At 38.5% G+C, this 144179-nt stretch overlaps 7 protein-coding genes and 3 pseudogenes across 28 annotated transcripts; 5 read left to right on the forward strand and 5 right to left on the reverse strand.

The window, feature by feature from the left end:
• The first annotated feature begins 3660 nt into the window (after positions 1 to 3660).
• LOC148690211 (1-aminocyclopropane-1-carboxylate oxidase homolog 1 pseudogene) lies at positions 3661 to 12343 on the forward strand (annotated as a pseudogene).
• LOC148690212 (uncharacterized) lies at positions 9613 to 10382 on the reverse strand (annotated as a pseudogene).
• Positions 12344 to 26599: 14256 nt separating the features above from the next.
• On the reverse strand, positions 26600 to 27257 carry LOC148690213 (uncharacterized). The gene is made up of 2 exons (XM_088687218.1): positions 27237 to 27257; positions 26600 to 27163 (listed from the first exon to the last, which is right to left on the reverse strand). Exons 1-2 carry the CDS (start codon positions 27255 to 27257, stop codon positions 26600 to 26602), a joined length of 585 nt encoding a protein of 194 aa, XP_088543344.1.
• Positions 27258 to 39026: 11769 nt separating this feature from the next.
• LOC137732519 (heat stress transcription factor A-1d) lies at positions 39027 to 45342 on the reverse strand. The gene is made up of 2 exons (XM_068471840.2): positions 44643 to 45342; positions 39027 to 40632 (listed from the first exon to the last, which is right to left on the reverse strand). The coding sequence occupies exons 1-2, from the start codon at positions 44943 to 44945 to the stop codon at positions 39385 to 39387; spliced, it is 1551 nt and encodes a 516-aa protein (XP_068327941.2). The 5' UTR covers positions 44946 to 45342; the 3' UTR covers positions 39027 to 39384.
• A 5432-nt stretch (positions 45343 to 50774) lies between these two features.
• LOC137731322 (inositol-tetrakisphosphate 1-kinase 1 pseudogene) lies at positions 50775 to 52437 on the forward strand (annotated as a pseudogene). The gene has a single exon (XR_015958045.1). The product of XR_015958045.1 is annotated as an inositol-tetrakisphosphate 1-kinase 1 pseudogene (transcript).
• Positions 52438 to 57086: 4649 nt separating this feature from the next.
• LOC137730544 (auxin response factor 2B-like) lies at positions 57087 to 66160 on the forward strand. Of its 4 annotated transcripts, XR_015957988.1 has the most exons (10): positions 57087 to 58028; positions 59117 to 59199; positions 61555 to 61611; positions 62229 to 62309; positions 62449 to 62519; positions 62914 to 62981; positions 63250 to 63407; positions 64647 to 64765; positions 65563 to 65669; positions 65826 to 66000. XR_015957988.1 is itself a non-coding variant. In XM_088688272.1 (9 exons), exons 1-4 carry the CDS (start codon positions 61369 to 61371, stop codon positions 62488 to 62490), a joined length of 240 nt encoding a protein of 79 aa, XP_088544398.1. In that variant the 5' UTR covers positions 61282 to 61368; the 3' UTR covers positions 62491 to 62519; positions 62914 to 62981; positions 63250 to 63407; positions 64647 to 64765; positions 65563 to 65669; positions 65826 to 66000. The 4 variants fall into 4 exon arrangements, 2 of the variants coding, with proteins under 2 accessions (XP_088544398.1, XP_088544399.1); XM_088688272.1 differs by lacking the exons at positions 57087 to 58028; positions 59117 to 59199 and adding an exon at positions 61282 to 61428; XM_088688273.1 differs by lacking the exons at positions 57087 to 58028; positions 59117 to 59199 and adding an exon at positions 61282 to 61428 and having other exon boundaries at positions 63260 to 63407.
• A 2212-nt stretch (positions 66161 to 68372) lies between these two features.
• LOC137730643 (transcription factor MYB39-like) lies at positions 68373 to 69576 on the reverse strand. Its single transcript, XM_068469617.2, has 2 exons — positions 69214 to 69576; positions 68373 to 69090 (listed from the first exon to the last, which is right to left on the reverse strand). The coding sequence occupies exons 1-2, from the start codon at positions 69549 to 69551 to the stop codon at positions 68373 to 68375; spliced, it is 1056 nt and encodes a 351-aa protein (XP_068325718.2). The 5' UTR covers positions 69552 to 69576.
• Positions 69577 to 93653: 24077 nt separating this feature from the next.
• LOC137731141 (E3 ubiquitin-protein ligase COP1) lies at positions 93654 to 107909 on the forward strand. Of its 18 annotated transcripts, none has more exons than XM_068470235.2 (15): positions 93654 to 93828; positions 94031 to 94138; positions 94337 to 94742; positions 94827 to 94904; positions 94985 to 95140; positions 95233 to 95535; positions 96033 to 96190; positions 96306 to 96371; positions 96503 to 96581; positions 105429 to 105584; positions 105692 to 105790; positions 106431 to 106535; positions 106854 to 107033; positions 107227 to 107337; positions 107419 to 107909. In XM_068470235.2, exons 3-15 carry the CDS (start codon positions 94428 to 94430, stop codon positions 107587 to 107589), a joined length of 1977 nt encoding a protein of 658 aa, XP_068326336.2. In that variant the 5' UTR covers positions 93654 to 93828; positions 94031 to 94138; positions 94337 to 94427; the 3' UTR covers positions 107590 to 107909. The 18 variants fall into 18 exon arrangements, with proteins under 18 accessions (XP_068326336.2, XP_068326344.2, XP_088543222.1 ...); XM_068470243.2 differs by having other exon boundaries at positions 94037 to 94138; positions 94355 to 94742; XM_088687096.1 differs by having other exon boundaries at positions 94037 to 94134.
• A 10599-nt stretch (positions 107910 to 118508) lies between these two features.
• Positions 118509 to 121263, forward strand: LOC137731868 (putative membrane protein At4g09580). The gene is made up of 4 exons (XM_068471111.2): positions 118509 to 118930; positions 119746 to 120016; positions 120098 to 120268; positions 120772 to 121263. Exons 1-4 carry the CDS (start codon positions 118710 to 118712, stop codon positions 120895 to 120897), a joined length of 789 nt encoding a protein of 262 aa, XP_068327212.2. The 5' UTR covers positions 118509 to 118709; the 3' UTR covers positions 120898 to 121263.
• Positions 121264 to 125287: 4024 nt separating this feature from the next.
• LOC137731092 (uncharacterized) lies at positions 125288 to 129751 on the reverse strand. The gene is made up of 6 exons (XM_068470169.2): positions 127665 to 129751; positions 127524 to 127582; positions 127099 to 127168; positions 126854 to 126979; positions 126592 to 126720; positions 125288 to 125874 (listed from the first exon to the last, which is right to left on the reverse strand). The coding sequence occupies exons 1-6, from the start codon at positions 128439 to 128441 to the stop codon at positions 125413 to 125415; spliced, it is 1623 nt and encodes a 540-aa protein (XP_068326270.2). The 5' UTR covers positions 128442 to 129751; the 3' UTR covers positions 125288 to 125412.
• Positions 129752 to 144179: the final 14428 nt, after the last annotated feature.

Below are 144179 nucleotides of genomic sequence, written 5' to 3' on the forward strand. Positions count from 1 at the left end.
AACTAAAGAGAACAAGGTTCCAACACTTTGGTCTTCAATTAGGTCTTCAATTTCGTCCAACACTTTGGCTCCAAGCATAAGCTATCCATCCTTAGCCCAAAAGTGCTCCAAAAGTCTCCAAAATGCATCTTTTTGCTCCTTTAGCCCTTTGGACCTACAAACACACGAAAATAGCTTAAAGTACTAAAATAACTAAAGAAACATAACGTAAATGCACGAGAACAAGCCAATTAAGTCGCATGAATATGCTCCTATCATGCATGGCACGTGGCCGCGCGTGGGGGGCGCGTAGGTCCGTGCCTATTTTGGCGCGTGGGGGCGCGTGTGGGGTCCGAAAATTATTTTAAAAATATGGTTGTGTTCTTGAGGTTGTGTAGATCACGTTGGTATATTCAATTGTCTATTTTGAGCAATGTATGAGAAGTTGGTTATGTGCTTTTAGATTGACGTTTTCGTAGTTATTTCGCATATAGGTGACACGTACCCCGAGGACGAGCGTGGTCACGCGAGGCAGGGGGGCTACGACCCTTCCACGTATCAGTGAGTGGGCTTTTGTTTTCCGTATATACCTATATACTATATTTTCCCAGAAATTGAATAAATGTTTATTAGTTTATGCCATGCATTATTTCATCATTATTCGAGCATTGATGGTCATATTAGTAGTTGCATATATCTATACATATGCATATTGGGTGTTGTGGACGCACAGGTAAGTGCCAGGTAAGTGGTATTCATAATTACATTCAGCAGTAGTTTGAGTTAGTTAGAGAGCTCATAACCTGCACCCCCGGTGTTAGTGCTCCCACCCGTGGCCAGGGCACAATCCTTCACGTGATGTTCACCTCCCGCACCTTATGCTCAGCTTGGATCCAAGCTAGGTGCACAGGCCTGTCGTACAGACCACATTAGGTGGTTCCGACTCGTAGGTGACCCGCGATTATTCACACAGCCTTCACGTGATCGTAGCACTTATTTACACCCAGGCCTGTCGTACAGACCACTTTAGGTGGTTCCGACTCGTGGGCAGGTTCAGATATTGAGATTGAGATTTGAGCTCTATATGCAGCCGTACAGGTCACGTTAGGTGACTCCGGCTGCCAGATTACATGATATTGATATGTTTATACCTGGGCACTTGCATATCGTTATGAGACTTCGGCATGGTATATTTTAGAGTATATGGCATATATTTGAGCATGTTTAGCATACCTATACATATGTGTATATGTTTATTTTCTAGGAAGTATACAGGTTTTACGGCGAGGGGTTAGAAAGTATTTTTACGAATGATTTTCAAGAGCTTTGTTTTTGCCCACTCACGCTTTTGTTTTGCACCCCTCCAGGTTCTAGTTGACTAGCAGCTTCGGTGGTTTTCCCAGAGGATTCTCCCGGCTTTTCTGACAGATACTCACCAGCGTAGGGTCACCTTCGGGTGCACTTTTGTCGCAACTTTTTCGTTTGGGCTGCTATAGACCTGCTCTGAAATTGTATCTCACTTACTAGCACTTGTTTTAGTACTTTGTATGCTAGTTTTATTTTATTCGTACTTTTACATTACTACTTTATTAGCTTCCGCACGTGCACATGGCTACGTCACCGTTGTGTGACGGCCAGCACGCTCCGATCTCGGTCGGGGTGTGTCACCTAGACCATTTAGGATTTTTCTAGTATAAGTAAGGCGTCCTAAGCTCTCTCTACAAAACCCCCCACCCCCCCCCCCCTCCAAAAAATATCACCACCACATCACTACACCAATCACCATCTCCACAATTCGCAAAGAAGAGCTTAGGGACGTGCTTTTCCATGGACTCCAGGCTCTATCTATCTTTTATTTTTATTTCTATGTTTAACTAAGTTATTTTCTAAGGTTCATGATGAAGTCATGACATGAATATTTGTGAAGTACTTTGTTAATTATTATTCGATTATATGTCATTTTATATTCTTAATCTTTGAGCATATTTTATTCTAGATTCAGATTTCTAATGATTGATCACCTTTAGGAATTTTGTATCTAGATATTTAGATAAATCTATAAAATGACCAATCAATTAGGTTTATTGGAATTAAGATTAAGAAGAGTAGACAAAACTAGTGAGGATGACCAATATCAAGCTAGTCCTACTTGGTTGACATGATTCTTGTACGCTTAATGGGTGTTTAGGTGTTTAATTGTATGCCTAACCAATAATAGGATATAATTATCATTTAGAGATACAAGAGTTGATGCTTGACCACAGATTAATTCATACCTTAGAAAGAACAACATTTAACATTTGTGAAGATCGTCCCAAATTTTCTATGTAATTTTCTCCCCAAGTGTGTAAATTGACGTTTATGCTCTTTTTGGCAAAAGTGGAACTTGACGTGGACGTACTTATTTGGCTTTTAATTTATTTTTCCTAGTACGTAAAATAGTACTTGTTGTTACGAACACGTGAGCGTGAGTTAGACCCAGATCGGACTTGTAACGAAAAAGCTACGCTTAGTTAAAGTGCGTTAACAAAGAGGTAGAATTGTACACGTGTGTGTTAATTATTCAGTGTTTGAAAACCACTATTTTTTATAAGGCACGTTAGATTTTGCATGATTTCCGCTGTACAAAACCCTATCATTTTTCTCTTTAAAAATCTGACCCGTGCCTTGCTTTTTCTCACCAACCAATTAGCTTTTCTCCTCAAATCTCTCCTCCAATTAGACTCACCCTCTCTCTTCTTTTTCCACCAATCAGAAAACCTCATCTCTCTTTCTCTCATCTTCTCCTTCTCTTTCCCTCATCGTGACTCTCTCTTCTCTGCAACAACAAAGAGCAAACATCAAACCTCACAAATCGAGCTTAAAATTACTACCATTGTGTTCCTCTCATCCTCATGAACCCATCCATACCAACCAATACCGATCGTCAAAGCGCAGAGGATGCGATCACGAACGTTTACATATTTTTCGCACTTGTAGATGAATTATTATGGAATTATTAATGTGTTTTGGTATTTTTAAATTGCTTAGTATTTTTGAAGTGCTTCAGAAAATTTTAAATCTCACTTTTTAAAATTAAGTAGTATGGCTATTGCCGTAACTAGCAAGGCTTTTTTAGTAGTTTAAAATTATCAAAATAATTTTTTCTTAATGTGTTGAAACAGGTTACCCTCGTATAAACTCATTAAGAACCTATTATATTATTAATGGGTTATTAGCAAGACCCAATAACGACCCGATTAGTTATCGTGTTTACAAAGACATGTTATTTTTGTGTCGAGTTAACCGGTCATCTGAGAAATTGTCATATATATATTAGTATTAATATGTATGATTAGTCCTTCCCACGACAAAAAGAAAATAAAAAAATTGGTTACTTGATTTAAAGAGTTTGTTTCTAAACCTTCAACAATTGAAGTAAATAAGGGTGGGCTGTATTGTGGCTTATGTTTTCTTCACGTGGCACATAATATTTAGGCAGCTGGCTGCTGCTGTTGAGGAAGAGTTCTATGGTCTCTCTTTTTTCGGAAATTCCTACGCATGTTTAAAAGACCATTTGTTGACCCGTCCTCCTATATATATATATTATAGTTATACCCCTCACAGGGTTGTCACAGTGCTATACTAAACTCTAATCCTTATTCCTTAATTACGCTTTCAGATCCAAAGCAGATAACGAAAATGGTGATCAAAACAAATGTAAATGAGAGGAATGGAAGTGGTGCCAAACTCAGTATTCCAACCATTGCTCTTCATTGCATTGATGGTGACTCAGTTTTACGTGCTGCAGTGGTCGAGAAAATTCGATATGCATGCAAGAACTGGGGTTTCTTTCAGGTTAAAAATGGAAATCCAGTTGACGCTTTGGACAGGATGGTATATGGAATGCGTGAGTCTCATGAGCAGGAAAATGGCCTTAAGAAGGAGTTGTGCGCAAAGGATGCTGGGAACAAGGAGCAGTACCTGTCCAGTAATCGTTTCTACAAATCCAAAAAAGGAAACTGGAGAGATACGTTTGTGTGTTATGGGTCCCAAACCCGAAGAACTACCCTCGGTTTGCAGGTATGCACATCATTATTTATAGTAATACCTAATTAATAGTTCTGATTTACAATCTAACTAGTCGATCGTTGCATGTAACTGAGTATCTCGCATGAGAGAATCAATTTAATTTCTTATAACAGCGTGTAACTGTATAATGTAATTCATCCTTTTCCATGAATACCTCAAATTTATACAAAAATATGCCTACATAGTGTATAAACACAAACTCCTCCTCATTTGCGTCCTTAATTTTGTAAACAAAGGCCTATTTTAACGTAGTGGAATTACTAAATATAATTTGCCTTTAATTAGGTTCTTAGCCATTACTTACCTTCTTAATAAACAATAATATTATTTAGTCACACTAACAGTATTAGAGAGTGTGTGCCAACAAGTATGTTTTGAGTATCTAAATAGCATTACTCATTAATAATTTTTTATTATTATTATTTTTTTTTTTTGAGCAAACGATATTACATACACTATGTGACATCCCACATCGCCTAGGAGAGTGATCCTTATATGTATATTCTCATCTCTACCTAGCACGAGGCCTTTTGGGAGCTCACTGGCTTCGGGTTCCATTGGAACTCCGAAGTTAAGCGAGTAGCGCGCGAGAGCACTCCCATGATGGATGACCCACTGGGAAGTTCTCGTGTGAGTTCTCAGAAACAAAACCATGAGGGTGTGGTAGAGGCCCAAAGCGGACAATATCGTGCTACGATGGAGTCGGGTCCGAGAAGTGATCCGCCCGGGGCCGGGATGTGACAAATTGACACATCCCAGCCCAGGCCCTCACCACATCCCAAACTCGACTCAATCGTAGCACGATATTGTCCGCTTTGGGCCCCTACCACACCCTCACGATTTTGTTTCTGGGAACTCACACGAGAACTTCCCAGTGGGTCACCCATCATAGGAGTGCTCTCACGCGCTACTCGCTTAACTTCGGAGTTCCGATGGAACCCGAAGCCAGTGAGCTCCCAAAAAGCCTCGTGCTAGCTAGAGATGGGAATATACATATAAGGATCACTCCCCTAGGCGATGTGGGATGTCACACACTAAGGGAGAGTGGAGTAGGCTAAGCCTCACAACGGGTTAGCAATAATGTGGTTCAAATTCATCTTGTTAAAAACAATCAAATGTCAAGTATATAATATATAACAATTTGCACAGTTTATTTATGATGGAAAAATTAAACAACAGATACAATAATATATCAAAATATAATTACTTAATGAAATTGCATATAAAATCACAAATCACTGACTTGTTCTTTGAAGATAGAGGCTTGCAGAAGCAATCTCCTGAGACAGAAATTCATCCCTACACCAGTGCAGCAATTCAATGGACGTCTATCTTGCATGATACAACTATCTAACCCAAGTTCTTGCACTCGAACTTGGATTCTTGGCGAATTGGTTGTGGCGTTTCTCTGTGAAGTATGAAAGGATGCGATGGAATTGTTGTGTTGGTTTCTGATATGACGGCCATATATATAATGGCGTAATGGAGCAGTTAAAGTCGTTCATGTTTATCTTTAAGAATGGTTGTAACTGTTCACATGATCAGTTTTATCCTTTCGGAAAAAATTGAATGCAAAATAAAAAACGTAAAAATGATACTTGCGTTTTTCATCCATTCAAGCCCAAGAGCCCCAAGGCCCATCTTTGACATTTAATATATGCACCCAAACCCTCCAAGTCTAAGGCCTAAGGTCCATGGCTTTGGCCCAATTCTTTTCAAACTATAAGTGAGTGAACTCACTTATAAAGGTGACTTTCAGAAAGGTTTTAGGCGATGTGGGATTGGGAGTCCCCCACAAGTTCCAACAATACCCCACATTTTCTATTCAAACTCTAGCAATACCCCACATTTGAATAGAAAATAAGATACTAACTAAATTAGTAATGTCTTTCCAGATAACTTAGATATGATACGCATCGGGATAGGTGTCTTTTAGACTTGAACCTTCTCTAGTGAGTATCGGATTTACCTAATGAAACAGTGAATTTAATATCTTGAACTAATCATTCTTAGTAGTAAATCGAAATAATAAGTATCACACATATCACATCTTGACACATTTCAATTCATACAGTTGTGTTCATTTTGGTCTTGAACATATCCTGATTTCAAAAGACCTTTAGAGAATTGTAGCCATACCAATTCTCAAAGATGCGACCCCACATCAATATCATATAGGTAATGCTAATAAAGAATATCTTGTTCTATGCATCTTAACCATAAGATATTAGCATTATTAAGAATAGTTATTCACCCTCTTTGTCTTACGGGCAACACATTGTTTTCCATCGTAGGAATGAGTAAAGATTGTGTGTTTCTTACTTTGAGTTTTCCTCAACTAGTTTGCCTATTGAACCTAGACCATGGAATCTCCGATTAGCGAGGTTAGGTTTCCGTCAAGTTATAACTCATTGAGTTGGCTTTAAACCCATTCCCCTTGATGTAAATGCCACTTGATCCTTGGATAGGCCTTTTGTCAAATGATCGGCAATATTCTCCTTAGATTTAATATAATCAATGGAAATAGTTCCATTCTTGAGTAGCTGTCTAATGGTCTTATGTCGTCGCCTTATATGTCTTGACTTCCCATTATATTCAGCGTTTTTGGCTCGACCTTTTGCAGCCTTGTTGTCACAATGTATACATATTGCAGCCACAGGCTTGGGCCATAATGGAATATCTTCCAAAAAATGTTTAAGCCATTCAGCTTCATCAGCAGCTGTATCTAAGGCTATAAACTCTGATTCCATTGTCAAACGTGTTATACACGTTTGCTTAGTTGATTTCCATGACACAGCTGCTCCACCAAGTGTAAATACATATCCACTTGTGGATTTACTGTCTGTGCTCCCTGAAATCCAATTTGCATCACTGTATCCTTCTAATACTGGGGGGGATATTGAGTGTAATGCAAACCATAGTTCATTGTAGGTTTTAAGTATCTTAATACCCTTATTAAAGCATTCCAATGATCTCTTCCAGGATTACTTGAATACCTACTTAGTCGGCTTATTGAATAAGCAAGATCAGGTCTTGTACAATTCATAATGTACATCAAGCAACCTATAACTTAGGTATACTTCAATTAAGATACGCTCTCTTCTTCGTTTTTAGTAAGTTTATGAATGGGATCAAAATGAGTTACTGCAGGTTTACAATCATAATGTACAAACCTTTTTAGAACCTTTTCAACATAATGTGATTGAGTTAGGACGTATCCATCTAAATTCCTTAGAATTCGAACTCCAAGAATCACATCAGCTATTCCCATATCTTTCATATCAAAACTAGAATGTAGCATTTTCTTTTTGGAGTTAATCGCATCTTTGTTTGTTCCCATTATAAGCATGTCATCAACATATAGACATACAATAACACAAGCATTTTTCGTTTGCTTAACATAAATGTATTTATCACTTTCATTGATTACAATTCCATTCGTAATCATATTATGATCAAATTTTTCATGCCATTGCTTAGGAGCTTGTTTAAGTCCATATAATGACTTAATCAATTTGCAAACTTTCTTTTCTTGACCTTTGACAATGAAACCTTCAGGTTGTTCCATATATATTTCTTCGTCTAATTCACCATTTAGAAATGCGGTCTTGACATCCATTTGATGTATCTCAAGATTGTATACAGACGATGTAGCTATTAATAACCTTATAGATGTTATTCTAGCTATTGGTGAATAAGTGTCAAAGTAGTCAAGTCCTTCTTTTTTACGATACCCTTTGGCAACTAAACAAGCTTTATACTTGTCTATGGTACCATTTGGTCTCAATTTCCTCTTGAAAATCCATTTGTGTCCTATTGGTTTATTTCCAGGAGGCAAATTAACCAATTCCCATGTATTATTTTGCAAGATGGATTCCATTTCACTTTGAATAGCTTCTTTCCAATAAGGTGCTTCAGATGATCCTAATGCAGCCTTATAAGTTTGAGGCTCTTCTTTGGTTACAAAAGTGAGGAAATCAGGACCAAAATCCTTTGCAATTTTTGCTCTTTTACTCTTCTGCGGTTCCATATCTTGGCTTTGAACTCTAAAAGTTGAAGCATGATTATCGTCATCATTTCTTGTAGTATCATCATGTACTCTTTTGTTCAAAACAAATGACCTATCTTTATAAGGAAATTTTTCCTCGAAGAACTTATCTTCTACAGATTCAAGTATTGTATTTACATGAATGTCTGCAATTTCAGATTTATGAACCAAAAATCTGTATGCCGAACTATTATTGGCATGACCAATAAATATAAAATCCACTGTTTTTGGTCCAAGTTTTTGTCTCTTCAGAAGAGGCACTTGAATTTTTGCAAGACAACCCCACACTTTCAAGGTTTTATATGTAGGTAACTTACCTTTCTAGATTTCATAAGGAGATTGATTAGTCTTCTTATGTGGAATTTGGTTCAAAATCGTGTTTGCAACAAGGAGTGCCTCACCCCATAAATTATGTGGTGCACCAGAACTATTCAACATGGAATTAATCATATCCTTCAATGTACGATTTTTTCTTTTAGCCACTCCATTTTGTTGAGGAGTATATGGTGCTGGTGTTTGATGTATTATTCCATGTGTCGAACAAAATTCTGCAAGTCATTAGATTCATATTCACCACCTCTATCCAATCTTAAGACTTTTATTCTTTTGTCTAGTTGGTTTTCGACTTCGTCTTTAAATGTCTTAAACATGTTTAAAGCTTCATCTTTACTATGAATCAAATAGACATAACAGTACTTGCTGCAATCATCAATGAAAGAAATATAGTACTTTTTTCCTCCACGAGTTGGTGTGGATTTGAAATCACAAAGATCACTATGGATTAAACCAAGTATTTCATTTGATTTTTCCACTAATTTATATAAGTGTCTTGCATATTTAGATTTTGTGCATATCTCATATTTAGATACTTTGTTCATGGAACATTTGGGCCATAGGCCTAAGTTAACCATTCTTTGAAGAGAACGAAAATTAACATGACCTAATTTTGCATGCCATAATGTAGAGGACTCAATCAAGTAAGCAGAAGAAGCACTAGGCTTGTTATTATTATTAATAGCATCAGCAGAAATTACATTCATTTTGAAAAGCCCCTCAACCGGGTAGCCCTTTCCCCACCCTAGGTGATTACAAACTTATCAGATTCAAAGGCTATTTTGAAACCTTTGTTACTCATAAGCGAACCAGAAATCAAATTCTTGCGAATATCAGGAACATGCAGAACATTGGTGAGTGACAGCTCTTTTCCAGAAGTGAGTTTAAGCGTCACTCTTCCCTTCCCTGCAATGGCAGATGCAGTTCCATTTCGTATTTCCCATGTATAGATTTTCTCCACCATCAACTGATTGATAAGAAACAAATAAATTCCGATTAGCACAAACATGCCTTGTTGCACCTGTATCAACCCACCAATCACTGGAATTAGTCATTAAATTGACTTCAGATACAACTACAACAAACTTGTGTTCTGCAATGTTTGCTTGATTAAAATTGTCAATACTCTGATCCTTCCTATGGCAACAATCCTTTGCCTTATGACCTGTCTTTCCACAAACTCAGCAACCTCTTTTGATTTTCTTGAAGGTTTTCCCTTTCGCAGCAGTTAGTGCTTTCTTTGCAGCATCCTTACCTTTGTTTTTCTGATGGTGCCTTGCCTTGTGTGAGTCTCCTCCTTCCACAACATTGGCTTTTGCCTCCAACGATGAGACATCATACTTCTCATTTTTGTGATGATCCTCTTCCACACACAGTTTGAGAATCAATTGATCCATGCTCATGTCTTCAGTTAGATGCTTTAGATAAATCTTAAGGTTTTCGAAGGCAGTTTCTCTATAATAGAGCCAACCACAAAACCTTCTTTCAGACCAAGATTTTCTTTATCTAACTCATGAACAATCACTTGGAGTTCTTCAACTTGCTTGACAACAAACTTGGTGTCACTCATCTTGTAATTCAAGAATTTTCCAATCACAAACTTCTTGAAACTAGCCACTTCAGACTTATACTTCTTGTCCAGAGACTCCCACAGTTCTTTTGATGTTTTATATGATGAATAAACATCATACAAAAAGTCATCCAAAGCATTCAGAATGCAGTTCCTGCATAGAAATTTACTGTGAGTCCATGCTTCTATAGCCTGCAGAATTTCAGTAGGAATATCTCCCTCTTCTAGTGCTTTAGAGGCCTTAGAAATAATGACATGACTCAAGTTCAAAGTTGTTAAATAGAACAACATCTTCTATTACCAACATTTGAAATCAACTCCCTTGAATTTCTCAGGTTTCTAAACATATTACTTAACGACACCAACATTTGATTGATCCATGGAATCAAATTTTTTGTCTTAGATTGTTAGAAACAATCAAATGTCAAGTATATAATATATAACAATTTGCACAGTTTATTTATAATGGAAAAATTGAACAACAGATACAATATATCAAAATATAATTACTTAATGAAATTGCATATAAAATCACAAATCACTGACTTGTTCTTTGAAGATAGAGGCTTGCAGAAGCAATCTCCTAAGACAGAAATTCATCCCTACACCAATGCAGCAGTTCAATGAACGTCTACCTTGCATGATACAACTATCTAACCCAAGTTCTTGCACTCGAATTTGGATTCTTGGCGAATTGGTTGTGGTGTTTTTCTATGAAGTATGAAAGGATGCAATGGAATTGTTGTGTTGGTTTCTGATATGACGGCCATATATATAATGGCGTAATGGAGCAGTTAAAGTCGTTCATGTTTATCTTTAAGAACGATTGTAACTGTTCACGTGATCAATTTTATCCTTTTGGAAAAAACTAAATGCAAAAATCAAAAACGTAAAAATGATAATTGTGTTTTTCATCCATCCGAGCCCAAGAGCCCCAAGGCCCATCTTTGACTTTTAATATATACACCCAAACCCTCCAAGTCTAAGGCCCAAGGTCCATGGCTTTGGCCCAATTCTTTTCAAACTATAAGTAAGTGAACTCACTTATAAAGGTGACTTTCAAAAAGGTTTTGGGCAATGTGGGAATGGGAGTCCCCCACAAGTTCCAACACATCTTTGGCTAGAATCGAATCTAAGACCTCTCACTTACAGGTTAAGAGAAATATCACTAGACCGTAGTCCTACTAATTCCATGAGTTGGAAGACTTGTAGAACAAATAGTGAGTGAATATTTTTATCACTTAATGAACAATAATGCTATTTTGACACGTTGAGTGTATTAAGTAGGGAGTGTTTGTCAACAAGTCAGTTTTGGTGTCTATACATCTCAATAAAAAAAATCATGATCAGTTCATAAATTGGAGTACTCTGCAGAGAAATAGTGATTGAGTATTCAAAGCAAGTGAAGAATTTGGGATATACTTTGTTTTAGTTGCTGTCTGAGGCTCTTGGGATGAATCCCAACAAACTTAAAGACATGGATTGCGCTAAGGAGCTTTCTATCTATGGTCACTACTACCCACCATGCCCTAAACAAGAATTGACTATAGGCACCGACCAGCACACCGATGGCAGTTTCATCACCATATTATTACAAGACAAAGTGGGTGGCCTCGAAGTTTTGTATGAGAATCAATGGGTTGATGTTCCTCACATGGAAGGAGCTCTTGTTATCAATGTTGGAGACCTTCTGCAGGCAAGTGCTCATAAAGGGACCGTTAGCCACTTTTCGTTGTGCTAATTTTATCAGTGTTTTGTTCCCTTGTTACTTGATGACCAAAATTCATGGTCATCACCCATCATTCGTTAGATTTTGATATTAATAAGGGTGGGGAATGAATTGATGTGCTTTTAATGTTTTATCTTTACCATTCATATCAAATACAAGGAGGAGTGACCATGTCTATTCTTGATCACTTATGATCAGTGAAACATTTTTGGTGACAAAGATTATACATTATTGTTATCTTATTGTGAGGCTTAGCCCACTCTCTCAACCCCTTAGTGTAGATATATCGTTTAAAAAAAAAATTTTAAAAACTGATATATAATTCTTTGTTGCTTTGGAGCAGCTCGTGACAAGTGACAAGTTCATCAGTGTTAATCACAGAGTTATAGCGCAGAGTGTAGGCCCAAGAGTTTCTGTGGCAAGTTTTTTCATGCCAGATGCTCGGCCAGGAAATTCAAAAGTTTATGGACCAATCAAGGAGTTGTTATCAGAAGAAAATGCCCAGATATACCAAGAAGTTAATATTGAAGATTATCTTAAACACTACCTCTCGGAAAGGGTTAAAGGAAACAGTGCATTTGTTTTGCTACTCCCTAGTCGTCGTGGTTGGTAGCGGCGGATCATATTGGCCCCAGGCTGAGCCTCTGATCGTAGGGCTTGGGTTTTCTATTCCTTAAGCTCTTCTTTTTTTTTTTTTGTTAGGTTCATTTGTCTGGACTTCTCATTTGTTTCGTTTATCCCTCGTCGTCGTGGTTGGTGGCGGCGGATCATATTGGCCCCAGGCTAAGCCTCTGGTCGTAGCGCTAGCATTTTCTTTTCCCTAAGCTCTTCTTTTTCTTTGTTAGGTTCATTTGTCCGAACTTCTTATGTGTGTTTTAGTATTCTTACTTGTATGGTGACGAATCTGTGTGTTGTCCTCTCTAAGTTCTAGCACCTGGCCATGGTGTAAAAAATTCAAAATAATATGCTCAAAAATAAAATAAGTGTTATAAATAATACGTGGATGGCCCACATGAATAGTGATTCCTTTGCCTAGAAAATGAATGAGAGGAGGAGTGGGAGGAGGAGGAGGAGAACATAAAAAAAACGGAAGAAAGAAAGAGGAAGGAATAGAGAAAAGAAAGAGATAAAGAAGAGGGAAAGAATAGGGAGAAAATAGTAAGAGTTATCTTTGTACTTTTATTATTCCAGATAATGAAAAAAGAGTAATACTGCTGCTCCTAGGATGTACTATAGTTACACTGACTGTTGCGGAACCTCGTAAATATTGTGTTTTATTTCATTTATTCCACTGCACACATACCGTCGTTTTCATAACACGTTATCAGCACAAGAAGCTCTCGCATCACAAGAAAGCACTACAATGTCCAGTTTACACAGAATCCAGATTCGTGACAATGGTTCAAAACAACATCGTTCTCAGGTATTATCCATCTTTTTCCATCATTTTCTTCTACCCTACTGCGCCAGAAGCGCCCCACCTAATCCGGTGAGAATTGAGTTTTCCCAAACGACCTTGAGTCGTCATAAAATCAAGGAAGTGGTACCTGAAAACTGGATTCCAAAGATCTAGAAGAATCTCATCAGACTTGGAAACCCAGATTGCATTGTTCTCGATGGATCTCGAGGACTCACGATAATTCTACCTTTGAGTCTTACGTTGCTCAACCCGGGCCCCATGGCTATCGTCTTTTGATGGCGTTGTCACAAAATCAAGGAAGTGGTACTTGAAAACTGGATTCCAAAGATCTAGAAGAATCTCATCAGACTTGGAAACCCAAATTGCATTGTTCTCGATGGATCTCGAGGACTCACGATAATTCTACCTTTGAGTCTTACGTTGCTCAACCCGGGCCCCATGGCTATCGTCTTTTGATGGCGTTGCAAACCCATGAAGGAATACAAGTTCTCGTTGCCCCTGTGGCCATAGCCTTGCTCACAACGCCTCTCTCGATGAAATGAAGGTTGAAAGCAATGGCCTTGAGCCTTGTGCTCGACCCTGGTAATCTATACGTCGGAGAAAGTCGTTTGCCAGCAAAGTGCACCAGATAAGGACCAAAGGATTAAAATCCCCATTTACATTTCCCAAAATCTGGCTGAACGGTCCAATCCAAAAGAATAAAAATAAAACAAAAGTGAAATGGGGTCAAAGCTTTTGGAATGGTGCAGTTTTGGTTGCACCATAAGAAAAAGAAAAATTGATAGTGGGAACTAATGATGGCACCACCACCATGTGAAGAAAAAGGTTTTGGAATAGTCCGTTGGCACTAGGTGGGTATATGTAGTTCGGGGCTGGTAAGGGGCGAGTTCGAAAATTTGAAACATAACACAGGGTGGGTCTACAAAATTAGCAAGGTGAGCAGGTTTGAAAATAAAAAGGAATAGGCCCTGGCCAGGCTCATTTATAGCATGGATAATGGATTTGATTAATATGATTTAATCAAATCCAAAACTCTCCAGCATTTTTTTTCCTTCATCTCAGAGACTGTCATTCAATCTCCCTTTCTCATATTCATTCACGACTCGAGCTTGAGTCAAGTTCTCGACAGCAGCCATCCATCACCATCTTTCTGGCTAATTACGACCACTATCAACAATCACCATTATTTACCTCCTCGATGATATCACAGTTATAGAAGTCACCAATACCATCACTGCCGTCATGGCCACCACGACTCCGCTACCTTTGAGCTCTCAGTCAAGTCGCTGGATCGTTAAATCTTGGTTGTTGACCAATCAATCTGGTCCAACTCGGCCAATTTTGCAGCATTCTTGACTCGATCAACAACCTCATCGCCATAATCCAAGACTGGAATGGACTCTCATGGCTGCCGACTAGTTCGTCGGCATCGCATGTCTTAAGTTTCTTGTGGATATTTTTTTGGGTTTTTTTTTTTTTTTTGTGGTTTTGATTTTGTGTTGGTTGGGTGGATTTTATGGTTCTATATTGATGAAGATGAAGACTAAGGAAGATAACTTGAATGGTCCAAGTTGTATCTGGCTTTTCCGGCACCATCTGGCCATTAATGCATTTGGGTTTTCCAGCACCATCCGATTTGACCATTTGGGTTGTCGCGGAGGAAACGGGGAAACGGTTTCTCAACGACTTGAATGATGTCGTCTCTTTTGTGCTAGTGAAAAACAAAATACAATAAGAACTGTGGACCCGCCCCAAACGGGCCCGTTTGAAATGGGCCGAGTTAGGTCTGGTTCCTAAACTCTAAATCCCTCTACTTGGCATGGCCTGCCCTGTTACATTTTAAAATGGGTAGGGTCCAGTTTCTCCAAATTTGGGCCCGACCCGACCCATGCCCAGCCCCAGTTGGCACCATATGAAAAGAAGAAGAAAAAGAATGATGATATTCAACATAGGCCATCCAGTGCACTTCTTTACTAAAAAGGCCTGATACTTTTGTTTTTTCATATAATTATAATATGAAAGGTGTTGGTTTAAAGCCCTTATCACAAGTTCTATTTATTTAAAGCACTTTATTTATAGTAGGTGGAATTATAGCCCTTTGCTTTAAGTTTTGATATTTATGTGAATGGTGCTTGTTTGTACCATACTTGACCAATCCCGAAACTACTAAGCACCGGTCAATAGTATATCGTCAAGGACCCACAAGACTTTTCCTCCAACCAGGAGGCCAATCACAACATGACACATGTCGGTATCAGAGGCCAATCACAGCGCAACACGCGTCGACATCAAAGGCCAATCACAACACGACACGTGTCAATGTTAGAACAAAGCTAGAAACTCTCTTCTATAAAAAAGGATCATTCTCCCACAATAACCCCTAATGTCATTTGTACTAAACTATTCACTAGAACTCACTAAAAGAGAGCTTAAACCTATGTATTTGTGTAAACCCTTCACAATTAAAGAAAACAAGACGAAACAAAACAAACAAAACATAACCTAAACCTTCCAACGTTTGCCTCAGGGCTTTCCAATGAAACATGACATGTCAAAGATCATTACTCACATAGTTTTTAGTCTTCCCTCCCCTCAAGCATATACTTAATCATAGTCACCATTCACTAGTTCGCATTTAATCAATTAAAACACATTTTGAATGTAGTAACATGCCTTAGAGAACTCCCTCAATTCCTCACTAGTTATGCACTCAATTTTCACTCAGATTTTCTGACTACACACCCTACACTAGTTATATGTGAGAAGATTGATGTAAACATGAAAAACTAGTACTCACATATGTTATAACAAAGAACGCAATTTCTGGAGTAATTAAACGTGTTTAGATATGATCTCATGAATGGAATGCTACTACTTAGATGCGAGAACCAGTGACACCATATGCTCATACCAAATTCAAACTCCACAATTGAAATGCACAACACTCAAGATAGAAGTCAAAGGTTGTAACGGGGCTTGGGGTGTTGGCTAACAAGGAAAGATAGGGATAAACAAAAGTTCTTTACGCAATAGCAAGCAAAGTAACGAAATTAAGACCTAGAATTCCATTAGAATGCAGAAATCAACTTTTAGACAAATAGGGAAGATTCAAACAACTCTTAGGGCCTAATTCATTGTTTTGGGCCCTTACTTCAACAACCAAAACTTTTCAACTATTTTCAACTCTTTTTTTTCTTTCTTCTTTTTTTTTTTTTTTTTTTTTTTTTTTTTTTAGCCGTGCCTATGGCACATAAACTCATATCAATAATCCTTCCCCCACACTTATTTTCTGCAACACATTAATCAAAAGGGAATTCATTCATGCTTACTATGCTTCAAGAACAAGGATACGGATGGTCCTATTCTAGGCTAGGTGAGGATAATGTGGGTTAACAAAGAACATGGGCTAACACGGCTCAATGGGGTTAACTTAAACACAAAATGAGTGAAGGGCACATGGCTGTTTGGCTTTAATGGTGGTCACTACACAACTTCATCTTGAATATGTGTTATGCAAATCAATAACATGCTTTGAATGAAATGGGCATGAGTTCTAGCATTTGGAACTAAGTGATGAAACGCCTTCTAAGTAGTAACCAAGCAAAGAATAATGAGATCATGCAACGATTTTAGAAAACAATAATGCACAGATTTTAACTCTCCAAATAACGTTTAGGCTCAAGTCTCACAGGGATGTAGCGTTTGTTAAGTTCCTTCCTTCAAGCATGTTACAAAAACTAATTTTTTTCTTTTGTGATTACATATGAATTCGTAAACTATAACTACAAACAAGCATAAACCAAAGAGTATATCAAACGTTCATCCATGTTTGTAACTTTCTTTAACCATCATGCAATTAAAAACCAAATCCTCATCATTGTGTTGGAAGGTACCCTACGACACAAACAAACATACAAACACAACTCTTTTTGGGTTTTTCAAAACAATTTTTCAAATTTTTAGGGGATTTTCGGATTTTTCAAAATAACACATAAAAAGACTCTAAAAATAGCTTAAAAACACTTAAAAACAGTGGAAAACAAGTTTAGACATGTTAGGTGGTAATACCCTACAAATTTCATGCAAAAATATCTCAAAACAGAATGTTACCCCCCCCCCCACACTTAAACTAAACATTGTCCTCAATGTTTTAGACACAATTGAACACATTACACATAACAAAAAGTAAGCAACAAAGGAAAAGGGTTTAGGGACGCAAATCTGAGTGTGAAGCGATTCCCAAGTTCGTCCTTTGCTGATTGCATGGGTTGCCTCCCAAGTAGCGCTTGCTTTAACGTCTTCCAGCCGGACGAAACCTTCTTTTAATCTTCACTCTGGCTCACGGCATGGAGGGGTATGTCCTCCACGGTATACTTCTTGAAATTTCTCGTAGTATGGCTCACTGAATGGGTGGGGATAATGATCCTCCCTGATGGTGGTGTTTCGGTTCCGACAATCCATATAACTGCTCCCACCACCTTTATATCGATTGGGCTCCTGCACCAACGAAGGTAACAACCTATTAGTTGAAGTAGGAATTGAGATTGGAATTGAAGACTTACAAACATAGTGTGGTGAGGGCTCAAAAATGGCAGCCCTTTCAATAATGTTACTATGGCGACTTTCGGCCATATTGGGTGGTTGTAGACCAATCACTCCAAGTTCTTCTCCAGCGGTGGTTCCCGATACATCCTTCTTGATAGGTATGGATCCTTTCGGCCCCATGTCCTTACGCACATCTATGACAAAGCAAGAATGGCAATCGTTAGGATTCTTAATAGAGTCATAAACATTAAATTTAATTATATCACCACCAAACTCCATTGTTAGTGCTCCTTTGGCCACATCAATCTTGGTTTGGGCCGTTTTCATGAACGGACGGCCTAGCAAGAGTGGCAATGATGGAGCATCGCTCGAATCCTCCATTTCTAGGACATAAAAATCTGCAGGAAAGATGAGATGATTGACCTGCACTAAAACATCCTCAAGGACTCCCTTGGGATAAACATTAGATCTATCGGCCAATTGTATGATTACACCATCATTTTTCAATACTCCTAGGTTCATAGATGCATAAATTGAATATGGCATAACATTTATAGAAGCACCTAGGTCTAGCATGGCAGATTCAAATTTAGTGTTACCTATCACACAAGGAATTGTAAAACTACCCGGATCTTTGCATTTGGGGGGTAGTTTGCGTTGCAATATGGCGGAGACATTTTCACCTACCTTTACCACCTCCTTGGTCGACATCCTCTTCCTAGTGGTGCAAAGCTCCTTTAAGAACTTGGCGTACCTCGGGACTTGCTTAATGGCATCAAGTAAAGGAATGTTTACTTGGACTTTCCGAAACGTCTCCAGAATGTCTTTTTCCTGCTCCTCCTTCTTTGTTTGCATAAACCTGCTAGGAAAAGGAACATCGGGTGGAACAAAGTTATAATTAATCAATTTTGAACCCAACTTACCTTTGGTGGCCGAATGGGATGAGTTGGGTGCATTAATGTCCCTAGGTAGTTGCGGCAAGGGTGTTTGTACCCTTGCCGTGGGCTTGCTTGCCTCCTCCTCTTCATGTTGCAGCTTTTCATCCTCTTCTTCGCTTGATTTTGGTGGTTGTGGGGCGGTTCCAACTTCCTTGCCACTTCTCAAGGTAATTGCGTTGGCGGTTTCAAAGCCTCCCTTCGGGTTTGGAATGGTTGAGCTCGGGAGCTTGCCTTGGTCTCGGAATTGCCCTACAAACTCCGCAATCTGCCCAATTTGCTTCTCTAATTGATCCACCCTCTTATCTTGGTTTTGCATGGCTTTGGCTTGGTTTTCCTGCCCCTGAGACAAATTAGTTAGTAACTTAAGAAGTGTATCATTATCTAAGGTGTTACCTGAACTTGTTTGGGCAGATTGTGGAGGTGCTTGTGTGGGTGCGAATGGCTTGGTGAAGAAGCCCGGGGGTTGTTGCCTAAAGCCTCCTTGTTGTGGTGGTTGTTGGGGCTCCCTCCATTTGAAGTTCGGGTGTCTCTCCAACCTGGATTATAAGTGTTCGAGTACGGATCGTTCCTTGGTTGGTTTTGGCCCTGAAATCCAATTGCATTGGCGCTTTCCCATCCACCATTTCCTATGAGTTGTGGGCACTTCTCAGAAGCATGTCCTTGGATCGAACACACCCCGCATACAATCGGTCCTTGCACCCTCATTCCTTCGGCCATCTGAGACACAATGGAAGTAAGATTAGCTAATTGTGAATGAATATCGAGTGTGGAACTTACCTCATGCACTTGCTGTCGTGGGGGTCCTCTTTGGCCTACTCCTTCATATTGTTGAGCGTTCAACGCTCGGTTAGCGATCAAGACCTTGGCATCCATGGGCGTCTTGTCCACCAATGCTCCACCCGCCGAGGCATCGAGCATTTGACGTTCGATTGGTAGGAGCCCCTCATAGAAGTATTGCAGAAGTAACTCCTCCTTCATCTGATGCTGTGGACAAGAAGCAACAAGAGATTTAAAACGTTCGTAATACGTAGGAAAAGACTCACCATCTTCTTGTTGAATGCCACTTATCCTTTTACGCAAAAGGATGATTCGAGAAGTTGGGAAAAACTTCTCCAGAAATGCCCTCTTCATGCTCTCCCATGATGTGACGGTTCCGGGAGCTAAATCATACAACCAATCCTTGGCTTTGTCCATTAAAGAGAATGGAAAAGCCTTCATCTTCAAAATGCTTCCGTCGACGTTGACGGGAATCATGCTTGAACACACCACCTCGAATTCCTTCAGGTGCTTGTTCGGATCCTCCATGGCCAACCCATGGTATTTCGGAATATGGTGGAGCAAGCTTGACTTCAACTCGAACTCCTCTGTCTTCCCTTCGGCAGATGGGGGATATTGGATACACAAAGGTGCTGCATTACCCAATCCCGAAGCTGCAAGCTGCTTGAGTGTCCGGGTGTCCACGGCCATGACTTGTGGTTCCTCAAAAATCCCTGTCGTGGGTTCCTCCTCCTCCTCTAGGACTTGTTCCTCGAGGTCAGATTCCGGGCTTGGTGGATTTGGTTCGTGTTGCTTCCTCGTCCGTCTCAAAGTCCTCTCAAAATCGCTGTCAAAATCCGAGATATGCTCACGAATCGGTTGAGAACTCCGAGTCATGCACTAGTACCTAAAACAAGGAAAACAAAACAAGGTCAGAATTCTTAACAAAAACTAAATTAAACAGAAAGTAACAATCCAAGGGATTAGCAAAGTTGCTAATCCCCGGCAACGGCGCCAAAAATTTGATGCGAACTAATTAAGCACACAAATTAAAACCCTCTTTTGACAATTGTAGTAAAGATGCAAGTAGGGATCGTTCTAGACCGGGGATTAGGAGGGATTACTAAATCACTTGGAGACTGACTCAAAAACGTAAAACAAACGTTAAAAACAATAAACTAGACTCAAAGAATGCAAAACTAAACAATAAAACACAAACTAAGACACGTTCTAACTAAATTGAACACTAAAGTAAAGGGGGATTGAGGTTTTGACGAAATTAAACTAAATGCAACGATTGTAATTTAAAGGCAGAATGTAAATATGAATGTGATGAAAATATGGATGAATGCTAGCTAGAAGGTTCTTCTCCACACATGTCACACTTGCATACAATTTGATTTTCAGTTGGTCTTTCGATGAATTATGAAACTCAACACCCCGGGTTAATTAGGTCCGCTTAAATTAACCGTCAAGTTTTCCTTAAGTTAATGAATTGGATGATTGCATGCGACAACCCAAAGCATTCCCCACAAGTTCCCTACATGAATTGCATAATAGAGATACAAGCAAGAATCATTAAGCATCATGAAAACTATAAGTGTTGACGAGGCATTCGTTACTATGATTGCATGAAACTTATGCCAAGAATTTATTTAACGCGATTGTTTATAAGCAACCTCCACTACTTGTGAATATAAGTTCATAACTATTAGGTGAAATTCACTTATATTCTAGCGTCATATTCATGCATGAAAATTAAGCGTGCACTCTCAATAAACATACACAAATAAGTTATCAATCAAGCAGTTAAACAAATTGAATCCAAAATACATGAAATTCCAACCAAAAGTAATCAAATCATATTGCAAGCATAAACATGGTTTCGAATCACCCCCTAACTAAATAGGGATTTAGCCTCTCATGTTCACAACAAGAAAAATAAAATTGAATTTAAACATAAAGAACAAAGGATGGATTACACCTAGACTGCCCAACGATTCCACGTGAATTGGTGCGCATCGAAGCTCCTCTTTTCTCTTCTCCTTGCTGCGGCAGATTGGTTGTGGTTGGTTTTTGGATGTGTTTCGGGGTTAGGGATGGTTTAATGGTGGTTTAATGGTGCGGCAAGGTTGTGTGGTGGTGTAGGAAGGTGTGTAAGGTGGTGGAGAGTGGTGGAATGGCTGCGGCAGTGATGGGGGAAGGCTGGAAATTGGCTAGGATGGAAGGAATATGCACGGATTATGGAAGGAAAAAAATGGAAGAGAATCTGTGATGGTGGCTGCGGGATGAAAGAATGGTGTGTTAGGGTGGCTGCGGATTCAATTAGGTTTATTTTTTGATAATTAGTGTGAATTGGTTGCGGCTGTGATGGAGAAAAAGTGAATGGCAGATTTGCGGCTTGGTTAAATGAATGGGATCATGGCTGATTAGAATAAGGAATATGGTATAGAATATTAGGGTGAATGGTGTGCCAAAATGCATGGCAAAGAAGACTAATCCTATATGGTGGCTGCGGCTTTAGATTTTCTTTTTGGTTTCTTAGGTTAATCATCAAATGGGGGGCACGGCTTAGATAAAAATAAAATGGGATGGTGGCTGCATGGTAAATAGGGTTATTAGGGTGTGACGACTAGCTTAGGAATTATATATGGTTTAGAAAAATAAAACCCTAGCTTATTAAATCAAAGGCTTACAAAAATTAGGAAATTAAATAAGAAATATAAAGGTGCGGCTAGGATTGAATTTGGGAGAGAAATAGGTTTAATTCAGAAATAAAAGGGCAAGGTGCGGCTAGGGTTAGGTTAGGAGAGGGAAATAGGGTTTAAGTGAATGACAATGGACTTAAATACCCCCCCTTGCACGGCAAGGGAAGGAAAAGAAAGTGCAAGGGCACGGCTTGGGCTTTAAAGTGGGCTAGGGCCATGGTTTTGTGTCCTAAAATGCATACAAGGCCGTCAAAGTGGCTAGAAAATACGGACGTTTAAGTTTAGGAAAGGTTACCAAAATGGGAAACTTAGGGTTAACTTTCCTACTTCAAGTAGGAAACCTTGTTTGAGTAGGATTCCTCGTTTTGGTAAGAATTCATCGTTGGAGTAGGAATTCGTCGTTTCTTCAAGTCTTCAACTCATTCATTCCTCTTTCGCTCCAAAATACTCCAATTTGCATCTTCTTGCACACTTTGGCCTTATAATCTGAAAATACACAAAAGTGGCCTTAAACACTAAAATAGCTAAGTAAACACAACATAAATGCATGAGAACAAGCTAATTAAGTCGCATGAATATGCTCCTATCAGAATTATAGCCCTTTGCTTTAAGTTTTGATATTTATGTGAATGGTGCTTGTTTGTACCATACTTGACCAATCCCGAAACTACTAAGCACCGGTCAATAGTATATCGTCAAGGACCCACAAGACTTTTCCTCCAACCAGGAGGCCAATCACAACATGACACATGTCGGTATCAGAGGCCAATCACAGCGCAACACGCGTCGACATCAAAGGCCAATCACAACACGACACGTGTCAATGTTAGAACAAAGCTAGAAACTCTCTTCTATAAAAAAGGATCATTCTCCCACAATAACCCATAATGTCATTTGTACTAAACTATTCACTAGAACTCACTAAAAGAGAGCTTAAACCTATGTATTTGTGTAAACCCTTCACAACTAATGAGAACTCCTCTACTCCGTGGACGTAGCCAATCTGGGTGAACCACGTACATCTTGTGTTGTTTGCTTCCCTATCTTTATTCATTTACATACTTATCCACACTAATAACCAGAGCAATCTAGCGAAGGTCACAAACTTGACACTTTCTTTTGTACCAAAGTCCTTACCGATTTTGTGCATCAACATTTGGCACCGTCTGTGGGAATCGCACTTATTCCTACTCTTTCCAGCTTTGTCAACCTGGTTTCCACCATTCGTATACTTTCTTTCAACCAGGCACTCCTCTCCAACATGGGGAGTGAAGGGAGCCACAGTACGCAGAACGACACCCCCCTCGCATTTAGTACGAAGCACCAAAAAAAGGAACGAAAGAAGTTTGCTCTTCAGGCTAAAGTCAATGAGCTAGAGGCTTAGAACAACAAGATAGCGATAAAGAATGAGATCCTCCAGGAGCAGTATGAGAATCTCTTCGGGATGCTCCATAAAGCTAGGCATACTCAAACACACGAACTCATCGCCCCTGGGAAGTCAACCACTAACTGGGTGCCCCCCAACACGAGGGATCACCTGCCTTCAACATGGATATCCCTAATGGGGAGCGAGTTACTCATCAAGGTGTTGATCAATATGAGACCTCTCTCGACCCAGCTGCTTCGACCCGAACCAGGAGAAGTGGAGGAAGGCACCTTTTTGCAAAAGAAGTAGATGGATCAAAAGCCGTTTATCGCAACTGTCGGGACTTCCTGAGGCAACGTTGAGAGAACCTCATCCACATAAGCTCAAATGTCAATGACCCAAGGGTTTCTGAAAGATTTGATCTTCTCTCATGCCCCAAGCCAACTGCCAATCTAGGGAATGAGCGACATGTCCTAGAGGAATATAAAGGTACAGGGGACTCGGGGGCGTTTCGACAGGCTCGCCCTGGAAGTCAGTACGGTGAGTCCAAAGAAAAATCTCATGGTCTTGATCAAGCTTTCCTACTTCCAAGAGGAGATGGAGACTTACGGAAGAAAGATCCAGCAGTACCTGACTCCACTCAGGACCCCCTTGTCCTACAACTCCTTGAGGAAGTAAACAAGTTGAAGGCCGAACGTCAAGCCAAAATACCTAACTGGAACCAACCTAGGCTTGGCCCTCTTACAAGGAGGATCCTCGACACCCCTTCCAAGCAAAGATAAAGCAAAAGCTTGGCTTACAACTCTACTTGGAAATGAGGACCCGATTGAACACCTTAACCTCTTTGAGTCAACCATGGCATACCAAATGCACCCCAACACTCCCACTATGGACTTTATATGTTGATGGCTCATCCAACCAACAGGGTTGTGGAGTAGGACTAATCCTGACTACCCCCGACAAAGTGGCAATGGAGTATGCTCTTCACTTCAAATTCAAGGCATCAAACAATGAGGCCGAGTATGAGGCCCTTTTAGCAGGCTTACGTTTGGCCAAACACCTTGGAGTTAAACAAATTAATATCTTCAGTGACTCCCAATTGGTGGTTAACCAGGTCACGAACAACATTGACGCTAAGGATAACTCCATGGTAGCGTATCTTGCGCAAATGCAGCGTATCAAGCACTTCCACTACCAAATCACCCAAGTCCCTCGAGCGGCAAACAGTCATGCAGACGCTTTAGCTCGCCTTGCCTCGGCAGTGGAAGACAAGATTGGGAGAAAATTTTATGTCAAATTGTTGGCAACACCAAGCACCATGGTCGCAGAAGTGTGCAACTTGCAACAGGGGGATAACTAGATCACCCCAATTTATAAATTCCTTGTTCATGGCACCCTCCCAAATGATAAAGTCCAAGCTAAGCAGATTCGATACAAGTCTACCCGCTACCTGATCATTAATGACCAACTCTACAAGCGAGGTTTTAACCTACCATACTTACGGTGCCTCACACCTACGGAAGCAGAAATTGTCCTTTGAGATATACATGAAGGAGTCTGCAAAGATCATGCTGGATCTCGATCCCTAGCACACAAGACTTTTTGCCAAGGATATTACTGGCCAACACTCCACCAAGATGCCATCAAAATATCCCGCTCATGTGATAAGTGTCAACGCTACGCAACTATTCATCACTCCCCTCCCAAGCCTCTTACTCTTATGATCAGCCCTTGGCCCTTCGCCCAATGGGGACTTGATCTGATCGCCCCAATGCCTGCAGGAAAGGGCAAGGTCCACTATGCAATCATTGCAGTTGACTACTTCACAAAGTGGGCCGAAGTAAAACCCTTGGCAACCATTTCTAAGGCAAAAATAGAAGACTTCGTATGAAAGAACATCTTTTGCAGATTTGGCATTCCTAATGCGATAGTCACGGACAATGGGCGACAGTTCGACAACAAGAAGTTTAGGATGTTCTGTTCTAAGTTCAACATCAACTTATGTTTTGCCTCCCTAGCTCATCCCCAGTCTAACAAACAAGTTGAGGCCATCAACAAAATAATCAAGCGCACTTTGAAAACCAGCTTGGACAAGGCTAAAGGTTGTTGGCCAGAATTTGTACCCCAAGTTTTGGTCATACCGCACTTCATATCGGACTTCAGCAGGAGAAACTTCATTCTCACTTGCCTTTGGTACAGAGGTCGTTGTCCCAGTTGAGCTTAGCAAGCAATGTTCCGAGTCCAGAACTACATGCAAAGTGAAAATGACAACTCACCCTCAACTTGGATCTAGTCGAGGAACACAGAAACCAGGCTCACTTGAGGAATGTCGCATACAAGCAGCGCATCTCCAACTACTATGACTCAAGAGTCAAACCTCGCTCTTTCAAAGTGGAGGACTAGGTATTAAAGAAAAGACTACTCTGCGACAGAGTCCCGAGTGAAGGCACGCTCAGCTCAAATTGGGATGGACCGTTTGAAGTTATTGGCATCAGTCGCCCTGGTTCTTACAAGTTCAGGAGCTCCGATGGCAAGACCCTTGGCCATCCATGGAACGCTGATCACTTGAAGTACTATTACAAGTAGACTCACACTGTACAAGTGTTGAGCTACGGCCATTCGGCATCCTATGTAATGAAGGCCATTTGGCATCAATTCAATAAAGAAGTGATTTAGACAACTTGGTCTAACTTCCTTACATCCCTATCACTAAAACGCTCAGGTTTGAAGCTTCAGCACGAATGCTTACAACATGAAATAAAGTCTAAGTATATGTCAACATGACTTATATCCAAACGAGGGATCTATTCAAACATAGCCAAACATTTATCAATGATATACAAATACTTGGCAATTAACATCAAAGCACACCGTACAAGGTTGCAAACATACACAAACAAAAAACCCTCAGCCTTATAACATGGCACATGCTAGACAAACAACAAACTAGTACATTTAGAATACATGGCACATGCCATACAAACAACAAACTATTACATTCAAAGTACATGTAGAAAAAAAAAGGGCACTATGAGTCATCTTTATCTGAGGCCTAACCCTTGACAATATCACTTTGCGTTTCAACCGCATCGTCATCACCACCATCCTCGGTATCTCCAGAACCATCCTCACTCTCCTAAGACTGCTCACCGACATTAGCCTCATTATCAAAGTCATCTTCACTACTAAGATCAACTGTGAGGACGAAGGCTTCACCTCTTTGTCGGTACTCATCCATCTCATCACGGTACTTTCGAATAATGCTTTCATTATCGTAACGCTCAAGGACGACCATCCATTTCCTTTTCTCAAAATTAGCCGCCCGGATACAGTGAGGTTTAAAAGCGTCGTGAAAGGCCTGGGAACCTAAGAACTCCTGTACGGCAGCTTCCCTCTCAGTTGGGATACTCTTCTTTAGCTCAGAAACTTCAACCAAGGCACTATCCAACTCCCCTTTAACCTTGGAAACTTCGAGGATAGTGGTCTCCAACTGTTTCCCAGTTCCCTCCAATTGTTTCTTGAGCCTCACGTTCTCACCATTTCGCCTCTTCAAACTCTCAAAGTGTTGATCTTTGAGACGGATGTCCTCAGCCAAAGCTTTGCTCGTTTTTCTGGCATCATTCACAAGCTGGTTATTCTCTTTAAAATTTGCCTTGTACTGCTTGACCTCTAGTAATCTTTCGTCATACTCAGTCATGACCTACATGACAGGATGATCGTCACTACCAAGAAAAAGAGGGAAGAAAATAAAGAAATGACAGAATAACACTTACATAAGAAGATAGCCTCATCATCTAGTCACAATCTGATTCATTCTCATTTAGCGGCTCGCCAAGCTCGTTAACAGTGGATCAACGTCCTGCTAGGCAATTATTGATATACCTAAAACTACTTGGCTACATGGCAACCTTCAAATCCTTCCAATGGATGCTGCCAACCTCTTCCTTATACTTCCTCTTACGGTTGGAGCTAGGGTCACCTTCTTGGTCAATGGACTCCATGGTTGGAGGAAAGATGGGATCGATAGTAGGAAGATGATGCAACAGTCGTCTCTCCTCCCCTGCAACTATGGCAGCAGCACACCCGATCGCCTCAGCTTCAGCTTTCTTTGAGGCAGTAATCTTGAAGACCTCCTCTTGTGACTTAGGTCTAGGGGCTGGCCTCACCCAGTGTTTACGAGCTCCTTTGTGAAACCAAAAGTCATCTACGGGAACTAACATGGATGTTTTCCCTTTCTTGGTGTTAGTCCCCCCTTTCTTGCTCACTTTCTCCACTGACTAAGAAAAACCAAAGTAAAGAATACAACTTTGTAAAAGAAAGAGGGGGCGAAATGAAGGATACAACTTACTTGCTCGTCTTTGGCACTCCAACACTGAAGGCTGGAAACCGTACTTTCGAAACACAGGCCATAGCTTGCCCAAATGTCTATCCTCCTTAGGCACTCTTAACACTTTCTCGACATCAGCCAGCTCCTGTTCGGACAATTTGATGTTGCCTCGCGTCACTCCATAAAGGAAAATGTCAGACGTAAGAAGAAATGACAACAAATAGCAAACAATGCGAACAATGGATACATTACAACCTACAGTCTGGACGTGAGTAAGAACACGTCACTCAGGCGTGACACCTCTAACATGTTCCCAATAATTATAAAGAAAGCACCAACGATTTTTCCAAGTGCAGTGCGTTTTTTTCTTACCAAAGACAATACGCTCTCTCTCACTCCGACATGCACACTCGGCATACCCAGGGCATGCTTTCACCGGGTGTATCTTATAGCAGTAGCGCCACTGATGGAAGGAAGGCTCACCTAACCCACATTCCATCCAAATAATATAAAACCCAATCAAGGTATCCCAAAAACCAGGATTGAGTTGCCCAAACGCATATCCAATGAAAGATAACATCCGTTGCAACCAAGGGTGCAAAGGCAACTTCACCCCTAAGGTCAATAATATTTGGGTATAGAACATAACATGAGCCTTGGGCGGTTCAGAGGGCAATTCTTCATGATGTACCAAATGCATTCCTACACTGCGGGGGATACTACATGACTGCCTTAGGGCCTCAAGCTGCCTTTCGCTATCTAACAAGTTTTTCTCTAAAAGGTCCGCTGTGAACTCAAAGCGAAATATGGGTATGGCGTCAAAAACAACCCCTTCACCCATTGACATGAAGGAGGAAGAACCAATATTGGCTAAGGTTTGACAATTGCGAAAATCATCCAATGTTTCTTTGGTACAAGACTCTAACAAAGGCCCTGAAGACTCCAACATTGCAAGCTCAAACCTAGAGCTAGAGCTAGGGGAGCCCTCATCACTAGGACTTCCAGACTCTGACATCTACAACAAACAGAAACAAACTTTATCACTACATGAAAGATCGAAACATAAGGAAGTCCCTAAGGCATGAAGAAAAGCTCAACCAGTTCATCATGTTCTTAACCAAATACATGAACACTCAAACAATTCAACAAGAATGAAAGCATGCGATCTAGTGAAGAAAAATACCAACCTGAAGATGGTGCAAAGCAATGCTAGAATCCTCTCAACTAGAGAACACTTTGTCTTCCAAAATTACTACAAAATGAACAAATGAAAGCAAGGTAAAGAGTGGAGACTTATCCTTCTTATATAAGTTCAACAGGACCAAAGAAATTCAAAATTCAAATTCAAACCATGAGAAAGCCCCACATGGAAAGTCTTCAAACTTCCACAAGCTAGTGAGTTTCAAACATCAAATTTTCTGTTCCCCCCATTCCAAAAATAAAACATAAAAAAAATAAGGGGGGGGGGGGGAACACAACAACTTCATCAATGGAAGACAACAACAATTCTCAAAAGCTTCACACACTCTTGATCAAGATAGTGTAAAGCAAAATCAATTTATGGTGCCAACAAAAGCTTCAACAAGTGAAGGGCAACAACAATTCTCAAAAGCTTCACACACTCTTGATCAAGATAGTGTGAAGCAAAACCAACTTATGGTGCCAACAAAAGCTTCAACAAAGTATTGTCAATCAAATGAAATGAGAATAATTGTTCATCTTCAAAGTATTGTCAATCAAATGCCATATGCATTTAATGATGCAACGAAAGTGAAAAAATCACATATATTAACTGCAAATGTACGTACAAGAATTAATGTCCCTGTTTGACAAAATAATGTGGCAACAAATGATTTATTTGTTGCATGCCTGAAGTGTGGCAGATCCTTAGGCTCAAAATATTTAGTCATTTGAAAAAGGAAGAATATGGCACTAATAAACTATTGCACTCCCGAAGCATAAATGTTGTATGTCAGAAGTATGACAGTCAGCATATGGATACATGTCCCGAAAGGACAATCCATGGACATGGCAATCTTGATGTCTCATGCATGAAGCATGATAGACGTATAGGTTCCAATGACTAAACTCCCAAAAGTGGAGACTAAAAAATTTAAGCTCAGTAATGCTCAAAAGGAGATTATGATCCGCATTCTCTAAACTATGACTGTCCTAGAAAAGATAGTGTAAAGCCCTTGAAGAGGCAATGGATATCCAAAGAAATGAAATTTTTTTATGCATGCGCATGCACATGAGAATATAGGATCACAGATTTATGATAACTACTGGTAATTTTGGTTTATACAAGTAACTACTAAATTCATCAATGAGCTGTGTTGATATTAAGTCACATTCTTTTGTTTGTCAATGAAAGGAAAAATTATTGGTAAAAATGGAGAGGCAATTCTATTACAATTTTGTAAGAACGTGGAAAAGTGGACCTATATATATAATACAAATAGCCAAAATATGTTGAACCAAGAAGGTTACATATGGGCATTTGTAATACAATGAGATACATTCACATGATATGGCACAAGATTACTAATTGAAACCTGAAATTATACTCCTATAAACGAATGGAGAATTATATACGAAGGGTTGTGAGATGCCCACCTCATATCTCCATAAGTAATTTCCTCAAGTATACAAGGGAGCAAACTGCTCTTTATAAGTTTCAAAAACGTAATGTGTCATGAAGTGTAGAAAATCCATGAAGGATTTAAGTTGCTTGAAGTAAGCTCTGGAAGGTTAAAGGACAAATGATGTACCCAATACCAGTGGATGGTATATTGCCATAGTGAGTACTTTCATTATGATATTGTTGCAACATACCAAATCTCTTGCAAGAGTTAATGATATTAGATTAGGACTCCTGAAGAGTCTTTACAGATTTAAGTGTTAAAAGAAATATTGTCTTGAGTTGTAGATCGAACAATATGCCAACACTATTCTTACCCTTTAAAAGGTTCATTGATTTATATTCTTGGAACTAGAGTATTTCATTGTTTCCTCATTGATTTATTGATTATGGAAGCAGAAAATTCCATGGGTTTCTATATCTAACAAGCTGAACTAAAAGTTTTCAGGCATAAGGAGGAAACTTTTATACATACATACATGTGAGTTACAACCATAAAAACGAAAATTAAATTAAATTAAATTAAAAAATTAAAAAAAAAACAAGAGCTTTCACAAAGGTTACTCATGTGAAGCCTCAGTACTTGGCAGAACCCCAGAAGAAGGAGGCACTGGAGACTGATCATGTGGAGCCTCAGTACTTGGCAGAACTCCAGAAAGAAGAGGCACCAGAGGTTGATTATTTGAAGTCTCAGTAATTGGTAGAACTCCAAATGGTAAAGGCAATGGGTGCCTTTGGAATAAAGCCCTAAGCCTCTAAGACCACTTTGAAACTGACTTTCGGATTCTTACAGATGGTCGAGCTTTCTTTTCATGCTCGTCAAATAATTATTTGCAAGCATATGCAACTCTCTATTCTCTTGTTTGAGCCCTTTAATCTCTTGTCTAAGGCTTGCCACCTCAACCATTAATGATTCGACTTGGCGAGTTCGAGCAAGTAGACATTGGCCCATATTGGATACAGAGCTCGCACACTGAACGCTGAAAGCCAAATAGTCTTGAACAACCAATTCATTGGACAATTTTGAAAGTATCCTTTTGTCCTTGGGAGTCAGAAGATTCCTAACTCCTACTACAGCAGTTATATCATTCTTCTCACATAATCCCCAATCGTAAGAAAGCCATTAGCGAATAAGAAGAATGGGTGCCAGATATTATCCTGAGAAGGTACATCTATATCTTCCACAACATTCAAATCAAAACAATGGTTAGATGGGCAAGTCATCTTTAGAAAAGTTAAAAGAAAATGAGGTCAGATAAAGTGAAATCTCAAGGCAATTTTCATAGAAAGATAACTTTCCGAGCATGCTTTTGGATATAATTGATGCCTCTATAAAAGGAGAGGCTACACGGCCGCTTGTTCAAAAATCGAAGAGACACTGCTCTCCAAATTTCAAAAGTCGGATTTTCCTAAATAAAGTTCATTTATACTCTCAGACACAATCTCAGCTTTCTGGATATCAATGACAACTCTGTCAAAATCTCTAAGGCAAAGTTGAAACGCATGATTTTTATTGTTCCAACTACACCATTGTTGCCCACAAGCGTAAAGAAAATGGTCCTAACAACACCACAACTGCTTAAATCCCTATAGATGTTGACCTCCGTCCTCCTTGGCAAGGCAGACCTGCAAGAATGCCTAACTCTTCCTCCTTTTTTTCAAAATGCATCTTCAACAAAGCATCTCAAAGTACTCAGCTTTTCTTCTCTCTAAGAAACACCTCTTCAACCAAGTTGCTCAAGATGCTCAACTTATTTCCTCAGCAAGAAAATAGTTTTGATTGAGAAGTTTTACATCAACATCAAAATCTTCTACCATTTTCTTCAAGAGCAAAAGTATCTCATATCATGTTTTTCCTCTGTCATTTTCTTTGTCCTTGCTCTTACCTGCAAGACAAGGAGAAAGAGAGCAATCAGTCGACACTTGAAATCAAACTTTCAGTCTGGAACTGATTGCCTGGAACCCCTTCATTGATTGGTTACCTTGCGTTGCTCTCAAGTAGTCATCTTCAACTATTGTTAGGTCTCGGATTTCCTCAACAAACACCCTAAAGCAGTTGATATGATGTTGGCTCTTTACACTGAAGATGCCAAGCATGGATGAATCGTTAAGAAGTTTGAAGGATCAAAGGAAAAAGTTGCGCACGACTTCTGCTATGCAAGAGACTGAAGCAAAAGGATCAACGAAGAGCCCACAAAAGTTCAAGTATTGCATCAACACACATCAGCCTAAAAATTTTGAAATCAGGGGGAGCATCCAAAACTGATCAAGATTTTAATAAGGCAATTGATATTTACATATGGCCATTCAAGGGTGAGTGTTATAAATAATATGTGGATGGCCCACATGAATAGTGATTCTTTTGCCTATAAAATGAATGAGAGGAGAATGAGGAGAACATACAAAAACGGAAGAAAGTAAGAGGAAGGAAGAGAGAAAAGAAAGAAAGAAAAGAAAGAGAGAAAGAAGAGGGAAAGAATAGGGAGCAAATAGTGAGAATTATCTTTGTACTTCTATTATTCCAGATAATGAAAGAAAGTAACATTGATGCACCGAGGACATACTCTAATTACACTGACTGTTGAGAAACTTCATAAATATTGTGTCATATTTCATTTTTTCCACTGCACACATACCGTCATTTTCACAACAATAAGGTGAGAATGCATAATTGTATCATAAGTGTATCATAATGATACACAAACGTGGTACCTTAATATTTTCTCTGAAAATATTCTAAACAAAAAGGAACAAAATATTCTAAACAAAAAGGAACCATTAGTACTTAATTGCATCCTCCATAGGTGGAATACACGTCTCACTCTTTGCAAATGAAATATTTTTACAAATCAACTGTAAAAGTATCAAGGTACATATTAATAATGAATCACATATTTATTTAGTGTTTGAGATTGATTGATCAATCGCGGATCATAGAATGCTAATTCTTGGTGTTTCCTTTGAAGTTTTAGAGTTCACAAACGTGGTACCTTAATATTTTCTCTGAAAATATTCTAAACAAAAAGGAACCGTTAGTACTTAATTGCATCCTCCATCGGTGGAATACACATGTCTCACTCTTTGCAAATGAAATACTTTTACAAATCAACTGTAAAAGTATCTAGGTACATATTAATAATGAATCACAGATTTATTTAGTGTTTGAGATCGATAGATCAATCGCGGATCATAGAATGCTAATTCTTGGTGTTTCTTTTGAAGTTTTAGAGTTCTTTTGATTCGGTTGTTACTGTTAAAATATTATGAATGTTTAGTTGTACTTATAACAAATAATGTCCTTTTAAATGTAATTTGCATGTCTGGCGTTGTGGATTAAGAAGGCCATGTAGCTCTTAGATGAAGTCTGTGTGGTTGAAAGTCATTATGACTTAAAACCAAAAGCTATCTGGTTTTGAAAAGGTTGAGAGGAAATTCGTGAGTTTTGTAATAAATAGAGAGAATTCATCTCTCATCCGAAATCAAAACAAGGGCCAAAGTTCTGGTCCTTTCTCAAGACTCATTTTACAGAAGATTTCGCTGTTACTTCTCTTCATTTTCATGCAAATCTTCAATGTTTCTTGTGAAATTTTTAATCTTACAAAGTGTACGTGGCGTACAGGCATAGTAATTATGAGCTAATTATGTTCTTCTTGTGAATGTAGGCAAGCAAGTAAAATAGATTTGGTGGTGATAGTGTGGAATGGCTGCTGATTTCTATACTCGAGCGATTACGACTGATGAAGAAACACATATCAGCCTTCGGTTCTAAAACCTAAAGACGAGGTTGCCTAGATCACTGGGAAGATTAGGATCTCTTGCACTAGATTCGGGTGCCTCGGCTACATTCATGAGAATATAGGTGCGCCGAATTGGCATCAGGCTATAAGGAACAGGTACCCAAAGGAGATTAGCGTTATTATGGTGAACGTGGTTCGACCGTCTGTATGCCAAACTGCAAAATCCACCTAAGAGTAACCAATCATAGAATACTTCACTTTGCTGGGAAACTAATGAAGTGACCTCTTTCAATGAAAAGGTTTTTAGAAACTTTTCAGCGTTTGAGACTTGGATATATAACCAACCAACCAAAAGTAGTGTTGTCTATTGATCCAAACTCAAGGTGCTCCAGAATCACCTGGTTTTATGGCTCCAATGTTGTTCACCTATCCGAATTGAAGGTCTCGGCAGTTGCCAACACAGTGATGTTCACTTGTCCAAATTGAACATGCGTTAGCAAGATGGTTGGGATAGTTAGTGTTTTTCTCAAGGATGTGAAAAGGTTTCGCATATAGCAAGGGTTTTTGCGTATCGCATTTTGTGTTGTTTGTTAAGTTGAAAGGTACTTTTGTTGCAGAGCCTTCTCTTTTTATAAGCATCTGTGATAAACAAGAATGTCGAGGTAGAGTCCTAATGGGATTTTATTTGCTCGGCATCTGCTTGGATATTCTCTTTATCCTTTTTGTGGCAAAAATTCATTTTCATCCAATCTCAGCCTCTTTGATTCCAACTAGGGCTCCGAATTTAATCTCATCATGAGACGCACTCATTTTGTCTAATCACACAAGCATTCTGATCCTTGGGATAATTCGTATTTATTCAAGGCTGAATCTGATCTCTAGCAATTTCAATTCCTATAAGACTCGATTGAGCAATCCACGCTTGATCTCTGCCATGTGTCAAGCTCTTATGATGACTCTTTGGATTCGGCTACTTGCGCACCCCAATTTTCTAGATATAGCCATCAAAAGGTCTTTTCCTTTAATAGGTTCTCCTCAAAAATCAAACTGCCACCTTTTGAAAAAAAAAAAATTAGGTTTTTATCCCTCTTTTTGCTACTCCATTGATGAAAGCCCTATTTCTTTTCAATTTTTGATCAAGGTCCTTGGGCATTAATAACATCATTAATTATTTCAATAATAAATATTTTTTATTTTTAAATATATTCCCTTAGTGTTAAAAATGTTACAATTAGTATATTTATATTTATGACTAAATTTTTTTATCTTATATTTTTATTTTTAGTTTGTACCCATTTTTAATTTGCAAACCTTTTTTAATTTGTACCAATTTTCTTTTTAGTTTTAATTTGTACTCATGTATTAATTTCTTTTTGTGCCCATGTGTTTACCGTCACGTGACATTGTATAATTAATCAATGATAGAAAAATTACATATGGTATATTTATGTTTTATGGCTAAACTTTATACCATATATTTATATATTTAGTTTGTACCAACTTTTAATTTGCAACCTTTTTTTTTAATTTGTAGTATTTTCTTTTTAGTTTTTATTTGTACCCATGTATTAATTTCTTTTTGCACCCATATATTTTAAAATTTCATTTGTACTCATAATTTTTTAATCTTTTATTTGGACCCTAATTTATTTATAATGTACACGTTCTTCTTTATTAATGTACCACTTTGTTATATGTGAAATGTAACAATTTTTTTTCTAAAATGTACCAATTTTTTTAACACTATGGATATATTCTTTTGCCATTTATTATTTCTTCTTGTTACATAGTTTTTATCCATTTATTCAATCAAAATGTTTGAATTTTTTTATTATAGCCGTTTATAATGCTATTATAATGAGGGATTTTAAATTTATAGGATTATAAATCTCATAAAATATCAAACAATTATGTCAAAACTATAAAAATATAAATATTAATAGTAATATAATGAGGTGTACAAAGTCAAAGGGTTTTGATCAAACTTTGAATATCATTAAGATTTTAGTCAAAGCGTGTTAGGGACTAGGGACCGCATCCAAAGTATCCCTTGAAAAAAAACCATTGATCAATGCAAACATAGGTTCGAGCTATTCAATTCTTGCAATTGCAATGATTATAGAGCATATATCAAGGTTACTCCTCAATTATCCCAAACATAAACCTTTACCTTACTGGCTTGTCTATAATAGGGGTGGGTTCGGTTCAAAACGGGTTCGGTTCGGTTCGGTTCATTTTTTTTTCGGTTTTTTTTGGGTTCAGTTTTTTTCGGTTTCGGTTTTTTCCGGTTCGGTTTTGGTTTTTTTCGGTTTTTTATTTTTATTTTTAAATGATGTAAATGGAAGGAACCTACCTATCAACCTCCCAGTTCTCATATATCAGAGAATTGAGAGCCTCAAAATCCTGAATATATTCAAGTAATTCAACTACTTGTGATCAAGCAGAACGAATTCAAATTTTCAAAAGTTAAGCAAATACATAAACATATATTCTTCAAGGAAATGTACATCGCTAGGATTCAAAATTCAAAAACTTTAAAATTTACAAAATCATGAAATAACTCAACAAATTAACTAAACGATGCAAATCGAAAAAAAAAAAGAAGCAATTGGGTTCTTCTAAATACCATAATCGGACTTCAATAGCGCATGCCCAGTGCCCACATTCAAATTCATAGTCAAGTCCACAATAGATCTAGAAAATTCCAAAACATATTTAGAGAAAAATACAAACTTTTTCACCTTAAATTACATAAATTTCAAATGGGTAACCATACAATTAAAAACCTATGAACTGACAAATAAATAAAACCACAACCTTTGTTGCAGCGATATAGCCATGATCGTCACAAGCTCTTTCAATTCCTCTTTTTGTCGGATCTCGAAAAGGGCGAGGGAAAATCATGGTTTGGAAGAAGGAATCTGCGAGGAGGACAGGAGAAGATTGGAGAGAGAGTGATTTGGAGGAAGAGAGGAAGGAGAGGGAGAGGGAGGGGGAGAGGGAGAGAGAAAGAGAGGAAGCAAAGGCAAAGAGGAAGCAGCGGACGGAACAGAAAGGTGTTTGAGATCTGAAATGAAATGGGAGTGAGACAGCTAGGGTTGTAAAGTTAAGAAATTTTATAAAGCATTAAACATAAGAAACCTATAAATAAATTACTGGTACAATTATAACAACATAAAGCCTACAGTCAAGTTGGCTTGCAACAACCAACCCCAACTCGTAGGGAAAGGGTTCAAACCCCGACGACAACATGTATTTTTTAGTATTTATATATGATTTTTTTTTCAGTTCGGTTCAATTCGGTTCGGTTTCCAAACCTCAAAAACCGAAACCGAACCAACCAAATTCGGTTCGGTTCGGTTTTTTTTCGGTTCGGTTTTTTTCGGCCTCGGTTCGGTTTGGTTTTCGGTTTTTTTCGGTTTTCGGTTTTTTGAACCCACCCCTAGTCTATAATATTAAGCAATGTAGGCAATATATAAAGCAAAAAATAAATTGATATTCATGCATCATGATGAATGTTTTCATGATATTAAGGTTTATAAAATATCGATTTTGTGATTTAGAATGTACCTATTATGATGAAAACGATAGAGGCCTTTGAACGTTGGTTGTAGAAGATCCTTCGACAAAATCCCTTAGTTCCTTAATGCACCAATGAGTGTGTGCTGATAACGTGCTATGAACTTTGCGAGGGAAGAAAGTGGGAGCTGGTCAAAGAGAAAAGAAGGGAGAGAAAAGAGTGGTATTCCTCATACCTTGAACCTTTATTTATACAAATAAGAGAGAGAGAGAGAAACATGATATCCAAGTAATACAAGTTTTACAAGGAAAGATCTTATACATCTCATAGAATTCCTATACATAATCTACTAAGATTTACACAATTATATTTCTAATTAAGTTAAAACTGCAATAATTAAAGAATTATTGAACTTTATGCGTAACATTCATGCACATTTAAGAATTGTTGATATGTTTGTCAAAAAAACAAAAAAAATTAATTGTGGACGCGATTGGTTTACATAAAAGTTAAGGTTTTTATTACAAATGATTCTTGAAATTAACACATCATCAAGATGATTCTTGAAATTAAAAATTAATCAATGTTGCCCCTGATAATAGGTGTCACAAATTAATGTAGTCCTTCCATCACAATTTTGTCAAAAGTTCTGTATGTGTTGATGCGGGACCCATTTATGTGCCACATCATCACATATCATAATTTTTTACAAAATTGAACCGAAGTACCACATTGATTTGAGACACCTATTTCTAGGACTACATTGATGATTTTTAATTTCATGAACCATCTTGATGATGTGGGTCAATTTCAAGAACCATTTGTGATAAAAAAAAATATATAAAAAGAATTAAAAAAGATTTATGGGACTCATTTATGTGCCACATTAGCACATAACAGAATTTTGACATAATTGTGATAGAATAACCGTAATGATTTGCGACACCTATTTTCAGAGACTACCTGATAATCATTATTTAAAGTTTAGAGCCCAACCCTACCCCAACCCATTTCAGTTTGGTTGGCCGGGTTGGGTTGGACAGTTGACCTACCAAGATGCCAATCCCTAATGATGGTAACAGAATGCGTAAAACCTTCTTTGAGTCCAAATCCACAAGCAGAGACAAATTCAAAAGAAAAACACAAATAAAAAAATAAAAATGAATTAACATAGAATTCGAAGAATAATGCAACCCAAAACATCAAACAAAATTGAACCAAATCCACAACCCAAAGCAACACCACAAAAAAAAAATTGAAAAATTTTCAATCTAGGTTCAAAATCTGATACAAAACACAACTAAATTCAAAATCTAATTCAAAACACACACGCACACATAAAGCAAGTCAAAGAATACGTTAATGCAAAACACTTACAAAAAAGGGCAATGAGGATTAGTTTTCAAGGAACAAGCATTCCCTTAGGAACCAATTCCTTCAAATAAAAGGCTGCGCCTCTAACTCCACCTGGAGCAGGACATCAACCTCTATAACCGGCATGTCCTTTTTCGTTTTCATTCAACACTGACAAGAGGAAAAAAAAATCAAAAGGGAAATAGAAACTAGAAACTAAAATGGGCAAAATACAAGATCAAGCAATATATCAAGGACCCTGAGATTAAAATACCACCGTTAGTATGTTGTCTCTAGGGTTTAGCTAGTGATGAGACTAATGTACATTAGCAGGTAAACAAGATCACACCCCTTTGGTCTCTGATGTAAGAAGTCCCATTTTTTCAGTCAGATTATCCATATTCTGGGTTTTGTCCCATCCATTCTCAGTTGGCTGCTGCTTTTCATTTTCCATGGGCACTCCTGCACAAATAGAATCCATTTCATCTGCCCCCGGGTTTTGTAAAACATCATCCCAATCCTTTAGAAATGCTTCTATGTCCGACGAAATATCATCAAAATCTATTGGCAATGACCCATTCATTACCAATGATGTGGGGTCCATAAATCCATCACCCGCTTCAGATGCCATGTTTTCAATAAATCCAACACCAATGTCATCAGCTGCCATGCTTTCTTCAGGAATATCCACTAAGCATTCGGGTGACATATCTGCTATTTGAGAAAGCTCCGGAATATTTACATTTGTCTGAGGTATGGGAATTGATGGGGACTCTTCACCAACATGGGCATTTACATCTAAGAATGGAGATCTCATAACTGTTCCAGAGTTTGCAGTCCGCAGAGAAGATTGTGTTTCAGAAATTGCAGAAGGCAAGCCATGCACTGAAGTTAGTGGGACCTCCTGAAGTGTCACTCCTGACACGCGGCTTGAAGAACTCCCACTGTCTATTGCACTGGATGAGGATGAACCATCACTGATCAAGAAGTTATCAGAATTGTTATTAAAAGATTCCAACCGAGATGACGTATCTGTATTCATGATCTGCCTGAGCATTGCCTTTGCTGCTCCATTCATGGGAGGCTGATACTTAACAATCTGTCCATCAGGAGCATTAGAACGCTCTCTCTCAGCAATACCTTCCTGCTTAAGTCTCCGTTTTTTGTTGACTTCAGTTATGCGCCTATTGCTCTCATTTTTCTGTACAAATTGAGTGAAGAAATCAGGGCTATGCATTGCCTTTGCAAGGAATGACATCATCTGTTGTTGCCGCTGCTCCATGCCCTGAAGACGCTGCACCATTGTTTGTAGCTGGTTATCAGTAGACTGCTGCTGCTGCCTCAACCTGATAAGTTCCTGCATAAGCACATTCTTGTCCCTTTTTAGCCTCTCAACCTCTTCCTCGAGGCCAAACTTCCCAACTTCTACACACGCACCCATTGAATTCTGTCCATGTGATGGCTGTTGCTGTTGATGACTATGTCCATGGGTAGGTTTACGCCGATTGATGCTCTTAAGGAGATGTTTTTGACCCCTCAAAAATCCTTCATTCGCAAATTCCCAGCGGTCTGGATCAATCTTCCTAAATCCCTGTTCGAATAAAAATGGAGGGGGTCAATCAACAGGATGGAAAAGGAAAAAAGGAAGGGACTTTTTCATGATTTAGCAAAGGAATGAAGGAAACAAAAGCAATATCAGGATAAGCAAACAAAAACTGATGAAGAAAATGGATCAAACACCTATCATTTATGAGAAATGCAAACTGATCAATGTAGTTGAAGAGAATAATTATTTAAGGCTACTTATCCTGAAAATAAGCAAGGAAAAAATGCACATTCAGAAGGGTTCGTGACCTAGCTATTAGTGAACTGAAGGGACTGTCATTCAACTTGAATCTCTTCATTTAGAAACTTCTCAACATCAACATTTTTAAGGAACTAGTTCTTTCATCCCCCAATACTTCCAGAAAAGTACAACTCAATTATCCACTCCACAAACAAAATATGTGAACCAACCAACACTGCCTGCTCAAGCTATGTTTTCTGAAGAATCTGGCCTTGCAACACTTTTCCCAATTGATTCAGAGATAGTAGAAGGGGTAACTCAATGTTACAGAAGTAGATAGATGTGTGGTACATTATTAAGGATCACATTCAGAAAAGATAAAAATACAAGATCATGAAATTCAGCCCCAATCCAATCTGTCTAATCCACAGGAAACATTAACCAACAGAAGGAACCAAAAGTGTTTGACTCACTACATGGCCACCTTAGACTTGTAAGGAACCAGCAGTGTTTCATAGCTAGAGTCTGAGTCACCCCACTGGAACCACTCAACAAGTACACTCTCCACAAGCACCAAAAGAGTCTACACATTGACGTCACACTTCTCCACATCCACAGATAATGAAAATTTTCAGGCTATGTCATTAATGCAGTCCTTTCAAGATGAATAGCAAAAGAAGCCGCTCACAAGTTTTGCATCTCTGATTTTCTATACAAGCAATTTTGTATGCAGAATACAGATAATCTTTGAGTTTAAACTAAACTAAGTTTTCATAGAATACTATTTGAAAATCACTCAATAAAATAACAATGAGTACTATGGTAACAAATATCTAATTGTTCTTTCTAAACATGTGCAATGCAAAGTCATCATGGTCCAAAGACCAACCTTAATCCAACAGCCATAAAACAGGATAAAAGTATGAGACCTCTTGTCTCACATTTCTAGCCAGAAAAGCCACAAATTCCTTTCACTATAGGGAAGATGGAAAAGCATAAGAATGAATAGCATCAGAATGAATAGGTAAATCACATAGAAAGACGACAGAATTATCCCACCTCATGCTTGGTAGAAAGGAAGAAGTGGAAGAGTGATGGGAGAAGGAAAAGTTGGCAATAATAGTGCTTTCTTTTAAGGTGGAAACTGGAATTATCAGGATTGTTCACTTGCAAATCCTATCGCTCTTTCTTGAGCAACAATGGGATTGTGCAACATTTTCCACCCTCTTCTCAGATTTGGAAATCAAAAGTTCCTCCGAAGGTCAAAGTTCTTGTGTGGCTAGTGGCTATTGGGAAGCTCAACACTTGTGATCAAATTCAAAGGAGAAGTCCTTTTATTTGCTTCTCTCCCCATTGGTGCAGTTTGTGTAAAGCTAAGGAGGAGAGTGTTAACCACATTTTTCTTCATTGTTCTTACACGATTCAACTGTGGTGGAAATTGTTTCAGGAGGTTAGAGTTAGTTGGGTCATTCCAAAGGGTTGTTTCGAGCTTCTAAGCACTAATTTTGAGGCTCTAGGAATTGGGAGGAAAGCTAAAGCTTTGTGGGGTTGTCTGGTGTCGGCAGTTTTTTGGAACATTTGGTTGGAGCATAACAAAAGAATTTTTGAGGATTATGCTGGTGTGGGGGTAGCAGATCTATGGGGAAGAGTAAGATATTGGGCAGCCTTCTGGGCTTCAGTTTCAAATGATTTTAAGAATTACTCTCTTTCTCACATACTGTGGGATATGTTAGCAGTTGTAAAGTGATTTTGGTTGAGGTTGTCCTACTTGTAATCAGATCCTCTGGAGAGATTTTCTTGTTCTGTTCTTGGTGGATTTCTTATCCACTTCTGTGTATTACACTTTTCTTTTTTAATAAACTGTTATAGTTTCTTCTCAAAAAAAAAATAATAGTGCTTTCTTTTCCTTCTCCCAATCCTTCCATATTCAGTGGAGCACTTCTCCCTAACCCTATTGCCATCCTTCTCATCTATGTCCTACCAAGCATAGTGTTAGTCAAATTCCCAATTGCCCATAAACAGGTAATACTCCTCAAATCAGCATCATTATGTTCTCAGCAAGGAGCATTGTAAGGGGAAACCAAAGTAGCTCTACCATCAAATTTCAAACCATAGCAACCCATAATCCATAACACAGCTGCTGTCAAAAATACATACTCCCAGTATATTTGTTTCTTGCGTGCAAATTTGCAGCGTTAACTTTCAAGTCATATTCACCACGACCCCAAATTCATATGCTCAATGCTTGGTTACCGCATGCAAAATACTAGGCCTTTAGTCAACCAGCAGGTGACTTCCTGAATAAATCATCCATTCAATGTAATGCCTCTTCTCCTTGCCAAAGAGACTTGGAGAACGTATTATCTTTCTTATCTTAAAAAAAACAATGTAAAGAGTGTTGAGAACTAAAATTCGAAGTGTTACAGAAAAATGAAGCTTTAGGAGGAGATTTTCCATTAGCAAGGCTCACACAACATTAGCAAGCAACCACCCAACTAGCAGATATCCGTGCAAAAAGCATCTAACTAGAGCAAACTAAAGATGTTCACATCAACCATAATGGAAAGGTTACCTAAAGCTCATGAAATACAAAAGCTCACACCATATGTTTCACATAGTAAGTACTTATGTTCACCAAATAGAACAACCTTCCAAGCCCATCACAGTTAAAGCCAACTACAGAAAGCTACATATGTAAGCACTTAAATGGTGATGGAAAAGGTGGTCTTCTCTTAGTTTTCTGTGTCGCTGTGATGGATAATCAGCACTATTTTCTGACTAGTACTTAGTTTGAACCACAAAAGTTTAGAAGAACTTCAATAGAGTGAAAAGCCCATTACTGAAAGAAATTAAGACCAATAAACAATGTAGGTCGTTATCATCAATGGTGAATATCTTCAAATGGCCAACCTACATAAAGCAGGAGGCAACTAAGTTAACCCAAGTTTACTTGGTCTCAACATCATATTAAAAAGGAATATGTATATCTGTAATTTTAACCACTTTTTCTATTTGTATTCATACTTCCAGCAACATTTCTGTGAATGAACTAGTGGTATTTCTACCAACATTGATATCTTCAACCATGATAACATGACACACAGTAATGGTCGTTACAAACCCAATGACACTCTGTCAGAGCCCAAATGAATTATCCATCACATGTCAGCGCAGGTATTTGCTATCATAAGATAAAATAACCATAAGCATACAGCGTAGTAAGTTACCATGTATAATGCGTAGACAGAATTATGACCCAACCTACAAGGTTACTAGAAACTTATCTGCCAGCTCTGTCATCAGCAGCTTAAAGGTTTGACTAGCCCTCAGCCGGGTCAGTATTGCATATTCTACAAACATAATTAAATATCTACATTTACAATTAACCTTGTAATGCACTCACTTTCTTTCCCCTTTATCCCACTTCTACTCCATCTGGTTGCTGAGACAATGCAGGAAGAAGAAGAGATCAAACTTTTCGAATCGCACATTCCTTAAAGGTATTAGTTGCCCGGAAAAAATAAAAAACAAAAGCAAAAGCTTCAACTCCCAAAACAAAACAAACACAAAAGCAAAATCCCAACACTCCAAACATATTACCCTGAATTTTATAGCAACTAAATGGGGGATTCTAGTCATTCATCCAAAGACTTAAACAGAAAATATAGAGTCCTTTCAGCACAATCATATGCTAAATCGGTTTACATATCGGTAACCTCTATACCGATGCATTCTCACAACACAGACCAAAATCAATCACCAACAAAAGCATTCATTAAACACTGAGTAAATAAGAGCGGGAGAGAGAGTCATACGTAGGTGTTCAACTGCCTAACGAAGCTAGAGAAGTTATTGTGCTTGAAGTACTTGGGCAGGAGGTCCCTAGCGAACTCCGGCGGGTTCCAAACCACGAAGCTGTTGTTGGTGGGGCTCCAGGACACGATCGGGTCGGTAGCTGGGTCGTCCACCATGTCGTACGTCTTGCTCAGGAACGGCGGCGGGGCGTTGGAGTTCAGTAAGGGCGCCGGCGCCGGAGCCGAACTTGAACCCGAATCCGCCTGGTGTGCGCCGCCGGCCATTGGTATCTCGTCGCCGTTGTTGTTATTAGCACCCTCCATATCGGCGTGGAACAAATTGATTGTAGAATTGAAAAATAGAACAATAAGAAAGAAATGGGGATTGTTGACTAGGGATTTTCAGAAGCCATTAACATGGTACAGAGAACTTGGGTTTAAAACCCTAGCCTGTTTCTTCTATTCTATCACAGAAAGAGAGAGAGAGAGAGAGAGAGAGAGAGAGAGAGAGAGAGAGAGGAGTCTGTGTGTTGTGTACGGACAGTGGGTGGGAGCGGCGAAGGATAGGGTAGGGAGGTGGACAAAGGGGAGACCGGCGCACGAAACGGGGACGAACAATTTGCCTCTTCGGGAGTCTGGGGGGCGGATGATGTTCCTCCACCTTTCCAAAGTTATGAAAAATAGTCAAATTTTCAACATTCAAAAATTTTTACTTTGGGTCAGCAACATTTACACCTTCTCTTACCATTAAAACCATCTACAAAATTAAAATAAAACCATTTTAATCTAAAAAAAATTTAGATTTTAACTTAAGAATAGTATTTCTTCTATAATGATTGTGGGTTAAAGTTGATGTTGAGATTATTAAAGATGAATTTAAGCTAAATTTTTTTTGGTAACATTTTTAAAGTAAAATTTATTTAGATTATTATTATTTATTTTTATGAACATTTTAACTCAAAAATATCTAGGATTTAAAATAAACTAGGAGTAGTATAAATTCCATGGTAAATATAAACCATGTATACAAATTGTTATAGCATGTCCTAGAAATTCAAGTATTTTAATGCGCAGAGGTGTGAAATGACCAAAATGACCTAGAAAGGGAAAGTGTTGACTTTGAGCCCGTGACACATGTGACCTATCGAATTAGCATATTCTCATAGTCCTTCATAATACAAATACGTGGGTGCAAGTAGATCAAAATTCGGAGTTATGATGAAGATTCTACAAAACTACAAAGTTCAAGGGCATTTTAGTAATTTTATCCTCTAAATAATTTCCTTTTTATTATTTTAATCATGTTTGGGTGTTTGGGTCCAATGGGGTTCACCCACTCTATTCTCTATGTCCATCACTCTTCCATTAGGTACCATTTGGTACGTGGGACGAGACGGAATGCAGTGAGACGAGGTGTTCCGTCCCACGTTTGGTGCGTCAAAAACAATTGAACGTGCTGTTATATGCAACGAGTTTTGGCTGAATTTTCGTTCCACCTCTCCCGCTAAAACGAGCGGTTCCCCAAATCATAAAACAAACCCTAATCCATTATTTGCCGCTGCCTTTCTCTTCCCATAGACTTCCTCCTCATCCTTCCTCTTCATCCTCTCTCGTAGTCGCCGACTACACGCAGCAGCACGGAGCCACTACTATCGAACTGCAGATTGACCCAGGTATGATTTTGATAGCTTGTTGAATCTCAGTTTTTGACTTTAATCGATGAATCTTTTCTGATTCAATTTTTTTTGTACTTGTTTTGTTTCATTGTTTTTCATTTCGGTTGAAAGTTTTCTGGGTTTTAATTGATTGGGGTTTTCTTTTTTATCTTTTGTTGCTGATCTTATTTATTCAAGGTCAGCATAATTTCTGGGTTTAATTGAACAATAGAAAATAAATCCTTTAGCATGAATTTGAGGACATAAATATGTACAGTAGTTTCTGCTATATTTATTTGTCATCAGCTTTGATTTGTTAATTACTGGGTTTTGTTAAGATTTGTGCAACTGGGAGTGCAAGTGCATAGATCTAACATGTCAATTTGAGATTTCTGAATTAGAAGTGAAGAATGGAGCAAACAAATGTAAGACCCCACTAGGGGGTGGAAATGTGACCTCCAAGGCTCGAAATAAAAAGTATAGAAATTTTAATGAGGCCACATTTAGTTTCTGCTTAAGCGTTATGTTAGACATTTCTTCCTGATATGGAGGAGTTTGTATTAAGTTGATATTGGGATGATGTAGTTTCTTAGTTTTTGAGAACATGTGTAAATAATAGTTAAAAAGTTCAACTTTGATTTGTATGGCTGTTTTATCTTAATTAATATGGGCAAAACCTCGGACACGATCGAGGTCGATGTTGAATGCCTCTTTTTTGCCGTGTCCTCTTATTTGCATGAATGTTGAATGCTAGCGTGAATGAGTGTGTGCAAACTCACACTCTTTGACATGTCAAAAGTAAAACCCTGAAGAAAGACTAATTAAGAGTTACCGAATTGGATACAGAGTCTCACATTTGGGGCAATTCATGCCTTTGTTCGTCTCAACTCTCTTTGTTTCATATTTAACAAATACTCTTTTACATGTCAAACTTACACTCGTTCGCATGTTTTTCATTTTTTTTTGCAATTGTGTGGATACAATTTTGTATTTGGTTTGTGTATTTAAAACCTAGTCCACTTGCTGAATATTTTCTATTTCTTTTGAGCTTCCAGTATACCAATCATGTTAGATTGTTGGGGAATTCAGCCAAAAGGCTTTCTAGATATAGGCGCTTTCTACCTTGGATGACTCACGCAAGCCAGATTTCATTAAGATGTTTATGGATGGCCTCTGAGTATTTGAGGGTTTAGTATGATGAACTATATCAACGTCTAGTGCTTTCATTATTGCTTTAGCAAGACATTATTATTATTATTTATGTTAGGACGAATATTTAATTTGGGGATATTTCATGTTTAAGTTCAGGATATTCCATTTTCTTTGTTTAAGTTCTGAATGTTTACCTCATTTTTTGTTCCTACTCACTTTGTTAAGTATATTCTTGTATTCAGTATGCAACTTTCGAACACAATGCGATCATGTGGCGCCATGTTTACATAGTTGACCCATCAAGTTTTTATATAAGCATATAATAGTGTTTGACTCTAAGTTCATTATATATATCCACATACGAAGTATGTGGATATGTATGGAAGCCTACTTCCGGAAAACAAAGACTCATAATTTTTACGTTGATACTGTACATATTGTTTGAATGTTGCCTCTTCACATCATTGATCCAATAAGTTTCAACCATGTTGAAGCTAATCATGGTATTATTATAAAAGATGACGGAATGGTTGGATTGAATGAAGCCCATACCGCCTATATTAGATGCGAGGTTGAACTCATGGTCAACATTCTTAGTAATCTTCAAGCAATTATCCATGACCCTGAGGTCAGCGAGATGAAATTCATAGCATAACATATCTTCGGTCATATGCTAGTGCAAAAAATATATCATAGATAAGCAGATATGTGTTCAAATATGAACAAGTTCAAAAAAAAAAAAAAAAAAAATTTGTCCCGTCCCTTCCTACACATGAACATTGCACCAAACAACAGATGGAACAGATGTAAGTTAATTATTTAATCTTTTGATTCCGTCCTGCATGTACCAAACATAACACGGAACATCCATTCTATCATGTCCCGTTCCATGCCATTCCGTTCTGTCCCGTATATGTACCAAACGGTACTTTAGGACTCCACCTAATTTCTCTCTCTCATTTCTCATTCTTCTCCAAGACAACACACAAACACTATAGCGGCTTCACCACCATTCACCATCAAAATCGATCCACCCAACCACCATCACTACTTTCCCTGTAAGTTTCTCATTGATTTCGACCAAAGAAAGCCATGTGGTTACGACCATTGGATTTCTCTTGTCATGTAGATGGATTTTGACATATTGCATGCATGAAATGGTTGAGATTTAATGTAGATAATTGATAAGGGAAACGTTTCTAGTTTCTGATGAGTTACCTGATATCTGAGAAGAGGTTCCAACCAAATGGCAAGGAATGTTCGAGTGTGATTTTTTATCTTTGTATTCATCTCGATGCAAAGAGCTAAACCCAACTCCTTGAACAGAGTTTGGACGACGGATGGTTGATAGGTGACGAAGCGAAGAAATTTGGCAAAATTTGCAGAAATCGGTAATTGCAGCGACGACCGGTTCGAACCCAGTTCAAGTGCTTGAACCGAAATATTCCAAGGTATATTCTTTTTGAATATTCCATTAGATACTAACTAAATTTTGTCTTGCGACAGAATATTCCTTTCTCTGGTCGTACCTCAGCCACTGGTGCATGGCGGGGTGTGGAAGCGCGTTGTGCCCTTCCGCCGGCGTGTGGCGGTGCGTGGAGGTGTTTGGCAACCTCCCGCTGCCACATGGTGGTGCGTGGAGGTGCATGCATCAATGCGTAAGAGAATTAAGGTCTTTCATTTGATTTTTTGACGTGCTAAATCTGATTCCGCCTTCCATTTTTTTAGTAATTTAGTATAATTTTTCTAATTGCCGTATTTCGTGCAAATAAGTGCCTTTACTTTTGTCCATATTATTTATTAGTGTGGTTTCATATTTAGGTGAATCATATATCGAGGACCTTCGAAGCCCCCAAGGTGGCTTCGATTTGAGAACATGTTTGTGAGTGAGTTTGTCTTCCTAAACTGTCATATTATATGTTTTCTGAAGTGCTTTTATGATATGCTTTCACATCATACTTTGCCTTACTTTTACTTTAGCTTTTGTGAAGTTTTATGTGATCTTATTGGTTGTGATCAACATGCTTCGTGAACTTTTATCGGGAAACATTTTACTACAATGCATTGCTTTCTTGGGAGTTATAATGGTCTTGCGATATTATTATTGGTGATACGTTGGTTTGAGTTATTATCCATGGAATGTTTTCATGTGATTTACTTGTTTATCATGTATGCTTACACGGTGTATATAGATTCTTTATTTATTTAATCTATCAACTATGTTCCTTGTACAACTTCCCCACTTGGAGACACAATCCAAAACCAAATTCCATTTTTTATATCACATCAATAAGAGCATAACTGTAGTGCACACATCAGTAAACTGCAAAATATGCATTGTACCATTTATAACCAATAGTAATGGTATACAATTTACTATAGTTTAATAAGAACAAGCAAAAGTAAAACTACCCTACAACGTAGGATGTCCGCACTATTGCCACGCTCACTCGCTCTTCTCAACGTACACCTTGCACTTGCTATGACCTAAGGGGGTGCAAAACAAAGTGTGAGTGGATCAAGATCATTAATCAAGTAAAATCGTTTACTAACCCCCGTTTTGTAAAACATATATTTTATATTGTTGGAAAACTGCATAATAGTATTTACTACTATAATAGTAAATGAAAATCACAATCAAATCATCAATCGAAAACACTCCAAGTGATAGTTCAGAAATCATACATGTATTCAACTAATCACACTAGCATCTACTATCATAAGTATAGCATGCAGGGTATGCTAGCCTCTACTAGCTAAGTTCTCTACTGGTAATAATATTATTCCTAGCTTCTACTAGAAAAGTAACACGTGCAAATAACATGCAAATTTCTAGTTTCCTTGAGCTTGTCTCAGATCGAGCCTTTTATGCCTCTTTCTTCCTCCGTTGCTTATTCCTGTCATCATTTCTTCATCACCGACTTTAATACTAGGCCCACGGCGTCTCCTATCGGCGGTGCACTTTGGTGTTAGGTGTTATTAAAGTGTTTTTAGCATTAATTGGTAGGATTATAGGGACACTTTTTGCTCGGGTAGCTTGCTCATCTCTATTCTTCATTCATCCAATTTGTTTGTGGGTTCTTTTTTTTGGTTGTGGACTCGAGCATAAATGTTTGTATTTTCTTTTAGATTATGCTTGTTTTCGGACTCGTTTTATTTACTCCAAGAATCTACAAGTCCATATCGTTGACTCCTACCCATCCGTCACTTTAGCTCAATTCCAACCGTCCATTCTTCCTTCTCACACGCGCTTCTTTGCCCTGCGCGAAGCCGCATCCCGCCCATAGAATATGCCACGTGTACACCGGTTACTTTATCCGTCCCCGACTTTAGTAACCCTAGTCGCATCTATATATATCCACACCTCTTCTCTCTCTTTCTCTCTCCCTCCCCTCCCTGTTCTCTCTCTCTGTCTCTCTCTTCCGTCTGCAATTTTCGATTTCTTCAAAGCTCCAAAACAACCAAGAAACTACCAATTAGGGTTTCGTCTTCGGAGCTCCGATTTTGTATGCGGAATTATATGAGCGTTTTGTATAGCATTCTGTGGATTCATTGTGTTGCAATTCAATGGCGGAGCGGAGGTTCGGTATAGGCTATGCTTTGGCGCCCAAGAAGCAGCAAAGCTTCATCCAAGAGTCGCTGGTCGACCTAGCCAGATCGCGGGGCATCGATCTCGTTCGGATCGACACTGAGCGCTCGCTGGCAGATCAGGGGCCGTTCGACTGCGTGCTGCATAAGCTCTACGGAGACGATTGGAAGCGGGAGCTGGCGGAGTTCAGGGTCAAGAACCCTGACGGGGTTATAATCGACGCGCCAGAGGCAATCGAGCGCCTGCACAATCGGATTTCCATGTTGCAGGTGGTTTCGGAGCTGAGAATCGAGCACGAGAGCGACACGTTTGGGATTCCAAAGCAGATTGTAATATACGACAAGGAAACGCTGTTTGATCGCCAGGCGTGGGAGGGTCTAAAGTTTCCGGTAATCGCGAAGCCACTGGTGGCCGACGGCAGCGCCAAGTCCCACAAAATGGCGCTGGTTTTCAACCACGATGGTCTCGACAACCTCAAGCCCCCAATTGTGCTTCAAGAGTTTGTGAACCATGGCGGCGTCATCTTTAAGGTGTATGTGGTTGGAGGGTATGTCAAATGCGTGAAGCGTAAGTCGCTTCCGGATGTTTCCGAAGAAGAGAAATTGGGGAGCTTGGATGGCTTGATGTCGTTCTCACAGATATCGAATCTTGCAAACAATGAGAGAACTGATGACAAGTATTACAAAATGATGCAGCTGGACGACACTGAGATGCCGCCACAGAGTTTCATCACTGATATTGCAAGGGGCTTGCAGCAGGCAATGAAGTTGAACTTGTTTAACTTTGATGTGATTCGGGATGCGAGGTTTGGGAACCGCTATTTGATAATCGACATTAATTACTTTCCTGGGTACGCCAAAATGCCTGGATATGAGACTGTGTTAACGGACTTCTTTTGTGACATTGTGCAAAAGAAAGAGAAAGATGGGGTGGAAAGCACTGGTTTGGATAGTTACGAGGTTCTTAGCTGCGACGATGAAGTGAGGAAGATTGTAAGTTGTGATGGAGATGATGGGGGTGATCTTAACTTAGAAGAGGAGAACCGAATTCAAGTTTAAAAGGCAGTGTGGCCTCTTCGTCTGATGGTTGGCTGGCAGGTTATTTGGTGATTCATGGACGAAGTTGAGCTGCACATTAGGTTTAGATAGCAGTTGGGGTACAGTGCTGAAGTGAGTAGGTTGGCTCTTGGTTTTAGCTTTAACTTCTTGACAACAAGATTACATGAAGTTCAGTGTTGATCGTGTATATTCCATCCACCAATGCTCTGGAGAAGGTACTTCTCAAAATACTCTGCTGAAGTTTTAGCCTTTTAGGAAAGTCAAGTTGTAATCTGAGGCTTTAAAGTCTTTCCTTGCCTAGAAGCTGTTTTAGTTTGTGCCATAGGCACCATTTAGTTAATGGATTTTGGCCTTTTCGTTAATGATTTTTTCATTTTTATTCTTTTTTGCTTTTTAGTTTCTGTTGAATTTATTGAATTTATGATACTTTTTTCTCCTGTTCTTGAAGTAATTTGTTCTCCTGTTGTTTAATCTGGCTTGAATGGATTGCATCAAAAGGTATCTAATTAATGCTCTGTCAATCAAATTTTATTAGGAAAACATTTGACACAGTAACTTTCTTTATAACCCTTGGTTCGTTTTGTATGTTGGAATCCTCATATCTAAAAAAGGGAAAGAGGAGACATAATAGATGGAAATACTTTAATAAAAATCCAAGTCTAGCTTACGATTCGACCCTCACTTTTGTCATTACATTGCCTTTTCTGTTGTAGGCTAGTGATCCATGGTCTTTCCCATGCCACTTGAGAATCAGAAGTTTATTAATTATTAAACTCTTCCTTTTTAGTTTGAAATGCGAGTGTTATTGGACTATTGGATAAAAGAAATGGTTGTTGCCCTAGGTTTTACTTTATTAGTCTGGCAAGAGGCATGTTCAGTTGCTTTGGTGTAATGTGTTACTTTCTGATCAAGCTTTTGTCATATATACGCCACTTTGTATTAATTCATGTTAGGCATTTAGCGTTTTTTCGTATGTTTTGGAAGGTTATTAAAGATGGATTGCATCTAGCGTGCCTTGATGTTTTGATTTCACTAATAATAAAGTGTGATCCCAGATTCCCTTTTAAGGTTTTGTGTTGACTTTAGAGAAATGAACTCTAAATAACACGTTTATTTTGGCATTTATGTAAGGTTTAGTTGTTTTTAAGGTTTTGTGTCGCTTCAGAGAAATGAACTCTAAATAACACACATATAGTATGGCATTTATGTAAGATTTAGTTGTTTTTAAGGTTTTGTGTCGACTTCAGAGAAATGAGCTCTAAATAACACACATATATTATGGCATTTATGTAAGGTTTAGTTGTTTTTGGATATTATTTCTTCGATTAGTTAGTTCTAGGGTTAAGGAATAAATAAGAATCATCAGATGGTTGTTGAAACAAAGTGGACCCAAGATGAAATAAGTTTCTAGGTTGGATCTGTGTTTCTATTCACTAACGGTTTGTATATTGACTTTGTATACCAATAGGAGGGGTTGACCCACATGTTGTTTTGGTGAGTTGTTATTAGTAACGGTTTCTTCTGTATTATCCATATATACCATGCCGTTGGTGGAATTATACGTTTAAGTGGTTTATAGATTTGTCACTAGGATTCCCCTGGCTTGTACTCGTGTTAGTTTCTGACTTTTAACTGTGTTGTATGAGCACCATGTGCTGGCTAATAGAATATCCAGTGGTAGAAGTACTGTGTGCTCGATGTGTGTAGGATTCCAACGCGTGTTTGCTAGTTGTTCAAAGTTCAGAATCGTGAGCGTTGCCCACAGTATTGAAGTGTATGGTTCTTTTGTTAATTTGGTAGTAGGTGTCAAAACCACACCGCTTAGAAGAGACTAGGTTGCATAGGAACAATTTTCTTATGTCATTTCCTCTCTCCAGTTACCCTCTTTCAAATACAAAAAGAGACAATACTGGTACCTGGCGAGTGGAAGCCACGTATTAATGTGGTAAAATGATAATGGTTTATAAGTGAAAAATCTCGGCTCAGTGAGTCCTTTCTTCCGTGATGAACTGTTGGCACCAGTCCTACATTTTGTCTCTGTGGACTGAGGAGAAAGTGGGGCTCAGTGGGAAAAGTTGGAATGCAATTGAATTTGTGTAGTCGACAGCAAATATATTAAATGCTTTGCAAGGATATGTCAATATCCAATTGCTGAAAATATCTCTCCTAGTGGCTTACTTCCTTTGTCTGAAATCCATGCATCAGCCCGTAATGCTCCACGGTTGAGGAATTAATAATATTAGAGTTAATTCTTTACAGTGAACCTTGTAGTGGGACTGGTTTCTCTAGTACTCATTTGTCCTGGCCAATTCGATGACCCATCCTTTGCTGCTCTAAGGTGAGTATTCCTACTCTATTTTTCTCCTATCACCGAGGAGTTATCTGTATCCTGTTTCCAAGAAGATTGGTGAACTAAAACTCTAGATGTCGGTTAAACCGAGGAGTTATCTGTCTCTTAGTTTTCTGTATCCTGTTTCCAAGAAGATTGGTGAACTAAAACTCTAGATGTCGGTTAATTTGAGACAATTGATGCAGAATAGATACTTCTCAAAGTGTGCCTGGATTTTGATTGATACACATTTGACATGATACTTTCTGGATTCTTCTGGGTGCATATCCAAATACTTCACAAACATATGCAGGGTTGGCGGAAGGTTTTGACTTTGCTTTTTTCTTTATTTTCCTTCTTTGTTCAGTTAGTTATTAGTTTCTTTTTCAAGTCACTCTTCTTTTAATGTGATTAAGTGTTGATCTGTGAAGGATAGAATAACCTTTGTCTATCACGTCCGTAAGTTGTATATATCTACCTACTGAGAGTTTTCATGAAATGCATAATCACTAATACACATTTTTGCTACTCCTTTGAATGTTCATGCATTGCATAATTTTATGGGCTTATTGGAAAGATTATGGTTCATGTAATAGTGTTTATAGGAATTAATTTTCTAAGAAAACTGTGGATGTGTAGAGAGTCCTTGATGCCATCTGTAGATTGAGCTTCATGTACTGGCCCTTTGTTGGTGTAAAACTGATGCGCGAGCCAAGTTCAAACTTCAATAAATTAGCGTCTTCTTGTTATTTGGTTGTTTCTTGCCTAAATATAGACGAGGAAAGCCAGAAATGAAATCTTATGGTTGTTTCTTGTTATGTTCTGGGTAGATGGTGGAGCGTTATTTGAGATTCTTCAAAGGATTTGATATAGGACGGGATTTACACTAAGAAGTTGGTTATAACGGGTTATTAGAGTTTTCGTATGTCTAGTATATAGAAACATATGTAGAGATTGAGGAGTTTCTTGTTTTAACTTTAAAGACTATGCATTGTTATGACAGTTGCGTCGTGTGAATTTGGAAGTAGTTTATTTTTGACCTGTATGGAGTGATAAGAGTTTCGGTATTTTGTTAAAAATACATGCTCATGGAGTTTGGTGATTGATCTAGATCTAGTCATTTGGGGACATCTAGGTTCAGTGTGTCTCTGTTCCGGTGTTTCTATTCCAATATGAATCATGATTCTGCATCCGAATAATTGAATTTAAGGTTACAGCAGGATGGCCGAACGGGTACTGGACCTGCGGGTCAAGACGAGTCCATCCGATTCGGGACGGTCCACAAAATTAACGTGGCGGGGCTAGTCTAGAACTAAGTGGAAACGAACCCTGGCCCCGGCCCGGACCTGACCTCTGTGTGAACAGCCACTTTTATTTCATTTTCTACTTCAGCTGCCTTTGCGTTTGCGTTTGCCTTTGCCGTTGCCTCTGCGTGGGTGGGGTACGCCCTTGCTGATAATTCTCACAAACACAAGCCTCCAAGAAGCAAAGGCTCTGAAGAAGCTGCTTCTGCATTCTTTGGGCGTTTTGCTGCTCAAAATCCTACTCCAAAACACATCAAATTCCATGGATTTTGGTCTTTTTGCTTCTTTGAATTCCGAGAAATGAGAGCGGGGCTGAGTACGATCAGTCAAACCTTAACCGCAGAGGCGATGAGTGTCTTGAACCACTCGATCGCTGAAGTGGGTCGACAGAACCATAGCCAAACGACGCTGCTATGTGTGGCGGCAACCCTTTTGTCCTCTCCCACCGGCTTCCTTCGCCAAGCATGCATCAAATCTCACCCCAATTCCGCCCACCCTCTGCGGTGCTGAGCTCTGGAGCGGTTAAAGAGAGCAATGCTTCTCAATTCCCCACAGTACTGCAGACTCCAACAAACACTTTCCATGATTTTCCTCAATTTTCCCTTCACTTCCAAATGGAGAAGACGATGCAGTGGTACTTTGTTGCCACACTGCTCACCGTCCTCGAAAGATCTCAAGTCAGTACACCTTCAAATGGAGAAGACAGTGCAGCGGTACTTCGTCGCCCTTTGATTGTGAAATTTTTCTGCTTTTGGGGAGGGGGTGGACTTAGCCTCACAATGAACTAACAATAGTTTGGTTCAAATTCACCTTTAGCGAGAATCAAACTTAAGACTTCAACTTATAAGTGAAGAAGAATCCCACTAGACCGGAGTACTAAGTGGCGTTAGAGTAACATTGTTAGTTTGTTGTTGCTATACAATCTTTAGATATTTGCTCAGGTCATTTTCCGCATCGGAATTATGTCTTCGAGGCGTCTCCGCCTCCTAGTTGTGAGAGTCTTGTATTTTTGACCCTTTTCGACCAAACTAAGCAATAAAACCTTGTTGTGATTGGACTTTGAAGTATTATTCATTCTTCCTTATACAGCCAAAAACTTGATCTATGTTTATGGAATTAAAGACTAAACAATCAGCCTAGCTACGTCACTTTCAAATTGAATCCTAACATCAACCAAGCTTTTGTTATACCTAGAATATAAGCCGGGCCCGGGCCCAAATGTGTTGGTTTTGGCTGGGAAGCCCGGCCCTCAGTGAGGCCCAAATTATTTAATTACATTTTTACCCATCTAAGATTAGAATCCGATGGTGGGGATGGTCTACTAGGAAGGGCAATTTTGTCCTCTCTGTTTTAGGGGGTCACCGGGTAGGTATCATTTGGTGTCGTTCAATTAGGGTTTCGGGGAGGGTCTGCGAGAGAGAGAGAGAGAGAGAGAGATGGTGATGGAAGGAGAGCGAGGGGGAGGGGTCTCGGCACTGTTGCTGCAGATGGGAGGGTCGGTATGGTCAGAGAAGACCATAAGGGTCGTCGGGATTTCAGGGAGACGGGGTAGGGGTCATCAGCAAACCCTACTGAGGGTGGGGTGTGCCGGATCTTGCGCTGCATGCCTCAAATCCAAAGATAAGTTCCGTTTTTAAATTGTTTTCTTGAATGGTGCCTTATATTTTCTAATTGTTTAGTATGTTAGGTCCAGTTTTGGGGGATTTGTGATTTTAAGGCAAGCACTGCTGCTATGTATTGTTAAGTTGCTAATTTATAGATTAACCTGCTGTGATTCTGTGCTTGAAGTCAGGCATATGTTTAGACTTCCAAATTGATGCCTTAGTAGCTTCAGTGCTTGCCTTAAAATTACTATAGGCATAACTATTACAGTTCAAATGTATGAAGGTTTTTTCCAAGGCATTTGTGATAGACCGCTGCACTTTAAATCTTCTCCCAGGTCCCCAATTACAAAAAAAATCAGAATTGCATACATATTAAGAACACAATGAAACTGAAAAAATTATATGGTTCTAAAGTGGTATAAACTGTTAATGGAGAAAATACGGGTGCATGTATTGGTGCATCAGATGTACGGATTAGGATTAGGATTAGGATTAGGACCGGTTCTCTGTGTTTAAAGTCTGGAAAAATACTGTGAAAAAGATGCAACTTTTTTATGGGATTGACAATTTTCGGCTTAGTTTTGGCTAAGAAATAATTAGAGTGTTACTTAATAAGTTGAGTTAACAAATTTGCAGGATGCAACAGAACGCATGGGAGAAGTTTTGAAACGAGTTAAGAAGATCCAGCTGAAAAGAGCATACGAGATAGGGAATTGGTATGCTGCTTTGTCTCTGTGTTGGATTTTTATGTTTATGTTCTGCTACTAAGTAGATTTTATAGTGTTCTAAATCTGTTTTGAAAATGTGCTTAAAGATTGGACATGTTTTTGTATATTAGCCATGTAGTTTGAATTGGATATGTGATTGAATATTAGGTATTTAGTTTGAATTGATTTGGATATGTGGTTTATTGAATTGGAATTTGGATATATGCTGATTTGAATTGGATATGTTGAAACTTTATATATATCTCTAAAGAAAATAAAAGGAATTCATTCCACATACAGTCTGCATAAAAGATTCCCCTAAGGCATTAAAGCAATCAGGAGCTAGGACTGCAGAATGCAAGTCCACTGCTGGCTTTCATGCATTAACATCCCTGCAATTGTTTCTGATCTCTCCAGCAGACCCTGTAAGAGGACGAATATTCCCCATGTTGATCATAGAATTAGTCCCTGTTGTAGCTTTAGACCGAACTTTTAGTCCCTGTTGTCACAGCTGCATCACTATTAAATAGAATTTGATCTGAACATGGGAGATACAAGACTAATCAGTAGTTAAGGATGCAAATTCCCCACTGTATAAAACGAGATACGACAAGTAACAAAACATTTATAGCTTAAATGTTGGACAAGACAAAAAGTTATGCTTCTCAGTTATCAAATGTTCATGTCAAGTACCAAATTTTCAATGCATTGATGCTTGAAATATTAAATCTCTATATAACTGAAAGAGATTGATAGAAATTGGTCTCTGTAACCAAGTCGTGTTGATGCTTGAAATATTAAATCTCTATATAACTGAAAGAGATTGATAGAAATTGGTCTCTGTAACCAAGTCGTGCTCCTCCCCCTCAAAACATGTAAGGTTGAGGGTTTGATTAATAGGAGTGGAGACTCGGTTTGTGCCTCAAAATATACTCTTTTCTCTGTTGTGTGCTTGAATGCCTCGGATCTGTGACTCTTGATTGCTGAAAATTAGGTTCTTTGCACCCCAACTATGAATTTTAGTGTATTTTTTTCTACGGATTAATGCAATCACAAGATTATTTTGTTGATTTTTATACATACGTTTGTGGATGAAGGGTTTAGGTGCCCTTGAAGATGCCCACCCTGATTTTTTTTACACCAAGTGGTGATGGCAACCCAGGCATTCCAACTTGCCCAGGTACTTCAATCTTTTCAGTTTTTGGTAATTTTCGATTGCTGTTTGGTTGCTGAGAAAGAGAGGGAAAATAAGAGAAATCATCAAAGTTGATATATATCATTTGTTTTTAGTCACATTGATTTTTATTGTGAGATATTATATGATTATAGTTTATAATTACCTGTGGACTTGAGTAGTATTGTCTAAAGCTCTCTAACTACTCAGTTGTATCTATATAGTAAGAAATTGTTGTGTAGGTGAACTACAAACCTCAAATTCCCTCCGTCTGTATATTTGCAGTTGCTTTTCCGTATAAATCTTCTCTTGCAAAGAAATTCAAAGGCCTCTAATTGTATTCATGGACTATAACTGTAATTCAACAACGTACATTATTATTTAAATATAAAAAAGGTATAATTTATATATAAAGTCAATTTAATTGCTTTGAGAAAGGGAACGGTTAAGGGAGTTATGGGTTTTTGTAGTACCCTGAAAAATTTAAATATATGTTTATGTGGAAAAACTTATCGAAAAGGGGAAAAGATGAAAATGCTTTAGTTGGCTAAATTGAATTTATAAGAGGACGTATTTTATTCTCATATATTTTATCATATTTCTTGGCATATTTGGATAGAGCTCGATCTCATGAACGCGTATGCGCAAACCGTTCGTGAAACGGAGTTATAACTTATAAGTTATAAACGAGCAAAGTTAGGGGTGAAATGGTTATTTGACCATAATCTGGATTTCTCCAGATAATTCTGGTGAAGCCACGTGGAGGGCTGGGAGAGAGAGGAATGGGCACTGCCCAATTAGAAACCATGGGAGGGAGGGAAAGGAGAGAACCAGAAAAGGAGGGGGAGGAAACCGGGTTACCTCAACCTGTGTGACCCGACCCGAATAACCAAACCTCTGACGCCGATTCCGGCGTTTTCCCGGCGAGTTGGGTGACGCCATCACTACCAATCAAGTCCTCGTCGTCCCAGCTTCCATTCCCACCTAAGTTGGACGGCTGTGGTCGAGGTTTCACGACGAACTTTCGTCGCCTTCTCCAGCGAGTCCGAAGGCACCCACGGCGGCGATCCGCCCGTTTCTGACGCCACCACCGTCGACCACCACCATGGGTTGACTTCTCGTGAACCCTGGAACATGTCCCAGGCCTTGGTTGGGGCGGCGGAGCACCGGAGGTGGCGGATCGAGGCCACCCAATTTCTAGGGTTCCGGTGAGTTTCGAGGCAAATTGGAGCTTTTTCCGGCCAAATTGGACTTGGCCACAAGTAAAGTTTACTCTACTCTTTGAGATCGTCATTTCTGTAAATTTTGAGAATTTTTAGAAATAGTTGAAATTTTTCGGCAAGTCGGGGCGGCCGACCGCCACCCACGGCGGCGAGTGGGCAGGGGATCGTCGATGCTATTTTTAGGATAAATTAGATGTCCTAAATTTAGTTATGATATTTGTATGACGTAGGTTGATCGTTTGAACCTAAGCTTACAATGATACGTTACTTGGTCAATATATGAATCGAGGATCCGACCGTTGGATCGTAATGAAATTTTTTGTATGTTGTTCTAGAAGATTAGGGTGAACTACGAAAGACTTGATCCCTTTGTAGGGTACGTAGGCAGTCTAACGAGACGGTTAGATGCAGCCATAAAATAACCCAAATTTAATATTATGCTGGATTTCTTTAAAGGAAAGAAATTTATTACGGTACTAGCGTAGTGATTAACCATGATTTCATTTTGGCCTATCATTGGATTTAGCTTCTAATTAAGAATTTTTGGGTCATTACAGTTTTCAGGGCCGATTTCTAGGGAGGTGGTCTGGTGTCAGGGTGGGGGTGTGATATGGGGGAGAGAGGAGAGGGGGTTGGTTGCAGAGAGTGGGGGTGTGATTTGGGGGAGATAGGAGAGGGAATGAGTGTGTTGGCTGCAGAGAGATGGTGGGGTTGAGTTAGTATCTCTCCCTTTCTGTCGCTTCTCTCTTCCTCCATCTATGACACCTTTGTTTTGGGGCCAAAATGTGTTCACTTTTACATAGAAATTTGAGTGTTTTATTTATTTATTTGGGTTTTTGTAGCTGAGGCATATTATGTTTTGTGTTTCTGGGTTTTATCTCTAATTGTCAATTGGATTTTCTGGTTTCAAAAATGGGTGGAGGCATCGACTAATCAGTTGACTGATCAGCAGATGCCAGTGTATAATCTTGCATCGAAGATTCTTTGTCGGGTTATTAATGTATCATTGAAGGTAGTGTGGTGGCTGCTCTTATAAAGAAAACTAAGAATTCCGGATTTAATTGTTTAGCTGCTTCTTTTGTACTCAAGTTATTGGGCTTTGCGAGGGAATAATATGTTTCTTTCTGCTGAATTATAGGCTGAACCAGACACTGATGAAGTCTTTGCACAAGTCACTTTACTTCCCGAATCAAATGTAAGTTGTTGGCTTGGGGATTCTGTTTTAGTGTGGGTGGGTAAAACTGATTATGGGTTGAGATTCTGATGGTCTGATGTTATAAATTTTAGGAAGATGAGAATGCAGTGGAGAGGGAAATAACATAGGGCGCGCGTCCTTAAACAGGAAAAGACTTTGGTTAGGCATAGCCAAATTAAGGAAGAGAATAGGTAGAGGCTAAAACATAATCAAGTGGAAATTTTAGGTACAAAATGTGGAATGAGTCAAGAAATTATACAATGGTGTCCAACTGCTTTCCACCACGGCCACTTTAAAAGGCTTAGTTCTTTTTCCAAGTGAAGAAATAAAATGGCACTTGAATCATAGAAATATTAACATCTATACTCAAATGAAAAAAACTGCATATTTGAAGGGAAAAAAACACACCAGCACACACTTGGAAATAGCTGGAAATATTGGCAAACCTCACAGTGTATATGCACGCTTTAGCGATATTTATAATGAGGATATTTACATTAGCAAACCTCACTTATGCCCTGTACACATTCTACTGTTTAAGTAATGAAGAAAACTATTCTCAATGTCTCTAGCTATTCATTTATTATCTTCAATGATTTGGAAACCTGCTACTACAGTTTTCAGAATGGCTATGTCACAGTCTGCTATTCTTCCTGTCAAAATGGGGAAGGTTTGCATGGCTGTCACTCTTCCAACAGGTTAGCGGGTTTCTCTGGATTCTCGTTTTTCTCTATTGGGTTTCGATTAGTTCTCAAGTTTTTGCGTTTCTTGATTTGCTTTTCGCATTTGAACATAAAGTTTTTATTTCATCATGAATCTGATCTGCCTTTTTCAAAGATTTCTCTGGTTAGAACTTCAGTCTACAAGCTTTGTGGCTGATCAGAAGCTACCATATTTGGATTTTGCTGGTAAGCATAAAATTATATATATATTCATTAAGTTTATATAATTACATGGGTGTTCTTTGAGTGCTATGTACATATATTTCCTAAAAGAAACTGATTTCTCACACTATTTTCTTATTCTGCACCTTTGTTGAATTTTTGGCCTTTAATTTTTTTTATTTTTTTATTGAATTCAAATGACCAAAATAAACACGAGTGTACATGGAGAATAATGAGTATGCGGAAATCAGTATCATTTGCTAAAATGTTTATCTTTATAGCTCATGGTATATATGAGTTTTGTTGTTGTTGCTTTTCTTGCTTTTGCACGTTCTGCTCTGAAATTTATAAATACATAGAATATTGTAATTGAAAGAAAAATGACTTTGGACTGAATTCTACATACTCAATTTGACAGGAAGAAGGTTTCGAATCAGATGATTGGAAGACAAAAAGGTTATAATTGTTATGACTGAATTGAGCATGGTATGTTTAATTATGCAGATGACCATCTGTTTTACTTTGATTAATTTCTTTGGTCAGTGCATATCATAGATAATGTATTTAATAAATGATGTAGAAACAGTGTCCGGCTTCAATACTACAAGTGTATTATCCGTTAGATTCGACTTTCACAATTATTAAATCTTTTAGTGTAAATCTGAACCGTTTATTTCCCATATCATTCAATATTATTGAAGTATTTTCTGTAGAAAACTGCTGGAAAAAAATTGATGTAGAACCCTGTGAAAAGCTTAATGCAGGCATCTCAACTCAATTACTACAAACCCTATTCAAGGTGAAAGGTGTTATACACAATGGAATTGCAGGAAATGCAGATCCCCAATTCGAAATTGGAGATGTCACTATCCCTCAATTTTGGGCTCATACAGGCCTTTGGAATTGGCAGAGGTATAAAACACTAATTTTCTTTAGAAAATTGGCTTTTGTTTGGTAATCTTTTTTTAATCCCAGTTAATTGAATATCCAATTAATGGAAAAATGTATTCGTACCAAACCCCATTCCAATTGAATGGTTGGTGTATTTGTTCCAAACGACATTTGAATTGGATGATTGGTTTATTTGTTCCAAACCCCAATATAATAGTATTTGTATTTCTGCCCATTTATGGATGATTGGTGTAGCTGCTATGATTGTCATATTGTGCATGTTGGTTATTGCTTAACTGAGCAAATAAAGTCAGCAAAAAAGTAGATGCTATGTCAGTGTATGTCAATGGGGAGTGTAGCTATGAAATATATGATTACATTGATCATGGATGATGAGTATAACAGAGTCCTAACTGAGCAATGCATGTTAGTGACTCAGTGTAGATGCTAAATACTAATGGGTGAATAATGAATGTTCTGCTGAGTAGCATGTTATTACCAATCTTGGTAGATTTACAAAGCATATGAGAGAATTCGTATGAATTTTGCACTGGTGGCTGAAGAAAAATCAACAAGCTAAATTACTCATTTAACCATTTACATGCATTTGATCACAGATATTGAGAAACCTTAGAGTTAATCATCTGTAACAATAAATGTTAATTATTCAAGCCTGATTTCTTTGCAATGGCTTCCTTCGTTAACCTCTACAACTACTTCTCTCTTCCCTTTCCCACTTCCTCCATTCTCTCTTTCTCTTTCTAATCTCTACTGAGTTTCTTTCAATCTGTCAATTTATATAATTTATTCTTTGATGTGATATTTGGTGCATTTGATTTGGTTTTGTGAATGTCTTCCTGACTTTTCTGCTTTGGATTCAAATAATAAGTTCAATGGTTGTATATATAACAGAATACTGATTTGCGAAAAGGCAATTCAAAGCTTCAAAATTTGTATATTACGCTAGGCTGACTACCTTTTTTCCCCGCTTTTTCGACTTTGAGCAATTGCAGTATTTTAGCCCAACTTGCTAAAATTTTTGTTTATTTTTAAACGAATTCTGTATGAATTTACTTGTAAATGTTATATGAATTTGGTATAAACTTGAATAGAACTTATATCTGCAGGTTGAATGTGTCCTTTGCCAACTATTTTTTGGTATAAGAAAAAGATTTCATTATATACACACAATGCAATATGTTGCCTATCTGTTTATATACATGTTATATTAATACATATAATGTTACATGTTAAACAGAGCAATAGATGCCAAGCCAAAAGTGAGAAGGGGAACGAAGAATCCATGCCAAAATCTCGCATTTGTTCAGAGTGGTCTTGATGGAACATGGAATCCATATCACCAAGTGTACTAATTCAAGGTTCATTGTTCAAATTCTTAAATTAAACTTAATTTTGTCTTGACTCCAGTTTCTTCATGTCATTCTTAACTTCACATGCATAGATATTGATAAAGAGCTTCAGGAGGGTCATTGCTAAATATCTACAAATTTGTTAAGCCTCAGGCTTCCAGTTATCAAACTACAAGTAACTACGGATTAGTAGATGTTTAGTAATGACCCTTTTGAAATGATGGATATATTGTCGATATTATTGATCCATTGAGTATCCATGAGAACTTGAAGTAATCATTGCCATAAAAAGTAGAAGTGATGACTCACACCAGGAATCAATTATCTCATCAGCAGCTTTATTTTTATCTAAGATCGAATTTGACACCTGTAGGTGTATATAGGTTAAATCGATTGTTAAGATGGCAATTTAATCACTTTTCAACGTCCGATATCTCCATCTCCCTGTTCTGGATTTTTTCTTACTTGAAATGAATAGATTCTAGGCATTTCATTTAGCAAAATGAGCAGTGGATAGTGCTAACTCATTTTTCTTACATGCACAGTAATACAGGCACTTTTCTTGGCAATATAGTGCTTAGCTTAAAATTAGAATGTGATTAAGTTGTATTGAATTTGTTCGATTAACCACTGGTCCATTTATAGTTCATTTAATCTTTTGAATTAGTAAGCTACTGTGTTGTGTCCTTCACATTTCTTGGTGTGCTATTGATATGGAAAACATCATCTATCTGTTCTATTTATCGCATGTCATGAGAATCAAAGTAGACTTGGCATCCCTTTTGTGGCCTTTTTTGTGTTGGCAGATGCCATCAGATAGGCAAAATCGTATTGGCTATAAAGTGCAATGAATGCTACAAGTTACTAAGTTTCGCCATATGCCTTCATTGTGGCATTGCCCTCTCTGCGACAAGTAAGCATTCTAATTTCACTTTGTGGAATGATATTAAGTTGACTTATGGAATAATATAGAGTTGTGTCATGCATGAAAACTATGAATCCATTTCATCATGCATTTTTTAGTCAAACTAATATGTTTTTGTTCAATTGACTGCAACTCATGTCGCAGTTTGCTTCACAAACCTCTACGATTAGCTTCCATACAATATGTTGCAAGTTTGAGGATATCTCTACATCTTAATTTCTACTCTCTCTGGTTGTTTCAAGTTTGTAATTTTACATGCTATAATGCCACATGATTTGATTATAAAAATATAAAACAAAATTCGTCCATGATTTACAAATTTATATTCGATTTTTGATGTCTTTTCAGTGTAAGGCATATGTTGCACAAGTGAGGTAAGTAGGTTGCTGGGCATATATTTTGCCATCTTAACTGCAGGGGCAAAATATATGTAAACTGCAGCTTGCTTCTGTTTCGTATGGAAACAAACCTTCTGCTTATTTTTGCATTTGAAAAGTTGTGGTTACAAAATCAGCTACTTGAACAAGTCCTCAACACTTTCTATTTTTAGTTACCTGTTGAAATGGCTGCCTACACTGCATGACACATATTATATGTGTGAACTTAATGTTTCTTCTATTTCTTAAGGAAACAGAACTTTTTTGGAAACCATCTCTTTCTAATCAAAGACGTTCAGTTTCTTCCCACTCATTGTATAATGTGTCTATGTGCCAACTCACTTGAATGTATATAAAAGCAAAACTGCTTATCTTATCGACCTCATTCACTCATGTATCCCTTTGTTTGTTCATAATTATGTTGAATTTATTCAACTTAAATGTGTTTTATTCATCTGATTACGCCTGAAACAGCTACCTTCCGCGGTAACGCGCGGGCCTAATTTCTAGTATGTACCCAAATCATAACACATTATTGTTTTTTTCTTTTTCTTTTGATACAAGTACAACGCTATTTGGTGTCAAGGGTTCAAAAATTTAGATTGACTACACAATGCGCAACTCATAATTTTTAAGTATCGAACTCTTATGTGTGGAGAGTTTTAAGACCCCAAAATATAAAGATGCTGCTACGCCTGTTTGAAAGGGATCATCTCCGGATCCCTTCTTCCTAACCCACCAAATCAGTTCATATCGTTGAAATTTGATCAAACGGTTACAAACAGAAGCCCATTTAAAAAATTTATAATTTCAATCGTTGAATTAAATTTCAACAGTATGAATCCCTTGATTTGGTAGATTAGGAGAAAAGGATCCGAAGCCGTTTGATTAATTTATAAGGAAAAGTAATGAAAATGGTTTGAAAATTTTGAGTTTTAATAAAAAAAACAAAAATGTATTGTAAGTGAATAGTACTAGGAGTGACTTTTTAAAGTAAAAATATCATTTTTGTTAAAAGTAAACAGTACTGGATGTGTTTCGTTAAAATTCCCTAATATATATCCTCAGTGAATAGAAGTCGACTCAATAATTGTTGGGTGGTTTAGTTGGATAAATGGATTTTGCAGCGGTCAAATAACTTGTATTAAACGGAAGTAATCTTACCAAATAATGAGTAGCGGTATAACTACTATTCTGACTTTTAGTGACTACATTATATATTTATTGTATTTGTGTGTGTGTATATATATGGAATAGGATCCTACTCGGATTCTTTTTGTGAAGATTTTGAAGATCATTTCATCGTGTTCATTCAGCTATTATCATGTGATTATAAATCATTTGGAAATTTTTTATTTATAATTGAACACAAACAATATCTGATAAAAACTAACCATACGATATATGATAAATGGACACGATGAAGTGATCATTGAGATCCTCACAAAGAAGATCCTGATTCTATATACACAACATCGATGGGATCCTTCCCTTTATTCATCAGCTCATGTTACACTCGGAGACCCTTCGACAGCAACATATATATATGTCGATGATCTGCATGTTTGAGTTTCACATGCAACAATATGCATGGTCAAAGTCTTAACTTCTTTTTTTCCCAAAAGTTTTACTATTATTAGAAGAGGAGAGTTCGGAATTATTACAATTATTTAGAAGATGAAGAGTTTTGAACACGGAATCTATGAGTAGAACTCAGCACGTTATCTACTAGGATACTAGTGCACATACAACATAACTTGAATTCTCTCTCTCTGGGTTAGAAAGCAACAAAGAGTCCTATTGAGACTGTATATGTGTAGGAAATAATGACATTACAGTAGTGACCAACAACTATATATTCAAGCGACAAGGAAATTGAACAATTCTTTAGGTAAATGTTTACAAGAATGTGAAGGTATCTTTTTCACATAGGTGCTGAATACTTAAAAATATATGCATCTGAGTAGAGAATTCAGAAGCCTCACTACCAATAACCAATCCGGGAAAATAAACCTTATTAACGAATAATGAATGCAGAAACTAATTTTTCTACATAAGGTTGAACAGTTTTTTCAAATTTATAAGTACGAACCAGAGAGATGATGATGACGAGATTTATGAGATTGATCTGCAAAACAGAAAGAAAAATGTAAACTTTAGTTTATAAGGAGGCAAATGCATCAGGTGATTGTACAGTTTCTAAATTAATTATTAAGAATTTTATTTGATCTCAATGAATAAAGAGGAAATATTCAACAATTTAATGTAACTGAAAAAAATGAAGCGAAAGATTTGAGAGGGTATCCGCAAGAACTTACTCTAGAATATCTTTCCAGTAGGATTCACTTGTTTCATCATCCATGAGTTTCTCCCAAGCGTCAAAGATGGCCGTGGAAGAAGTCCCCGGAGATAGTGCTGCCGATGAAAATGCAGGAGGTGGTTGGTTCGAGGTCTGGACATATATATCACCATAGCAACTACTGCTCATGTTCTGCTGATCAGTACTATTGCTATTAATACCTCCTTGTGCACCAAACCCACCTTGAAATCCTTCAAACAAGTTAGAAATCGCGTGGAAGCTGTCGACTTTATCAGCCTGCTGGTTCCATTTCTGACCACTTAGTATGGTACTTGCACCACTCATATTCCCTCCTCCAAACAGATGAAGATTAGTAGTAGTGTTCATCACGTCTGCATTATAATTTTTAGGAGGAACACTACTATTACTTGTGCTCACGACTGGCATCATGTATAAACATTGAAGTAACTGCATTTTGGCAAGTTGGGCAGCACCCGCTGCTGCTTGCAGGCTCATGGCATTGTCCCAAGGACTAGTCATCATGTTCGAGTTGCCAACACTTGCTGCTCTGAGCAACGATGAAAGGTCGAGGAGGTGATTTAGGTCAGTCCTTGGCTTGTGGGTGTTTGGATCAATCCCCATGTGCAGGAGCTTCTTTCTCAGGTGGGTGTTCCAGTAATTCTTGATTTCGTTATCCGTTCTCCCTGGTAGATGAGTTGTAATCTTTGACCACCTGAAAGAACAAGCAACGTACACCTTTAATTAATTAGTTTCACAAATTAGTTTTACAAATTTGTGTAGAGGAAACTTAATTTATATGTGAATTGTGATGGATGGAGAAGATTAATTAGCATACTTGTTTCCAAGAACTGAATGAAGATTGATGATAACTCGTTCTTCCTCTTCGGAGAACTTTCCTCTCTTAATATCAGGCCTCAGGTAATTTATCCACCTTAATCTACAACTCTTGCCACACCTGTTGAGGCCAGCAAGCTTGGGGAGAGCTCTCCAGCTTCTATGACCATTTCTTCTAATATAATCCGTCAATTTCGCATCTTCGTCCATTGTCCAGGGACCTTTCTTCAAACTGTTCTCTTCATCACAACAAGGGGATCTAACCATTGTGCTAATATTCATACACAAACAGGGAAAAAGGTAAGGAGATTGATTGATTCTAGGATTAGCTTTGGACATGTATATATTTTTGAGACATGCTGGTTTTTTAGGTGCAAGGAAGATGTAGTTCAAAGAGTGATGTCATTTCATTCTTTTCCTCATTAGGATATATTTCTTAGCTCCCTGAAACGACCAATGACGATTGACGAGGAAGCAACCTTGAAAGTTAAAAACCATTTAGAAAATAAGATGGCACGATAATTATCAGGATTAGGTAGTGCATGTGTCATCAATGAGACAGTATGGTCGACAAATTTTCGAAAAGCCACCAGTCAGATTTTCATTGGATATAGAATGCCAGAAGAATAAGGTGGCGTACCTAGGATTCAAGGTTCGGATTGTGTCTATGTTTTGTGACAAAAAACTAATAGGCACGCGACAACGTGACATCAAGAAAAGCAGATGGAAAATATACAGATTGTGTGCTACTCGAGAAGATGTGCTGTCTTTGACTGTTGTTGTCCACATAGTAAACTGGTATTTGAATTGATTGCAAAGACACCAGAAATTTGACATTTTGTTTTTACTCAGGGAATGATAGTGTTCAATTTTTTGCTGTTGCTCCGTTGATGATGTTGTAGACATGCAAATTTCGGTGAAAATAAATGATCATCAAACACATTAAATTTTGGCATGCGAGGGCTTACATGGCATACAAGGGGGGCTTACATGGCATATGCCTCATCAAGACCGGAAATTAATATTTGATTTTAATTAAAGCAAATAGAAATGCCAATTGGGCAAGTTGATTATTTAATGGAAATAAATCACGAACCAAGCCACAAATCAAGTCCAAATTCATCCATGGGCAAGGCTTGGAAAATCTATAAATACAAGGCCTCAAGGCAAAGGAAAGAGATACAAAAATCATTCAAGCACCCAGAAGCTGTCAAAGCTCAAGCACCCAAATCCTCAAAACACTTAGAAGAATTTAGAAAGTTCTTTGTGTTATTCACCAAACTTTCGAAGAATCATCAAGCAATACTACTCATGCCGATCCTTCAAATTGCCATGAGACCAAAACCTCGCAGCAACCGTTCATCCGAGACCAAGTCATCGTGACCCTTAGATCAACAACCTACACATCCACACATCTTTTGGAGATTGAATAAGAGGAAACTTGTAAACAGAGATTGTAACCCTACAAATTCATTAATACAAATTTATTTTTGTACACGTGTTCTTGTTTCATTTGTCACAGGAATTTCGTGTTTACAAATTTGACACCCCCGGTGGGACTATCTCTGCCTCTCATCTCTTTCTCCATTGGATGAACAAACACCAACAAAATCAATGGCATCAAAGAAGGGTCAAGTTGTTCCTACAATCAAGGCGAAGAGCGTGAGCATCTCGGCCGCAAGTGGATAGTCAATTGGCGTCACAACCAGAAGTAAGGCAAGGACGATCACTATTCAACAAGCCACCTCCAAGTTGGTGCCACTAAAGGAACAAGGGGAGCGTCAGAGGTGAGAGCCTGTCATCAGCTTGGCCTTACTGGAGACATCAAAGCAAGCCATTGCATGGGAGAAGACAACCCGGAGTGATGAACGTGGTTCTTTTGTGTCAAAGAGTTCAAGGGAGTGCTCATTGTTGCAAGCCTCAGATGCAAACTTAAGCACTGGATCCTCCCACGGATTGCCCACTGACCATTGCCACGAGGGGACTGCGGTGACCCCTTCAATGATTGCAGGGGACTCTTATCATGTGATCATGCAAGTGATGATTACTAGTGCCACGCTCATTGAGGAATAGCTAGCTTAAATGAATGAAGTGATTGCAAAGTTGACAAAGACTGTCAAAGAGAAGGACATGTATATCGCCATTCTCATGAATAGGTTAGAGATGCAACATAAAAAGGAAACTTACCCCAACCCGGAGAAGAATCAGTGGGACAAGGAGTCTGGCGAGAAAGAGGAGCATCAGGTAGAGAAAGTAGGAGAAAGACAAAGGCCGAAGTCTGAAATGCTCTCTTTCCATCTAGCAACTCTAGGACATGATCTCTAATACCATCAAGGCACAGAACGAGGGTACTTCGCGGGACACTAGTTTGTATTCCAAGTCATACACCAGTAGGATTGATGGATTGCGAATGCTGACATGGTACTAGCCACTTAAGTTCATGCAGTTTGACGAAAAGGGTAACCCAAAGCAACACATCACCAATTTTGTCGAGACTTGCAACAATACTGGAATAAAGGGAGACCACCTTATGAAGCAATTTGTCCGCTCCTTGAATAGGAATGCATTTGACTGGTACACGGCCCTGGAGCCTGAGTCTATCAACAACAGGGCTTAGATGGAGCGGGAATTCTTGAACCGTTTCTATAGTACCTGTTGCATTGTTAGCATGATGGAACTCACAAGTTCAAAGTAGTGGAAGGACGAGCCGGTTGTTGACTACATCAACCGATAATGCTCACTGAGTCTTGACTGCAAATATAGGCTTTCAGAAACCTCTGCAATAGAAATGTGCGTATAGGGCATACACTGGGGACTACACTACATCCTCTAAGGCATCAAACCACGAACCTTTGAAGAGTTAGCTACTCGCACCCATGACATGGAGCTGAGCATTGCTAATCATGGGAAGAAAAAGCCAATCGCTGACTACAGGAGAGACATAGTCTTCGGGCTAAAAGTAGAGAATGCAGTGAAAAAGCCTACTAAGGAGGAAATGACGGTCAACACTACTCCCATCGAAATCTCCACATGAAACACCACTCATGTTAAAATCTCCTCGAAAGAAAAAAAAGAAAGAGGTCAAGCGGAATGAGCCTTTTCTTGGTCAGGAAAGGTATAAGCATACCTTAAAAGAACTAGAAGAGAAGACTTACCCATTCCCTGACTCTGATGTGGCTGCCATGTTGGAAGACTTGCTCAACAAGAAAGTAATCGAGTTGCCTGAGTGCAAATGACCAAAAGAAATGAATCAAGTGAACGATTCCAAGTATTGCAAGTATCATCGCATCATTAGTCATCTGGTGGGCAAGTTCTTTGCCCTCAAAGAGTTAATCATGAAGCTCACCTAGAAAGGAATAATTGAGATAAACCTAGAAGAAGTGGCAACAGTGAACATAACAACTATTGTGTTTGGGTCTTTTAATCCTGTACATTTCTATGCATCATCTGTCAAGCTTCAGCCACGTTCTTCTAAGGTGTGTCGTGAAATGGTTCATGCAAGAGAAGCCTGAATGGAGCATGCCACCATAACTCATCTGCCGATGATAATGAAATGTGGACGTTGGTGATACGAAGGAAGGTGCGAAAACCACAGTTGTAAGTTGTTCACCCAAGGAAGGAAGACCAAAGAGGAAGCCCACGCAACCATGCTTATATGACCCCTCCAAAGGCAACCATAAAGGTGATAAAACCGACACTTGGAGAAAAGCCTAAGACCTGAAAGCCGCAAGCTCCCATAGTTCTGCAAGAGTACTTTCCCAAAGGCTTTTTCAAACATAGTTCAAACACGGTTTCTTGCTAAATGGTTAAAGGAGAAAAGTCCTCGAATGCGAAGGATACTGCTGATAAGGAAAAAGAGGATCTTTCGCAAGTGAAAGGCATACCTGCACGCTTTAGCATGCAAGAAGCATTAATGATGAATCCCGACAACTACAAGTCACAGACATACAAAAGGCATTAGTGGAGGTGTTGATTAATCCCGATAGCTACAAGTCACAGACATACAAGGTTGGAGACTTAGAGCTTCGGCCTCATGAATGTGCCATGTGTTGTGCCACATGTGTTGCCATCAACTTTACTGGTGAAGAGTTACTATTAGGGTTGAAACCACATAATCACCCACTCTTTATCTCAAGTTATGCAAGAGAACAAAAGATTGGTTGCATGCTTGTTGATGGAGGTTCAATAATAAACATCATGCCAAAGTCAACAATGACGGAGATATGGATCAAGATAGACGAGTAATCTCAGAGCCACCTTCTAATCCAAGGTTTTAACTAAGGTGGGCATAGGGCAATATGTATAATTAGGATCGAGACGGCAATTGGAGAATTAAAGTTAAGTACGCTGTTTCACATTATTGATGCCAGGAGTTACTACAACTTGCTATTAGGAAAGCCTTGGATTCACGACCATCAACCCTGCATCGATGTCTAAAGTTCTACAAAGGCAGGGTGAAGACAATACAAAGGGACACAAAGCTATTTACTGAAGCTGAGTTGTATTTCGCCGACGCCAAGTTTTACATGGATGAAGACATGGTGCTGGATACCCATTCCATAGAAATCCAATCAATAGGTAAAGTCGTGCCCAGAAAGAAAAAATTGCAAGCAGTGTCATCTCCAAAGAAAAATGGCCACAAGTGTTTAGAGTACTCGACATCCGAAGAGATCTGAGCATCCTCAAAAGGATCGAACACACCAGTCTTTCGATACATTCCAGTGTCACGAAGAAAGAATGGGCAATTGCCAATTGAGAAAGAGAAATAATGAACATGTAAGAAAATTGGAAAAAGAAGGCGTAAAGCTTCTGAAGGCAGCCACAGTTGTGACACTACCCACGTTAAATAATCCAAATGTTTCAAAGCCATCATTGCCGAGTTTTGTTAGGCAAAACATGACAGACCATGGCTTTCTTCCCACCAAGAGGTCCGAGAAAGGCTTTGACCCCAATGTTTAGAAGCTTGTGTTAAAGGCTGGGTATGACTTCACCTCATCTTCAACACTCAGAAAGAAGGATCTAGGCATCATTGGTGAAAGGAAACATAAGCTCACTGAAACCCAGAGAAAGCTGAAGGAGCATGGTTATGAAGTCAACTTTACAAAGGCAGGCCTTGGTTTCACACCTATCGTACGTGTCAAGATTTCAAGCAAAAGGAAAGATAAGAAGGTTAGTACTCAACACATCAACGTGGATGTAATGGAAGATGAAGACGAGTCAAAGCCCATTCCATGAATATCGATGTTTGATCGTTTGATCAGTTCCACGCCTCGAATTTCCTTGTTGGATCTCATAGGTAGCCAAGTTCGAACTCATGAGTTCAACATAATGACTGGCTCTGGTAGACAGGAAAGTGTGGTTGGTTTTCCTCCATGAATGTTGGCCTTGGAGAGACTCACAGTGGCAAAAGATCTGTCTAAGGAAAAGAAGTCGGTCTTAGCAAAAATGAGACATGTCGATTCAGCCAAAGATGGTGAAATTCGAAGTTTAATCCTTTCATGCATGAAACACCAGTCAACATTGGACGTGAGCTTAGATGGACAACTAAAGGTGAAGTGACAGATAATTATACACACTAGTCAAACCATAAATCAACAGGTTGAAGAAGATGCCAAAGAGGAAATAATCCAAAGTGTTTACCACATATCAGTCAAAGAGTTCAATGAGGATGAGGACGCTGAAGGAGACATTAAGGAGGCCCCACTGTAACTCAAGGACGGGGGGCAGATGACTAAAGATGACCTAAAAAAGCTCAACTTGGGCATGAATGAAGACCCAAAGCCTATCTTTGTTAGTGCACTATTAAGCTAGGGCGAAATGGAGGAATATTGCTAACTGTTACTGGAGTACAAAGACGTCTTTGCATGGACATACAAAGACATGCCAGGTTTAGATCCTGTCATTGCTGTGCATCACCTCTCAGTTAAATTGGGGGAAAAACCACTCAAGCAGGCTTAGAGACGTTATCGGTTAAAGCTTATTCCCTAAATCAAAGTTGAGATCGATAAATTGATTGAGGCAGGTTTCATTTGGGAGGTAAAATACCCCAGGTGGATCTCAAATGTAGTCATCGTTCTTAAAAAATGGGGACAAATCCGCGTTTGTGTAGACTTTCGCGACTTGAATGATGCATACCCAAAAGACGATTTTCCTGTGCCAATCATTAAATCATGGTGGATGCAACCATGGGTTATGAAGCGTTATCTTTCATGGACGGTTCGTATAGTTACAACCAAATAAGAATGGCCCTAGAAGATGAAGAGTTGACAGCCTTTCGTACTCCTAAGGTTATTTATTGCTAAAAAGTGATGCCATTTGGTCTAAAAAATGTGGAAGTAACCAATCAACGCGCCATGCAGGAAATTTTCAATGATATGCTTCACAAGAATGTCAAGTGCTACGTTGACGATTTGGTGGTCAAAATGAAGAAGAGGTTGGATCACTTGAAAGACTTACAAATGACGTTCAACCGGCTGCGAAAATATAATATGAAGAAGAACCCATTGAAGTGCGTGTTTGGTGTCACGTCAGGGAAATTCCTTGACTTCATCGTCAAGCATTGGGGCATTGAGGTGGACCAGTCAAAGATTAAGGCCATCCAAAGCATGCTCGAGCCAAGAAGCCTGAAAGAGTTGAAAAGCTTGTAAGGGCAATTGGTTTTCATTAGGAGGTTCATCTCTAACCTAGCAGGGTATTGCTAACCTTTTAGTAGGTTAATGAAGAAGGACGTGTCGTTCGTATGGGATATGGCCTGCCATAATGTTTTTGAAAGCATAAAGAAGTACCTGTCCAACCCGCCTGTCCTATGAGCACCTGTGCTTGGAAGGCCACTCATATCGTACATCACCACTCAGGAAAGTTTAGTTGAAGCACTCTTGGCATAAGAAAATGAATTCCTGAAGGAAAAATGACTCTACAACCTCAGTCGGACTTTTACTAGTGCCGAACTAAACTACTCCTCGATCGAGAAGATATGTCTTGCTCTTGTATTCGCCATCCAGAAACTAAGGCATTACATGCACGCATACACCATACACCTAATTGCATGGGCCGACCTAATTAAGTATATCATGTCAAAGTTAGTTTTGACAGGGCGATTGGCCAAATGGGCGTTGTTTCTTAATCAATACAAGATCATCTATGCCCCGGCAAAGGCTGTTAAATGACAAGCTCTAGCAGACTTCTTAGTAGACCACTCGATTCCGACCGATTGGGAAATTTCAAATGACTTGCCAGATGAAGAAGTGTTATATGCCGATTTTTTCCCTGTATGGATGATGTTTTTTTGATGGGTCAGCATGATCAGATGGAGCAGGGGCAAGCATGATGTTTGTGTCACTACAGAAGTTCGTGTTTCCCTACTCTTTTTGCCTAAGGGAGTTGTGTTCCAACAACGTCGTTGGATACCAAGCTTTGATTATTGGGCTCCGAATGGCAGTTGAGATGAAGATCTCAATGTTTGAGGTATACGGGGATTCCAAGCTAGTAATAAGTCAACTATTACCCGAGTACGAAGTAAGAAAGGATGATTTCGTCCCATACTACTGATTGGTTACACAATTGCTTTAAAAGTTCGATGTCGTCACACTAGAGCACGTTTTGAGGAATGAGAACTAAATGGAAAATGCTTTCGCCAACTTGGCTTCAAACATAGAGCTAAGAGAATTGGAGGCTATAAGCATTCCGGTTTGCCAAGGTAGGTGGTCCCGCTCATTACTGAGTCACCATTGGAAGATGCAAATATCATTTCTATGCTTCCTGTGGATACAGAAGAATGGAGGAAACTATTGATTGACTATCTGGAACATGGAAAACTACCATACGATCCTAAGCACTGTTTAGAAGTTCGACAAAGAGCACCACACTTCCTTTATTATAAGGAGAAACTTTATCGACGTTTTTTCGAATGAGTGATTCTCAGGTGTTTGGGAGAAGAAGAGGCTAGCTAGGGTATGGAAGAAGCTCACTCAGGAGTATACGGAGCACATCAATCTGGATCTTAGTTGCATTTCCAACTAAAGAGGATAGGCTACTATTGGCCGACCATGGTGAAAGACTACCTCGACTACGCAAAGAAGTGCAAAGTTTGCCAATTTCATACATCAGCCACCAGAGCCGTTGCACCTGACTATTGCTTTATGACCTTTCGATGCGTGGGGTTTGGACATCGTTGAACCAATTTCGCCAAAGTCGGCTGCAGAGGAAGCCTACATCTTGGCGGCAACATACTACTTTTCCAAGTGGGCGGAGGCTATCCTATTGAAGGAAGTGAAGAAGGAGATCGTTGTTCATTTATAAATGCATATATCCTTCATCGATATGGTGTGCCCCGCTACGTAATCACAAACAATGGGAAGCAGTTCTCCAATCGCCTAATGGACGAGCTTTGGTCTTGCAGAAACATTTAACAAGACTCTATGCAACCTCTTGAAGAAGGTCGTTGGCAGAACCAAGAGAGATTAGCTTGAGAGAGTAAGTGAAACACTTCAGACACTTACTCAAGCTACGCCATATTCCCTCGTGTATGGAGTAGAGGTCGTGCTACCGCTAGAAAGTCAAATCCCTTCGCTAAGGATGACTATACAAGAAGGCTTGACCAACAAAGAGAACGCAAGGCTACACCTACAAGAGTTGGAAGTGTTGGATAAGAGAAGGCTCGAAGCTCAACAATACTTAGAGTGTTATCAAGCGCGACTCTCCAATGTGTTTAACAAGAAGGTCCGTCTTTGATCTTTTCAAGTGGGAGATGTCGTCCTTGCATTACGTAGGCTTATCATCATGATGCACAAAACGGGAAGCAAGTTTACTTCAAAGTGGGATGACCCTTATGTAGTGCGATAAGTTTACACCAATGATGCCTACAAGATCGGGAAGAAAGACGGCTTGAAGATCGGCCCTATCAATGGCAAGTTCTTAAAGTGGTATTACGCCTAAGGAGAAGATAAACCATGCTCCTGGCCCGCAAGAGCCTAAACTGTGTACGACACTAAAAAATTAATAATATTGTCCGTTGAGTTGAAAACCTAAAAGGGTGGCTCAAGTAAAAGTTAGGACATACATTAAAAAAAAAATGTGAAAGAGCAGCTCAAGCAAAAGTTAGGACATGAAAAAAAAGACCCTTGAACTACGTGATGACTTGATCCTTCCCCAAATGAGGGTATGTAGGCAACTCAAACCTTCAACTTTGAGTTCAATTGCATCAAAATAAAATAAAGGGGTTGTTCAAGAATTAATACTTTATTCCTTAAAAGGTTCGACTAATGAACATTAGTCTTATTACAAGAAAAGCAAAAAAAAAAAAACACACACACACACACACACACATACACACAACTAAAGACATTACTCTAAAACTAAGTCTTTGAAGCCATGCCGCCGGTTTCAAGCAGGCCTTCTAGGATCTTCAAAGTGTTGGCATCGGTCGAAGACAATGTTGGTAGCTCCGCAGTCATAACTTTCTTACCCTTCAAGCGGATGATCTCATCTCGATGTTGGGAAAAGAAAACCTCATACTCAGAAAGAGAATGCGGAAGTTGGGACGCCTCTGCTTCTAATTGCTCTTATTCTTTCTTCAATGCCTTTATTTGCAAGTTCGTAAAAGCTAAGGAGTTTCCCAATAGTTGATAACGATAGGTGACAGCTTGCTGTAACGATTAAGCCTGAGTAAGAGACAAGTCAATGACCGCAAGCTGTTAGTCTCGAGCCTCCGGAGTTAACTTTTTTGAAGAAATGATATGCAGAAAGGAGTACTCCATCAATAAGCTCAACAATTCGGACCCACAAAAGTGAGGAATCAACTCCAAGACTGTCGATTATATAAGTTAGTTTGGTTAAGTCCTATTTGAGCAACAGAAGATCTTCAAAGGAACATTTCAAGATCCTCTTCTGGATATGGTTTTTGATATCAGTAGCTACTTGAAGGTTGATGCGGCGGATAATCTGCTCAGTAACACCTGGGTTAAGTTATCTAAGAGAGATCTTAGAATTAGTCAACTAACTCATCCGACGTAAGACAAACTCCTATGCATGTACACCTACGTTGGGCCCTCCTAGGACAGTAGTTGAACCGGAAACAACCTCTGTCATAGGTGGATCACTGATTTCATCCTCTGTAGGTAAGGCACTTCTAAACAGCATCTCAACAAAAGTAGGACCCGTCATACCTGCCAAATCCACCAAACTAATAGGTACAGTTTAGAACAAGGGTATGTGTCAAAAAATGAAGATAAAAGATGAAAAAAAATTGATGATGAGAAAAAGTACCTCATCACCATGAATTGGTTGCAAAGATGAAGATACACCACTAATGACTAAGTCACGAAGAGGAAGTAAGTTATGGTTGTCATGATGTGAAGGCCTTGAAGCCTTCTTTTGGTGTCTGAAGTTAACTTCGTTGTCGTCATGAACGTCCTCAAGTGGTCGCTTGCCGTGCAAAACTTTTTGTCACTTCGTCAAAACGAGTTGATCCTCGTGTGAATCGACTACTTCTCATTCTTCTTCAGAGTCATCAGGGCATTGAGAGGAACATGAAGATAAACACGAAGGTTGAGGAAGTAAGGGCGTTGGTCTAACTTTCAAAGGAGTTGCATTAACGCAATTAAGAAGCGTTGACCTCACAAGAGCAGAGGGACGTCATTCTCTTAACATTTCATCTTGGAGATGGGAAGAATTTGCTCGTCGCCCTTGTAGAATCAAAGAGATGTACCTTTGACCATCAACTAACGTAAGCGCTAGCAATCGGGTTATGTTTGAACTCATCTTTAGCGGGCATAGTTATCAAAGAGTTGGTACTAGCCCAAGCGCAGGATTCATAATATAGGTACATAGACTGCAATGAACATATCCAAATATCACCTTTTATCTTGCTAGGGACATGTTGAACAAAGCCAAACTGCCTACTAAACTGGTGAGGGCTATAAGGTTGAATGATGCACCAATTCTCCTATCTCAAAGTAACATACCTAGATGGAAGCTCATAAGGTAGGCTGACTTCGAAAGGCGAAGTTTCAAGTTGTTAATGAGTTTTCGGCGCCCCAAACCTACTCTGGCTAGGCGATCCATTGAAAGCTTTCACAGTTTCTAAACAAAGCACACGCCTGTAAATCATCAAGGCTTTTCACAGAAAGCACTCCAAAATACTTAGTCATCTGAGGCACATACTTGTCGGAAGTTTGTGATGAGAAGTGAGTGCCGAAATATTAGCCCAACCAACCATACACATAATGGAAGGGGATGATAGCTACACAATCTTCAGGATTTTTTGAATTCAAAATCTCATTCAAGCTGTCATAGATATTGGCCAACATCGGGATAGCAAGGTTGAAAAGCTCACCCACGACCATTTTCTAGCAACTTTGAACACCCCTGGGTGGATAAAATTGACGTCATCTTAGGGAAAAATGAATCTGTAGAGCCAACAAGTAAGGAAGGCAGCCAAATACGATTCCTCCATATGTTCAAAAGCTATACCTAACACATCAAAGACCTTTTATTCCACGGAAATACGTTGTCTAGTCGACCTAATAACATCGGTCGGATCAGAGTTGCCTTTTGGTTTTGTGGTTTTGTTTCTTCCATTCTTTTTAGAGGTTTCTTATACTTCATCATACCCCGATACTAAAATCGTATCCACGAAGTGACCTTAAGCCCAGATTTACGTTTGACTTCTTGAGAAAGATTATGATATGCAAATAACAAATACCAATAACTAGTAGGTAGGCCTCGACTATTTCGATGAGAACTCTTCAACACAAGGAAAAACTTCATCATAGAATTTCCCATGAATTGGCATGCCACCAATCTTGTGTAGATCCCAGAGCGAAACAGATAGTTCCCCTTATGAGGTATGAAGAGTGTTGGTTTCTAAACACCAATATTCTAGGAAGGCACGAACAACAGGAGGATGACGATCATAGCTAAACAAAGAGGTAAACACGATGTCATAAAGCCCCACACTCGTAAGAACAACTCTAGACTGGCTTAGAACGTCTTCAAGCCACTCCCAATAGAGCTCCAAAAATACGAACTCTCCGGCTATCGGAAGGTTGCTACTCCAAGTCACCAAGGAGTTCAAAAAAGGCGGATGAGCTGTCATGAACGTGATGCGAAGAGTTTAAAATCAAAATGTTGGACGCACATTCCCTATCTTTATATCTCGATTGCCCGAAGTCTGTTACCTCCCAAGTTACTTCATCAGTCCACAACTCAATATGCATAGAATTATCTTTTACTAGACGGATAAGTGCCTTAGGGCCAGTCAATGGTGTATGAAGTGGTAGCGTTGCATAGAAATATCTTTTACTGGATGGATAAGCGCCTTAGGACCAGTCAATGGTGCATGAAGTGGTAGCGTAGTTTCCTTGTCTTGAGATTCCATGTCCTTTGTAAGGATGCTGATGGTGTTATTCTTGAAGCACTTGAGGAACAACATAACTGCATAAAAAAAGGGGGAAATCTAAATAATAAACGATAAACAGAAAATACAAAATTTGCCTCGTAGGGGTCAACAAATAAAGACAGCTAAAGGCCCTCCCTGCACTTTTTTCTCTCCAAACAAATGAGCACGGTAGCTGACAGTGTCATAGCACGTAGGAAGCAGCATCGACGATAGTGAAAAAATAGTGACGACAATGTGAAAAAAAAAGCGACAGCAATGAAAAGTAGTGATGGCAATGAAAGCAACGATGACAATGAAAAGCAACGATGACAATGAAAAGCAATGACGGCAAGATAGCAGCATAAGAAGAATAAAGAGTACCTAAGAAAAAAAATTTAGAATACAAGAAAAAACTAAGTCAGAAAAAAAAAGTAAAAAAAAAAAAGTCGAAAAATAAAAAAGGAAGAGGAGAGAAAAGTCAAAAAAGAAAAAGAGAAGGAAAACACTCACCTTCGAATCTCTCAGAAAACAAGACAGAGAGCTAAAATTGTGTGGTTTTGGTTTATGCATGCTAGCCAATTTATAGGCACACAACTACTTGGAGTCCAAGCAATCATCAAAGCCTTTTAATAAGAGGAAAGAAAATCCCACCTTAATTAGGATTCCCATTCAATTTTTTTGTAAGAATCAAATCAGGAAGTGCAATCTTTCAGCCAAAATCAAGAAAGGAATCATTCAAGATGAATTAGGAAAGAAAAAAAAACTTTTTGAAAAAAAAGAAGGGAAAATGGGCAAAATAATGAAAAAAATAGGAAACATGCCAAAAGGACGCAGCTGGAATTCTTGTAAAAGGCGTTCGAGCTCCAATTTCAACGAGCCATACCTTTTCAGAAAGGGAATGACACCACGAGTCCACAACACGGCTAAAGTCGTGTTATAAGATGGAATTTGACGATCTGAGGTCGTTTAGGTCTCCAAAATTGCATTAAAGTTTTGGGAAATTTTCGGACTTTTCATTTTTGGTCCGAATTACTTCCACTACACTCTCTGGGGCTCCCCTACTTCCATGGAGAAGTTTGGGGTCATTACATGTTAGAATATATCATATCCTCAAAGAAAAAAAAGCTAAGGCAATTAAGGCTTATGGTGCTAAAGGGGAAAGGTAGAAATGGGCATTTTTTTTTTTTTTTTACCAAAAGAAGTAGGAGGCTCCAAATTACAAGTCCAAAGGAGGAATGTGGTCTCCAACTAAATCCCAAGCTGTCTCTTAAGAGGCCCTTATATATCACCCCGATCCTTGCCATATTAACGATGGTGCCTAAAGTAAGTACGAAGCCATTCACCGAGCTTGACCCGATGATGGTTTCAATCCACAAGAACCATGAGGCATGCCTCGAAGACTTACAAATTCAACAAGCACGACTACATGTGCTGAGTCATCCATCGCCAAGGTCGAAGAGAGATCAAAGCCCAATTCAAGATCAAGCTTCCACGACCATTGACCCAATTCAAGATCAAGCCCTGACGACCTTTGAACCAAACGTCTACGTGGCAGGACTTCAAAACACATCCTACATGTGAAAAGCATATATACATTGTGCCTTAAAGTAGGGGCATTTGTAGACATGCAAATTTCAATGAAAATAAATGACCACCAAACACATTAAATTTTGGCATGCAGGGGCTTACGTGGCATATGCCTCATCATGACTGAAAATTAATATTTAATTTTAATTAAAGCAAATAGAAATGCCAAATTGGGCAAGATTGACTATTTAATTTTTATTTAAATTAAATGATTGATTAATGGAAATAAATCACAAACCAAGCCACAAATCAAGTCCAAATTCATCCATGGGCAAGGCTTGGAAAGTCTATAAATACAAGGCCCCAAGGCACAGGAAAGGGATCCATAAATCATTCAAGCACCCCGATGATGTCAAAGCTCAAGCACCCATATCCCCAAAACAATTAGAAGAATTCCGAAAGTTCTATGTTTTCTTCTCCAAACTTTCGAAGAATCATCAAGCACTACTACTCGTGCCGATCCTTCAAATCGCCATGAGACCAAAACCTCGCGGCAACCGTTCATCCGAGATCAAGTCATCGCCACCCTTAGATCAACAACCTACGCATCCACACATCTTTTGGAGATTGAATCAGAGGAAACTTGTAAATAGAAATTGTAACCCTACAAAGTCATGAATACAATTTTATTTTGTACATGTGTTCTTGTTTCATTTGTCATAGAAATTTCGTATTTACAGATGTCATAGTGATAGCATTAGGACTTTCATTAGGAATTACCCAAGGAAAACAAAATACTGCAGCATCCACATATATAAGATGTTTTGCTTTGATTTGTAACTTGCACTCTTTAGACTGTCAAGGATGCTTCTGATGGTATTTCTAGTTTTTTTTAAAAAAAAAAACAAAAGAAAAAAGAAAAAAAAAAGAAACCTAGGTTTGGTAATTCTAAGACGAACTACTAGCTCTCAAGTCACATTCATGTGAAAAGTCGATCTGCAGAATGTAAACTCCGTGAGTGACATTTTCGTCTGGAATTTTAGTTAATGTTGTCACCAAATAATTAAAGCTGTTAACAAATTGTTCATGGTTGATGTGTAATCAAATAATTAAAGCAGAAAACAAAACCAGTCAGGATCATATATATTGCTTGGATCGATCTGATTATGCACTATGCAGCATCATTTTTAATTAGTATTTCAGTTTAATTAACAGTCTTTTTAATACAATAAAGACGTAGATACACGCCTACTTAAATTCCATTTGGATCACTAAAACATTTGCACTCCTTTTAATTTATGGCATTAAGCACATCGATGATCACAAATATTCTTGTTTCCGAGATTTAGCCCGTGATACTACTGGACTGATATGCTGCTTATTATATTAAAGGATTGGAAGATGCATTACTATTGAATTGCTGAAAATTAAATTCAAGTATTTGATTGCATAAGATATGATGTTTGTTCCATTTGTCATCTTCTTATTTCATCATGTGTTATATATATAGTGATATAATATCTGATATATAATCCTCTTCTGTAAAAGATTTTAGGGATGTTAAGTCATTCACAACCTTATTTTCTATTATTATTCTTCAATTTTATTATCTTAATCTTAATATGTGCCTCATTCTAGTGGTCATCATTTTTGTCATTGTCCCACTAATTTAACATAAAATTAATGATTTAAAATCTTGTTCTAAAATATGCAGCAGTCTCCAACTGCTCTCCAAAAAAAAAAAAATCACATTATGATCTCATTCAGGTTTACCACACAACGTTTTGACTTTTCATTCATCCAAAATTTAATACACACACACACACACACACACACACACACGTACAGCATACGTATTTACAGCATTGATCTTGTAATGAAACCTTGAGTAGTAAAATAGCTAGATCAAAGATCGATCGATGTTTAGGCATTCATACTGCTAAGAAATCTGACATCAAATTAACAATAAGAATTTAGTTCAGATGTAGGATACTTATCTAGAAGTTTTCACAACTCAATCGTATGATGGAATCATCAAAGATTTGATCATTTCAGATGAGCTAGGACACGAATATAGGCTATCGATGTAATGTCTAGTTGGTCCGTCCAAATAAGCAAAACAAGGTGTATAGTTTTGACATCAAATTGTCACTGTCAGTTATTGCCAATAAAATAGAAAGACAAAATTAGAAACTGCATATACAAAAATTTCACATAACCCTAATCATTTACACCATACAAGTTAACTGGTATCATTTTCTTTTACTCCTGCAGATTGTGCTTAAAAATTGTTCGGTTTAGCTTACCATACAAGTTAATTAACTGGTATTATTTGTTATTATCGTTCTCCGTTTATAAAGATCTTTAAGCTAGCTAGCCAACTGTAAAAAATACATCGCTCCGCTCTTGGACTGAACAACCTCGTCTGCCTCTCTTCAGAAGAATTAACTAAGAACAAGTTGGTTAAATTCTGGTGATACTAAAAGCCATAACATATCATCGAGTACGCATGCATTCAGTGCACATAGCCTTTTCTAAAATTCCAAATAAATTAAAATTGGTTGAATTGCATTGTAAAGGGTATGTAATATGTTTGACATTTGTCATTCGGCACAAATTAACAACATACATAATATATAATAATTAAGTTGGTTTTGACTTCTGCATGCAACTGCATGGTAGCTAGCTCAAGGTATTTTGTATATTTCAAAGATTCCTCATCGATCTCACTGGTCAAATTAAGGACTAGTATACGTACAAAGGACACTAAGATATGCCAGACCTCGAGGGTTTTTTTCAACTGTTCTTACCTCATTCGCTTGCTTCACAAGCCTGTCGATCGATGGGATGAAACCCTAAGTAAGAAACTGTAGAAACAGATTGACAGTTGAGTTGAATTCTGAAACCAAGGATTCAACATCATCAACCTATATGTTGACCTTTACACCATAAGCTAGATCTGTACAAATCTTCCAAGTGGGATAATTAATTTACTTAATAACCTTGGTTTCCTAAGATTAAAATCTTGACTTTTATACAATATGATTGAGATTAACCCACGTATTTATTTTTTAACAAAAAAAAGTGGAAAGTACATAAAAAAGACTAGTTAAACAAGAAAAAAGAATCTCATTCTCAGTCATTTTTCCATGAAACAACACAAAATTTCCTATACTCTTGTTGCTAAACTACACAAAAATATGTTGTGTCTCCAAAGGTGGGATTGTGTGTATTTGTACGGCAAATTTTGAATAAATTGAACAGTAAGGGACAAGAATTTTTGAGACAACATTAATTATTGCTTGACAGATCCAATCGATTTTGAGTACATTAATGTAGTAGATGTGATCTTCGTAACATTATTCTTAAATAAAACAACTAAAGATTAACTTTCTAAGATGAACATGTTATTAGGACATGTGCTGATTTTCCTAAACCCTTTTTTGTCATCATTTGAACTTCCACTTATGTCCTTGATTCTTTTGACCTTCGTCGAATTCACCGGAGCTCCCCGACAATCTCAAAACTCCACCACCAACCATACCCCTAACCAGCACCTCAAGTAGAAAGAAAATGAATCTTGTCTTCTGATGGACAACATCTCAACGAACTCGACCACCAATACAAGAAGCTTGTGGGGATACCACCAACAACATTGCTAGACTCAGTAGACAGAGAGAAGGAGGTGGTGTAGTCACCCGAGCCCATGTAAGCACCAGAACTCTATGCACCTTTTTAGATGACCGCAACACTTCACAGTCAAAATTCGTTCAAAGTTGAATCCGAGATGAAATTGGTGGAAGGCAAATGAAGTTTATGTGGATGGATGTGTAGATGAGTGGTTTTGAGGGTTGGATGTGTGGATCTGAGGGAAGGAGAACAAAGATAGTTAGCAATGTAAAGGCAAGACAAAATTAGGAAGAAAACCAGGGAAAACTAACAGAAAGAAAAGAAAAAACACAAAAAGAGAGAAATGAGGGTTTCCATCGACCCTAAAAGGAATTAGGGCTGGGGGCAAGAAACAGAAATCAAGGTTTTTGTACTACACTTATACACATAGAGAAAGAACTCTCACCTCATAAAGAGTCTCTCACATCGGGAGAGAAGTTTTTGCGTTCGTTCTATTTGTCTCTACATTGACGATTAAAATGCACAGACCTTAGGTGTCCAACCGAAGGAGAGCCAGATGGCTCCCTTTAGCCCTATAGCCCTCCAAGAAATTAATATTTTAATGAGTAGTGCTAGACCATATTTCTTACTATCTCCAACTGTGGGGGCTAAAAGGCTATAGGCCAAACATAGCCATGTGATAAAAAACCATCTTTAACCGAGGGGGCCAAAGGGTCATAGGCCAAACATAATTTACTATTTTAATTGAATTAATATGGTTACTTAAATTAAATTGCCTCAATAATTTTTCGGATAGGATTTCGAGTGACACATGTCGCTAAAGTGAGTAACTTTCCAGATTTATTGTCGATATGGAATCTTAATAATTTTTCAGCTCGGATTTCGAGTGCCACGTGTCGATATGTGAGTAACTTTGCATATTTCTTGTCAATATGCAATCTTAATAATTTTATATCTCGGATTTCGAGTGTCACATGTCGATATGTGAGTAACTTTGCACATTTCTTGTCAATATAGAATCTCAATAATTTTACGTCTCGGATTTCGAGTGTCACGTGTCGATATGTGAGCAACTCTTCAAATTTCTTGTCGATATGTATTCTCAATAATTTTTCGGATAGGATTTCGAGTGCTACGTGTCGAGATGTAATTGGCTGTGGGAATTTTAGATAGGATTTTTATCTGCGTGACACTTCTTATCTTTAGCTTCCAATGTCCATAAATAGGGTGGATATTGGGCTATAATTCACACACCTTCAACTTTGCCCTCTCCAATATCTATTTCAATTCAAGTTTGTAATGAATTCTAGCTTTGGATCCTCTTTGGATTCCAACTGGGGGTCCTCATCCAATTCCGAATTGGAAGATAAATGGGCACATATGAGATGAGAAGATGAGGAGTCCGAGGAAGAAAATAAAGCATGGCGTAACACATCATATATAGCCGCCATGGTTGGGGTCATGACATGCGAGCCAACTGAAGAACAACCTCAATGGGGTGGCTTTGTTGCTGGTCACTCTTACAAACCATGAAATATAGAGATGGCGCATGAGACTCTGATGAACAACTACTTCAACCCCAACTCCGTGTGCACAAAAGAGGATTTCAGACGTCGTTTCTAGATAAGGCATCATGTCTTCGAGCGTTTACTTCATGATGTCCAACATGTTAATCCATACTTTCGACAGAAATTGGACAGAGCAGGCTGCCCTGGTTTCTCACCATATCAGAAGGTTATTATTGCACTCTGAATGCTGGCCTATGCCTCCCCAGCTGATGCGATGGATGATACATATGGTATGTTTGAGTCTACATGCCTTGATAATCTTGTTGAATTATGTCACACAGTTGTTCAGCTTTACAAAGAGGAGTACCTTTGTGAACAAATCAAGTAGATCTAGATCTGCTCCTTCGTAAAGCTAAAGACTGTGACTTTCTGAGCATGATATGGTCATTATATTGCATGCATCAGTAGTGGAAGAACTGTCCCACCGAATGGCAATGAGGCTTTAATGGAAGATCGAGAAAAACTGTGACTTTCCAAGCATGATATGGTCATTATGTTGTTCCTCGTTTGACACATGGATTTGGCATGCTTTCTTTGGAGTCCCAGGATCCCAAAATGACATTACAGTTCTTGGGTGTTCACCCTTCTTCAATAACCTGACATAGGGTAAATCATCTCAACTTGACTACTACATCAACGGGCGTCAGTACAATATGAGGTATTACTTAGCAGATGACATCTACCCAAAGTGGGCAACACTTGTCAAAGCAATTGCAAACCCTGTGGATGACGCCCAAAGGTGGTTTACCTTACACCAAGAGGCATACTGGAGTCAGGCAATTGCAAACCCTGTGGATGACGCCCAAAGGTGGTTTACCTTACACCAAGAGGCATACCGGAGTGAGGTTGACTCTGGTATGCCTCTTGGTGTAAGGTAAACCACCTTTGGGCGTCATCCACAAGGTTTGCAATTACTTGGATAAGTGTGGCCCACTTTGGGTAGATGTCATCTGCTAAGTAATACCCCATATTGTACTGACGCCTGTTGATGTAGTAGTCAAGTTGAGATGATTTACCCTCTGTCAGGTTATTGAAGAGGGGTGAACGCCCAATAATTGTAATGTCATTTTGGGATCCTGGGACTCCAAAGAAAACATGCCAAATCCATATGTCAAACGAGGCAACAACCTCTAACATAATAGTTGGCTTTCTCGATCTTCCGTTAAAGCCTCATTGCCATCCGGTGGGACAATTCTTCCACTGCCAATGCATGCAATATAATGACCATATCATGCTCGGAAAATCATAGTCTTTAGCTTTACGAAGAAGTTACCTTACTTTCCGAACATACTAGCCAGAGTCACCTCACGTAACCTGTACGAGTGAATCAAGCTCATTAATATGCTAGCCAATAGCTCATCAACATGCTAGCTGGAGTCACCTCACGTGACTTGTACGGCTGAATCAATAGCTTATCAAAATGCTAGCTGGAGTCACCTCACTTGACTTGTACGGCTGAATCAATAGCTCATCAACATGCTAGCCAATAGCTCATTAACATGCTAGCTGGAGTCACCACACGTGACCTGTACAGCTGAATTAATAGCTCATCAACATGTTAGCCAATAGCTTATCAATATGCTAGTCGGAGTCACCTCACGTGACTTGTACAACTAAATCAATAGCTCATCAACATGTTAGCCAGAGTCACCACACGTGATCTGTACCGCTGAATCAATAGCTCATCAACATGCTAGTCGGAGTCACCTCACATGACCTATACGGCTCATCCATAGCTCATCAATCAATGCTAGCACATAAGTCGGAGTCACCTATAGTGACCTGTATGACTGAATCTATAGCTCAATAAGTATACCTACACATGAGTTGAAACCACCTAAAGTGGTCTGTACGACAGGACTGGGTATAAATAAATATGCTCAAGTGCTACAATCACGTGAAGACTGTGCAAATGATTGCGGGTTACCTATGAGTCGGAACCACCTATTATGGTATGTACGACAAGACTGTGCACCTACCTTGGATCCAAGGTGAGCATAAGGTATGGGAGGTGAATATCACGTGAAGGACCGTGCCCTGGCCACGAGCGGGAACACTAATACCGGGATGCAGGTTTATGAGCTCCCAATGCATGTCAACATAACATGTACGACTCATGGGCAACCTGTAGGACAGTGTCGGAGTTGCCTATGATTGTAACTTGTACGACAATATCGGAGTTGTCTAAAAACATAAATATAGTCATGTCATAACTCGATCATTTCGAGTAACACCATAAACTTACACGAACTTACCTGTGCGTCCTGCGTTCCTCTTCGCACTTCAAAGCATTTACAGTAATTATGTGCAGATAATATACATATGGATATGTCATGATGCAATCTAAAACTTAACTATAACATAGTGTTTCCAAATGTATAAGTATAACATGGCGTCAAATGTATAATCTGTAACGCCCCACTTCCAAACTATTTATTTTTGGGAATAATTATCGATGATAAGCCTGACTAGACACTAATTTAATTAACCATCATTACTTACGTTTCCTTACTTCATTTCCTTGATTCCTCACATATTGATTTATAACCAACATTGAACTACCAAAATCATAAGGTTGAATCTCACATTTTCCACCAATATCCTTCGCATTGCTCAATTCCCCAAACAAGGCTATTGTCCCAATTAATTAGTCTCGTTTATTGTATGGCTGCATCTGACGTCTAGTTAGACTGCCTACGTACCCTAAACAGGGATCAAGCCATTGATAGTTCGCACTAGTCCTCCAAAGCATTCACAGAAATTATATGAAATATTCAATTTATAAACATTTGTGGAGATGTCAATCTTATACACACACACACACACACACACACACACGATAGAAGGGAAATGACCCACTCACCTTAGGTCCGCGCTACAACTCCCAAGCATGAATATCGAGACGTCACGAACGATCCTCACGTAGAACAATTATTCAGTCACGTCTCAAAACTCTTATCCATAGAACCCATAATTTACATAAACACACATCCCAAGGACATTCTATAATGATTTGAGATCCATTGACCAAAAGTCAACCTTTGGTCAAAGATCAACAGTAGGGTCCACTACCCTACGTAACTCAATCCAGAAGATTCTCATCTCGGATTTCCAATCCGAAACTTCTAAAGATCCACATTATACTTCTAGAACATAATACTAAAGTTTCATTACGATTCAACGATTGGATCCCCGCCAATTGCCAGTTCAAGTGGCGGTCAACGTTTTATTTTACGAACTTACAAATCCAATTTAGGAAGATCCGGATGTCAGATTTCCAATCCGTAAGTTTCTAATATCCTCAAATATTACATACCATAATGTATTCAAATCTGGTGACAATCCAACGGTCGGATCGTCAATTCATGCAAGGACCTCTTAATGGCCAGCTAGGTGGTCAACTTTGAAACTATATTAAACATCATAATTTCACTAAATGGATGTCAAATATGGAATCGGGCTTCAAAATTAGCCTAGGAAGGTCAGGTGGAGTCTCGCCCACGCACCGCCACGGTTTGCCGAAAAATTCCACTATTTCTAAAAACTCTGAAATTTCACAGAAACGAAGATCTCAAAGAGAGGAACAACTTTCATCCCTGCCACGAAGTCCAAAAGTGGACGGAAGATGGTCAATTTTGCCCACAAAGCCGGCGGGTGCCTAAAGCTTCTCAATGTTGATTCATAGGGCTGGAAAAAATTCCCAAACCAAATCGAAAAAATCCCGAACCCAAACAGAAAAATCCCAAACCGAAACCATCCCGAAGTTTGGTAATCCCGTCCCGAAAAATATGGAAATATTCGAAATGGGATTGGTTTCCAAATCCCATATGTTCAGTATTCCCGAAATCCCGAAACGTTTTGTTTCTTTAGCTTTCAGTTCACACTTCCCAACTCAAAAGCAGGAGCCTTTTGGCTCCCACTAACAGAAGGCATAAAAAATAATATTAAAAAAAAGGGAAGGCACAAAAATAATATTAAAAAAGAAAAGGCACAAAATTGGTTTTTGGCTTTCGGTTCTCACACTTCCCAACTCTAAAGCAGAGGGTTTTGGCTCCCACTAACAGAAGGCACGAAGAACAACTCTTTTGGGGTTGAGAAGCAGAGAGAGGAAGGAGCTACCGCCGAAAGCTCTTGAGTTTGGTTTTGACTCCTCAGACAGAGAGCAGCACTCTTCGTGTTGAGAAGCAGAGAGAGGAAGGAGCTACTGCCGAAAGCTCTCTTAAATCTTCGAAGCTCGACCCATCTTCTCTATCCTCTATGAAGCTTTCTTTGAATTAGGGTTCGAATTAGTATTTATAAATTAGGGATTTACTATTTAAAGCTTTTAATTGTTTCGATTTGGATTTGGATTTGGATTTCTTGATTAATTTTATGGGGATTTTTGGATTAATTTTATGTGGATTTGGTTGATTTGGATTTCTGGATTTCCATGGTCGATTTCTGCTTTGCATGTTCGATTTCTTTTCTGCTTTGCATGCCCGATCTACAGGTATCAGCTTCTTCCATTAACAAGAAGCCAAATTTCTATTGAATTGGAATCCCGAAACCATACCGAAATTCCGAAAATATTTCGGGAATACCGAAATTTTGGTTTGGGATCGGGATTCAGATTTTCATCCCAAAAAGGATCGGTTTGGGATTCCAGATCCAATTTTCGGATCGGGATCCCATATCGATCCAGCCCTATTGATTCGTCATCTATGGTGGTCCAATGAGGTCAAGGTTGGTTGGGATTTTCTCTTGGGATGATGGGCTACAAAGCCCAAGTGGTGGCATCGGCCATTACTTTGCCGATTCGCCGGAAATTTGAAAAGAGTGGCCGAACATGGTTTTGACGCGTCGGATTTTGTGGCTTTGCCCTGCCATATGTGGTGGTTTATAAAGGTGGTTCTTGGTTGGGTTTCGTAGAGGGGAATGAGAGCTTCAAGATGGTGGTGGTGGCGTCGAAAAACTCCATCGGAGTTGGCTGGAATCAACCTTAGAAAATGAAAGGTCGCAAATGTGGTTTTGGGTTGTGCACGGGAAGGAGAAGTTGGGAGCTTCTCTCCCTTTCTCTGATTGGCTATTGCCCTCCTTCCTCACTCCTTTATCTAATTGTTCCTTTACTAACACAAATCTAATTGGGCCACTTTCCGACAAGGTGGGAATTCAAATAATTTATAACTAAACTCTAAATAACCATTTTCAAACGTCCATATTTAACCTATAACCATGCATTATTTATTAAAATATTAATTTATCCTTCTAATCCCCCTTGGGCTGAAGATGGCCGAAGTTGCAGCAATAGAAAGCCCAGCCCAAATGACGGGCATCGGCTGAAAGGCAAAAGAATGCTAGTTGTGGGTACACGTGGTTGATGGTGCACTTCTTATTTTTGTGTTACAGACTGACATTGCCCATCAAGCTCACGAACAAAATTAACCTCTCTCTCTCTCTCAAATCTTCTTCCCTTCCCTTCGCGCTGCGAACCTCCTCAATCTGATTCACCTTCTTCAACCAACCGGTCCCTCAAATTGTAAGCTCTCTCCCTCTCCCTCTACCGATTCAGTTTTCTTCTGGATTATTTGTTTGGCTTTCATTTGGGTTGTTGATGCTTTTGCTGTTTTCCCTCAACTAATTTGATATTCCATTTTTGTTGATTTTAGAATAATTGTTGATGTTTTTGGCTTTTTAGTTTGCAATTTTGCATTGATTTGAATGGGTTTACTTGTTTGAAGCTGCAGTGCACCCAATTTGATTGGATATTGAAGACAAGGGCGGAAGGAGAGGCATTCCTTCCTTGTTTAAGATTATTCTTGCTTGCAGGTTGCACCACTGGTCGGTTGGTACTTTCAAGCACTCAAATTTTTATTTTAATTTTTTTAATTTTTTGTGTGAATATGTTTGGTACTCTGCAACTGGGGAACTGGGTTACTGGGGTGGGGGCTTTTATGTTCGAGTTCCGGGTGCTTGATTTTATAACTTATAAGCATGCTTAAATTCTCATGTGTAATACATGTGCTTGCTTGTTTCTGAGTTGACAGAAGAAATATATGTAACAGTTTTGATATCTATTCCCCGGAGAGGGGAGTAGTGGTCAACCGGGGCTCAAGCAAAGGTTTAGAGAGAGAAAGAATGGAGGAGTGCTCGACTGGGGCTCTAGTCCCGGCGGTGAAACCAGATCCAAAGGCGTCAAGCGTCACGGATTTGGCAGATCCAGGCAGCGGTCACGTTGGTCGTCTGGTGCATGAGAAAGAACTGGCAGAGGTAGACAAGGACTTGTTATGCCCAATTTGTATGCAGATGATAAAGGACGCCTTCCTCACAGCGTGTGGTCATAGCTTCTGCTACATGTGCATCATCACCCACCTCCGCAACAAGAGCGACTGCCCTTGCTGCGCCCAGTTCCTCAGTGCCAAACAATTGTTCCCTAATTTTTTGCTGGACAAGGTTTCCTCTCAAATTCCCACTCCTTCAAGATGAAAAATGATATACTTGGAACTGCAGCTTACTGTTATATGCCATGTACTGTAGCTTCTGAAGAAGACTTCCGCACGTCAAATTTCCAAAAGTGCATCTCCTGTAGAGCATTTTCGCCAGGCATTGCAGCAGGTGAGTCTGGCTGTACGAGTCAAGTAAAATAACATATGAATTGTCGTTTGCTGTCTGAATGTGGTGTTGTGCTGTGATAGGGATGTGAAGTGTCAATCAAGGAACTAGACACCCTGTTGGCACTCCTAGCAGAGAAGAAGAGGAAAATGGAACAAGAAGAGGCGGAGAGAAATATGCAAATATTGCTTGACTTCTTGAATTGCCTAAGGAAGCAAAAAGTTGACGAGCTTAGTGAGGTTTCTTTGTATACTCTTGGCGTTATTTGAAATATTTGATTGAACTGAATTAAATGGTATCTGTTACTAATTCAATTGATTTTATATTGCAGGTGCAAACCCATCTCCAATTTATCAAAGAGGACATAGGTGCAGTAGAGAGATGCAGAATGGACTTGTACCGTGCCAGGGACAGATACTCTGTCAAGCTGCGGATGCTTGGAGCAGATGATTCTATTTCTGGGGCAAGAAAGCAATGGCATTCCTCTCCAGATAACAACACCGGTGCGCTTAGTGGACGAGGAGGGATGTCATCTTGGAATCTTCCGAGAAGGGATGCTTTAAGTGCATCAGACTCCCAGTTTCTAACTCAAACTGGTCTTGCCATAGCCAGAAAAAAGCGGGTCCATGCACAGGTCAGTGACAGTCCTGTAATGATTATAGACTATTTTTGCACTTTATGTGCTTCTATCTTATGATGAATACACTTGTCCCGGGGGATCATTGCTATTATTTAGACATTAGATGGTGGTTAATATGGGCAACCCCCTCAATCATTCCAAACCTGTTTCTCATTTGCTCCTCAACAAAAGCCACCTCAATTGTACTCTACAAATGCATTAATATAGCTCTCTGTCAATTTGGCATGAAATCAATACTTACACTGGGTTTTGGTTATGGGGTTTCTGGACTTTAGTTGAGTTTACGTTTATTTTTGGGTAATTGTTATTAGAACTCCAAAATAGTCACTCCGCACCCCTCCCTACCTTATTTTTTTTCATTGGAGTAGAGAATGAATTTTTTTTGGACTGCCAACGCCTGTACCGATCAAGTTAATTGAATTTAAGGTAAGCTAGACCCTCCTCATTTTTATGGTTGTCTTGGTTTGTTCTCATTCCATCCCTGGCTGTAGTTTGATGAACTTCAAGAGTGTTACCTGCGAAAGCGGTGTCAGATGGCGAACCAACCGTACTCCCAGCAAGAACGGGACAAAAGTGTAATACAGAGAGAAGGTTATACTGCAGGTCTTGCTGATTTTCAAACAGTGCTCACTACATTAACACAGTACAGGTATGATATCAGATATTGGATCCCTTACAGAAATTTACTTTTTGTTTGGGTCAACATTCAGATATACAGTTTTATTTACTATAATCACCATTCTGTTTTGTTTGCTATGAAACAGTCGAATGAGGGTCATGGCTGAACTTAGGCATGGGGATCTATTTCACTCAGCCAATATAGTATCCAGGTGATTAGTTATGTTGCATATCATGTCTAACTTTCAGAATTAAATGTCTTGATTCATTATAGATGAACTATGTTCTGGAGAAGTTGTTACTGGTATTGTTAACCTCATACAGTTGTTCACATTCATTGCAGCATTGAATTTGATTGTGATTACGAGTTATTTGCTACTGCTGGAGTTTCACGGTGCATAAAAGTTTTTGACTTCTCTTCGGTATGATTTTGATTTTAAGATTGTTTTTACCCTTCCAGCAACATTATTTTTCTGTCGACAGTCAGTATTGTCAACTTCTAAAAGAAAGGGTGTTCAGATACTTTTGGTTTCTTGAGTGCATTGCCTAGTCAACTACTAAAAGAAAGGGTTTTAAGATATTTTCAACAAAGACAAATTGCTTTATTTTTTGATTGTTTGAATGCCTTCCTCTAATATAACAATAGAGTATTGACTCAATACAAAAGTTGATTTTACTCGGTACAGTTGAACAAATAGACTTAGATTAACCATTGAACAATTAGCCAATTTAAAGAAAATTACATAAATAATAAACATTCATGTATGGTTTTGCAAAAAATCTATCATATTTTTTTTTTCCGGGAGTATGAAGAATATTTGTTGGTGCCAGACGCAAAATCCTTATACCAAAATTCCATATGCTCCTACTTCCATTTTTCTGATAAAAGAATTTCCCTAGTCTATGATTAAGCTCATAAAACTCAAAAGTATTGTCCATGCATTAAAAGAGAACTCAAACATCAAATATGAATATTAATTAGTACTGAGCATTAAAAGTATAGATCAGACTAAGACGTTCTCTTAGCCTTAGCTGAAAGATTAGAACCATGTGACAGAAGAGAAAATGGTTTTTTGTATGAAGAACCTGTATGAAACCACGAACACAAGCCTGTGGGAATCTGCCATCTCTCTTCAAATAGGATGTCTCATGCAGTAGGTTTGCTTTTCATTTTTTTAGTCCCATGTCACTCTCCAATCCCTACGTCAAATTCAAGCTAGTGTCCAGTCCCTATTAAACAAAGCTTATTTTCTCTCCCAATTGAATTAGAAAATTCACATGCAGCTGTACAGTTTACCTAATGATAATGTAGATTTCCAGGCTCCTGGTCTTCAACTTAAATGTGTAAAGCATTCATAGGATTGAAACTAAGAGATGTGAACACAAAAGGTTAGAGATACGCAAAATAATCATTTTCTTTTTCGGCCCGAGTAGATTCTTGAAGTTTAAGTAGACTGATTTACTTTATAAGTTACTAGCCTCTAGTCTCTCAGCACGCGCTGACGCATGCGCAAGAGGCATTTTTTCAATTAGGTGCTATGCGCAACATACAAGCTTTTAATCATGCACAAAGACTCAACAAAATATTATTCTTGCGCCTGTTATGCGGATTTTACAAAGAAAACTAGTGAATCTTATATTTAATCATGGTATATATATAATTGAATAATGTATAAAAGAGATTGAACAAACCTTATTATTGGTTTTCGTCAAGAGACTTTAACCTATAACTTTGGTTGACAGAAATTGTTTTGAAATGCGCTCGAGTCTAAAGGCTGAGTCACCAAAAGATTTTTTGATATTCGATATAACACAAGCAAAAAAGTTTGAGAAACAAAGTCCTAAAACAAATAAATCACTTCACCACTGCTTGCAAGCATCTTAAATACAATATTATTATATTACAATTAAATCTATTAGGTGAACTTTGAAGAAGCAACAATTGACATTACATTCCAAGGCTTTTCAAATTTGGCAACAAAAACATTTGCTTCCCAGCAACTTCGGGATGAAAGCCTGACAAATTCCTTAAGTTTCTAATTTCTTCCAAATGATTGGTTGTGATTAGATAGGTTTGAGTGCGTCATGCGCCCTTCTGTCAACACAAACAGATAAGTTGTCACAGTATAGTTGAATAAAACATGTATCAAGGGAACATAATTAACCACAATTACTCGTCAAAAAAAGCACTTTAGTGCCTATCTACAAGAATACGGCAATATACAAAATTGCATGAACTATAGGTGTTAGTTTAATGAGTCAACAATGAAGCTCTAGGAGAGAGTAATTGAGCATAGACTAAGGTAAGAGACATGGGTCTCAGCCAATCAATTCGGGCTTATGCCAGGAATTATGGAAGAATTCTATCTTGTATGGACATCAAGGGATCGATATAAGGATATGCAAAAGGATTTGAAAATCATCGTTGTAGATTTGGAAAAAGCGTACGATAGGGTCTCTAGAGAATTTTTTTTGGAGCATTCTAGAGTAAGAAAGGAGTACGAGTAGCATATATTTAAGCAATAAAGGATATGTATGATGGAGCAAGGACTGTAGTAAGAACTCATGAAGAACAAACTGAAGGCTTAGGTTGCACAAGGCTCAACTTTAAGTCCATTTCATTGGTAATGGATGAGTTAACGAGATATATTCAAGATGATATCCCTTGGTGTATACTTTTCGCAGATAATATGCTGATGATAGATAAAACACAGGAAGGAGTGAATGTGAAGCTTAACCTTTGGCATGAAGTGTTGGAATTTAAAAGTCTTCGCCTAAGTAGGTCAAAGACATAGTATATGGAGTGCAAGTTCAGTGAGAATGGGGATACAAATGAGATAGGGGTGAGGATCGAAGATCAGGAAGTACCAAAGAGTGAACTCTTTCGTTATCTTGGATCAATCTTGCAAAAGAACAGAGAATTGAATGAAGATCTCAATCATAGAATACAAGATGGATGGACGAAGTGGAAGAGTGCATCAAGTGTGTTGTGCGATTGTGGTATGCCACTAAAGCTCAAGGAACAATTTGGCAAGTAATGCTTTATGACACAAAATATTGGGCGGTCAAGCATGTGCAAAAAATAAGTGTAGTGAAGATGAGAATGCTTTGTTGGATGTGTGGACCAATGTTTTAAAAGGCTCCTCTCAAGACGCACCTAGGCGGCATCTGAGGTTGGGCGTCAGTGTTCTCGCCTCTGTTTTGAGGGAGTGGGCGGAAGGCTTCACCAGAGCATGTTTGGGCAGTGGAGGCGCACCTCAGGGCATCCGGGGCATTCATCTGGGCATTTTTTTCTTCAAAATCCAGGTTTTGGAAATGTTTTCTGCCGTTCAAGTTTAAACAAAGAAGGATAGACTTTCTCTCTCCAAATCCCATAAATTTCCATAATAATTGCTCCACTGAGCCTTTATTTCATCTTAAATACCCTATAAATACTCCACTCAACCCTTTATTTTCCTTTAAATTCCCATAATTATTGCTTTATATCATTTTACATACCTTATACTACTCCACTCAGCCTTTATTTCCTTTTAAATTACTTATAATTCCAACATTCAACTTGTATTTTACTTTAAATTTTCCTATAATTGTGACCATTCATCCTTAATTTCCTTGAAGTTCTCTATAATTGCTTACAATAAAATAAATAATTATAACATTTTGAGACTATATGACAGAGTTTCCAAGTACAACTAGGCTTAGTAATAAAGAAGATGATATTATCTTTGATTTAGTTATGGTTATATTTGCTTTTACAAAGTATTATATTGTTATAAATATACTTTATATATAATATATATTAAAATTTTAGGTTCCGTGAGGCTTCGCCTCATGCCTCACGTCTCGCGCCTAGGCTGGGCTATCCATTGGACGCCTCAGCCACGCCCCTGCCTTTTAATACATTGGTGTGGGCACACGAAAAAGGATAGGATTGAAAACGTAGATATCTGAGGTAGAGTAAGAGTGGCCACAGTAGAAGATAGATTAAAGAAAATCGATTAAGGTGGTTTAGACATGTGAAACGAAAACTTACAAATACTTTGGCTAGAAAATGTGATTACCAGATAGAGGCTTGGGGCAAAAGAGGTAAAGAAAAACATAGGGAGACTTGGAAAAGATACTTTAAGAAAAGACATGGAATACTTGGAACTAACTGAAGACTTGGAGCAAAATTGAGCTTAGTGGCGTTCTAGAATTCATACCACCAACCTCCCACTTAGTGGGATAAGGCTTTGTTGTTGTTGTTTTCGTCCAAAGGTAATGCTAGTGAGACTAAATTTGCCGGCAAAATTTTATAAACGAAATGACTTGATACTTAAGTGTTGATTAATGTGCTTATTTCTTATTAGTGACACAACATTTAATTGGAAAATTTTGTCTACAAATTTAGTCTACATACTCTTTGGTCTAAAAGACCAAAAACAAATAACCATCATCAAATCAATACCTCTTTGTTCAATCCCTGATGATTGCACACAGAGAAAAACATTCTTGAAACACCAAAAATTAGAACATGCACCTGTAAATGGCATAATGGCTAATGGGGCACAACCTTAAATCCCTTACTAACCAAAACTAATAGGTATACCTACTTCTTGTTGATGACTTTAGCAAATATAGTTGGTTTTTTCCATTGAAGTCCAAATCTGATGTATTTTCTACATTTGTTACTTTCAAAAGCTATGTAGAAAATTTCAGTGGCAATAAAATCAAGATTCTGCGCTCAGATTCAGGGGGTGAATTCACCAGTCACTCCCTTGCTTCTTTTCTTCGAACACATGGCATCTTACATCAATTTAGTTGTCCACATACTCCTGAACAAAATGGTTGTGCAGAGAGGAAGCATCGCCATCTTGTTGAGACAGCTCGAACATTACTTGTTGCCTCTCATGTTCCTCAAGTGTTTTGGGTTGAAGCCTTCTCCACTGCCATCTATCTTATTAATAGGCTTCCTATTTCTGGTCTTACACAGTCTCCTTGGGAACTTCTCTTCAAGCAACATCCAGATTACTCTAAACTGAAAGTTTTTGGCTGTCAATGTTATCCTTGGCTTAAGCCTTACATTCCTAGCAAACTGGATGCTAAAAGCAAAAGTTGTGTGTTTTTGGGGTATAGTCTACAACATAAAGGCTATAGGTGTCTTGATCCTGTGACCAACAGGATCTACATCTCTCGACATGTTGTGTTTGATGAACACTCTTATCCATTCAAGTCCCTGCTGAGTAACAGTTCAACTTCAGAGACTTCTTCTTCAGCCTATTCTCCATCCTTGGATCTTCACTTCCGCAACTATGTCTCAAGTTCTCCTACACCTAATACCTCTTCAGACTCATCATGTCCTTCTGCCCCTCCACCTCCACCTCCACCTGCAGTTCCTTCATGCACTCAGTTAGTGGATCCTTCTTCTAGTTCATCCAGTTCTGTCTCTCTCAGTAATTCCTCTCTTGTGCCTCTTCAGACAAGTCATCCACCACTTTCTGCGAATACACATCCTATGATTACAAGATCTAAGGCTGGACTAAACATGTCTCGCGCTTATTCAGCAACCAAACATCCACTCCCTGTTGATCTTGACCTTGTTCCTAGTACCTATCTGCAAGCATCAAAGCATGCTCACTGGAGAGCTGCCATGCAAGCTGAATATAATGCTTTAATCTCCGCAGGAACATGGTCTCTTGTTCCTCCTCATCCTTCTCAAAATGTAGTTGGTTGTAAATGGGTTTTCCGGGTTAAGAAAAATCCTGATGGCACTCTTGACAAACACAAAGCCCGATTGGTGGCAAAAGGATTTCATCAGCAAGAAGGGGTTGATTTTCAAGAAACCTTCAGTCCTGTTGCAAAACCAGTTACCATTCGAATTCTTCTTGCACTTGCTGTCCAATTTAATTGGTTCTTGAATCAGTTAGACATTAGCAATGCCTTTCTTCATGGTGACTTAAAGGAGGATGTTTACATGCAACAGCCCCCAGGTTTTATTGATTCCAATTCTTCCCATTTTGTTTGCAAGCTGAAGAAATCCTTATATGGTCTTAAACAAGCTCCTCGAGCTTGGTTTGATAAGTTGTTTCACGCCCTTCATACTCTTGGGTTTCACCAATCCCAATCTGATGCTTCCTTGTTTGTCCTTCCTGGTCCTCAACAAGTCATTGTTCTTGTTTATGTGGATGATATCCTAGTCACTGGCCTTGATTCTCAACTCTGTCAACATTTTATCCAGCAACTTAGTAATCTGTTTCCAGTGAAAGATCTTGGCCCTTTACACTATTTCTTGGGATTGGAAGTTCACAGGTCTTCCAATGGCCTCTTTCTTCATCAAACTAAGTACTTACTTGACCTCCTCAAGAAAACAAATATGGAAGGTGCCAAACCTTGTTGCACTCCTCTCGGGTCTCAAAAGCTGGACCACAGTGGGCCTCTCTTATCCAATCCCACTGAATATCGTTCCATAGTTGGTGGACTACAATATCTCACTTGGACTCGCCCGGATCTTGCATTTGCTGTTAATCAGATCTATCAGTTTATGCATGCTCCACGAGAACAACACCTTCAAGCAGCAAAAAGGGTTCTCAGATTTCTTAAAGGTTCTCTGTCTCATGGGTTATGGTTTACTAAAGGTACCCTCGCCCTTTCAGCTTACTCTGATGCTGATTGGGCTGGCTGCACTTTTGACAGGCGGTCTACCAGTGGATATTGTGTTTTTCTTGGCTCTAATCTCATCAGCTGGAGTGCAAAGAAACAAAGCACTGTTGCTCGTTCCTCTACAGAAGCTGAATATCGTTCTTTAGCTCATACTGCAGCAGAACTCACTTGGGTTTGCAAAATTCTCAAAGATCTTCATTTCCCTCTTCCTACTCTACCTACCCTATGGTGTGATAATATTTCTGCAATCTCTTTAGCCTCTAATCCTATTTTTCATGCTCGAACCAAGCATGTTGAGATTGACTATCACTATATCCGAGAGTTGGTTCTTGCAAATCTCATCAAAGTTCAATATGTTTGTAGTGAAGACCAATTGGCTGATCTTCACACCAAATCTTTGTCCAAGAACAGGTTCTCTTTTCTCTGTTCCAAGCTTCCAATTGGAATCCTCACTGATTCCTCTTTTAGCTTGAGGGGGTGTAATAGGGCAAATGACAAGTCATCTACTGTAGTTACTGTTAAGTAGTATGATAAAGCTAAATGTATTCAGTTATGTTAGTTACTGTAATTAGTTAAGATAGTTGAGGGTATTCTTGTAATTAGACTAAGGCAGCTAAGGCTATATATATTCACATCTGTGTAACTGATTATTCTATTCAATACAATTCGAAATCATCAGGCAATCCATGAAGTGTAGCAGCAATTAGGTCACGATCGAACACTGAGGCACCAGCAGCTTGCAAGGAATCAGCAATTTCCTTGATTTGTTGCAGATAATCAGAGATGGATTGAGAGCCTTTCTGAATTGACTGGAGCCGCGATCGCAATTGGTGAATATGAGCCTCCGAAACACCACCAAAGCGCTGTTCAAGCTTTACCCAGAGCTCGCGAGAAGAAGAAACACCAACTGTGAACGGAATGATTTCTTCGGAGAGGGTAGAATTAAGCCAAATCAAAAGATTTTGATCCTTTTCATACCAATCCTCAAAGGCAGGGTTCATCGAGCGATCTGGCAGGAAGGGCGAAGGACAGATCTCAGTGCCATCAATGATACCAAGAAGTTTGTAGCGGCGGAAAATGGGAGCAAACAGTGCTCGCCATGGCAGATAGTTAGATCGTTTTAGCTTGATCGGCACCATACTGCCAATGTTGTGAATCGTAAGAGAGGTATACGAGTTCAAAGGACTGGGATTAGAGGAAGAATTAGGGTTTTGGATCGAAGGAGAGATGATCGGAGAAGACGATCCAGTGGGTGGTGAGTCAAATTGAGCAGCCATATCTTGAAGAGATCAAGATTCAAGAGAGATCGAAGACAAAAAAGCAAAGAATCAGAGAGAAACGATCAAGAAACGATCGATTTGTCGAGCGGAAGAGAAGATCAGTGCTGGGAAGCAGAATGGCGTGATACCATATAGAAACAGAAAACTTCCTCTGTAAGTTTTCTGATTGTATTGAATAGAATAATCAGTTACACAGATGTGAATATATATAGCCTTAGCTGCCTTAGTCTAATTACAAGAATACCCTCAACTATCTTAACTAATTACAGTAACTAACATAACTGAATACATTTAGCTTTATCATACTACTTAACAGTAACTACAGTAGATGACTTGTCATTTGCCCTATTATAAACAACCTCAACCAATGGCATAATGCGGCATTTACATGGTGGGATTGTTCGACAACAAAAATGTCATTGTCTTCCCCTCTCTCTAATTGAAACAACATAACTTCATCACGTTAAAATTAAGTATATACCAATTACGAAGAAATAACATTGAATTGCTGATAAAAGAGAAAGCTAAAATTGAACAACCCAATAAAATTGAGCGAAGAATCAAACCAAAAAGTCGAATTTCTGCTTGAGTTTTTGGGATATGGAGGCTTGGAGAGCTTGTTCTGAAGTGGAAGAGGCGACAATGATCCATTCCCAAAATGGCAAAATCAAAGCAATGAACCTGATCAAATACCTAACAAAGCAGTGAAATACCTTCGCAAATTCTTGGAGCTTTGACAATTTCGATTGCCAAAAACAATATTCTTTCAAGGTTGGACAATCTGCAGTTTTCACCAAGCAGTTTGGATTTTATTTCTCTACTTTTGCGAAACTGTTTCCATTTACACATTCTCGTTTTTCCATCCTCAGTTTAGACGTCTGCACTGCGTGGCGGACTTGTGTTTGCTTTTCCTTTCTCTGTTTTGTTTCTTGGTTTTTTACTATATTGTCCCCATCTTATGAATTTTTTGTCTTTTCAATTCACTATAATCAAAGGACAGTTTAGGTACTTTCTGAAAATCTAACCACAAGGCCTTCTGCCTTAATAATATAGATAAACAAACGTAAAAATGTCCTTCCAAATATCTAAATTTTACTTGAGTTGGGTTGAAGGAGGTACTTGTATCAACTTAACCTGTGACATCAGATCAATGTTAGCCCCCATTTAACTTTAAGTTTAGTTAAGGGAGGTGATTTCACACCCCCGTTTAGCTTCTCATAAGCCCCTCTTTATTTCTTTGCATCGGATTGAATACATCAAACGAAAACAGCCATTCAATTGATATCTCATTGACTACTGTTTATAGGCTTTTGGAAATTTTGATATTAATTGTATGATACTTCTTCCCAGGTTCTGAATGATCCAGTTGACATGCACTGTCCTGTTGTGGAGATGCCTACACGTTCAAAACTTAGTTGCTTGAGCTGGAACAAGTTTACTAAAAACCATATAGCCAGTACTGACTATGAAGGAATAGTAACAGTTTGGGATGTAAATACTCGGCAGGTATATGATTTTACTTATTCTGATAGATTTGTCATGCGTGATTTGAATTTTTATACTTGTTGCATTACTTTCAGTTTTTTTTGCTCATGCTTAAACTTTTTTGACAGAGTGTCATGGAATATGAAGAGCATGAAAAACGTGCTTGGAGTGTTGATTTTTCATGCATAGACCCCACGATGCTTGTATCTGGTAGTGATGATTGTAAGGTACTCCGAAAATCTTTATAATCTTGAACCAAGTATTTTATTATGATTATGTGACTGGAAATGTAGTACCTCTCTCTTTTTGGATAAGCAAAGAAGTATTATTCTATGTGCACCATTTTTTGCTTATAAAATCGTTAGTAAGAAATTTCTGAGAACACCCAAAAGGGGCAAAATACTATATTTTAGTATGGTAGTAATTATTGTTGCAAGTGACTTTCGGGTTTAGGCAAAATGCTATATTTGCCATGCTTGTCCTAAGGTTGCCTTGGTTGGTTTACTCTTACAAAATAGTTGATGTATGCTAGGATCTAATTTATTCACTATATACAGGAGGCTAAATTGATGTGTTGTGTGTGTACAATGTTGATGTGTCCCTTGGTTGTGGAACTGTTTCCGATGTTTTAACTTTTAAAAGTACCAGTAAATAATTTTTTATAACAATGTTAAAACAATAGTTGTATGCTTGCGTTAAAATTGGCTTGGTTCAGGCTAACATGACTACAATATTCTTACCATCCGACCGTCAGAATTTAAGTGAGCAATTTTGAGTGACACGTACATTTGCTTTCTTCTTTTTCGATGCTCGAGGAAGTGTGCATTATAAACTAACCACATCCTCTATTCTTTGTATAAAATTCAGGTAAAACTTTGGTGCACAAGGCAGGAAGCTAGTGTTATTGATATTGACATGAAAGCCAACATATGTTCCGTCAAGTATAATCCGGGATCTAGCAACTTCATTGCGGTATGCACCTTTCATTGCCAATATTGGAGAAAAGTTATGGCACGCTATCTGCTTCATTGTTTGATCTTTTTTAGTTCTTAGATGATTTGAGTGCAACCTTGTGCTTTGCTCACTTAATTTGCAGTAATATACTGTGCTTGAGCAATGCACTGGACTTACATGTACATACGCTAATGTGTGCATGCACACATCTGTTGAGTTTTTCTTCGACATCCCATTATGGGTGGGGTATGTCGTGTATAAAAAGTCATACATGATATGTCCTGTTATTTACCATAAAATAAAGCTGAAACCTTTTCCTCCTTCTGGCTTTTCCAGGTTGGTTCAGCAGACCATCACATCCACTACTATGATTTAAGAAATCCGAGCGAACCACTCCACGTGTTCACTGGGCATGGGAAAACTGTTTCTTATGTAAAATTCTTGTCAAACTATGAGCTTGCCTCTGCATCCACTGATAGCACGTTGAGGTTATGGAATGTGAGGGATAATATTCCAGTAAGTGATTATGCCTTGAAGAAAACTGACTTTGGTACACTTAATATGGTTAACGAGTTATTATATGCTCTAATCTACACGGAAAATAAAACTAATTGAGAAAATGAGAATAGAATGGACTTGTTGACATCATGTTATGAAACTTATTTATCGATTAACTAAGTTGTACTCTTCATCTGTGTTTTGTTTGAAGGTTCGTACTTTTAAAGGTCACACAAATGAGAAGAACTTTGTAGGTCTTACCGTAAACAGTGAGTACATTGCGTGTGGCAGCGAAACAAATGAAGTGTTTGTGTATCATAAGGTTAGTGGCATTCAAAAAATACGCCATTCCTGCATTTTGTTAACTTGTGATTAACTAAAAGTTTCCGGTATAATTTGTCAGGAGATCTCTAAACCTGTGACTTGGCATAAATTTGGGTCGCCTGATTTGGATGACACAGAGGATGATGCGGGGTCGTACTTCATCAGTGCTGTATGTTGGAAGAGTGATAGCCCTACCATGCTAACTGCAAACAGTCAAGGAACCATTAAAGTGTTGGTTCTTGCGGCATAGACAACAACTAAATGGAAACTAAAAGAAGGATTCACGAGGAAGAAAGTTGTTGCTGCGATTGTTTGTAAGCGATATTCCGATGTTGACGTGTAAATGCTAGGATTGAGTTGAGATGCAATGTCAGTGGAAAGTTTTATTATTTGTTATACAGAAGATACTAAATGTGCCAAAGAAAGTGAAAATATATAGCAATAATATCATTGATTACCGAGTGTCCTTGTGTATTATGAGCCTGTGTGCCCCTCCTTTCTTGAGTTCTACAGATTTCTTCGTCCTCAACAGATTCATGTACAAGTGCAGTAAAAATCTAGTTTTTTGAACTTCAGTGTAATTTTTATTATTTTATTTTATCATATGATTTCGTGTTGTAGTTAGGTTGATTAAGCAAACAAAAGCTAATACCGTGGGTGTTTTTAAGGTGCGCACCTTCAGTGTGGATGGGAATCTAACGGTTGTGAGTTGTTGAGCTCGCGCGTAGAGCCGAGTCTTTGTGACCCAGTGTAATTCTTTCTTTTTTTTTCGCTGGGTGTGTTTTTGTCAGAGAGAGGGAAAGCTAAGGGTTTATTGAGAGGAAGCTGGTGTGAGTAGTCGAATTGAGGTGGATTGAAGCTCCATTTCGATTGTGACTCGGTAACCATATATCTTTTTTTTTTTTTTTGGTTCACTGCATGTAGCTTTGTCAAAGAAAGAGGGAGAATTGAGGGTTGTATTTGCGGGAAAGAGAGACACAGAGGGAACTGGTGAAGGGTATGAGTGCTCGATTTCAGGTGGATTGAAGCTCAGTATGAATTGGAGTTGACAAGGGTGGTTCGTCCACAACCTCCGAAGAAACGCAGATTGTGAAGGGCAGTTTTATGGCTTGAGTTCATCCAAATCCCACATATGCGAAGACATTGTGTGAAGAAACTGTGATTAGAGTGTTGTCGTCGTCGCGTTCACTTTGACGGCAACTAGTTCAGTCAATTGATCGAAGTGTTGCAGGCTGTACGTTTCACTTCCATTCCGTTCTATTTTGGTTCTAAAAACCAACTTTGGGTACATTTGTAAGATATTTATAATTTGGGTTTTAATCCATAATTTTGTGATGAGTTGTGGTAAGTTGTATAGATTTGTAACAGGTAGTTATTGAATTGTAATTTAAAATTAGCACCAGGCAGAATATCATGTATATAAAAATTATAATCTGCTGGACTGACTAGTTAAGGCCGCTAGTCAACTAAGATAGATTTGTTAGTCAATAAATCAAAGATTCAATAACCAATTTCAAATACCAAAAACTATCCTAGTCAGAAAGGCCTCAGTTCATTTGAAGTTATTAATGTTTCAAGTGAGCATGTTGTGAGCATATACCAATTAAATATTCAAGTGATACATGTAGCATGTATATGTGCGTGAGATATGTGACACAATATAAATAACTTTGGACACAAGATATTTTTAGCCGGACATACCCACCTCTGGGTTAAAAAACTAGGGACTCTCGACTAGTGTAAACAAGATTCTTACAAAGTAACACGCAAAGCCCAATTCATGGACCTGGTCTACGAAGTAGTTTTACCTTTGTGCAACATTGCCTTACACGAGAAGGATTCCTTCAATCTTCACGAAGTGGCATCTCCTCTTGTGCTCTTCACTTTAAGGCACGGAAATGGAGTCATCTCCAGTCTTCCCAAGATGGCAGCTCCTCCTAAACTCTTCACCTTGTGGCACTGAGATCAACACGAACAAATGCTATAATGTTATGATATGCTTACAAAAATCTAGATTCAAACAACCAGTCATATTCTCCAGTCAAATAGTTGAAGGAAGAACCTAATGTGAATCCAAATGCATGGTCTACGAAGGATTTAATACTTAAATCTAGACCAAGAACTTATTGCAAAACCTTAAAACAATGCAGCCCTAATATGCAATGATTTGGTGTTTAATGCGTGAACTTGGTTTTGCAGCTAGGGTCTCATAAATGGGGAGGAAGAAGAAGGTAGAAGCATAAATGCTTTCTCTCAAACTTCTCTCTAGATAGAAATGTACCTGGAAACCCCCAAAATCAAAGAACCTTAGCTGGGGATCTTAACCCCAAAAGCATCAGTTTGTTTTTCACCTACCAAGGACACTTCTCGAACTACAAACTGATCAGAAACGATCAAGGGCTGAGATTTGACCATCAACAAAAAGCTATCAAAAAGCCTATGCGGGCAGACCTTAAATTGTGTGCCCAGCAGCTGGAAATTGGTGCCCGAAACTGATGAGACAACTAAGCTAGTCAGGAAGTAACAGGAATTTAAACATGAAATGCACATGCATGACCAAACCTTTTGAAGTGAGATGTGCCATAACCTTGAACGTTTATTCCTAGCAACAGTAACCCATAATCAAAGAATAGTCTAAAGCAAGATTGAGCATGTGGTACAATTACAATGTTGATAAGCAAAGCCAAACCTAAAAGTCCAGACTTCACATAATTCGATGAGGGATGAGTTAGAAATAGACGAAATCATCAAGGAAGCAAAAGATGTAGATGCAGGAGATCAATTTGCTGCATGGAGGGTTGTATTTGTGGTACCAAATATAGACGATGAGTTGAAACTCAAATTGAAAATAGAGTCTGATTCGTTAGACGAAGGGTATATTGTTTACAATAATTATGCACTTGCAGTTGGGTTTGCGATTCGGGAGTATAGTAATAAAAAGTGTAGTGATGTTAATTGTTTGGTAAGAAAGAATTTGTTTGTTGCAAACAAGGAAAAAATAGGATGGATGCTAATCCCAAAAAAAAATAAAATAAAAAAATAAAAAAAAGGTAGAAGGGGAGATACTAGAAGTGATTGCAAGCCGAAAATTGTGTTATATAAGAAAATTGGTTGTGATAAGTTTGTTATTTAAAGTAGTCACATCCCTTTTGGTTATGAAGGCTGAATGGATTAACAGAGAGTTGACATAAATGTTAATTTTGGGTTTCAATCCTAACGGACTTCAGGGTTTAAATCCTAATTTTTTTTAGCATAGGACTATCTTCCAATTACCTTATCACCATGCGAATCATTAATTCAATTTAGCCTAAATATTATTATTCAAGAAATGAGATGTGTGTTCCTACTTGGAGATGCAAGTATTATTATCCTAATTGTATTTAACATCGTATTTCAATTTGCATATAACTCGTAATATTAGGACACTAGCGAATATCCTTCTTTCGTTTTTGTCTCTCTTCCTCCTCCTCTCTCTTTCCAAAACAATAATAAAATAGCAGAGGAGAGAGAAGAAAGAAGAGAAAAGGAGCTCCTTGCTTTTCATTCTCTCTAAATTTTCCCCATAAATTGTAGAAATAGAAAAACGAAAACGAAAACTTAGAGAGGGATGGGGAAAAGAGATGACAGTTGGGGGCGATATGAAGGTGGTTGATGCAGAAGTGGGATTCGATAATAGTAAGTTCCCGTTGATCTTTTGGGAGGCGGCCGTGGCTTCCACCGTCGTATTGGGCTTCTTGTTTGGCCTTCTGGATGTTTAAGCTTCTATTGGGGGTGCAAAGCTACATAAGAGGGGTATAGTTTTCATCGTTATGGTCACCAACCACTACTTCCTAAGTTGCGGTGCAAGGGCTCGATTGAAACAAATGATTAATTAAACCAAGGAGTGATTCCTATGCACATTTAGGCAGAAAAAGCATGCGGCAAGTCAAAAGTGTTCCTCAATCCAAGATTTATCAACCAATTCATGTAGTTCTACCAACCCCTTCCATCTTGCCTAAAATTCTTTTTTATTTTCAACATCCCGCATACACTCATGCAAATCCTTGAAAATGCCCTAAACCCAACCCTTGTCATTGAATTTGTTTATAATATGCCATATGCAGTACAAATGAAAATTTGTTAGTTTGCTGCCTATCGCCTTTGCTGTGGCTCCATCTTGATCTATAACTATGATTTTCGAATGCTCACTCGTTATAGATTTAATGAATTCTTCAAACAACCACTCAAAGCTCTCGGTCTTTTCATTTTTCAGGAATGTACAACCTAATATTGTGGTTTGACTTAGCTATTAACTCTTAACAAATGAGAAAAATCATCTCGTAAACATTGGTGTTGAACGTGGTCTCAAACACAATCACATCACCAAAATGACCAAACAATGTCGTGAATTAGAATCTACCCAAAAGAAATTGTCAAGTGTTCTGCCTTCCTCAATCTCCTTCTTGAAATAGAATGACTCATTTTTCTCTCTCTCATCCTCAAAATGCTCTTTGAGCAATCTCGCATCATGCCCGATTAAATGAGCTTGCAGTTACTCTTTAGCATTATACATATCCTTGGGGGGTGCAACCAATATTTTCAATTCCTCCACTTTGCACCTCCAATAGACCCACTTGTTTACTAATGAAAATATTTGCATGCACACATTTCCAATCATTGTCTTCTTTGCCTCCGAAACTGAGTGATGAGATCTAAATAAGTGTGAGGCACTTTCCATAAGGTGGTAGTGTCATTCGTTAAAAACTACTACAACAAACTTTTCATGGCTAATTCCTTTATACAATGCAATTTTCGCCTTACAGTCACATCTAGCACCTCCCTTCCAACCTTGTCGATAGGGTTTGAGATTAACATCCACCCTCTTTTTGCTTTGTTTGCAACAAACAAATTCTTTACTTACTAAACAATCACCATCATTGCATTTTTTTTAATATGCTCCCGAATCCCAATGTGACAACCCGTCCCTAATTTTACGTTTTATAAATCTTAAAAATGTGAATTTACGAAAATGACCTAAAGGCGAGGGTATTGACTTTTGTTGACCAACATATAGTGAGACGTACGAAATATTCTTTTAGCGTATTCTTGAAGTACTCAACGATACGAACGCGTAAGTGCAAGCAGAATCGAAATCAGATCAACAGTTAAAGTTTTACAGTGCTACAAATCCGAAAGTATTTTGAAGGAATCTTTTATTTATATTATACTATTTTATACTACTAAATTGTTATGCCACATGTGTGTGGCTGAGAGGGGGAAAGAAAGGAATCAAGGAGGAGAATGAATAGAATAGTTGTGCTGAGAAAAAACACGGGCATCTTGTTGAGACAGCTCGTACTTTGCTAATTGCTTCTTATGTTCCTCATATATTTTGGGTTGAAGCTTTCTCCACTGCCATTTATCTCATTAATTGGCTTCCCATCTCTGGTATTTCCACATCACCATGGGAATTATTATTCAAGCAACCCCCATATTACTCTAAACTCAAAGTATTTGGTTGCCAATGCTTCCCCTGGCTCCACCCCTATGTTCAAAGCAAATTAGATGCCAAGAGCAAAAGTTGCACATTTCTCGGATATAGTCTTCAACACAAAGGCTATAGGTGTCTTGATCCACTTACAAATAGAATTTACATCTCCAGACATGTTGTCTTTGATGAAAGTACTTATCCATTTCAGTTACTGCAGCCTCCCTGTTTCTGTCCCAATACATCATCACCAGCAAGCTCTTCATCTCTGAATCTTTATTTTGATAAATATATTCCCCATCTCTCCACTAGCAATGCAACATCCATTCCAAATGCTTCTGCTTCTGCCTCCGATCCTCCACATCCTTCTTCTTCTCAACCCATTTCAGTCCCTGCTACTTCCAGTTCTGAATTTGTTTCAGAATCCTCCACCAGTCCACCTTACCCTTAAGTCAATCCAATCATCCTCCTATTCCTATTAATTCTCATCCAATGATCACAAGATCCAAGGCTGGCATTTATAAATCTAAACCTCAAGCTTATGTAGCAACTAAGCATCTTCTTCCTGTTGACATTGATTATGTTCTCAGTAAATACCTGCAAACTTCTAAGCATGCTCACTGGCGAGCTGCAATGCAAGATGAGTATAATGCATTGATCTCAACTGGTACTTGGTCAATTGTCCCCTCTCATCCTTCCCAAAATGTAGTTGGATGTAAATGGGTGTTTCAAGTTAAGAAAAAGGTCGATGGCACTATTGATACATATAAAGCCCGTCTAGTGGCAAAGGGCTTTCATCAACAAGAAGCTATTGACTTCCAAGAGTCCTTTAGTCCAGTTGCCAAGCCAGTTACAATTCGGATCTTACTCACTCTTGTTGTCCAATATAATTGGTTTCTCAATCAATAGGATATAAACAATGTCTTTCTTCAGGTGACTTAAAGGAGGATGTCTACATGCAACAACCTCCCGAGTTTGTTGATCCAAATTCTCCAAATTCTGTTTACAAGTTGAAGAAATCCCTATATGGACTAAAACAAGCTCCTCGAGCTTGGTTTGATAAACTATTTCAAGCTCTTCATTCTCTTGGGTTCCAACAATCTTCATATGATGCCTCCTTGTTTGTTCTTAATGGTCCTCATTTAGTTATTGTTCTTGTGTATGTTGATGACATGCTAGTAACCGGTCCTAACTCTCAACTCTGTCAACAGTTTATCACACAACTCAGTTCTCAGTTTCCAGTAAAGGATCTTGGTCCTTTACACTATTTCTTAGGCTTAGAAGTACACAGATCCTCACAAGGAATTTTTGTTCATCAATCAAAGTACTTACTTGATCTTCTTAAGAAAACAAGCATGGAGGGTGCCAAACCATGCTGCACACCACTTAGTTCCAAGAAATTAGATAACAGTGGACCTCTCTTGTCCAACCCCACTGAATATCGTTCTATTGTTGGAGGGTTACAATACCTAACTTGGACTAGACCAGATCTTGCTTTTGTTGTCAACCAAATCTTCCAATTCATGCATGCTCCCAAGGAACAACATCTTTAGGCAACTAAGCGAGTTCTTCGATTTCTTAAAGGTTCTTTCCCACGGTTTGTGGTTCACAAAGTGTCCAATCCATCTTTCAGCATACTCTGATGCTGACTGGGCTGGCTGCACTTTTGATAGAAGATCTACAAGTGGCTATTGTGTGTTCTTAGGCTCCAATCTCATTGGCTGGAGTGCTAAGAAACAAAGTATTGTTGCACGGTCTTCTACAGAAGCTGAATATCCCTCATTAGCTCATACATCTGCAGAACTTACTTGGGTTTACAAAATCCTCAGAGATCTTCACTTCCTGATAGGAGCATATTTAGGCGACTTACTTTGCTTGTTCTCGTGCATTTACGTTGTGTTTCTTTAGTTATTTTAGTCCTTTATGCTTCTTTTGTGTGTTTTCAGGATAATAAGACGTGTTTGACGAAAGGATGCATTGTGGAGTGTTTTGGAGCACTATTGGGCTAAGGATGGATAGCTTATACTTGGAGCCCAAGTGTTGGATGAAATTGAAGGCCTTGTATGCACTTGAAGACACAAAACAATGGCCCTAACCCAATCACATAACACCTTGCCATGGGCTTAACACAAACACCATTCCTTGCCATGCAAGGATGAGCAATTTGGGTCCATTTCATGTACTTAAACTCTAGCCCAATCCACAATCACTTCAAAGCCATGCAAAACCTTTCAACACCCTTTAATCATCCCCCTTTAAGTTATGATTTTATTTCCTAACCCTACATGCATTATTTATTAGCATCTTCACATGCATTCACACACACTTTACACATTCAAACACTAGCCAAAACCGTGAGCTCCCATTCCCTTATGCCATTTTCAGATTTCCACCCACTAACCTAGTCATCAACACATGCATTCCCTTCACATTCACCCACATGCACTCCCACTCTTTAATCATATGCACTCCCATCATAAATCCATCCCATTTTCAGCCATTACACTTCATCATTGCAACCACATTTCCAACCCACATGCACATTCAATCATTCACACTTGCACCCTTTATTCTTCATCATTTCAGCCATGTATAAGTAGTCTTGCATTTGCAGAAAATCCACTTCCTTTACACATGCATTCATCATCATCACTCTAGTTTTAATTCACATGCAAAACCATCAACACATGCACCCATCACCAAAACACTTATCTTTGCCGTGAGTTCCCTTGAAATTCCAGCTTTCCCATTCATCATTTCACCAACAATTCAGCCACATTCCACATGCATAACCAACCTAGTGTCACTCCCATTCATTCCCTTTAATCATTCAGCCACCATCATACATTTATTCTCTTCCCAAACACATACACAACCTGCCATCATTCCAGAAAACACACTCAATGCCGTGGGCTTTCAATGCAATTCCAGCATCTTCACATGCAATTCCAGCTTTCACATGCTTTCCTAGCTGTTTGTTCATCATTAATTAGCCACTTGCATGCTTAAACAAACAGCCATTTACACCTTCATTCTCCTATAAAAGCCCTTGCATTCACTCCCCATAAGATCTCATTTTCCATCATTCCATTCACAACACAAACACAACCCTTGTGCCGCAAATCCCCTTCCATTTCTGTGCAGTTTTTCTCCTCCATTGCAGCCACTATTCAACCACTTCCCATCCCTCCAAAACACTTCACATAATCCCCAAAGCTCACCTTAGACCTTGTGCTACAACAACGAGGAAGAGAAGAGTGCCTAAACGTTCATACAATTCAAGTTTGAGTTGTTGGAATGTTTAGGGGTTTCTTTGATTTCAAAGTTTAAATTTAATTCTCTTTGTTTTGTACGTATGAGAATGGAAGAGAAGAGTGCCTAAATGTTCATACAATTCAAGTTTGAGTTGTTGGAATGTTTAGGGGTTTCTTTGATTTCAAAGTTATGAGGAACTAAACCCCCTTTAGCTAGGGGGTGATTCGAAACTATGTTTATATTTGCAATATGAATTGATTAACTTTCGTTGGAATTTCATAAGTTGAGGATTCAATTTGTTTAACCGTTTGATTGATAACTTATTTATGAATGTTTATTAAGAATGCGCACTTAATTTTCATGCATGAATATGACGCTAGAATATAAGTGAATTTCACCTAATCGTTATGAACTTATATTCACAAGTAGTGGAGGTTGCTTATAAACAATCGCGTTAAATGAATTCTTGGCACGAGTTTCATGCTCATCATAGTAACGAATGCCTCGTCAACACTTATAGTTTTCATAATGCTTAATGATCTTTGATTGTATCTTTATTGTGCTTTTCACGTAAAGGACTTTTGGAGAATGTGGTGAATTGCGTTGCGCTAACCCATCCAATTCATTAACTTAAGGAGAACTTGACGGTTAATTTAAGCGGACTTAATTAACCCGGAGTGTTGAGTTTCATAATTTATCGAAAGACCAACTGAGAATCAATCTTGTATGCAAGTGTAACATGTGTGGAGAAGAACCCCTTGGCTATTCCATCATCCATATTTTCATCACATTCATATTTACGTTTTGCCTTTAATTACAATTTGTCCATTTAATTTAATCTCGTCCAAACACAATCCCCCCCCCCATCTTTTGTTAAGTCTTAATCATTCGTATTTGTTTTATTTTTGTGTTTTCAAGTATTTGAAGTCTTGTGTACTTGTTTTGAGTTCTTGTTAAGTCAGTTAAGTGTTTTAAAAATTAGTTTTATTTATTTGAATCAAGTGTTTAGCACCCCTAGTTAATCCCCGGTTAGAACGATCCCTACTTACATCATTACTACAATTGTCACAAATAGGGTTTAGTTTGTGTGCGTATAATATACGTACCACTTCCCTATCCCTACACTGCCTACACTTTGGTGTGACAACATCTCAGCAATCTCCCTAGCATCTAATCCTGTCTTTCATGCTCATACAAAGCATGTTGAGATCGATTACCACTATATTCGAGAATTGGTTCTAGCTAATCTTCTCAAAATACAATATGTTTGCAGTGAAGACCAATTAGCTGATCTTCACACCAAGTCTCTATCCAAAAGTCGATTTCAGTTCCTATGCTCCAAGCTTCCAATTGGAATCTGTTCTGATTCCTCTTCTAGCTTGAGGGGGTGTATTAGGGAAAATGACAAGTCACCCATTTCAGTTACTGTTAATTAGTTTGTTATCTCTAAATGTAATTAGTTGTGCTAATATTTGTGATTAGTTAGAACTGTTATAAGGTTAGGCAGTTAAGGGGTATCTTTGTAAATAGCCAAAGGCTATATATATATATATATATATATGTCTTCACAGTGTACAAATCAATTATTCATAAATATAATTGAAGGCTTACAGAAGAAGTTTCCAGTTTCTATATTATGCAAGTTCCTACCTTATTAAGAATAACGTTGTTCCCATAATCAATGCCGACGAGTCGACTTCCTTAACTTCTACATGGTGTTAAATCTACCTTGAGTATTTACACACTCAAGGGGAACTGTTATAAACTTCCTATTAAAATGTGATTGTGTAAATCCTAGATTAGATTTGATTCTAGTTATCCTTTCCTATTATGACTTTTATTCCTTGGGTATGAAGGATTTCTTCTCTCCCTTATTATTATAAATAAGGGCAATACGTAGAAGTGATAACATACATATTCCCCTACATTCCTACAAACACATTTCTCTCTACAATCTCTCCATCTGCCGCCGGCCCTCTCTCTGTGTCAGATAAAATAGACCACAACTTACTTAGAATAGGGGCATTTTAATAATCACACTAGTTTTTTTTTCGATTCATGTGAGCTAGTATACATTTTATATGGATCAATAGCATTCATACTCTGATTCGAGACAATTTTAGTAAACAATTTCAACAAGAATTTGATCCTGATAGCACCTCATTCCAATTCTTTCTTAATTCAATTCATCGTTAATTCATGTCAACTCAATCTGATTATGGAGTAATTAAGTCATAAAAATTGATATGATTCTAAAGAAATTATTTAGTAACTTTTTTTTTTCTGTTAATAGTGGTGATTTTTAGATAAAAATTAAGAAATTAAACGTTTTTATTATAAAATTTATATAATAAATATTATTATTTAGAAGAAATGAGGTACGTATATTCTTACTCGGAGATGCAAAATATTATTATCCTAATTGTTTTAACATCGTTTTTCAATTTGCATATAACTCGTATTATTTGGACACCAGCGAATATCCCTTCTTTCTCTCTTCCTCCTCCTCTCCTCTCTCTCCAAAACCATAATAAAATAGCAGAGGGGAGAGAGAAAGAAGAGAAAAGGTGCTCCTTAATTTTCATTCTCTCTAACTTTTCCCCAGAAAATTGCAGAAAGAGAAAAAGGAGAGGAAAACTTAGAGAGAGATGGGGAAAGGAGACGACAGTGGCGGCGATGTGAAGGTGGTTGGTGCAGAAGTGGGATCCGATAATAGTAAGTTCCCGTTGAGCTTTTGGGAGGTGACCCTGGCTTCCACCGTCGTATTGGGCTTCTTGTTTGGCCTTCTGGCTGTTTACCTGACCATGCCCGCATCGGATTACAGCTTCCTCAAGCTCCCCCGTAGCCTCCAAGATCTTCAAATCCTCAGGTACTCTTATTTTTTCTGTTCTTTTTTTTTTTTTTTTTTCAAATTTCTTATGCATTTCCCATGAATCTGAATTGCCTTTTTAGGATTGAATTTTCCAGGAAAATCCACAAATTTTGATGGGAAAATTTTTGGTTTTCGTATGTATATGATACCAATCTGGGACTATTTATTTTTTCCCTCTGAATTTTTTTGTAAATTATGGATTTTTAGCTTTCAATCCAATTAATAGCAAACTCATTAGGAAACCCATAAATTTATTTGGAAGAGGCCTGATTTTTGCTTGGATCCATCTTCTTGCTAGATGCCTGAGGCTTTTTATTTTCATTAATGGATAGAATGCTTGCCTTCTAATTATCTGCATTGGCCTTTGTTTTTCTTAAACGTTATAGGTCATATTGTTAATGCACCAGGTTTTGGCCTAAGCGAGTTTAGATTCGGGCATTAGTTATTATAGTAATTTTGCGTTGGTTATGACATGAATGCTATGCTGGATACGGAGTACTGCATTAGTCTGACCTTAATATGTAATAGGAGGAGAGATTAATGCTGGATATGGAGTATTGCATTATTGTGACCGTTAAGTGTTGATGACTTTGTTACTCGAAAATTTTGTGATGCATAGTTTTAAATTGTATTGTCGGAAAAAACTATGAACTTGGTTGCGTGTAGTTATGTACTCCGCTAGTATTATGACTAATGTATTGTGTTTTGTTCCATCTACATGTGCTCTGTTTACAGTTACATTGTAGAATATGAATTTGATGGTATTATCCAGTTTTATTTATTTTGTTTTCTTGTTATCTTCTTCTTGTTAGAGTTCACCTCGAGGACTACACAAGTGACTACACTGCTCAGGTTCTGTTAGGATACTGCATGGTTTATATATTCATGCAGACTTTCATGATCCCTGGTACTGTATTTATGTCCTTGCTTGCCGGTTCCCTTTTTGGAGTCTTCAAAGGTGTAGCTTTGGTGGTGTTTAATGCTACTGCTGGTGCATCTTCTTGTTTTTTCTTGTCAAAGCTGATCGGGAGACCCCTTGTCTTCTCTCTTTGGCCCGACAAGCTACAATTTTTCCAAAACCAGGTACATTCAGATGTCTTCATATCTCTCATTGATACCTAACCTTCAAAATATGAGTGAATCATTTTATTGTTTTTCTAACAGGTAGCTAAAAGAAGAGAGGGACTATTGAACTATATGTTGTTTCTACGGTTGACTCCGACCTTGCCAAATACATTTATTAATGTTGCTTCACCAATAGTTGATGTGCCTTACCATATATTCTTCCTGGCAACTTCAATTGGTCTGATACCGGCCGCTTACGTCACTGTCAGGGTATGTATCCTGCACCAAATCTGTATAAATATTAAGTTTAGTTGTTTCTAAGAACATCAGAATATTATAAGAACCCTGTGCAGATCTTGAAGATTTCTATTGCCGAATGATCCAGTTAACAATCAGTTATCTATTTTTTTTTTTTTTTTATATTGTTTTCCCCTTTTTGTCATGGAGGAAGATAAATATACCTTCAGCTCGACACCATCACTATCCACCTTTGACTAATGCAAAAAAATATGTAGTTGTCTTTAAAATGTTAGCTCTCTAATATCTGAAGACAAAAGAATCATTCTGGAGATTGGTTTTTATTTTGGGTCAATTACTGCACGGGTCGAGCTCAAACTCCTGCTACCAGCATGTTAAGGTGGTGAGATATAGTTGACCCTAATCTATAAGGGACAAGTATATTAGCAATTTGTTTGAGTTGTCTTGTCTTCGTAATGCTCTACTCGATTGTCACTGTTTGTGCCTATGTAATTGACTACGTTTTTGTGCTGCAGGCTGGATTAGCTCTTGGAGAGTTGCGATCCCTTGGGGATCTCTATGACTTCAACTCGATAGCCACCTTGTTCTTCATTGGAGTTGTCTCAATTGCTCCCACGCTAGTGAGCAAGAGCAAATCATAGTCTCACTTGCAGAACTTTGCTTGGTGTACACGAGGTCCTTGTTCTACTTGCAGCCATTTGGGTATCACCTCTGTACAGATTAGCGTCAAATAATTGCAATACAAAGGTATATGTCTGCTATTGGATATTACTGCCTGGTTGGAGCTCCATCGGATAAATTGTTATGTGGCAGGTGTCTCCGCGACCTTGGATGGAATTTGGTTACTGTCATGTTTCAGTGGTAAGAAAGTCTCTAATTTTATAGGGTATGTATATCATTCATTGTCAAGAAAAATGTAAAGGCAGTCTCTAGTGAACTTCTGACTTATCTCAGCTCTTGTTGAGTTATCCAAGTCCCAAGATGATCTTAGTATTGTTTTTCATAAACTTGACGACTAAAACGTCAAGATGAAACTCACGTAACTTTGTCTTTCGTCAGGTTAACAATTTCATCATAGTGTTTGCTGATGCAGACTGTCTGGTATGTCCAAGGGAAGGCCAGGTGCTTTGTAACAAAGCACTTATGCCGTCTAATCTCCCAAAAGTTTGAAGTTGGTAAGGTATTTAAGCATCTAGAATTTGCTTGGCATGGAAGTTTAGAATTGTAGGCTTAGGCTTGGGAGCTCAAACAAGTCATCTTTGGGAATGAATATTACTTTTTCTGATAACGAGGATGCATTAGAATGGAAGCCTGGAAGTACAAATTGAAACGTTTGATGCAAGTCTTATGGTGATTGTCTTGGAGACGATTCGTAGTCGTGGTGGCGGCGGCGGTGGCGTGCGGTGGCGTGCGGGGGCTCGTTGGTTTGTTCTATTTGCAACATCTGAAACCGCAAAAATCACCTTATCACGACAAACAAAAATCCAAAACCAAATTACCGCATTGGCATCTCTAAATGATTCGATATCCCAATAACCCAATAAAGTCATTAAGACTTACTTTTTGGGTTTTTTTTGTCAAATGAGATATATTGTTACATTAGCCGTTAGCGGATCTAAACTCACGCCATGATGCAAGGACAATATTTCTCTCCACCACTGTGATGAAGGGTCACTTGCATTAAGACTTATAATTTCTTTAACATATCCATATTTTCACTTCTAAAAAGACCAAAGAGCCCCATAGTTAAAGAAGCTAACGTTTCTCTGGACTAGACCTGGCATTCGTGTCGTTTTCGTGTCATACCCGATAGCTTAACGGGTCGTGTCGTGTAATACCTGTTAAAGTAAACGGGTAATATGACTCGACTGGAAATCAACCCGTTAATATTATCAGGTAATATGATCCGACCTGTTACCCGTTAAGAAAATTATATTTTAAATCAATAAAAATGAAAAGAAAAACATAATTTGACCCCAAAAAATGTAAAACATAATACTAAATTAGTATATACATACTAAATTTCGGAGTTGACCCCTTAATGAAAGTTGTAAAGTTTTTCATTACGAGTGATTACATTTTTCACACTTATTATTATTAATTTTTCACTCAAATAAATAACATTGTTCATGAGATTTGGAGGGTTTTAAAAATCTACACTTATTTACACTTTCATCAAGTATAACATAAGATTTTATGGTATCCACTAGTGTAAATATTTTAAATTGAAGATCCAATTCTTTCATTGTATTCATATAGGGTCAATGAGTGTAGCTGTAAAAAATCATCAAAATCGGAGTTAAAATAACCGTTAAATCGTAATTTTTCGTTTATAACCGTTGAAGAGTTTTGTCTCATTACTTGATTTCTGAATGTTTGTTTGTAATTTTAGGCATATGCGATCGAAGCATATATAAACAAGTTTGACGGTTGGATTATTGAAATTAGTTTCGTAGGATGCGTATCCCATCAAAACGATAGATTCACTAACACTTAAGAGTTTATTTATACTTTCATCAGGTATAACATAAGATTTTGTGGTATCCATTAGTGTAAATATTTTAAATTGAAGATCGAATTCATTCATTGTATTCATTTAGGGTCAAGGAGTGTAGCTGTAAAAAATCATCAAAATCGGAGTTAAAATAACTGTTAAATCGTAATTTTTCGTTTATAACTGTCGAAAAGTTTTGTCTCATTACTTGATCTTTGAATGTTTTTTTTTTTGCAATTTTTGGCGTATGCTATCTCGAAGCATATATAAACAAGTTTGACGGTTGAATCGTTGAAATTAGTTTCGTAGGATGCGTATCACATCAAAACGATAGATTCACTAACACTTCAGAGTTTATTTATACTTTCATCAAGTATAACATAAGATTTTGTGGTAACTACTAGTGTAAATATTTTAAATAGAAGATCGAATTCATTCATTTGTTTAGGGTCAAGGAGTGTAGCTGTAAAAAATCATCAAAATCGGAGTTAATTAAATCGTGATTTTTCGTTTATAACCGTCGAAAAGTTTTGTCTTATTACTTGATCTCTGAATGTTTGTTTTTTGCAATTTTTGGCGTATGCGATCTTGAAGCATATATAAACAAGTTTGCCGGTTGGATCGTTGAAATTAGTTTCTAAGCTACATATCCCATCAAAACGATAGATTCACTAACACTTAAGAGTTTATTTATACTTTCATCAAGTATAACATAAGATTTTGTGGTATCCACTAGTGTAAATATTTTAAATTGAAGATCGAATTCATTCATTGTATTTATATAAGGTCGAGTGTAGCTGTAAAAAATCATCAAAATCAAAGTTAAAATAACCGTTAAATCGTGATTTTTCATTTATAACCATCGAAAATTTTTGTCTCATTACTTGATCTCTGAATGTTTGTTTTTTTCAATTTTTGGTGTATGCGATCTCGAAACATGTATAAACAAGTTTGACGGTTGGATCATTGAAATTAGTTTAATAGGATGCGTATCCCATCAAAACGATACATTAACTAACACTTAAGAGTTTATTTATACTTTCATTAAGTATAACATAAGATTTGTGGTATCCACTAGTGTAAATATTTTAAATTGAAGATCGAATTCATTCATTGTATTCATACAAGGTCAAAGAGTGTAGCTGTAAAAAATCATCAAAATCGGAGTTAAAATAACCGTTAAATCGTGATTTTTAGTTTATAACCGTTGAAAAGTTTTGTCTCATTACTTCATCTCTGAATGTTTGTTTTTTGCAATTTTTGGAGTACGCGATCTCGAAGCATGTCTAAACAAGTTTGACGGTTGGATTGTTGAAATTAGTTTTATAGGATACGTATCCCGTCAAAACGATAAATTCACTAACACTTAAGAGTTTTTTCATACTTTCATCATTTTGATGGGATACGCATTGATGTTATACTTAATGAAAGTATAAATAAACTTTAAGCGTTAATGAATCTTATCGTTTTGATGACTTGGAATAAATATATTAATTATTTATATATTTTAAGTGTTAATTAGACTATGTTTCAATTAGTATGTGATGATATTTAATAATAAAATTACATTTATGTTTTTTATTACGTATTTTATTTTTATTCAAGTTAAAATGTTATAAGAGATAAAACAAAAAAAAAAAAAAGATGTCTTTGGGTTAAACATTAGGCGGGAAATGGATGGATATAGGTTGCAAAATTTCCCAAACATTAGGTGGGAAATGGATGAAACTCTTGAAATATTAGGCGGGAAATTAATTATTATAATTTTTTTATGTTTTTGGTATTTTTAAATTACTTGATATTTTTATTTTTAATGTGTTTTATGATTTTTAATCTCAATCTTTGCCTATAATATACTATAAAAATAAATAAATAAATAAATAAAACTTAAATTTTAAAATTTATATAGAATAATAATTAATAAACAATATATACATATTCATTATATCTATTGCATTTTATAGTAAGTTTTTTTTTTGTAGTTTAAAAAATTAAAATCATCAAAATAGCATTTTTCTTATTGTGTCGAAACAGGTTACCCGCGTGTCACTCTCGTGTAAACCTGTTAAGGACCCGTTATTAACGGGTTATTATCGTGTGACCCGATAATGACCCGATTTATCGTGTTGACCCGAAACCCGTTATTTTCGTGTTGTGTTAACGGCTCGTGTAATAAATTGTCAGGTTTACTCCGGACCCAATTGAAGAAATGGGGTAATATCAGATAGAAATGAGGAGTTGAGCGAATAACGTGAGACTGAAAATAGTGCAAGGGTCGAAGTGGCTTTGTGCAGATTGTAGAGTACAAGAGCACGGCTAAAAATAAGCCTTTTCAAGTATACAAGTGATGGTGTAGAGGGCAAAATCAAACCTAAGACTTCAAATGCTCTTGACCACTTAAACTACAAGTCGGTGTTGAAGATGCTTACGGAGAACGGATTGTTTGGTGCTCTTAACCACTCCTCTCTTCCTATCTCTTTACTATCACGGATAAACCCCATTCTAATCCATGTATCTATCAATAGATTGGGAACCAGTTCAAGGAAAATAAAATCAGAATAACTAAGTAAAACAATATAATCAATTTGACAATCTCTTACTTGTACAAGAAATACAAATTTGGAAAGGGTACACATTTCGTATTCTCGCATTTTGTGTATTCCTACCTAAATTTCTTGAATTTCTTTTTCTGCTGGGAGCTATCTGGACTCCGGCTATCCAGCTTACGCTTTGTACCTGTTTGTTTTGATGCAGCACCACCTTTCAGTGCTTCTTTAGCCTTTCTCGCAGCAACAGAAGGTCTTTTATCTTTACGCTCTTTCGGCTTCACTCCACTAGGGAATCTTGATTCAAACTTATCCGGTCTACTGCCTTTTGCATTAAACTTCTTTTGGACACCAGGCTTACCAGCACGCAGGCCCTGGTAAGATGCTTTTGAACTCGACTTGTTAAAATCTGGACTCCTTGAGTCCACAGCTCGCTTTTTGGTTGAAGACTTAGCTTCCGGTGCAGATGAGGGGTTCTTTCTCTTCGTTGGGGTTGACTCTGGTTTTGCATGAGACAGCCTGAGCTCCCGATCCCCAAGCTTCAAGTTTCGCCTCTTAACAACCAAATTTGCAGCTTCCTGGATGCCCAAATAGACAGACAACAGAAGATACTGGATAAGATAATACAATGAAACAGGAGTACCTTGAGAAACTACAGCATATACAAATACAATGAAACAGGAGTACCTTGAGAAACTACAGCATATACAAATTCAGCTACAGAGTTTACACGACTATGGCACTCCATACGGCAAACAATATAATTTATTTAGTCTAGTCAACTATGCACGTATTCAATACCACACATTCAACCTTAGTTTTGAAGTAAAATATTTATGCTACAAGAATGTTCCGAATAAAATACAATCATACAGTCACAGAAACTACTGCAGCAACAATTCCATATTTCTCTCCTGAGTACAACTTTAAGACAAAGCAAATAAAGATAACGGCGGCAGCAGACACTTAGCAGCCAATATGCATAGTTCAAGAATTGATCAGAGTCATTCTTTTGCTTAATTAACATCATCGTATACTTAGTGGCCAGCTGCCATGGTAACAAATTCATAATTTTAGGGTTGAAGGAAAAATGTTTCACATATGTCCCAGGAGACAACTGGGTGTCAAATCAACATCCCCATGAGGACTCTCACTAAACGGGCACAGCACAGCATCCAAGAAAGTGTGAATAATCAATTAAACAACCACATATCTGAGTTCAAAAGGAATGACATTGTTACAAAGAAATATCGATTGTAAATGGGGTTTGATAAGTGTTGGTGAAAATAACATACCCTTGTTCTAAACAAAATATAAGCAATGCCCTTTCCGATACCATAGTTAGGATCCCTGATTATGCGAATAGCTTCAACACTGGAACCAAGATTGTTGATACCGCAAAACAACTGATAAACTTCCTCATCCTGCAAAAGAAAAGAAATTGTTATCCACATATTGCAACTAATATAAATAGAAATTGCCAAATTGAGCGGGGAAAAGTTACAAAGAGAAATAATAATAATAATAATAATAATAAATCCTAGCAGAGGAATTCACCTTCACATCAAATGGAAGGTTACCCACAAAAACAGTTCTCATGTGATCGTAAACAGTAGCACTCTCCCCCTTCAGCTTCTTACGAGGTGGGCATGCCCTGTCAACACGGATATGATGTCCTTCAACCTACATCAGCATGCATAATAATTAAAAAGTCAAGGCACGAGATTAACACTTCAGCTTTATGGTAAGAAACAGCTTATGCAGAATGATACAAATCAGCCAACTTCATGAGAATAACATACCACAGCCATGTTATGGGACAAGGAAGTCTCTGCCGATTCCTCCATTTTGAAAACAACGTAGGCATTAACACTGCAACACAAAATCTATTATTTCAAAGGCAATCATAAATTTTTTAAATTTGAAATTTTCTTGCCAACAAGCATCAAAAGTCTATTATCTATATCATTTTACATGTTTTAACAACTTAAAGTCACACGAAATGTAAATCCCTGACAACCTAAATGTATTGGCGAATAAGGGAGTCAATCTTCCACGGTAAGATTTTACTTGAGCTATGATAGATCACAATAGAACAGCTAGAAGCCTATACCCCTATCCAAATCTGATGGTAAATTATAAACAGGACCTTACGTGCTTCAAAACGTTTATAAATACAACAAGCAGTTCCTAAAACCAACTGATCATGTGAGTGAGAAATGATTACCTGTCAGCTTTATCGTGGATTTGCTTCGTGAGTATTGCTCCCTTTCTGGGTCTTTTCGTCTGAACAAAAATAAAACAAATGTATAAATCAGTAACAAAACAATATATTTAATCTCCAAACATTCCAACACAAAGTACTCACATCCAAGATTGGCACGGAGCGAATCCTCACTGACTCTACCTCTCCAAACTTAGTGAACTCCTTCATCAAAGCCTTCTTCTTGACCTTCAAGGGCAAATTTCCAACAAAAACAGTCCTCAATAGCTTGCTCTCGTCATCAAAACCTTCGGTCGAAACCAACATATCAGCTGGGTTATCCACTGTCTTCCTCTTCTCCCCAACAGTCCTCTTCTCCTCCTTGTCCCCATCCTCCTCGCCCTCCTTCACCCCATACTTCTTCACCTCATATTCCCTCTCAACTTCATCCCTTTTCCTCTTCTTCCCATCCTTCTTCTTCGCCGGGGCATTCCCTTTCTCCGAGGCTTCATCACTTTCCCGTCTTGACACCCCTTCAAACTCAGAACCCAAATTAGGCTTTTCAGAATCGGGAGTTTCCGGCAGCTTCTTTTTCTTCCTTTTTTTGCCCTCCAACTCCACAGGACCCTCTGAAGCTTCTTCGTTCAGCGAACCGGAAGCCGCTTTCTCTTTGCTCCTCCTCTTCCGCTTCTTCACGTCACCGTCACCGTCATCACCATTGTTTTCAGGCTCGACATAATTGATGCTTTCAGCAGGTTCAGCCGAAGGGGCAACAAACCCTTGGTCGGGTTCCCTGTTCTTCCTCCTGAAGGGGTTGCTGTCAGAGAAGATGGCAGGGGCGGCGTCGTGGCTGACGGCGTCGCCGAACAGGGTCTTGAAGACGTCGGACTGAGCTGCTGAAACGGCGTCGCTTTCTGGCTCCTTGGGTTTCTTCCTACCCATTGTGTTTTGGTCTGAAGGAATTCGAAACCCTAGAGTCCTCTTTTCTTACAAGAATCAGGAGGGAGCGTTCGGAAGCGGTTGCAAACAGAGCGGGCCGGATCAACTTCAATTTCAGACCTTGGTGGGCTCAGAGATCAAATTGGCCCAAAGACAAAACTGTACTATTTTCTCGAGAGATTTCAATGCATCTAAAACATCGTTATGTTTTAATATAACTTAGAAGTTGGGCATATCAACCTTTCTGTCCTCTCATATTCTAGCATGTACAACAATCCTTCACATTTTCCACTTATGATGTGTCACTTAAAATTAAGTATTTAATGCATTTAAAAAGGAGATTTTCTGAAATATGATATGAAGTTATGAACTTATACACCATTTTTTTAATCTCAAATGTATCTTGATGAGCATAAATTGTGCAGTTTATTTTAAACCGAGGACTACATTTTCTTGTGATGTTTTGCACTTAAATGAAAGAAATTACATGGTTTTGTGTCTTGGGCAGCTTGGTGAGATGAAAAAGTTCCTATTATTTTCTTTAATGTTTAGTCAAACGTGTGTGCTTGGAGCTTTATTTGGTATAAACCAATTAGTTAAATTAGCATTTAATGCGTGTTTTCTTAAAAAAAAAATATAAAAATTAGAAATAATGCGTTTAATTAGTTAAATTAGTTAAATTAGCAAGCCATTTGTGTTTTGTATATTGCCCATGTGCCATGGAATTAGTCATACCTTTCCACCATGTAAATGTTATGTAGGAGACAAAAAGGAAAGTAGCAAATTGTTATAAATAGGTCAAAGTTAGAGAGATAACCTTTTTAATGGTAGGTGCGAGGTAAATGTAAAATGTCACACTAAAACTATAGCACAAGAGGATAACAAATAAAAGATAGAGGAATAGATGACGTTACTGATCTTTTCTCTCGTTCTCTTCTTTTATATTTTTCTGTATCTTTTGATTGCAGTCGAGTGCTCTATTTATAGAGCAACTCGTATTACTACATTTGAAATTTACAACACACTTTTGACAATATGATATCCTGCATTCCCAAAATCAGTTTTCAATCTGTTATGAGAATTGACAATGTGTGCGTGTAAATGCATTGAAAAACTCCACCAAAACACTGTGGGCATTCACTACCCATCAGCATTTTCAACACAAATGCATTTTCCTTGTTCTTTTATCAGCATGTGGCATTTCAAGCGATTCACAGTAAAGGCTAAAAGCCTTTTCCACACTTTTTTTTCAGTCAAAGGGTAGATTTCATTCCCAAAGAAAACATACAACCAAAGAGGCCACTGCTAGCTACATTAAGCACAGAAAAAAGTAGGCCCTCAAACTTAAAAAAGTGTGCCCAAAGCCAGCAAATGTCCCAGCACAAAACCAAACAAACCAAAAAAACCTAAAGTAATTTATATCCCTGCCATCACATTGGCAACAGAGATCCTTCACTACACAGCAGCCTAAATTCTGACCAAACAAAGGCCCCCAAAGAAGAAGACACATAGCTCCACCATCCTTGAAACAGCACCAAACAATCCGCTGTCACCAAACAAAAGAAACTAACTTGGAAGTCATTGGGAAAACCACAAGCATCTGTGCCGATAAAGGCACACAAACGGATGGTGGTGGTGTAAACACCCGAGCTAGAGCTCTACACACTTTCGGGAAATACGCATCAAAGCGCGGTGAAGAGATGTAGTAGGTTGAGATTGGTGTGGAATCAAAGTGGGTGGATGTGAAAAAAAGTAAGAAACGAACACTAAGGTAGAAACGAAGTGGAAAGAATTAGGAGAAGTGGAAGGAAATTAGTTGTCACAAACATGGACAAAGGATAAGTAAATGGAAGATTAGAGCAAAAACAAGGTAAAGATTGGAGTTTAGAACATCAAGGTGAAACAAAAACAAACGGGATGCCACCGACCTAAGCCACACCTAGGGCTGACAACCAAAGGGAAATTGGATCAAGGGAAGACCACACAGACAATGTGACACGCCCCAATCCCTATATCCTTAAGCAATAGGATGCGCACGTGCTGGATTGACACTTGAGGGTGACGAAGCCATTTTAACATGCATGCAAGTTATGAAGAAAGAATGAACGTAAATAAAATATTTACATTTAAATATGATGAAGTATGCAAATGCGGGAACGTGTTTAGAGCATACAATTAATCAAGAATACTACGAAAGAAATATTATAAAAAAGTACGATTACAAGGAAAGGGATCATCCACTGAGAGGACTCGAAGATACCGATACAGGAATGCCGCAACACCATGATTGTACGCCTCGATTCTAAGCCTTGAAGGGGGCGCAAAACAAAGCGTGAGTGACCCAAAATTTATAATAATCATACTAAGTAAAACCATTTTTCTTTTGAACATACAAGCCCCATGTTTTGAAAGCATATAATACTACATAGTAGGTTTTTTGGAAACCCTAACATGCTATAAAACCATTGTAAACTGTGTATTTATAAAATAGTGCTCAATAATGGTAACATAGTCGTTCGAAGGTAAATTTGTAAAAAGCTCGTAAATCATATAACAGTGTACTTAAATAGGGGTATCATAGTTGCTCGAATGCATATCCATCACCCGAGAGTGAAGCTGTACAACACTGCGTTACGCTAGTGAAGAAAAGCTACATATCAAACCAACACTAGTCGTGGCTAGTGAAGCTGTTAGACACTGGTTTCACCAGTGAAGCTGCAAGTATAATCATAAGGTACCTCAGTACACGCAAACTAGGTCATATCGACATAGACAGGTACATACTCATATTGAGTGTATTTGTAGTATAATTACCCACTAAGTAAGCATGGAAAACATAAACATATCTCGAAACCATAGAAACTTTCTATCTCAAGCATCAACATAAACCATCATAAATTAATGATATGAAATTATTAAATCATGCTCATAAATCCATAATATTTTGTAGGGCATAAAAGCAATAGTCATAAACCTTTTACAAAACGTAAGTTCCATAAATCATAAATAATGCGTAAAACGTAAAATCATGAAATCATGCTTTTAGTGAATGAAAGCCTAGTATTTTCTACTCACTGATACTTCATCACTAAAGAGCCGTTCAAGCCCGGAATGACGAGGTCACTTCTAACCAACGCACATAAACACAATTAGGGACCATTTGTTAAAATTATACCAAAATGATAGCATTTGGGAAAACGGACGACGAATTCGGATTCGACACATCGAAAAACCTAAGGAGGGAGTCGGGTTCTCCCACGCGCCACCACGAGACGGCGGTTGGGGTCACCACGTGCCACCCCACGCGCCATAATGCACGATGAGTTAAGTCGCTGGAAAGTTGGTCGGAAAAGTAGTCGACGTCGCCATGTACGGCGGTGAAGGCGATTGTACTTCATGCGCTGAGCATAACATGCCGTACTTGCTTTCTCCACGAACTTGCAGATTTTTCAGGTGACAGAGCCAACTTCCAGAGTTAATTTTTAGCTCGATACAACACTAAATCTAGTGATTCAAGATCCTATGTAAAGTTAGAAATGTAGGGAAGAGATATATACCATTTCAAGACTCAACGGAGGTCAAAGCTGGTAAGAAAAATGACTGGAAAGTGGCCAAACGACCACGGTTTGGGTTTTCCAGAAATGCACAATGACTTCACGAGGTTTTCTATGTGCCTACATCACCAAAATCACTCAAAAACCTTCCAATCAAAAACCTAGACATGATCTACGATGATTTGGACTAAGTTCGAGACTTATCTTCGCCGAAAACAACGAGAACTCGTCGAAGAAAGGGTTGTACAGTGAGGGCACCACCATCCTGAAGAAGAGGTGAAAAAATGAGAATGATCTCGTCCTTGCCTGGGGTTCATGATGAAAAGGTGTGGTGGTGTGGCTCACTGGCGTGGATGAGTGGTGTCTGTGTGTTTGCGGGGAGAAGGGAGAGAAAGCTAAGAGAGGACGAGAGTGCTTAAGAGAGAGAGGGTTGAGAAAGATAAGAGAGAGAAAGAGAAAGTTGAGGGACATAGAGGGGACCACAGGATAAATTTGTGGTCCCAATGGCACACAAAACAACTCCACAAAGGACAAAACATAAAATATAAAATAAAAAATAAATAAATAAATAAATAAAATAAATAAATCTTCTAAACGTGAAATTATCAAAATGTTCTCAACGTTTCAAATTTCGTAAAAACGTCATCCTAACTCTGAATTTGGTTCTGTTCTTCGTAACAACAAGTACTATAAGGATATGCTAACATAATGGGTTATACGTCTCACAATATGAGGGTCAATGAAAGTCTACATTTCGCCTCAAAAGGTATTTTCGTAAATTCACACTTTCAAAAATAATAATATCGTAAAATTAGGGACGGTTGTTACACGGTGTGAAAGGTTCTCACCGCCAACAAAAAGCTTTTTGCTTTTCTCTCCCGATTTCCAGGAGCAAGTCGATGCACAATTGTAGCTTATCAAAATTAAATAGGGATGAATTCCCAATTTCTATTCCACCCTCCAGTTTGTTGGTTGTCCGTGGAAGCATGAACTAGGCATATTTGATCTTTAATTTTCATCAATTGCAATGGAGGTTTGGCTATTTTCAAATTTGTTGGAAATCGAATTGGGAGATGAAATATCAGTTACTAATCAAGCGGAGAGTGAAAAAGGGCAACATGGGTGCTGGCTGCAGTAAAGGGACCTGAGGCTGTGATGTTAAAGATGAAGAAATTAGTGGGTGCTTTAGTATAGGAATTGGCTGGAAGAAGAATTCAATTCTTTTCCGGTTCTTATCTGTTATTTTTTATCAATTGCTATTTTTTATCAATAAATAGGCATTAAGGTCACGTCAGTTACAAAAAAGAAATAGCTGAATCAAAGAGCCCACCTGTTCATCATTGAATAAAGAGAGAAGAAAAAAAAAGTTTTGAAGACTGATTGGTGCAGCAGAAGACATAATTGGCAAGCTAGAGGTGCGGCAAAACAAAAGATTTTTAGGCTTGTTCTAAACCAAATTTTCTTCTTAATTCTTATGGATTCAGTCGTAATTTCGATTATGTTTCAAAATTAATTTCATTTCGCTAGGGCTATGATGTAGCCGAACCATGATTCCCTTGAGTATCATTTTGCTATTCAAATGAGCTTGATTTTAATCTTTGTGATTAGCTACTACTTTGGTTGGAATTGAGTGTAAGTGATGTGAGTTAACGCATATGTCATGTTGTTAATTCAGGTTTAAACTTCTTGCAAATGATACCATGAATTCCTTGATGTAGATGTCATCACTAGGTTTCATACGGTCTCTTAGTTAGTTCCAAAATCATTAATGAATTCGAATGTGTTTAGTAATCTAGATGACATAGATTATTAGCACATATGAATATACGTAGTAATCTAGATGCCATGGATACTATATGAATTAGAGGAACTAGACCATCAAGTTGGATGTATATTCAATCATAATTAATTTGATTTATAATTTGATTTCTTTGTTATTCTCCTCACCTATTTAGAGCACTTCCATCGGAAGCAAAAGAGGCCAGCACCCACTGGAAAAAACAGGCTGGGACTCAGCCAATCCACTCCAGCCCGTGGAATAGACTGGCACCCAGCCCAAGCCAGTCTCCAGGCTAGCCTAAAATCGATTGACCAAGGGACCAACCCGTTTGTTTTTTTAAGCCTGGCACGTGGCCTTCACTCATGCATGGGCGCGAGTTGCAAACAAGAAATCAGAGGCGAGGCCCGCTGGCAGGTGCAATCAAATGTCATCCAGGCTCAGCGACGTGGCCAACTCTATGTCGTTGGATTTCCAACGACTAGTTTTTCAAGATCATTGGATTTCCAACGGTAAAAAAAAATTGAATTTCACTTTTAAATTGGACCGTCAGATCACAAATCAATGGTCCACGTTTTTTCCCCCAAAAATAAAATAAAATAAAGGCCCAACGGTTAGTTGGCCACGTGGCAGCTCGTTGGCTATTGGATTTGAATATTTTTCAAATCCAACGGTCCAGACTAATTAACAACATTAAAATTTATTAAAAATTATGAATTTTTTTTTTAAATACAGAAAAATTTTAATTTTTTTTTTCTGTAAATACCTAACCATCATTTTCCACCTTACACCACATTTCAATATTTTCTACACTTTCTACATTTCAATATTTTCTACACTTTGAGAGAAAAAAATGACTTCGTGGAAGCTCATTGAAGATGTTACGTTGTATGAATGTTGGGTTCACACTACTCATAACCTGATTACGGGTAATGAGATGGATATGTGAGAAATGTGGAGTAAAATTACGAAAGTGTTTTGCGTTGTGCATGGAAAAGACGCCAAAACTAGTCAAGGTCTTCAAGGTCATTGGAAAAAACATAACGCATCCTTTACTTGTTGGAAAAACGCCATCTCTCATGCTTCTGGTAATCTGCATAGTGGAACAAGTTTAGCAGATCAGGTGACAATATTTTTATTTATTTATATGCATTCCACCTGCATCAATATTTTAATTTATTTAATTTCTTATGTAATTTTTATGTAATTTCTTATGTAATTTTTATGTAATTTATATGCATTCCACCATTTGTGTTACACCTGCATTTTTTTTTAATACTATCTTATCCCACATTTTTATAGACACTACAAGTACAAACATTCTACAATGCAAATAACCAGAACAAATCATTCAACAAATGAGAATGTTGGTAAATTGTCAAAGATTGCCCCAGATACAAAATTGTGGCAACCAGTCCAGAAGTTGTCATGCACGGCATAGGTCTACACAGTTCGCCAGAAGTAGACACGACCGAACAAGAAGCCGACACATTTGAAGACATGGAAGGGATGCCTGAAGAAGTGCCAGAAACCTAACTGACTCGTCAGTCCCTCAGGCCTTAAGGTAAAAAGGCATCAAAGAAAAAAGGTAGTTCTTCCAAAAATGACTACACTAAATATATGGAGGGACTTGCTCGCCAAGGTGAACTGAACATGGCATGGGAAAAGGCTAAAGATGAGGAAAAAGTTGCTGCTATGGTAGCAATAATAGCAGCTACTGAGGCCCGTGATGCGACGGCTGAGAGACAAGGAGAAATAGTTAATCGAGAGAACGAGATGATTAGAGAAGCAGTTCATCGAGAAAATGAGATGCTTAGAGAAGAAAGGATGGCTCAAGCAGATCGTGACACTATGAACAAGCCTTTAGTAGGACTGTCTCCGAATTCAACATATTTTTGGACATCGAAAAAAAAAGAGGTCGTGCGAAGGAGGTGTGCAAGAGTTGCCGAAACAAGTCGAGGGGGTTCTATCTACAGAAATCCTAGCAATGAGGATCCTAGCACCACATATCCTAACTCCACAAACTTTGTATAATTTCGTATTTATGTGTAGTACTTTATTTAATTTCTTATTTATTTTTAGAACTTTATTTAATTTCTTATGTAATTTTTATGTAATTTCTTATTTATTTTTAGAATTTTATGCAATTTCAAATTTATTTTTTGTACTTTATTTAAACACATGAAATAAGATTACATAAACTCACCAAATAAACTTAAAAAAAAAAACACCAAATAAAATTACATATCCTCACCATATAAACTAAAAAAAAAGAAACAATAAGTAAGATTACTTAAAAAAAAAATACACTTTATTCTTCAACCACAAGCCTCATTTTAATTATCTTCGCCTTCGTGCAATCCCCATTGGTGCTCAACCAAGTCATTATGGCGGGTTACGTGCCAGTATGGCTCTTGCAATGAAGTGTACCGCTGAATGATCAATTCATTGTAACGTCCATCCTGTTCTAACAGCTCTTGTTGCACGAGATCTTCGGTCCGGTCATGAGCACAGTAGATTTGTGTTCTTGAGTTGTTCATCGGATCCGGCTCGTATTCATCAACGGCATCATAATCATACTCATCTTCAACAACCATGTTGTGGAGAATAATACACGTCATCATGATGGATCGAAGAGCCTCGACATCAAACATTCTAGTTGCAGCCCTGACAATCGCCCAACAAGCTTGCAGGATACCAAAACAACGCTCGACATCCTTCCTACACCCCTCTTGACATTTTGCGAAGTGTTTTTCTTTATCACTTTGTGGATGTGGCACTGTTTTGACAAACGTTGACCACCTTGGGTGAATGCCATCTGCAAGGTAGTATGGTCCCTCATATTTATTACCATTAACCCAGTATGTGCATCCCGACGATTTTCCTTACAGCAGATCGTTGAACACTGGAGATTTGGCAAGGACATTTAGGTCATTCTGAGCTCTTGGAACACCAAAAAAAGCATGCCAAACCCATGTATAAAATGAAGCCACCGCTTCCAAAATGATGTTTTTGGCTCATTTTCTATCGCCATAAGCTCTTTGCCATGCACTTGGACAATTTTTCCAAGTCCAATGCATGCAGTCGATGCTTCCAATCATGCCAGGGAAGCCTCGCATCTCACCCTTCCTTATAAGCCTTTGCATGTCCCTTGGCATGGGTTTCCAGAGGTACTCATTGGTGTAGAGGGCTTCAATTGCAGAGCAAAACCGCATCAAGGACTTCAGAATAGTTGTCTTTCCCATCTTCACGATCTCATCCACTTGATTTGCAGATACTCCATATCCAAGCATTCTCAAGGCAGCCATAATTTTTTACTTGGGAAGAAGACCTAGAACTTAGAAAGTATCCTCTTTTTGCACAAAGTATGGATCATGGTTGCAAACAGCACTCATGATTTTGTTGAACAAACTTCGTTGCATTTTAAAATGACGTCTAAAAGCATGATCAGGGAATACGCTGTTGGGAATAAAATAATCTTCCAAGAGATCTTTACCTAGTCTTTCCCATCTTTTATCGATGTTTGCGGCACGTCTGGGTTTGGCTATCTGACCCACAACTTCCATGACACGGTAGGAATGTGAGGCCCTCCGCCTTCCTCTAGATTGACCAATTTTTCCTGTTGTGCCAACAACCTTTTCTGTTGCTCTTGTAACTATTTATACACTCTCCTTGAAGAAGACATTGTAAGAACTCAAGATTTGAAAACGATGAAGAAGGATTCTGAGCTAAAAAAAAGGATTGAGTTTGGTGTGAGGATAGATGTAGGGATATAGGGTTTATATGGACAAAAAAAAAAAAGGATGAGGTTCTGGACAATGCCATGTGGCACTACGTGATTGGTTGAAAATCTTATCGAAATCTTGGCTAAATTATTGTAAATAAGAAGTGACACGTGGCGTGTCGGGATTGGTTGAAAATCTTATCAAAAATCTATCCACAAAATAGTAGGTTCGGATAATGACACGTGGCGTGACAAGATTGGTTGAAAATCTTATCGAAATCTTGGCTAAATTATTGTAAACAGGAAGTGACACGTGGCGTGTCGGGATTGGTTGAAAATCTTAGCAGAAATCTATTCACAAAATAGTACGTTCGGATAATGACACGTGGCGTGACGAGATTGGTTAAAAATCCTATTCGAAATTAAAACTATTTTATTTATTTATTATTTTATAATAAAAAAATAATAATAATTTAAAAAGGCTGGGTGCTAACGCATTTTGTAGGGGTGAAGATCATTTGTGCCAGCGCATTTAGACTGGGTGCCAGCGCATTTTTTTAGGGGTGGAGATGCTTTGGCCTATTACTATTCATTGGGGTCTATTATTGTACACTGAGTGGATAAATGGGATGGGTGCTGGCGCAAAGTCTTTAGGGGTGGAATTGTTCTTAAGCTCATTTCGTTTTTATTTACAATTATTCTCAAATCATCAATTTTTTCTAAGGAAAACTAATGAAAAGGACTTGAAAACTTTGAGTTTTAACGATAAGGACAAAATAAAGGATAAAGTGAATAATACTATGATTGACTTTTTAGTGTAAAAATGTGGTTTTTCGTTAAAGTGAACAGTACTAGGAGCTTTTCGTTAAAATTCCCTTTCAATTTAAATCGAGTTAGTTAGAATTATATTCAATTTTAGTTGGAACGATCTTGTGCTTGTCTACTATATTATACTACGATTCGTACACTTGCGAGCATTAAAATTTAAACTTAATTGGGTTAATTTCGACTAACCTAATTTTGGCAACATATCTAGAACATTGTTATGTTTTAATACAACTTAGAAGTTAAATATATCAACTTTTTTGTCCCCTCATGAATTTGTGGAGCGTGTGCTTAAGTTGCATGGAATGCCTTATACAATAGTTAGTAACAGGGACACTGTTTTCTTAAGTGCATTTTGGAAAGATTTCTTTAAATTGCAAGGTTCTAAGCTTTGCATGAGCTCTAGTTACCATCCTCAGAGTGATGGGCAAACTGAGGTGGTTAATAGGTGTCTTGAAACCTATCTAAGGTGCTTCACTAGCTGTCAACCTAGGAAGTGGCTGCAATGGCTTCCATGGGCTAAGTGGAGTTACAATACATCATTTCACACTTCATCAAGGTTTACTCCCTTTGAAGTTGTTTATGGATACCCCCTCCACATATTGTCTCATATGAATTGGGATCTGCAAAGATGGATGTGGTGGAGCAAGGACTAATGGCCAAAGATAAATTGTTGGCAATGTTGAAAACCAATATGTTAATATCACAAAATAGACTGAAGGTGCAAGCTGACAAACATAAGAGTGAAAAAGTGTTTGAATTGGGAGATTTTGTTTATCTGAAGTCGATTCCTTATCAACTGCAGTCCCTAACTTCTCATACTTATCATAAACTCCATCCAAAGTTACATGGACCATTTGAAGTTGTGGAAAAAATTGGTGCACTGGCTATTATATTGAAGCTAGCTGAAACCACAAAGGTACACCCAGTTTTTCTTGTGAGTTGTCTTGAGAAACACTTGGGCCCTAATGTGAACCTGTGCCAATATTACGAGTTGTTTTAGATGATGGATTGATGGCTCAAGAACCCTTGGCAGTGCTGCAAAGAAGAATGTATAAGAAGGGAAGCTCAGCTAGAGTTCAGTTGCCAATATAGTGGAAGAATGGCAGTGTTGAAGATGCTACCTGGGAAGACTATGACGAGTTTCTAGCTAAATTCCCGGATTTTAGTCTTTAAGGCCATCTCCAATTAAGAGAGCTAAAGGGTTATAGGGCCAAAATATGGCTTGATTTGGACAAAATCCATCTCCAACTGAAAGGCTGGGCCAAAAATTAGTGGAGCCCACTAGGCCAAAACATAGCCAAAGGGCTATTAGGCTGACCAAAGTTGACCTAGTACCTAACCCGTTTTCTGGGCCCCAACCATTGTAGTTGCAATGAGTTGGACAGATCCAGCGGCCAAGGTTGATACTAATTGGTACTATAATTTACATTTATGTATATTTATTTGTTTAAGAGTGTTATGGGAAGCAAAGCAAGGGTACTAATTAGTTCTATCATTCACCCCTTTTTTAGCTCCAAATAATTATTGGTACTTTAATTAAATTAATTAATAAATTTAAAGAAAACATTTGAAACTAATAAATTATTAAAGGGCTATGTTTCGCCAACTTGGTTGGAGATGGAATATGAACGGGTCTTGTAGTTTGACCATGAGTCTAATCCAGTCAATGAAACTTAAGCAACATGAAACTTAAAACAAAATTCAACAAGTGGTACTCAAAATATATCCGGAAACCTTATTTTAATATGATAGTTTAATTCAATTAACTAATAAAATTAAAGAACAAACTTAAAATAATAAATTATTGAGGGGGATAAAAAATAGCCCCTGTCACATCCCAGCCCGAGGCGGATCACTTCCCGGGCCCGCTCCACCACCATAGCACGATATTGTCCGCTTTGGGCCCCGACCACGCCCTCACGGTTTTGTTTTTGGGAACTCACGAGCAACTTCCCAGTGGGTCACCCATCCTGGGAGTGCTCTAGCCCCCTTCTCGCTTAACTTCGAAGTTCCTACGGAACCCAAAGCTAGTGAGCTCCCAAAAGGCCTCGTGCTAGGTAGGGAAGGGAATATACATATAACGATCACTCCCCTGGGTGAAGTGGGATGTCACAATCGACCCCCCTTAGGGGCCCGACGTCCTCGTCGGCACACCACGGCCAGGGTTAGGCTTTGATACCAAATTGTCACATCCCGGCCTGGGGGGCACCACTTCCCGGGCCCGCTCCACCACCGTAGCACGATATTGTCCGCTTTGGGCCCCAACCACGCCCTCACGGTTTTGTTTCTGGGAACTCACACGAGAACTTCCCGATGGGTCACCCATCCTGGGAATGCTCTCGCGCGCTACTCGCTTAACTTCGGAGTTCCTACGGAACCCGAAGCCAGTGAGCTCCCAAAAGGCCTCGTGCTAGGTAGAGATGAGAATATACATTTAAGGATCGCTTCCCTGGGCGATGTGGGATGTCACAATCCACCCCTCTTAGGGGCCCGCTCCACCACCATAGCACGATATTGTCCGCTTTGGGCCCCGACCACGCCCTCACGGTTTTGTTTTTGGGAACTCACGAGCAACTTCCCAGTGGGTCACCCATCCTGGGAGTGCTCTAGCCCCCTTCTCGCTTAACTTCGGAGTTCCTACGGAACCCAAAGCTAGTGAGCTCCCAAAAGGCCTCGTGCTAGGTAGGGAAGGGAATATACATATAACGATCACTCCCCTGGGTGATGTGGGATGTCACAATCCACCCCCCTTAGGGGCCCGACGTCCTCGTCGGCACACCACGACCAGGGTTAGGCTCTGATACCAATTTGTCACATCCCGGCCCGGGGCGGATCACTTCCCGGGCCCGCTCCACCACCATAGCACGATATTGTCCGCTTTGGGCCCCGACCACGCCCTCACGGTTTTGTTTTTGGGAACTCACGAGCAACTTCCCAGTGGGTCACCCATCCTGGGAGTGCCTAGCCCCCTTCTCGCTTAACTTCGGAGTTCCTACGGAACCCAAAGCTAGTGAGCTCCCAAAAGGCCTCGTGCTAGGTAGGGAAGGGAATATACATATAACGATCACTCCCCTGGGTGATGTGGGATGTCACAACCCCCTTCGGTTGGAGATGGTTGATAAATATGGTCTGGCATTGTTCATTAAAAAATAATTTCTTTGATAAATATGGTCTGACATTGTTCATTAAAAAATAATTTCTTGCAAGGCTATAATTTGGACGGAAGTTAATCATAACCCCTTCTAAGACTAGTTCGGTATGCGATACTGAACTGAAATTTCAATATTCCCGAATTTTGGGAATCCCAAAATATTTTCGTTATTTCTGAACAAATTGGGAATCCCGAAAATTTTGGAGCCATACATGATTAAATTTCTCAATCTGTGCAAATTAAAGCACATATTTCAACCACGCTGCTCCTAAAGAGAGGACAACACAAACTTTAAAATCATACTCATAATATACAACTTAATTGTGCCTTCTCCGTGGAATGGACGTAAACAAAAATGGAAAAACACAACACATATGAGAGGAGCAGCACTTGTAAATAAATCCAAATGGGTTATTATACAAAATGGTCCCTGAGATTTGCATGATCAATAGAAATTGTCCCTAAGATTGAAAATCAATAGAAATGGTTACTGAGATTGTCTACCATCCATGATTTTGGTCATTCCGTTAAGAACGATTTTGGGCAATTTTCAAAGCTTTGTAACTTAATTGTTTCCTAACCAAATTCGACCAATAATATATCAAAATGAAGATGGGAAAGTGTAGAATATGATTATACCTATTTGAAAGCCCAGTAGTTGTCGGAGATGGCCGGAAAATAACCTGAAAGGTGACTAGTCCGCAGGAAAACTCTCCTGAAACTGGGTAAACTTTAAACATTCATAACTTCTTCAATACTCAACCAAATCGAGTGATTCAAGAAAGAAAATAATACTTCTTTATGAGACGAAGAGAATGGTACCCTTTTCGAAGGCTAACTCACCATGGTTTGGTCGGACAACGGCTCAAAAATGGCTAACCATTTTCGAGTTAGCCACTTTCGAGCAGTTTTCTGGCCAAACCACAGCCAGTTAGCAGTAAAGAAAGATAATATTCTCTTCATCTTGTCGAGAAGTATGATTTTCGTTTTTGAATCGCTCGATTTCGTTCAGTATTGAAGCAGTTATGAACGTTTAAAGCTTACCCAGTTTCCGGCGAGTTTTCCAGTTTTCCCGCGGACCAGTCACTTTTCAGGCTATTTTCCGGCCATCTCCGGCAATAATTGGGCTTCCAAATAGGTATAATCTTGTTCTACACTTTTTTATCTTCATTTTGATATATTATGGGTCGAATTTGGTTAAGAATTGATTGAGTTATGAAGTTTTGAAAATTACCCAAAGAGTTTTTAACGGAATAACCAAAATCATGGATGGTGGACAATCTCAGGGACCATTTCTACTGATTTTCAATCTCAAGGACCATTTCTATTGATCATGCAAATCTTAAGGACCATTTTGTATAATAACCCAATCCAAATACCAAAGAGAGAACTAACAAGATGATTATCTTTTTTTTCCCCAAAAGAAAACTAGCAAGCGCTTGAAACCAGTAACAGAAGATTGTTGTGAAAAGAATATTCTGGCAAGTACTGTTCTCATGATGCATCAGTAACCAGTGAAAGATATCTATCAGAAACAACGAATCACAACACGAACAAAATTGAACTCTGCAAACAAAATTAATTTCAAACCCTAAATTAAATTTCAAAAGGAAGACAGAAATTAGATTTCAAAACTCTAAATTAATTACCTAATTTTGGGTGAGAGTGAGACTCGGTGCTAGATTGAGAGTTCTAAGTGTCTGAGAGAGAAAATCAAGCGAGAGAGAATCCCAGAGATCGCGAGAGAAAGAGCGATGGTTGTGTGGTGTAGGAAGGCTGGAGAGTCAGATTCAAACAACGAACAGCTGAAATAATTCTCTTATAACTAAAAAATAATATATATATATATTATATTATTTTTGGTTCGGTATAGGATTACAGAAACATTGAAGAGACAATACTGAATCCCGTATCGAAATTTCAGGATTGGTACGGTATGTCATTCCAATATTGAGAGAATTTTGGTTTGGGATCTAGATTTTTTCTGTTTAGTTCGGGATTTTCAAGAATTTTTTCCAGCTCTAGCCCTTCGGTTGAAGATGGCCTAATGGTAACCTTGTGGACAAGGTTTTTCTGTTGAGGGAGGGTAGTGTTATGACTAAGATACTTTTAAGCAAGATTAAGTAATTAATTAGTATTTTAATAATTTGTTGAGTTTGTTATAGTTAGTGGTAAGCTGGTAGTAAGGCTGGGCATGGGCCGGGCTGAGTCCATTTTTGAAGGAACCGAACCTACCTATTTTAAAAAGTAACAGGACGGGTTGGTCCGGGTAGAAGGATTTTGAGTTTTGGAACCGGGCTTTACTCGGCCCGTTATTCACTAGACCCGCCCTACCCCACCCCACGGGTCCAACTTTTTAAAAAAAAAAATTTTAAATAATTTATAAACTGAGAATAAGCACAATCCGACTTCAACCACCACGTTGGTTCCAAGCATGGAGACCCACAATCTGACCACGACAAGCATCCACTGCTTCGCAGAAGTGGATGCAATTGAGTCTGCTAATCAAAGGACAACAATGGTGGAAGCTTTGTCGTCGCAGATGCAGCCGAGGCTTCGTCGTTGCAGCTGCCAAGATCTGAGCCTCTCTTTGCAATCCACGCTCAGACCCATCAAAATGAGTAATCACTTTTCTCCGGATCCCAAAACCCGCTCGGGGTCCTTCGCCTCGTACGGCCCAAACAAGGCCTCCCCTTGTCTGATGGTG

The sequence above is a fragment of the Pyrus communis genome, chromosome 16 (genome assembly GCF_041283825.1).
Source record: "Pyrus communis isolate YQ-2024b chromosome 16, ASM4128382v1, whole genome shotgun sequence".
Classification (NCBI taxonomy): Eukaryota; Viridiplantae; Streptophyta; class Magnoliopsida; order Rosales; family Rosaceae; genus Pyrus; species Pyrus communis.

Bases quoted from the DNA above. Each gene is read 5' to 3' on its own strand.
- LOC148690213 (XM_088687218.1), bottom strand. From the start codon at position 27,257: ATGATGAGGCTATCTTCTTAT. The intron at 27,164-27,236 runs GTAAGTGTTATT...CCTGTCATGTAG, and splicing joins TGATGAGGCTATCTTCTTAT to GTCATGACTGAGTATGACGA.
- LOC137732519 (XM_068471840.2), bottom strand. From the start codon at position 44,945: ATGGAGGGTGCTAATAACAACAACGGCGACGAGATACCAATGGCCGGC. The intron at 40,633-44,642 runs GTATGACTCTCT...TTATTCGAACAG, and splicing joins TTAGGCAGTTGAACACCTAC to GGATTTAGGAAGATTGATCC.
- LOC137730544 (XM_088688272.1), top strand. From the start codon at position 61,369: ATGCCAGTGTATAATCTTGCATCGAAGATTCTTTGTCGGGTTATTAAT. The intron at 61,429-61,554 runs GTAGTGTGGTGG...GCTGAATTATAG, and splicing joins TTATTAATGTATCATTGAAG to GCTGAACCAGACACTGATGA. The intron at 61,612-62,228 runs GTAAGTTGTTGG...CTGCTACTACAG, and splicing joins CTTTACTTCCCGAATCAAAT to TTTTCAGAATGGCTATGTCA.
- LOC137730643 (XM_068469617.2), bottom strand. From the start codon at position 69,551: ATGTCCAAAGCTAATCCTAGAATCAATCAATCTCCTTACCTTTTTCCC. The intron at 69,091-69,213 runs GTATGCTAATTA...TTGTTCTTTCAG, and splicing joins CATTCAGTTCTTGGAAACAA to GTGGTCAAAGATTACAACTC.
- LOC137731141 (XM_068470235.2), top strand. From the start codon at position 94,428: ATGGAGGAGTGCTCGACTGGGGCTCTAGTCCCGGCGGTGAAACCAGAT. The intron at 94,905-94,984 runs GTGAGTCTGGCT...GTGCTGTGATAG, and splicing joins TTCGCCAGGCATTGCAGCAG to GGATGTGAAGTGTCAATCAA. The intron at 106,536-106,853 runs GTATGCACCTTT...TGGCTTTTCCAG, and splicing joins GATCTAGCAACTTCATTGCG to GTTGGTTCAGCAGACCATCA.
- LOC137731868 (XM_068471111.2), top strand. From the start codon at position 118,710: ATGGGGAAAGGAGACGACAGTGGCGGCGATGTGAAGGTGGTTGGTGCA. The intron at 120,017-120,097 runs GTACATTCAGAT...TTTTTCTAACAG, and splicing joins TACAATTTTTCCAAAACCAG to GTAGCTAAAAGAAGAGAGGG. The intron at 120,269-120,771 runs GTATGTATCCTG...TTTGTGCTGCAG, and splicing joins CCGCTTACGTCACTGTCAGG to GCTGGATTAGCTCTTGGAGA.
- LOC137731092 (XM_068470169.2), bottom strand. From the start codon at position 128,441: ATGGGTAGGAAGAAACCCAAGGAGCCAGAAAGCGACGCCGTTTCAGCA. The intron at 127,169-127,523 runs GTAATCATTTCT...TTTGTGTTGCAG, and splicing joins ATCCACGATAAAGCTGACAG to TGTTAATGCCTACGTTGTTT. The intron at 126,721-126,853 runs GTGAATTCCTCT...TTTCTTTTGCAG, and splicing joins ACCTTCCATTTGATGTGAAG to GATGAGGAAGTTTATCAGTT.